The 144,179-nt window shown below is 43.9% G+C and overlaps 1 protein-coding gene across 1 annotated transcript; it reads right to left on the reverse strand.

Moving 5' to 3' along the window:
• Positions 1-3,391: 3,391 nt before the first annotated feature.
• Positions 3,392-117,836, reverse strand: LOC117366702. Its single transcript, XM_033958432.1, has 7 exons — positions 117,750-117,836; positions 98,456-98,696; positions 89,546-89,838; positions 58,847-64,272; positions 24,218-24,431; positions 16,613-16,815; positions 3,392-3,699 (listed from the first exon to the last, which is right to left on the reverse strand). Exons 1-6 carry the CDS (start codon positions 117,834-117,836, stop codon positions 16,654-16,656), a joined length of 6,423 nt encoding a protein of 2,140 aa, XP_033814323.1. The 3' UTR covers positions 3,392-3,699; positions 16,613-16,653.
• Between the last annotated feature and the right edge of the window lie 26,343 nt (positions 117,837-144,179).

Here is a 144,179-nt window from a genome sequence, read left to right on the forward strand (position 1 = left end):
CGCTAAGCTAACTGATTTCACCACATTCTCTGGCAACTGAATCATTGTAGAGCTTGGAATTGAACTACTAGTTATCATTTCTATAGCTCTATCAGACACACATTATATTGTAAGCTCTTTCAAGATGAGATGTGTAACCTGGACGACTACCTTGTGTATGCTGGAAACTACAGAAATTTTAACTCATCTTTTCTCACAGTCTAAAACAGCCTTTCTTACAAGCTAATCAGATGGAACAGCCTGTACTCTGCTATCTGTGAACATATGTATCCTTTAAAATGCTAACCCAGCTGACCTCTGCTACAAAGTTTTTGTCTCCATTCCCTGCTGGGAGGATACTTCTCTAAGGCTCTGCTGAGCTGTTATCAGTGCTGTATGACTTCACAGATGCAAGGCACCCTGGAAAGCCATAAACCATTTATAATGAGCAACATCCTCTGCAGTAGACGTAGGTGACTGATACCAAGACAGAACTTTTAAAAGAACATGCTGGACATTTGCCTATGGGAACCAGGTGCAGCTGGGCTGCTGGAAGGTCACCCTTGCATCTTTGTTTCTACTTTCAGCATCCTGAACCACAAATCAGCCTCAGCAAGATAAGGAAGAAGTTCATGAAGTGCCCTCTGTTTCTGGACTGCCTGGCCCCTCTCGTGGGAGGGAGTGAGAGAGGCGTGGACTGAGAGGAGGAGTTAGGTATACATTATTTTATGTACCAATAGGGGATTACATAACCAGAATTCGGGGATGGACTTTTTGGAACAAAGGAAGAATTGCTCTGTATAAAAAACACGTGCATTTTAGGTAAAGCCAGAGAGATTCACTTACTTATGCTACGGGGATCTGCTAGCCCCCTGCTAAGCATATGGGTGCAAGTTCTTCTCTCCATTGCATATTCTGAACTGACAATACATTTTTCTGATATGTCTCTGCTGCTGTAATACTGTAAGTTTTTATACTAACAATAAATGAATATTGTCTGTTTTGGAAGATACAATGCCGTCTTGTAGTTATTCCAATGAGGTAAACAAAGTAGTATTTACTTCAGGAAATTATCCAAACCTTTTTTAAACCCCGCTAAGCTAACTGATTTCACCACATTCTCTGGCAACTGAATCATTGTAAAGCTTGGAATTGAACTACTAGTTATCATTTCTATAGCTCTATCAGACACACATTATATTGTAAGCTCTTTCAAGCTGGGATGGTCTCTTGTGTATTTAATTAGGACAAACAAATATAGGAGTCCCAAATTTGCATAAAGAGACGAATAAAGAAACTTTCTTCTAGAGCACGTAGTATGATTCTTCATGAATTACATTGAAGCTTTTGAAACTTTCATTATAGCCCAAGACCTGGTAATCTATGTCACCTTCCTTCCGGGGGGTGGTGGGGGGACAAAAGGGGAGTTGGAAGAGGAAATGGGGTGGGGGGGGGAAATGTGGGATAGGGTAGGTCATATAAAAATTTTTGGAGGAATGATTGTAATAGGTATGGAAACATCTGAATTGTGAAATTACTTGTATTTTATATTTTATGTTATTCTATAATTACTTGATTCCTTCAATAAAATGTTATAACAGAACAAACAAATAAGATAAAGTGACAGTATAATAAATTGTCATAGAATCTATAATAATAAACGCTAAGCGCACATGTGCACTCTCACCGCGTGTTCCCTGAGATCTGATCTGTTGGGATGTGCTGGCAAGAGTGCGCATGCGCACTTACTACATATCCGAAGGTGCGCTAGAGACGCGACAGGTGCGTTCGGCGGCAGGACATTTAGAGGCAGCCACAGAGGGGGAAAATAAAAGTGTACCATAGTCGTTAGAGGGCGCGGGGCAGCGGTCCGGGAGTGACAGAAAAGGAGAAGCGAGAGTTGGTGTCACTCGGAGACGGCTGCCGCAGCCCCTGTCACCGCCTAGGCCTCCCGGCTACTCACATGCACCCTCCGAAGGGCTGGAGCACAAAGAGCGCCTCTTGCCCCCCCGGGACGAACCGAGAAACGGAGGCGGCCCAGCCTCCGCGACAGACCCGAGGAGCCCAGCAACTTTCCACCCAGGCTCTTGCGCTGACCCCGCCGCCCGGGACCCGAGTCCTTTGCCGCCCCCCTTCCCTTCCCACGGTCCCGACTACGAACCTGGCGCTTCCAGCAGCATGTGCAGCAGTCTTCACACGCTGCTTCGGGCCCTTCTACTGCCCTGATTTGCTCTGCCGCGTCTCTGATGATGTCATCAGGGACATGCCAGAGTAAATCAGGGCAATAAAAGGACCCGAAGCAGCGTATGAAGACTGCTGCACACGCTGCTGGAATCGCCAGGTTCGTAGTCGGGACCGCGGGAAGGGAAGGGGGGGCGGTAAGGGACTAAGGGAGCCGGACAGACTGCGGGAAGGGAAAGGGGGGTAGAGGAAACGCTACTGCTGCTGCACAGTGAAGTGGTGTGGGGGGAGGGAAATGGAGGGGGAGGGAATGCTGCTTTGGCTGCTGCACAGGGAAGTGGTGGGAGAGAAATGCTGCTGCATAGGAGGCAGGGAGAGAGACAGATAGATAGAAAGACAGACAGACAGACAGCGGGAGGAAGGGAGACAGAAAGAAAAGAAGAAAGACACAGGGGCAGGGAGATACACAGAAAGACAGACAGACAAAGGGGGCCAGGGACAGAGACAGACAGAAAGAAAGACAGCGGGAGGAAGGGAGACAGAAAGAAAAGAAGAAAGACACAGGGGCAGGGAGATACACAGAAAGACAGACAGACAAAGGGGGCCAGGGACAGAGACAGACAGAAAGAAAGACAGCGGGAGGGAGAGAGACAGAAAGAAAAGAAGAAAGACACAGGGGCAGGGAGATACACAGAAAGACAGACAGACAAAGGGGGCCAGGGACAGAGACAGACAGAAAGAAAGACAGCGGGAGGGAGAGAGAGACAGAAATAAAGACAGACAGACATATATTCTAGCACCCATTAATGTAACAGGCTAAAATACTAGTTAAATACATAAAACCACATGCAAAAATGGCAAAAAAAAACCCTCCAATGAAAAGTGGTAAACTGTAAAATCCACCTTTTGATATTTGTTAAAAGTGACATCTAATGGTTAGATATATTATGATACTTACCCCTTCTTCTAAGAAACCGTGCTAGCGGTTTATAGCACAGAGAGCCGCGCAGAATGGCCCGCGCTGCTCCCGACACTCAAAGGAACTCAATGAGCGTCGGCAGCAGTTTGGGCCGTTCAGCACGGCTCTCTACGCTAAAAAACGCTAGCGCAGTTTCATAGAAGGGGGTTAGTTTCATTTTATTACTCTTTCTAAACCCAATGAGATGTTTGAGAATTGCTCACTTGGTCTTTTATCTTTCTGTACTTCAATTATTTACTTTCCATAGTGTCATTTATTTATTCATACAATATTACATTACATTAGGAAGAGGAGCATTGATGATGCTGAATAATCTCAGAGATGGGTTAGTTTTATTTCTCTTGCATATGCACAGAGGAATATTTCCTAGAAGTCTCCATAATCTCAGGGACTTGTGGTGCCACTTTCTTCAGGTTCCTATCGCTCTCAGTAGAAAGAGTGACCATCGTTCCTCATCCAGGACATTCAGTTCAGGCTCCTCTAATACTAATAATAATCATTCAACCATTGCTCAGATATTCCTGTAGAATCCCAGCACTGTGAGTAGACAAATTCCAGACCTGCAAGAGATAAAGATCAATATAAGCAACACTGTCTTGAGCTGTAGCATGACAATCTGATTTTTTGGGGTGCAGCTCGTGTCTTTCTATTGGAGATACTGTGCTGCCCAAGAGGCCTTACAGTCTAAGAACTAGATGTACTAATTGTGTGCTAAATTGCAATAACATGTTGATAAAAGCACCCCATTATTTTCAGTGCATCATATTTGCATTGAACAATGGATGGAGAAGTGAGTTGCCCAAGATCACAAGACACATTGGTAGCAGAAGCAGGATGTAAGCCCCATTTCCCTGCTCCAACCACTAGACCACTCCTTGGTTTCTCTTCTGTTGCTATTATAGATAATCAACGTCAACCCAAAGAACATCCCTAGAGATACCTTGTCATTGTAAGTTTGTAATGTAGCCAATGTATGTTTTTATGATTTTGTACACCATGTAGAAGTCTGATTAGGCGACATAAGAAATTTTAAATAAACTTGAAGCATGGTGCAGTGCTAGTCATCTTGCCTTTGCTCTACTGCTGCTTTTGATGATAGGGAATTGAGGCCACTGTTGTGTAGTGCTTGGTCTTACAAGCACTTTAGAACTCAATTGAAAACTCATCTTTTTTCAAAATATTTAGTAAACTAATTTAAATCATCCTTAGGTTATACTATTTTTAATCTTTTGTTCACCGCATTGAACTTACGGTTATGTGGTTTATAAGCACAATGTTATGTTATGTTATGAATAATAGTACTGCCTGATTCACCGATTCAAATGTATAAAAAATGTATGTTTTGGCCAATGGGCGCACTACCTTGTTCAAGTCTTGTCAGAACCATCTGTAAGTAAAAGAAGTCTACAGCTGTGAAGAGCCATAACCTAGCTCAATCACCTATCAGAATACTACCAGATCCTGAAGATTATTTGGGTAATACGGTGTTCCAAGTCACCAAGGATGATGACAAACCAACCCTTTCAGTGGAGGATAGAGAGTTCCTGAAAATCATGGACAAGAAATTCTCTAGAGTCCAACAGTTGGGTAGCTCCTCTACTCTTTTGGAACTCAGAACATGAATGCCCAACAACAGGAAGCAAGCTCTATCTCATCTTACTCTACTGCAAAAGACCCTGTGAAAGAACCCAGCAACAAAACAGCACTTTATAACTTTCATGCAGAATAAGCTGGATAATGAGAAAGAGATAATGGTTACTGCGGATGGGCAGGCTAGATGGGCCATTTGGCCTTTATCTGCCATCATGTTTCTATGCAAAACCAGCTCCACCATTGAAAGATGACGAAGAAAGCTGATATTTACCTATTTTTGGCATGTACCATCCACAAAAGCTAGACCAGATCAGAACTGTGTTTGACTCCAGTACTTAATTCCAAGGAGTCTCCCTCAACAATATGCTGCTTTCTGGACCTGACACAATCAACAGATTATTAGGAGTCCCGATTCACTTCAGGAAAGAACCTGTTGCCATAACAGCAGACATCCAGCAAATGTTCTACTGCTTTCTGGTGCATCCAGACTACAGAAACTACATGGGATTCCTGTGGTATCATAACCATGACCTCAATCAGGAGATTGTGGAATTTATAATGAAAGTTCATGTCTTTGGCAATAGTCCATCACCTGCAGTGACATCATATGGGCTTAGAAGGACGGCTCAAGAAGGAGAGAAAGAGTATGGCATAGATGCCAAACACTTCATTGAAAAAGACTTTTATTTAGATGATGGCTTGAAATCCTTGCCTACAGCCAGAAAGGCAATTGATTTGCTAAAAAGAGCACAATGTTGGTACAAAGCAATCTCAGATTTCAGAAAATTGTTTCTAACAATCCAGAAGTAATGGCAGCATTTCCTGCATAAGATCATGCCAAGGACTTAAAAGATGCAGATCTTAGAGTAGACACCCACCACTTCAGGGAAGCCTTGGTCTGCATTGGGACCTAAAGAAAGACATATTCACATTTCAAGTATCTACCCAAGAAAAACCATACACACGCAGAGGTGTCTTATCGACAGTCAATAGTCTGTATGATTCACTGGGTTTTCTGGCTCCAGTAACCATTCAAGGGAGATCCCTACTAAGAAAGTTTTCTCAAAGTACTAGTGAGTGGGATGTTCCATTGCCACAAAAAATGCGACAAGAGTGGGAAAAATGGAAAGACTCTTGAACAACTAAATATTCCATGCATTTATGTTCCTGCAGCATTCAGTACTACCTGTCATAGAGAAATCGGCATCTTCTCAGATGCTTCTGAAAATGCCATAACAGTGACCTACTTAAAAGCTACAGATGCAGATGGAGTAACCGAAGTTGGATTCATCTTTGGTAAAGCCAACTTATCACCTCAACCTAATCATATCATTCCACGCTTGGAACTACGTATGTGAAGCAGTACTTGCTGTAGAAATAGCAGAAATGATACTCAAAGAACTTGGGTGCGGTCATCTTTTACATGGACAGCAGAATTGTCCTATGATATATCTACAACCTAACCAGGAGATTTTATGTGCACCCATCAGTAACAGAGTTGAACATATAAGAAAGTCAACACAACCAGAGCAGTCATTATGTGCCAACTAATCAGAATCTAGCAGAATCTGTGCCAGCATCAGGACCAGAATTTATCTTAAAACCTGGTCATACATTTTCAGTTATGGAAAACTCTTTTGAGCTCATAGCCCCTGACTCTGACACAGAGAACAGTCCAGAGTTGAACAGTCTGTCACCAACATTGTGTCTTCCACTCATCAACTAGCTGATGAAGGCCAAGACACTCATCGTCCAAGTATGGCCAGAGAGGCAGAGCTTCATATCAACAGAAGCAACTTGGCACCACCTGGGAACCTGGACATCAGACTTCCACATAAGTCAATACAGTCCAAGTTATCATTCTACATCATGAAAAAAACACGATGATGAGGATGTCATGGATCGTTGTCCACTTCTGAGACTCTCTCTTCTCTCTCTTTCATGTTGTTATTTTGTCTGTGTTGTCAGTGTCTCTTTTCAGCTCCTGTGAGACTGCCAGAGAGAATTCAACTGTGCATCAGAGTCATCAAGACAAGCTGGAAGGCATCAAGTCTCCAAGTTCCGTCCACTTATGGAATTTGAATGGACTATGTGGTAATAGTAAGTTTAGTAGTAATGGGTATCTACAGATACCAGATAGGGAGTGTACTTACCTCACATTCATGAGAGCAGAGTGCTGAAGATATATAAACAGTGTGCCCTTCTGTGGGTTAAGTAAGCTGGAACTCTCCTGCTCCCAGTGTACATTGCTGCAGCTCAGTGGGCTGAAGCTCCCCTGATCTCAGTATGCATTGCTGCAGCTAAGTGGGATGAAGCTTCTCTTCTCCTGCTTCTTTTTATGTGTGTGTAGAAAAGCAGACTCCATTGTTAGCTAGCATGTAGCTCCATTGTTTGCTAAGCATGTGGCTTAGAAAGCATTGTTGTTCTATCAGGTTTTATCTTTGTTTCTGCTAATCTAATTACAGCTTAGTGGGATAAATTGGAGTACAGTATTACCCAGAACAGAGAGTCTGCGCTAAACACTCTTGGCTTTCCCTATATCTAGGATGTTCCAGTAGAAGTTTGGATTCTGTGAGAGAAGAAATCCTTGAGGTCATCAGAACTGTGAATTTATTTACAGTATTTCTTTGTTTTAAAGTTTTATTAAAGAAAGCTTGTTTAAGGTATCACAGAGTCCAGACTGGTAATATTATAGGCTACAGGTTCAATTAATTTATCTGGCTGAGATCTCCTGGGAAAGGCCTCGGAACACAGGGAAAAATTAATGTCTCACAGCTGAATCCCTCACACCCGTGGGTGACATTTACAGGACAAATGAAAGGATTCAAGGCTTACAGATTTTATTTAAGGATCACGTTTGAGAGATTGTCGAGTGCCATTTTTTTTTTACAATCATGAAAAAAAATCTAAACAGTAGATTACAAACCTGGAGGCGGGAACAAAATGTGAGGTTATTAAATTTGCGGATGACACTAAACTATAAGGCAGGGTCAAAACCATGGAGGACTGCGAAGACCTCCAAAAAGATCTGACAACGCTGGAAGAGTGGGCCAAAAATGGCAAATGAGCTTCAACATAGGGAAATGCAAGGTCATGCATGTTGGGAAAAAGAACCCGATGTTCACTTACAAGATGGGGGGGATCACCGCTAGGGGTGAGCAACCTTGAAAGAGACCTGGGAGTGATGGTGGACACAACATTGAAGGCGTCGGCGCAGTGTGCCACAGCCTCAAGGAAAGCGAACAGAATGTTGGGTATCATTAAGAAAGGTATCATGACCAGGACGAAGGAAGTCATCCTGCCACTGTATCGTGCAATGGTGCGCCCACACCTAGAGTACTGTGTCCAGTACTGGTCGCCGTACCTCAAGAAGGACATGGCGGTACTTGAGAGAGTCCAGAGAAGAGCAACTAAGCTAATAAAGGGTATGGGGGACCTCTCATATACTGACAGACTGAAAAAGCTGGGGCTTTTCTCGCTGGAAAAGCGACAACTTAGAGGAGACATGATAGAAACCTTCAAGATCATGAAGGGCATAGAAAAAGTGGACAGGGACAGATTTTTCAAACTATGGGGAACCACAAGTACAAGGGGGCACTCAGAGAAATTGAGAGGGGAAAGGTTTAGAACAAATGCCAGGAAGTTCTTTTTCACCCAGAGGGTGGTGGATACATGGAACACGCTACCGGAGGATGTGATAAGCAGAAGCACGCTACAGGGCTTCAAAGAAGGTCTGGACAGGTACCTGGAGGACAAAGGGATTGAGGGGTACAGATAAGAGTAGAGGTAAGGTTATAGGGATAGGATTAGAGGTAAATTGTAAAATTAATCAGAGACCACTGTTCAGGCAGTGGGCCTGATGGGCCGCCGCGAGAGCGGACCGCTGGGCGAGATGGACCTCTGGTCTGCCTCAGCGGAGGCAACTTCTTATGTTCTTATGATTAATTCTTAGCTTCAGAATTAGTGCAATCTTCCCAGCTATTCCCATATAGAGCAAAAGCCTATTTGAGCAAGAAGAAGATGTTCTTTTTTTTTTTTCTTTTTTTTTTTAATCTTTATTTTCATTTTATAGTATTGACACAATATTAGTCAAAACAAGAAAATAATACAAGTCAGTTCAAAGATTAAAATGAGACAATAGGTAATAATAAACACTTACAATTGAAATAAAGGAATCAAGGCAAAATTTTTCCCCCTTTCTCATAAGGCATAACATTAAACACAAAATAAATTTTTACTGGTTTGTATCGTTAGACCTCAATCCATGGGGGAGAAAGCTTTAAAAATGCTGAAATCTTAATCTTTAATCAAATAATACAAAGAAAAATAAAAATGGTAGCGGGAGAGAACGTATCCAAAAACCTTATACTTGAGCAGGTTGAGACTGAACTTCTCTCAGGAGTTTTAAGTTTGCTCTTTAGCAGAAATAAATTTTGTCAACTGCTGAGGTTCAAAGAAAATAAATCTGTTCCCTTGATAGGTCATTACACATTTACAGGGGAATCTGAGTTCAAACGTCGCACCTAACTGCAGAACCCTTGGTCTCACAATAAGAAATTGTTTTCTTCTCTTTTGGGTCATTCGTGACACGTCTGGATACATTCTCACTATTTTAGTAATAAATGGAACATCTTTAAACTTGAAAAACAATTTAAGCATCCATTCCCTGTCAGCATCTATAGCAAATTGTACAAATAGCGTAGCAGTTGCCGGTATCTCTTCACCTGACCTCTCCAGGAAATTTGTCAAATCCAAACTATCAGCAGATAAATTCTGCTGGTTTGGTTTTTGAACAGATGCTCTGGTTGGTAAATAATATATTTTAGTGAGAGGCGGATAGGAGGTTTCGGGAACTTTCAAAACTTCTTTCAAGTACTTTTTAAATGTATCCTGCGCTGAAATAAGTGGTAATTTTGGAAAGTTGATAATCCGAAGATTACTTCTTCTAGTCATATTTTCCAACATTTCCACCTTAAAATTAAGGTTTCCACTGTCTTTTACCCAGACCGAAGCCTGGGACTCCACTGTTTTTATTCTAGTTTCATGTCCATCCACTTTATTTTCAACGCTGGATATCCTATTTTTCATTTCCAAATTTTCGGACACAACAGAGGTATAACGTGTGGTAAGTTGCTGCATTTGAGTTCCCAAAGAGATTTGCAAACTAGATATTGCTTCCCAAATTGTCTCCAAATTGAAAACCTTGGGCCTCTGCATTGGTGTCAGTTCAGCCCCCAGAACCTCTGGTAAAAAAGTACCTGGAACGTCAGCAGGCGATGAAGTTAGTGTCAGGAAATCCTGAGGAAGTTTCTGTCCCAGCTCCTCCGAATGCACAGATAGTAGTTTTGGCTTCACTCCTCCTCCTACTGAGCCGACTTCCGAACTCAGCATATCTGGAGAGCAAACACCCTGGTGCATTCCCTCCACCGTCGACTGGCCAAACGCCCCCGAGCAACTCGGAGGACTTGGAGGACTTTGATCTTCCGTCGATCGGACAAACACCCCCGGGCGACTCGGAGGACTCCGCTCTTCCGGGGTCAGAGATGTTGCCTCGAGGGAGAGCTGCAACGCTTCAGCCAGCGTGTCTCTCCCAGCCGAGAAAGCCTCCGGCTGTGTTGGCGTCCCTCGCTGAAGGAAGGCGTCCATCGGGCCCGTTGCTGCTGGTAAGGATTCGTCGGGGAAAATCCGAAGCTTGGATTTTCGTTTCACCATTTCTCCACTTTAGCAAAAAAAAAAAGAGCAGTCAGGTAACATCCGTGGCGTCTAGCTCCAGACTCCCGCGGCCATCTTCCTTAGGCCACTCCCCTACGTGCATGCTGGGAAAGAAGATGTTCAATTCAACCATTCTGGTCTAGTGTGTCAGTACTGTGGAACTGAAAAAATTCCATCTTAGAAATATACTTATTAATGTATCATTGGTATTGAGCTAAGATTCTTCTGGAACTTGTAAGCTCACTATTTATGACCCCTCTGCTAAATGTGAGAGAATCCTACAGGGAAGGAAAAACATTATAAGTCACTTGTATCTTGAGTAGTGTCCAATATATAGCTCTAATAAGTAATGGATAATCCAAGTTTCCAAATAGGAACATATAATAGACAGACTTTAAACTTCATAAAACTGGACGGTAGGGTAAAAGGGAAGAACTACAACTTTTTTAAAGAAAAGAACGAGTAGTGGGAAAAACATTAGGGATGGGGTCGCTGGTAACCAAAGGTTGATTCTTAGTGTTTGTTAACAATGTAATGTTGGAAGATGTATATCTAAGGTTTAAATTCATTTCCAAAGGCGTCATTGAAAAGGAAGTTCATAGAACTCTTAAATTTCTCTAATACTCTTAGATGGTTAGGTACGAGATTCCATTGTTGGGGGGTTGTGTTTCGCTTTGTATTTATGGCCTTCAAAGAGGGGATTGTAAGAAGATGCTGATTAGTGGATCTAAGAGTATGGGGAATAAGAAGACTGTCCAAAAATGCTGGTAAATTTGACTGTTTGATATTAAATGTTTAAAAAGCTAATTTTTAGGATATTCTGTGTTCTATAATCAGATGGTCAAGGGGTAAAGGAGTCTATGTATGAAGTCATTAGTAAACTAACCTATGCTCTTGTAATAATGAATCTATTTTTGTGCATTCTTGTGATCTCTTTGTGCTCAAGATTCCCAATTCCCTATATAAGGAGCTGGCTTCTGACCAGAATTTAGAACAGGGGTGCCCAATACGTCGATCTCGATCGACCGGTAGCTCAGGAAGGCACCGTGAGTCGATCGCGGAGCCCATCCCGAGCTCCGTGATAGGCTCGTGTTGCCGTCCTGATCTACCGGGCCGATCAGCCTTCCTCTCCAGTGTTCTCCCTAGGGCCTTTTAGCTGGGCGGTCCTCCCAGCTGTCATCTGTTGCTGCCACCGCTGCTGAACATTAAAAAAAACCCCAAAAAAAAACCCCAGCTTGGAGATTTCAGCCCGTAGCGAACTTATGCTCCGGGGCTCTAACGTGTGCATGCCAGCTTCCCTTCTCTTCCCTCCGAAACCAGAAGTTATGTCCAGGAGGGGGGGAGGGAGAAGGGAAGCCGGCACGCACATGTTGAGAGCCCTGAAGCAAGCATTCGCTACGGGCTAAGGCGGGAGACAGGTTAGTGAAGCATTTGCTCTTCTTGCTGCTGGGTCCTGCCTACTTTCTGTTTCCGTGAAGGCAGGACCCGGCAGCATTTCCCCCAATAGGTCGATCGCGATCTTGGGCCGGTCAGCCTTCCTCTCCCCGACGGCAGAATTGACGTCGGGGAGAGGAATGCTGGTCGGCCGAAGCAGGGAGAGCTTGGGGTGGCGTCGGCTTTCGGACCTGTTATTGGTGGCGGTTTGGGTCATGGTCCCCAATGGCAGTGGCAGTGGCATGGGGGAGGGCAGGGAGAAAGAAAGAAAAAGGGCAGGCAGGGAGACAGAAGGAAAGAAGAGAAACAGAAAAAAAAGAAAGGGAGGCAGAGAGAAAGAAAGGGCAGTGAGAGAGGAAGGAAAAGTTGGGGGAGAGAATGAGGTCTGGAGGAGAGGAAGCATACAGGCTAAAAGAAGGGAAGAAAGATTGGATGCACAGTCAGAAGAAGAAAGTGCAACCAGAGACTCATGAAATCACCAGACAAGGTAGGAAAAATGATTTTATTTTAAATTTAGTGATCAAAATGTGTCTGAATTTATATCTGCTGTCTATATTTTACACTAAGGTCCCCTTTTACTAAACCGCAATAGAGGTTTTTAGCGCAGGGAGCCTATGGGCGTCAAGAGCAGCGCTGGGCATTCAGCGCAGCTCCCTGCGCTAAAAACTGCTATCGTGGTTTAGTAAAAAGGGAGGGGGGTATATTTGTCTATTTTTGTATGGTTGTTACTGAGGTGATAGTGCATAGAGTCATCTGCTTTGACCTCTTTGAAAAACCCTGGAATAGGAATGATAATTAACGTTTTCTATGCGTACAGTGTGCTTTGTGCTTTTTTAAAATTTTATTGTTGGTAGATCATTTTGACTTGGTCATTTTAAAAGTAGCTCGCAAGCCCAAAAAGTGTGGGCACCCCTGATTTAGAACATATCTTATCAGCATTTAAGACTTGTATGTCCTTATACGTCGATATACAGTACTCCCCCGATATTCGCAGGGGTTCTGTTCCAGGCAGTGGCGTACCTAGGGTATGTGGCACCCGGGGCCCATCATTTTTTGACACCCCCCCATGTAAAAAAATATTTTTTGTAATGACCATGAAACGGAATAAATGGTCAGAATAGAAACAGGCAGTGAAAATTTTCTTATATTCCAAACATAACATAACATAAATTATGTCTGAATTGTCATGACATCAGAAGTACATATGGAGTAGTTGCAGGTGATGCTTGGGACAGTTCTGATTGTGTTAGTTCGGTTTTATGTGTTTTTTGAATAGAAGGGTTTTTATTTCTTTTTGAAGGTTTTGCAGTATGTGGTCGATGTCAATTGGTTGTAGAGTTGGGGGTCGAGTGTTGCAGCTCGAATGGCTAGGAGGTTGTCGAACAGATTTTTTCTTTTGACGTTTTTGGTTGGAGGGTGTGTGAATGGTGCGTGAGTTCTCCTATGTCTGTTTGAAGTGGATTGAATTATTTAGCTGAAGAAATTAGTTACCCCCTCATCCCACACACATTAATTCTCTTCCATTTTTGTTCCCATTATAAAAAACACTGATAAGTTCCCAGAAAAAAAATACATTAAAATAAGAAGTGAAAACAAAGGCCCCTACAGATGAGAACATAACATAAGAATAGCCTAACTGGGTCAGACCAATGGTCCATCATGCCCAGTAGCCCATTCTCATGGTAGCCAATCCAGGACACTAATACCTGGTCAAAACCCAAAGAGTAGCAACATTCCATGCTACCGATCCAGGGCAAGCAGACACTTCCCCCATGTCTTAATAACAGATTATGGACTTTTCCTCCAGGAATTTGTCCAAATCTTTCTTAAAACCAGCTACACTATCTGCTTTTACCATAACTTCTGGCCACTTAATTTTTAAGTTTAGATCTTTCCTTTCAAACAGAGACCTTGCTAGATGTCAAATACAGCACAAGGTAACTTCACATGGTCTTAGCTGTGCAGGAAATGTGAATCTCCACATACACCCACCATATAGTGCAAAAATGTGCAAAGGTCTGTTTTTTTCTTTCGATCACTGCATAGCCTAATGCCACACAAGCAGCCCTGTTACAAACATATTCTGTAGGTCAATGCTAAGGATAACAAAGTTTCCTTCCTTGGACCAGAAGGAGATACTGATAAACCACTGGAAGAGATCCCAACACAACACCCAAAGACCCACTCAGTGTGTGAACCAATTGAGTGGAGTGGACTAACTGGGGGGTGGAAATGGGCCCGGAGTTTGCTCAGCAGAATTTCCCAGACCACCTCTTCCTCTCAACACATTGACACGCTGCCACCACCACCACTAGAAACACCTCACTGGGTAGGCCAGCTATGCTATAAACTTTATAAAACACATTATTATATTTTCTTATAAAGCACATATTTTAACTGAACTCTCTGACATCCTCAGCTTTTCCATTCATAAAAATAGAAGGAAGAAAAGTTCCCATTTCCTGCTGTTTCATGTCCCCGGCCTATACAATATTTTTTTTCTGCAGACCCTTCAAAAGTCTGACCAAATCCTCATTTTACTTGCATTATAAAGTACTAAGGATGCAATCTCTACCCAATCCCAGGTCCTAAAGTCTAAGACAGTAGCACAAACTAATGCTGCCAGATTCAGGAAAAAAAATTTCGATTCGATTCAGCCTATTGAATTGGTTTTTCAATTTGATTTTCCTGCCCAGTTGGGTGATTTTTTTCAAAACTCCTGGTGGGTTTTATAGCTTTTTCACCCCCTTTGGCTTCTCCTAACCACACTGGCGCTGTGGTGTAAATAAAATAAAGAAACAAAAAGGACTTTTCCTCTCTCTGTTAAATCCTAGCTCAAGTTTGCAGTCCAACACCAGCTCTGTCAGGATACACATTTCAAATCTGACATATTATAATCACAAAACAGAAAATAAAATTAATTTTTCTACCTTTTGTTGTCTGGTTATATTTCAAATCTTGTTGGTCCAAGGCTCTGGTTTTCTTCTGATAACTTGCTTGCCAGGGTCTCCTTCTTTCTTCTTTCTGCATGCTAACCATCCATCTGCCAACTCTGTCCTCCCTTTCCATTTCCCTTCCCTCCCCAGGAAGTCTGGTATCTTTCCTTTTTTTCATCTCCCTCCACAGATCCACCTTTTCTTAACTACCCTTTCATCCGGCATCTCTCCCTCCTTCCCCACCACCCCAGAGTCCACCATCTCTCCCTTTCTTTTCCCAATTACCCTCCTATCCAGTATCTCTATCCCTCCTCCACACCATCCCTTGTGTCCAATTTCTCTCCCTTTCAGTTCCTTCCCTCCCTAAATCTCATGGTCCATCATTTCTCTCCCTCTCCTCTATTTTCAGACCCATTATTTCTTCATCCCCCCAAAGTTTGGCATATGCACGTCTCTTTGAATACCCCCTTCCCTCCGTGTACTTCTAAACCAGGGTCCCCCCCAAAGGCCTGTCCCCCCTTAAAGGTCTGACTGTCCCCCTTTGAAGGCCTGCACCCCCCTTGAAGGCCTGTCCCACCCCCTTGTAGGCCTGTCCCCCCCTTGAAGGCCTGTCCCTCCCCCTTGTAGGCCTGTCCCCCCACCTTGAAGACCTGCCTGCCTGTCCCCCCCTTGAAGGCCTGTCCCCCCCTTGAAGGCCTGTCCCCCCCTTGAAGGTCTGCACCCCCCCAAAGGCCTGCACCCCCCTGAAGGCCTGTCCCCCCCTTGAAGGCCTGTCCCACCCCCTTGTAGGCCTGTCCCCCCCCCTTGTAGGCCTGTCCCCCCCTTGAAGGCCTGCCTGCCTGTCCCCCCCCTGAAGTCCTGCACCCCCCCTGAAGTCCTGCACCCCCCCTGAAGGCCTGTCCCACCCCCTTGTAGGCCTGCCCACCCCCTTGTAGACCTGTCCCCCCTTGTAGACCTGTCCCCCCTTGAAGGCCTGCCTGACCCTCCCCCTTGAAGGTCTGCACCCCCCCCCCGAAGGCTTGTCCCCCCCCTTGAAGGACTGCCTGCCTGTCACCCCCCGTCCCCCTTGAATGCCTGCCTGCCTGCCCACCCGCCCCACCCTGAAGGACCGCTCGCCCCCCTGGCCTCCCCGCACCACCTATGAAGCAGCACTACCTATGCTCCCGGCCTTGCCGTTCAGTCCCCACCACCCCCGAAGGACCGCTCGCCCCACTGACCTTCGTGCACCACCTAAGAAGCAGCCACAGCAGGATCGCGACGTCAGCTATCCCTGCGCTGCTTAGGCGCTGCTTCCTGCTCCGCGTTCCCGCCCCTCTTCTGACGTCAGAGGAGGGGCGGGACCGCGGCGCAGGAAGCAGCGCTCAAGCAGCTCAGGGATAGCTGACCTCGCGATCCTGCTGCTTGCTGCTTCACAGGTGGTGCAGGAAGGTCAGTGGGGCGAGCGGTCCTTCGGGGGTGTGGGGGGACTGAACGGCAAGGCCGGGAGCACCCCTTCAGGGCTGGCACCCGGGGTGGACTGCCCCTCCCGCCCCCCCCTTGGTACGCCACTGGTTCCAGGAACCCCCGCGAATGTTGAAAAACCACAAATACGGTTTTTAGCAAGGGAGACAGGAGAGGGCAGCCGGAGCACTGGCAAGTGAAGGAAATCACTTGCGGTATGCTCCGACTGCCTCTTTCTGCACTAAAGTCGGGCCTCACCAATCAGGAGCTGCGTGTCAAAGCCATTAATTATTTCCACAGTATCACTTCCAGATCAGCAGGACTCAGTTTCTCCAGCTATTCATGGATGTTAACTTACAATTAGGCTGGGAAGGTCTGTAGAGCTGGATCTGGGCATCACTAGGGTGGGGACTTAGTCTGTCCTCCTGCAGGCTGGCTCTGACTCGGTTTGGTTGTCAGCGCTGTCCCTTGCATGGTATATTTTCCTGGTGTGCTATAGGCTTCCTCATAATCCATCTGCTTCTTAATAAGGGTCTGGTACTGGGTCGTGTTCTGTGATATCTGTAAAGAGAAGAGAAAAAGCTGACACACGCTCTATAACACCACTGCTCAAATCCAGTCTGTGAAACTCGACCTTCCAGATCAGGTTTTCAGGGTACCAATAAGGAACAGATATACCTGCGTGCTTTAACATAAGACAGAGGAGTCACCATACTGGGCCAGACCAAGGGCCCTTCTAGCTCAGTATCGTGTTTCTAAAAAGTACCTTTTGCCGTCTCAGAAACTACTTAACTTGAGAGATAAGCAATGGGGTTAACATTTACCTTGATTTTTCCTCCAAAACATTTTCAAACCCACTATAATGCTTTTAACTCTTGCTCCAGAGCTTAACTACAAATGACGTGAAGAAATATTTCCACCTGTTTGTTTCAAATGTGCTCCTATGTAAGACTGTCCTCTAGACTAGTGTTCTTCAACCTTTTTACACCTATGGACCGGCAGAAATAAAAGAATTATTCTGTGGACCGGCAGTTGAAGAATACTGGGCTAAGTTGTAGGCCAGACCCCACCCATCTCTACCCAATCTCTACCGCAGACCCCGCCCCCATAATAGTACTAATTGTACTTTGCACGTCCCGTGCCTCATCTGGAAGCCTTCCCTCTGATGTTGCAACATCAGAGAGAAGGCTTCCAGGTTCAGGCGCAGGATGCCCGTAGCTTTGTGCACTGAATCAGTTAGGAAGAGGGAGCTGGCTTGAAGATAACGCTGCATTGATCGCACCATGGACCGGCGGTTGAAGAACATTGTTTTGGGCCTGATGCACGTGCTGGCCCTGTGGACCGGCAGGAAATTTCTGTGGACCGGCACTGGTCCATGGACCGGTGGTTGAAGAACACTGCTCTGGACCAGTGTTCTTCAACCTTTTTACACCTATGGACCGGCAGAAATAAAAGCATTATTTTGTGGACCGGCACCGGTCTGCGGACAGGCGGTTGAAGAACACTGGGCTAAGTCATGGGCCAGATCCCGCCCATATCCGTCCAATCTCCGCCACAGACCCCGCTCCCATAATAGTACTAATTGAAACACTATTTTTTCCATATATATACAAACAAATATAATTGTACTAGCTGATGCCCCGGCGTTGCACGGGTATTTAATTATAGCAATAACACTGTAAATGGATTCAAATAAAGATACTTTATAGTGGTGAATGAAATTATTTTTTTACAGCTTAATAAAAAGTACAATATTCAAATTATAATGTGAAATATTTGACAAAATGAATACAATACAACTAACGCAAAACGTGATTATAAACAACATTTTTAGTTTCGCCTCCTGGAGCAAGAACATATAAATTCTTGGGTGAACCCACCCTTGAGCAAGCAACATAGAGTTGTGGGCTGCGAGACCCCCAGAACATATCACCCCAGGTAGTGAGGGATCTGCATACCAAGTTTCGTTCAAATCGGGCAAGCCGTTTTTGCGTTGGCAGCTCTTTACATTTTTTCCATTGACATGAATGGGTGAAATCTGATTATCTGTTTGTAGCTCCGCCCACGTGTGCAGGTGGGCCGCGAGACCCCCAGAACATATCATCCCGGGTAGTGAGGGATCTGCATACCAAGTTTCGTTCAAATCGGTCAAGCCGTTTTTGCGTGATCGCGGCACATACATACATACATCCGATTTTATATATATAGATAATATCTTTATAGCTACATTGTGATGTATTATATTTTTGAAGTTTGTAGTTTTGTCTTCTCTCTCTTATCATTTCTTGAAAAGTTCTCAGCCTAACATTGGCCTCCAGTGACCACAACATGGTATGGTTCAATATCAGGAAAGGTTTCACTAAATCTACTACACTAACCAAAGTCCTCAAATTCAAGGACACAAATTTCAAAGCCAAGAAGAAACCGATAACGTGGAAGACATGTGGTCGACTTTGAAAGCAACCATACAAGAAGCAACAAACCGCTATGTAAAATCAGTAAGTAAACGGCGAAGGAACAAGAAGCCACAGTGGTTTACTGCGGAGATCTCAGACCTGATCAAGGAGAAGAAAAAAGCATTCATCTCTTACAAACAATCAGGGAAGCAGGACTCTAGAGCAGACTACCTGGCCAAATCAAAAGACGTCAAAACAGCAGTCAGGGAGGCTAAATTCCTCATGGAGGAGTCTCTAGCAAAGAACATCCAGAAGGGAGATAAATCCTTCTTCAGGTATATCAGTGATAGAAGAAAAAACTCAGGCGGGATTGTACGTCTTAGGAAACCAGACGGAGACTATGTGGAAAAGGATTCAGAAAAAGCCCAACTATTAAATGAATACTTCTGCTCAGTCTTCACCCGAGAAGCGCCAGGGCTCGGCCCTCAGCTACAGACAAGGGTTGGCTCAGTTGACCCGTTTAGTAACTTTGAGTTTACGCCCAGCAGTGTCTACGGTGAGCTGTCAAAGCTCAAGGTTAACAAAGCAATGGGGCCGGACAACCTGCACCCCAGGGTGCTTAGGGAGCTGAGTGATGTCTTGGCGGAGCCACTGTCCGCGCTCTTCAACCTCTCCCTTAGTACAGGCAGCGTCCCGTTGGACTGGAGGACGGCTAACGTCATTCCACTCCACAAGAAAGGCTCAAAGATGGAGACAGCAAACTACAGACCAGTGAGTCTAACATCGATAGTGAGCAAACTAATGGAAACTCTAATCAAACACCAATTAGATAAGATCCTGGATGAGGAGAATCTACGGGATCCCCGACAACATGGATTTACTAAGGGGAGATCCTGCCAATCCAACCTGATCAGCTTCTTTGACTGGGTAACGGGGAAGCTGGATATTGGGGAGTCCCTGGACATCGTGTACCTGGACTTTAGCAAAGCATTCGATAGCGTACCACACCGCAGGTTACTGAGCAAGATGAGTTCTATAGGATTAGGTAACACATTGACGAAATGGGTTGGGAGCTGGCTTGGAGGTAGGCTCCAAAGGGTGGTGGTGAACGGCACCCCCTCCGAAATGATGGAGGTGATTAGTGGAGTACCACAGGGCTCAGTCTTGGGCCCAATCCTATTCAACATCTTTATAAGAGACTTGGCAGAAGGGCTTCGAGGTAAAATAACATTATTCGCCGATGACGCCAAACTGAGTAATGTAGTGGGCAAATGCACAACAGACGAAGATTCAGTGCCCGACAACATGATGCACGACCTACTCCTACTGGAGCGATGGTCTAGGACATGGCAACTCAACTTCAATGCCAAAAAATGCAAAGTTATGCACCTGGGCAGCCAGAATCCATGCAAGTCTTATACCCTTAATGGCGAGATCCTAGCAAAAACGGTAGCAGAACGAGACTTGGGGGTAATCGTCAGTGAGGACATGAAGTCTGCCAATCAAGTGGAGCAGGCTTCGTCCAAGGCAAGACAAATCATGGGCTGCATACGAAGGGGTTTCGTCAGTCGTAAGGCGGAAGTCATTATGCCATTGTATAGATCCATGGTGAGGCCCCACCTGGAATACTGTGTGCAATTCTGGAGGCCGCATTATCGCAAGGATGTGCTGAGACTTGAGTCGGTGCAAAGAATGGCCACCCGGATGGTCTCGGGACTCAAGGATCTACCATACGAAAAACGGCTTGACAAATTACAGCTATACTCGCTCGAGGAGCGCAGAGAGAGGGGGGACATGATCGAGACGTTCAAGTATCTTACGGGCCGCATCGAGGCGGAGGAAGATATCTTCTTTTTCAAGGGTCCCACGACAACAAGAGGGCATCCGTTAAAAATCAGGGGCGGGAAACTACGAGGTGACACCAGGAAATTATTTTTCACTGAAAGAGTGGTTGATCGCTGGAATATCTTCCACTACAGGTGATTGAGGCCAGCAGCGTGCCTGATTTTAAGGCCAAATGGGATCGGCACATGGGATCTATTCACAGGGCAAAGGTAGGGGAGGGACATTAAGGTGGGCAGACTAGATGGGCCGTGGGCCCTTATCTGCCGTCTATTTCTATGTTTCTATGTTTCTATGTAACCAAGAGAATGGCGTGCATATTGTTCAACCAATGATCTGAAGCAATGTGAAAACAGAGAATTTGTTTGTACAAATTGGCACTTAACGAAATAAGATAACATTCTTTTCAACTACAGTGGCAAAATAACACTCAGAATTTAGGAAGCCGGTTAATTGGGCTGAGAACTTTCCAGCTCCCCTTTGTACAAAAAAATCAATTTTACACAGCCAAGCCACATGATACCATCACAGTACATTAACCATGGAAGAGACAAACCCTGCTCTCCTAGCGCCCTGCTCTATCTAATATTTCCCACCATCTCCTTCAAAGTAGTCCCCCTGAGAATGTATATAGTGATCCCATGAGTCCATACATCTATGGAAGTCATCTTGGGTGAGTGCCTTGCGGACATCCTGCAATTCTGCCTGGATCTCTTCAATTGTGTTAAAACAGCGCCCTTTCAGTCCTAATTTCATTTTGGGGAATAGGAAAAAATCACAGGGGGAAGGTCAGGCAAATAGGGAGGGTGCGTAATCACTGTAGTGTTTCTAGAAGTCAGAAATTGTCGAACAACGAGTGATGTGTAAGCAGGCGCGTTGTCATGGTGGAGCAGCCAATTTTTATTTTTCCACTTGTCTGAGCGTTTGTGCCAAATGCTGTAGCTCAACCGCTTCAAAACCTCACCGTAAAACTGACCATTGACGGTTTGACCTGGAGATAAGAATTCCTTATGAACAAGTCCATGAATGTAAAAAAAAAAAAAAAGATCAACATCGACTTGACATGGCTGCGCACTTGACATGCCTTTTTTGGCCGCAGAGATTGTGGCGACTTCCACTGTGATGACTGCTGCTTAGTCTCTGGATCATAACCGTAAACTCATGATTCATCATAAGTTATGATACGGGAGATAAAGTTGGGGTTGTCTCTGACTTGTTGTTCGAGTTCAGAAACAGACAGATACACAATGGGCTTTCTGTTCACTGGTTAGCAGTTTTGGCACAAATTTTGCAGAAATGCGTCTCATGTTCAATTCGTCCTACAAAATTCATTGAACTGTCCCATATGACTGTCCTACTATCTCACAAAACATCGTGGATCTTCAAGGATAGTTTCACAAACTTTTGCTAAGGTTTCCGATGTTGTGACTGTTGACAGTTGTCCGGAACGGTCATCGTCCGTCCTTGAAGCGTTTGTACCAAAGAAAGGTTTTGCTTTGGTACATGGCATTATCTCTAAAGGTTTCTTGGAGCATACGATGGGTTTCTGCAGCAGTTTTTTTAAAGTTTGAAACAAAATTTGATGCAGATTCTTTGCTCAGTAAAATCCGTCCTATCGAAATCTGTCACTAAAACACAACCTTACAAAATCGCACAGAACAAAACAACGCAACCACTCAGCTGCATGCCCATTGGCACACTGATTCATAAAGCATAATGCAAGACACCTCTATTAGTGGGGCATACTATATCCAGTTCACATGCACTGTTCACATTCCCCGAACCTATGGTAATTCTTATAAATTTGCATCCCAGCACTTTTATTGAGGGTCGTGGTCATGATATATTGCCTTTCCATGGGTACAATCAAAGCAGTTTATTAATAATAAAAATAATTTTATTTTTCTATACCGCCATAGTCAAAGTGACTTCTAGACGGTCCACATAGAAAGAAGAACATAAGAACATAAGCAATGCCTCTGCTGGGTCAGACCTGAGGTCCATCGTGCCAAGCAGTCCGCTCACGTGGCGGCCCAACAGGTCCAGGACCTGTGCAGTAATCCTCTATCTATACCCCTCTATCCCCTTTTCCAGCAGGAAATTGTCCAATCCTTTCTTGAACCCCAGTACCGTACTCTGCCCTATTACGCTCTTTGGAAGTGAATTCCAGGAGTCCACCACACGTTGGGTAAAGAAGAACTTCCTATCATTCGTTTTGAATATTGCATATAATGGACCTGACAGGCATGCAAATCTGATCCATGCATATTCATTAGGGCTAGCCTGAAAACCCGATTGGCCTGGTGATCATCCAGGACAGGATTGGGAACCACTGGTCTACAGCACCTTGTAAAGTGCTGTGAACAGTAAGAATTGGAAGGTTGGGTCAATATCGGAGGACTGCTGTTTGGACCAGGTACTCCCTTGGATGCCCCAGAACCAGCTGACATCAGAAGGAGGTCTAGGCTTTCTCCTTCATCTGAGCATCAGTCCCATACTATGCGCCCACAGGGGCATGACCAAAGGGGAACATACCTTTGGAGCCCCTTTGGAGTACGGTATTCTGCTCCGCTCAACCAATGGGGCTTCTTCTTTCTTGTTGCGCAGACAGCTAAGATGCTCAGCTATCCTCAGCTTAATAACCCAATGAGTTTGCCCAATATACATTAGACAACACAGGCATATGAGAGCATACACCACTTGCATAGACGTACAGTCGGTATAATCATAGAGCTCATATACAGATATAAAAAATGTTTATTATTTGCCTCGTGCGGTTACAAAGGTTTCCCCGAAGAAGAGATTGATAATCTAAACTCTCCAGACAGTCTAAACTTGACAATCTGTCATATGCATTGAAGTATCTGACATTGCGTGTACAACAAATTTTTTATAAACTTGAAACAAAATTCTTAGCAAGTTCTTAAGAGTCTATTCAGAAAAGATCAACTTTGTTAGTGAGAAAAAAAATGTTGATTATGAGAACTTTTTTCAAAATAAAGAGTTTACTCTTTTAAGTCAAACTTTTTGAGTTTGGAAACGGAACATCAATAAATGTTGTAAGGCCTTCCTCCTGCTGAAGCCTAGGATCTTAGCAGAGGTGGGCCCATTGTAAATGCTTGGTGACATGGGACGCAGGTTCTTATGGTTTTTAGACCTGAGGTATTTACGCTCCCTTTCTTGCAAGCTGCGCTAGAGGTTTTTGGTGTGGGCCAATAATGAAGTGCTCCGACCCTCATAGGAATTGTATGAGCATTGGAGCATGTACTGCCTCAGCCCACACTAATAACCTCACACGCAGCCATTAAAATCTAATCTTGCAAATAAAGAAGTGACCCCTAGAATGCATAGTTGTCTTTTGAATAGGTAGCACGGTTCCAGGCACTCCTCTCTTGTTGGTTCTGTACTTTGGGTGGGAGCTTCTGGGGATGATGCTGTTATATTTTGAGCAGGCCTTTCAGGTATTTTTGACTTACCTTGTACATTTGTTAGATGTTGTAACTCTATTGATGCTTAGTAGGAACAGGGTTAGATAGAAAATTTGCCAGCTCTGTTCTGAAATATATGTTGTTTTTCTTTATTTTAAATATATGAACCTCCTACGTTCTCCTAGAAGTGGGCTTGGGATGTTAAACTCCTTTTTTTATAAGATGTATTCCTTTTGCTTTTTTCTGGTGTTTGTAACTTTTTTTAAATTCTAAAAATAAGAATTGGAAGCATGTTACCTCTTGATAAACTTTGCTTTTCAGCTCGTTCGCCTGTCTCTGTATGTCTGCCTCCGACGTGGCCCCTCTAGCCACTGCCAGTGCGCTGTAGATGGTGGCTGAATTCTTCATGGGGACCAGAGTCCCATCCGGCTTTACCAGACTGAAGTTACCACGGTAGGGAGTTTCCTCTCCTTTGATATGGGCTTGGACTTTTTCGATGAGAGACTTCTGTCTGAAAGATATAATCGGAAGGTTTCAAAAGTAGCTACAGTAGCGTACTCAAATCCCAATATCCAGTGTCAACACTAAAGATCGCATAACAGGAAACTCCTACTGCTGGGGGACCAGGTTATAACACTGAAAGGAAACAAAAGGGTTAGAAGGGAGATTTTCAACTAACATCCTGCTGACTCCACTGCTTTGTAAACAAAAAGATAATACTGAAAAAGATTTATGCGTTTAACTTAGGAGTATAGCAGAATTGAGGATTTGTGCCTTCACGAATGCTAAGTACTTCTGTTGTAAACCACCAATCGAATGACCTTTCTGATGTGACCTCGCCTGTAGGCCAGTGCAAACTCTGACTCTCACCAGATAAGGCTGGAAGTTTCTAGAAACTGGTAGAACAAAAGGAGGGTCCAGTATACTCAGTGGGAGTTTCTGGTGACAGCAGAGTCCTCTTCTAACTACGAAACAGGGTCACATAATAATAATAACAACAACAGTTTATTTATATACGCAAAGCCGTGAAGTTCTATGCGGTTTACACAATTTAAAATACATTTGAAATACAATAAAAACAAAAGAAAATTAAAGAGTAAAAACCTGTAGCGAAAACCCCATAAATCTAATAATTACATAGTATAAAATTTTTACAAATTAACTACCTAAGTGCTTTGAGAATAAATGTGTTTTTAGATGTTTTCTAAATTCCCCATAAATTTCAGTAAAAATGAGCAATTGATCTAGATCTTTGCCCCATGCTGCTGCTTGATATGAAAGAAGATGCTGATGATATTTTTTAAGTTTGCATCCTTTAACAGGAGGAAAAGCAAAAATCAAATGTGAGCTTCTTTTATGTCTATTAGTTGTAAAAGAAAAAAGTTCATTTATATATTCGGGAGTCAGACCAAATAGAACCTAAAAACAAAAGCAACTGAATTTAAATTTTACGCTTGCCTCCTTTGGCAACCAATGCAGCACCCGATAAAAGGGTGTCACATGGTCATATTTCTTTAACCCAAAGATCAACCTGACTGCTGTATTTTGCACCATCCGTAATCGGTACATATGTTTCTGAGAAATTGCTGAATAAGCAATGTTGCAGTAGTCAAGTTGACTCAGCATAAGAGATTGCACCAAAACTCTAAATGATGAAACATCAAAATATGCCTTAATGGTTCGGAGCTTCCAAAGAGTAAAGAAACCTTTTTTAACCAAAGGATCCACTTGATCCTTCATTGTTAATCCCTGGTCCAATATTACATCCAAAATTTTAACGGTAGATTGAACAAGATAATTAAATTTATTAATACACAATGATATTTTAGTGTCAAACGGATGAATTAAGCTTTAACCTAAATTCAGTCATCCATTGCTCCATCAAATCCAATACTTCTGTTGCCTTAGGAATAATTTCAAAAACAGAGGTAGCAAATGGGATAATAATCGTGAAATCATCTGCATAAGTAGGAGTAACATTAGATGGCCACCTGTCCCTGTCCACCCACATATCTCAAGTAGTCTCGACCTCCTTCTACTACCTCTGCCAACTGAGAAGGATCAAACCCTACCTAGCCCAACTCCTCTATGCCTATGTCCTCTCAAGGATGGATTACTGAAACTCCCTATTTAATGGAGTAGCCATAAAAAGATCTCAAGCGCCTCCAGTGGGTACAGAATGCAGCAATCCGCCTCCTACACAACCTCAACTACCACAATCCCATCTCCCCAGCCCTCCACGCAGAGCACTGGCTCCCAATGAACCAACGCTGCTCATTCAAGGCCCCGGTAATAGCACATAAAAGAATTTACACCACCATGCCTGCCTACATAGAATCCAAGCTAACCCTGTACACCCCCCACCCACCCCCTCCACTCGGAAATAGAGAAACACCTATGCATCCCTCCAGGAAGGTCCCTCCTGTCAGAAACCACCCGCAAACGCTCCTACAGCCACTTCATCCCCCAACTCTGAAACCAACTCCTCCCCACAAATCAGATTACAGAACTCATTGATGACCTTCCGGAAAGCAGTAAAGACCCTCCTCTTCAACTAAAATTCAACCGCAGTCTACGCCTCACCCCCTTAAACCCACCCTCCTCTCTACCCTCTCTTCTCCATTCTAAACCTCTACTTAAATTGCTGTGTAGTCTTTGTATTGTCCAAATGTACTCCACTGTGAATGTTTGCTTGTAGGCCGTTCTGAGCTACTGGGAGGATGGGATAGAAATCTAAATAAATAAATAAATAACTTTATCCCCAACTGGGATAATTGCGCACCTAGAGATGACATCTAAACATTGAAAAGCAGTGGAGATAACGGTGAGCCCTGCGGAACACCGGATGGATTACTCCAAATGCCAGAATAGTCAAAATTAAAATGAACCTGATAGGTGCGTGACATAAGGAAGCCCCGACACCAATCTGAAACTGCTCCTCTAATGCCAATAGCATCTAAACATTATAACAGTTTTTCATGTTCCACTAAATCAAATGCAGAACTCATATCAAATTGCATGATCAAGGCATTGAGGCTCTTACTGAACAAATTGTCCAAAATAGCCGCAATTACTGTTTCTGTACTAAACAAAGGTCTGAAACCTGACTAAGATTCATGCAAAAGAGAGAATTGATTGAGATATTCCATTAATTGAGAGTGGACCAATCCCTCCATTATTTTACAGAAAAATGGAATAGATGCTACTGGTCTGTAGTTAGTTATTAATTCTAAAGATTTTTTGGAATTGGAGTTATTATAATATGACCATTATTAGTAAAAAAAAAAAAAAAAAAAATTCCATTCTTTAAGTTATCAGTTAAATAATTCAACAAATTTAGTTTAAAATCTATGGAGCTGCCTTCATAACTTCTGGTGGACAAGAATTCAAAACACAGTAAGAATTCAAAACACATACTTGTTACATAGTTTGGTTTAATTATTCCAATCTAAATCATGAAAGGAGCTCCAAATCATGTCCTTGCATATTAGGGGCTTGATGTTCATAAATATCTTTTGTTGAGCAAGCATTTCTTAAATTTTTAATTTTTGAATCAAAATACAGAGCTAACTCGTTTGCTGAAGGTATTTTAATGTTTTATACAGGATGAGTGTGGCGTGTGGTATGAAATAAATTTGTAACCAAATTATACAGTTCTTTTGTGTTAGTACCCTTTGAGCCTGTATTTAATGAATCAATTTTGGATGAATACAATGCTTTACCTTTTTCTTTTATCAATTGTTTATAAGCTTTTATATTCAATCTCCAATTATTCCGATCTGATAGCTTTCCTGTTTTTTGCCAAATTCTTTCCAATCGTCTTACTAATTGTTTCATTTTTAAAAGTTCATTATCAAACCATTTATTATATTTATTTGAGCAACTTTTACTATTTCATATAGGGGACAATGTTATCCCAAATAAGTGTGCTTGTTTTTGTCCAGTGATCCCAAAAATCAATCCCTTCATCTACCTCTGTTAACAATTCATACTGTGACCAATATTCCTCTAGCATAATGTGACCTCTTGGAAGATGATCTTTTTTTATCCTTGGTTTATTTGTGAAATTTAAGGGCTCCTTTTACTGTTGGAAGACTTCAATATGCCTGACGTAGATTGGAACAAACTTTCCCCTTCAACCAGCAGCAGCAGAAGGCTATTAACATAGAAACATAGAAACATAGAAAAAGACGGCAGAAAAGGGCTATAGCCCACCAAGTCTGCCCACTCCAAATACCCGCCCTCTGATTTCACTCCCCCAGGAATCCCCTGTGAATATCCCACCTTCTCTTAAAGTCCGACACGCTGTTGGCCTCAATCACCTGCAGTGGGAGTTTGTTCCAATGATCCACCACTCTTTCAGTGAAGAAGTATTTTCTGGAGTCGCTATGGAACTTCCCTCCCCTGATTTTTAGCGGATGCCCCCTGGTGGTCGAGGGTCCCATGAGGTAGAAGATATCTTCTTCCAACTCGATACGGCCCGTGATGTACTTAAACGTTTCAATCATATCACCCCTCTCTCTTCGTTCCTCAAGTGAGTACAGCCTCAGTTTATTCAGTCTTTCTTCATACGTGAGATCCTTGAGCCCCCAGACCATCTTTGTGGCCATTCGCTGAACCGACTCGATTCTCTGAACATCCTTCCGGTAGTGAGGTCTCCAGAATTGAACGCAGTACTCCAAGTGAGGCCTCACCATGGTCCTGTACAGCGGCATCATAACTTCAGGTCTCCTGCTGACAAAACCTCTACGAATACAACCCATCATTTGCCTTGCCTTGGAGGTAGCTTTCTCCACTTGATTTGCAACCTTCATGTTATCACTAATGATCACCCCTAGATCTCGTTCCGTCGTGGTCCTGGCCAAGGTCTCACCATTTAGTATGTAAGTTCTGTGCGGGTTTTTCTTTCCCAGGTGCATTACCTTACACTTTTTAGCATTGAAGCCTAGCTGCCATGTTGCTGACCACCGTTCCAGCAGCAGTAGATCCTGTGTCATATTATCAGGCATGGTGTTTTTACCTACTATGTTGCAAAGTTTGGCGTCGTCGGCGAACAGTGATACCCTTCCTCTAAGTCCTTGGGTCATATCTCTTATGAATAAGTTGAATAGAATCGGGCCCAAGACCGACCCCTGCGGCACTCCACTGATCACGCCTGACGTTTTGGATGGGGTACCGTTTACCACCACCCTCTGAAGTCTACCACTCAGCCAATCCTCAACCCATGTAGTTAGAGTGTCCCCTAATCCTATCGACTTCAGCTTGTTCAATAACCTTCTGTGTGGGACGCTATCAAAAGCTTTACTGAAGTCTAGATACACCACATCCAATGACTCTCCGGCATCCAATTGTCTAGTAACCCAGTCGAAAAAGCTGATTAGGTTAGATTGGCAGGATCTGCCCTGGGTGAATCCGTGCTGGTGGGGATCACGTAGGTTTTCCTCGTCTAGGATTGTATCAATATTTTGTTTGATCAGTGTTTCCATGAGCTTGCACACTATAGATGTGAGACTCACCGGTCTGTAGTTTGCCGTCTCTGTTCTGCAGCCCTTTTTGTGGAGTGGGATAACGTTGGCGGTTTTCCAGTCCAAGGGGACTCTTCCTGTGCGTAGGGAAAGATTGAAAAGAACAGATAGTGGTTCTGCCAGGACTTCTCTCAATTCCCTGAGCACTCTGGGATGTAGGTTGTCCGGTCCCATGGCTTTGTTCACCTTGAGTCTTGATAGTTCGTAGTAGACGCTACTGGGCGTAAACTCAAAGTCCAGAAACGGGTCATTCTGGCTGTCTCCCATCTGAAGCTGTGGACCAGCTCCCGGTGCTTCACAGGTGAAGACTGAGCAGAAGTATTCGTTTAGTAATTCTGCCTTGGCAGAATCTGATTCTACAAGGTTACCGTCCGATTTCTTCAGGCGTTCTATCCCATCTTTGTTTCTTTTCCTGTGACTAATATAGCTGAAGAAGGATTTATCCCCTTTCTTAATGTTCCGTGCTAGATCTTCTTCCATTTTGAGTTTGGCCTCCCTGACTGCTATTTTGACAGCTTTTGACCTGTCCAGATAGTCTTTTTCCGCCTCTTGTTTTCCTAAATGTTTGTAGGTGATAAATGCTTCTTTTTTCTTTTTAACGAGGTCCGAAATTTCTGCGCTGAACCATTGGGGTCTTTTGTTCCTCCTGCGCTTACTTACTGTTCTTATGTAGCGGTTTGTTGCTTCGTGTAGGGTGGACTTCAGAGTCAACCACATATCCTCTACATTGTTAGGTTGTGCTTGTTTTTGCAACTCCTGATCGACAAAATTTCCCATGCGGTCGAAGTCTGTGCCTCTAAAGTTGAGAACCCTCGTTGCTGTGTTTGACCTTGAGAAACCTTTCTTAAGGTTAAGCCATACCATATTATGGTCGCTGGAGGCCAGTGTGTCTCCAACTGAGACATCCGAGACGCTATCTCCGTTGGTGAGTACCAGGTCCAGTATCGTTTGGTCCCTGGTGGGCTCCAACACCATTTGCTTGAGTCGTGCACCCTTTATGGAGTTCAGAATTCTTTTACTGCTACACGTAGTCGCGGAGAGTGTGTTCCAATCTGCATCGGGCATGTTGAAGTCCCCTAACAACACTGTGTCTCCCTGTAGAGTGATGTTCTCTATGTCCTCTATCAGTTCTAAGTCTTTGTCTTCTTGTTGTTTCGGAGGTCTGTATATCACACCAAGGTATAGGCATTTTTCATTTCCTCTGGCCAGATTCACCCAGAGGGATTCCCCAGTGTATCTAATATCCGTAATTCTGGTAGTTTTGATGTTATCCTTAGTGTATAGTGCTACCCCTCCCCCTAACTTGCCCTCTCTGTCGCGACGTATTAGGTTGTAGCCTGGTATAACCATATCCCACCCATGTGAGTCCGTGAACCAGGTTTCTGATATTGCTACCATGTCTAGGTCAGCGTTTATTATCTCAGTCTCTAATTCTAGAATTTTATTGCCCAAGCTGTGTGCATTGACGTACATAGCCCTCCATATCTGTGAAGAGATTCCCTTTTGGGTTAGAGTGACTCCTAAATTTTTATTGATAATTCCCTTTAAATTATCGTGGATAGCATGGGTACTTACCTTAGACTTAGAAGTGTGGGTGTGACTCTCCTCCTCAGGGTGGTTTCTTACTGCTCTGGGATATAAATAAGTGCCCTCCCCCAACTTACCTAGTTTAAAGCCCTGCGGAGTAGGCGGGCCAGGCGATGTCCGAATACGTTCTTACCTCTCCTGGTTAGGTGTAGTCCGTCGGGTCCCTGCAGTCCCTGGAGTGTTTCACCGTGGTCTAGGAATCCAAAGTTCATCTCTGTGCACCACATGCGGACCCATTCGTTAGTCCGTTGGATATGCTCTTCTCTAGCTCTGCCTTTGTTTCTTACTGGGAGGATCGATGAGAAAACCACCTGCGCTCCTATCTGCTTCAGCTTCTTTCCCAGGGCTCCAAAGTCGTCGGGAATAGGTGCACAACTCAGGCACATTGTATTGGAGCCCACTAGGGATCGGGCGATACTGGACCTGGTACTCACCAATGGAGATAGTGTCACAGAGGTATCGGTAGGCGATACGTTGGCCTCCAGCGACCACAACATGGTATGGTTTACCTCAAGAAAGGTTTCACTAGATCAAACACATCCACAAAGGTACTCAACTTTAAGGGCACTAACTTCGAAAACATGAGAGATTTTGTCTATGAGGCACTGCAAAACCAGGCCGCAACAGATAACATAGAGGTAATGTGGTCAGCTCTAAAATCTACCCTTCTTGAAGCAACCAACCTCTATATAAAAACAGTAAGTAAATGGCGGAGGAACAATAAACCTCAGAGATCTGCGGAGATCTCGGACCTCGTAAAAAAGAAGAAAAGAGCATTTATCTCCTACAAACAATCAAAAAAACTAGAAGCTAAAGAAGACTATCTGGCCAAGTCTAGAACTGTCAAAACAGCAGTCAGAGAGGCCAAACTTGAAGAGAATCTATCAAGGAACATTAAAAAGGGGGATAAATCCGTCTTCAGGTATATTAGTGACAGAAAAAGAAACACAGATGGGATAGTGCGCCTTAAGAAACCAGACAGAAACTATGTAGAATCGGACTCCGATAAAGCCGAACTACTAAATGAATACTTCTGCTCAGTCTTTACCTGCGAGGCGCCGGGATCCGGTCCTCAGTTGCAGACAACGGAAAGCTCGGAAGACCCATTTCAAAATTTTGAGTTTACGTCCAGCAGCATCTATTATGAACTATCAAGGCTCAAAGTAAACAAAGCCATGGGACCAGACAAACTACATCCCAGAGTGCTTAGGGAGTTGAGAGATGGCCTGGCGGAACCGTTATCCATGCTCTTCAATCTTTCCCTAAGTAAAGGAAGAGTACCTTTGGACTGGAAAACAGCTAACGTCATTCCACTCCACAAAAAGGGTTGCAGGACGGAGGCTGCAAACTACAGACCAGTAAGTCTCACATCGATAGTGAGTAAACTTATGGAAACACTAATCAAACACAAATTAGATACAATCCTGAAAGATGAGAATCTACGAGATCCCCATCAACATGGATTCACAAAGGGAAGGTCCTGCCAATCCAATCTAATCAGTTTCTTTGACTGGGTAACAAAAAAGCTGGATATGGGGGAGTCCCTGGACGTCGTGTACTTGGACTTCAGTAAGGCTTTTGATAATGTCCCACACTGCAGGTTATTGAGCAAAATGAGTTCTATGGGATTAGGAGAAACATTAAATGCATGGGTTAAAGATTGGCTCAGAGGTAGACTTCAGAGGGTGGTGGTAAATGGTACTCTCTCCGAAACGTCGGAAGTGATCAGTGGAGTGCCGCACAGCTCGGTCTTGGGTCCCATCCTATTTAATATCTTCGTAAAGGACCTGGCTCAGGGGCTTCGAGGTAAAATTACACTATTCGCCGATGACCCTAAACTATGCAACATAGTAGGCAAAAGCACAGTGCCCGACAGTATGGCGCAGGACCTACTCTTACTGGAACATTGGTCCACAACTTGACAACTAAGTTTTAATGCCAAAAAGTGTAAGGTCATGCACCTTGGCAGCAGAAATCCATGCAGAACTTACACCCTAAATGGTGAGGCCTTAGAAAGAACTACAACAGAACGGGACTTAGGAGTGATCATTAGTGAAGATATGAAGACTGCCAATCAAGTGGAGAAAGCTTCATCCAAGGCTAGACAAATGATGGGTTGTATCCGAAGAAGTTTCGTCAGCCGGAAGCCGGAAGTTATAATGCCGTTGTACAAATCCATGGAATATTGTGTATAATTTTGGAGGCCGCATTATCAAAAAGATGTGCTGAGAGTTGAGTCAGTTCAGCGAATGGCCACCAGGATGGTCTCAGGAGGACTCAAGGATCTCCCGTATGAGGAACGGCTAGGTGAGTTACAGCTATACTCACTCAAGGAACGCAGAGAGAGGGGAGACATGATTGAGACGTTCAAATATGTCACGGGCTGTATTGAGATAGAAGAAGATATATTTTTCCTTACAGGACCTACGGCAACAAGAGGGCACCCGTTAAAAGTCAGGGGTGGGAGATTTCATAGCGACACCAGGAAGTATTTTTTCACAGAAAGGGTGGTTGATCATTGGAATGATCTTCCACTGCAGGTAATTGAGGCTAGCAGCATGCTAGATTTTAAGAAAAAATGGGATAAGCATGTGGGATTACTTCCAGGAAGAAGTTAGGAGGGAGGGTCATTAGAGTGGGCAGACTTGATGGGCCGTGGCCCTTTTCTGTCGTCATATTCTATGTTTCTATGTTTCTATAGCACGCGCTAGCTGGAAATCTACCGCCTGCTCAAAAGGAGGCGGTAGCGGCTAGCGCGTGCAGCAATTTAGCACACGCTAATCCGCGCGTTAAGACCCTAGCGTGGCTTTGTAAAAGGAGCCCTAAATGATTCCAAATTAAACTTAAATAGTAAGTAAAGTGATGGGAGCAGATATCATGACACTAGTCACCATCACATAAAGAAATAGAAGGATCTAGAATCACATAGCTACCACATCTAAGTGATGACCTTTTTCATGTGTTTGTGTAGATCTAATCTAATCTAATCTAAACCTTAAGTTTATATACCGCATCATCTCCATGAGAATGGAGCTCGACACGGTTTACAAGAACTTAAAATAGTGGGTAGAGAAGAAGAAAAAGGATGACATGAACTTATGTGTAGAAGGGGGGAAGGATAGAGCTACAATTTGCTGAAAAGCCAGGTTTTCAGTTATTTGCGGAATAACTGAAGGGAGCTCAGGTTCCGCAACGGGGAGGTGAGGTCGTTCCAAAGACCTGTGATTTTGAAGAGAAGGGATTTTCCCAGTTTGCCTGAATAGTGGATGCCGCGTGGAGAGGGGAAGGCTAGTTTAAGCCTTTGGGCAGTTCTGGAGGAGTTGAAAGACAGTGGGATAAGAGGAGGCAGGATTCCGTGAATGATCTTGAAAGCCAGGCAGGAACATTTGAAATGGATTCTGGAGATTATTGGGAGCCAATGAAGTTTGGGGGAGACTTTAGTTAAGTAGTGATAAAAAAAATTTAAATCCATACCATCTGCATTATTCTCTTCATCTAAATGTAAGTTTATATCTCCTATAATAATATTATAAGAATAGGTGATTGAGTTATGTAAAACAAATTCACAAAACTCCTCTCTAGCTTTTGGCCAACTTTATGGCGGAACATAGAACAATTTATCAATAAACCTTCTTATTCCCTATAGTTCTTCTAAGACTCTAAGATCTTCTTCTAAAAATCTGTTATCTGTTCCATCTCTGAAGTTTATCAACACAATGAAGTCTACCATTTTTTCTGTCAGCGCTCCATGTCTTTGGAATAATATTCCGGTCCACTTATGGGAAGAATCAAATCTTCACCATTTTAAAACAAAATTAAAAACATTTCTTTTTCTTGATGCTTTCGAGACCTAAATGTCTTTTTAGGGCTACATAGTTTTAATCTACTTTTTGACACCCTCCCTTTTGTCCTTTCCCTATATGTTCTCTTTCTTATTTGATAAATTGTAGTTCTATCATTCTTCCCTTTTTTGTTCCTTTGTTTTGGTATTGTTTTCAAATGTTTTGAATTATGATTATTGTTTTAAAGGATGTATAGTTACCCCTTATATGTTTTTAACATAATGTTCACTGCCTAGAAGGCCGATTGGGCGGTTTATAAAATTTTTGAATAAACTTGAAACTTGAATATACAGGAAAGAGGATCTTCTAATTCCTTATTGCTAATTTTACAAGTTAAAATTTCCAAGTGACTAGTCATTTTAGACTCCAACAATTCAAATTCAAATCCTTCCTTAAGAATAACTGCCAAACCTCCCCCTTCTTTTGCCATCTTGATTTAACGTTAGAATTTTTAATTCAGCTGGAAGAAGATCATTTAAAATTGGGTCTTCATCAAACAGCAGCCAAGTTTCAGTTAGGAAAAGACAGACTATTTGCTTGCTGATGATCCAATCCTTAATTAAAAATGCTTTATTTCTAATGGATATGCACAAGAGACAGAAGTAGATGTGTTAGACCTAATATATGTAATGGGTTTGATAGGTTTCACTTCCCTGACCCTTTTTTTAAAGGTACGTTGATGTCTACCATTACCTGTAATAACATTAATCTTACTTGTTCTAACCTCCTGTTGATTAACTATAAGCCTAGTGGATACATCAGAACTATAAACCTTATGTATCTTTTGACTAAGGAACATAAGAACATAAGCAATGCCTCTGCTGGGTCAGACCAGAGGTCCATCATGCCCAGCAGTCTGCTCACGCGGCGGCCCATCAGGTCCAAGTCCTGTATAGCAGTGGTTCCCAACCCTGTCCTGGAGGACCACCAGGCCAATCGGGTTTTCAGGCTAGCCCTAATGAATATGCATGAAGCAGATTTGCATGCCTGTCACTTCCATTATATGCAAATCTCTCTCATGCATATTCATTAGGGCTAGCCTGAAAACCCGATTGGCCTGGTGGTCCTCCAGGACAGGGTTGGGAACCATTGCTGTATAGTATTCCTCTATCTATACCCTTCTATCCCCTTTTCCTTCAGAAAATCATCCAATCCCTTCTTGAATCCCAATACCGTACTCTGTCCTATCACACCCTCTGGAAGTGCGTTCCAGGTGTCCACCACCCTTTGGTGAAGAAGAACTTCCTAGAATTGGTTCTGAATCTGTCCCCTCTTAAATTTTTCCGAATGCCCTCTCATTCTTGTAGTTTTCGAAAGTTTGAAGAATCTTTTCCTCTCCACTTTCTCTATGCTCTTCATGATCTTGTAAGTCTCTATCATGTCCCCTCTAAGCCTCCATTTCTCCAGGGAGAAGAGCCCCAGTCTCTCTAATCTTTCAGCATATGAAAGGTTTTCCATATCCTTTATAAGTCGTGTCACTCTCCTCTGCACCCTCTCGAGTATCGCCATATCCTTCTTTAGGTATGGCGACCAGTATTGAACGCAATACTCCAGATGCGGGCGCACCATTGCCCAATACAACGGCAGGATAACATCCTTCGTTCTGGTTGTTATACCTTTCTTGATAATACCTAGCATTCTGTTTGCCTTCTTTGAGGCCACTGCGCACTGTGCCGACGGCTTCATTGTTTTATCTACCACTACACCTAAGTCCTTCTCTAGGGAACTTTCACCCATTACCAGCCCTCCCATTGTATAGCTGTACATCGGGTTTCTGTTTCCTACATGCAAGACTTTACATTTCTCTATATTAAAATTCATCTGCCATTTTTTTGCCCACTCTCCCAGTTTGTTCAGGTCCCTTTGTAGATCTTCACAGTCTTTTGTAGTCCTAACCCCAGTAGCGTACCAAGGGGGGGGCGGGAGGGGCGGTCCGCCCCGGGTGCCAGCCCTGAAGGGGTGCTCCCGGCCTTGCCGTTCAGTCCCCCCACACCCCCGAAGGACCGCTCGCCCCACTGACCTTCCTGCACCACCTGTGAAGCAGCAAGCAGCAGGATCGCGAGGTCAGCTATCCCTGAGCTGCTTGGGCGCTGCTTCCTGCGCCTCGGTCCCGCCCCTCCTCTGACGTCAGAGGAGGGGCGGGAACGCGGTGCAGGAAGCAGTGCCTAAGCAGCGCAGGGATAGCTGACGTCGCGATACTGCTGCGGCTGCTTCATAGGTGGTGCAGGAAGGTCAGTGGGGCGAGCGGTCCTTCGGGGGTGGTGGGGACTGAACGGCAAGGCCGGGAGCATAGGTAGTGCTGCTTCATAGGTGGTGCGGGAGGCCAGGGGGGCGAGCGGTCCTTCAGGGTGGGGCGGGTGGGCAGGCAGGCAGGCATTCAAGGGGGAGGGGGTGACAGGCAGGCAGGCCTTCAAGGGGGGGGACAGGCCTTCGGGGGGGTGTGCAGACCTTCAAGGGGAAGGGACAGGCCTTTAAGGGGGGGCAGGCAGGCCTTCAAGGGGGGACAGGTCTACAAGGGGGGACAGGTCTACAAGGGGGTGGGCAGGCCTACAAGGGGGTGGGACAGGCCTTCAGGGGGGGTGCAGGCCTTCAGGGGGGGTGCTGGACTTCAGGGGGGGTGCAGGCCTTCAAGGGGGGACAGGCCTTCAAGGGGGGGACAGGCAGGCAGGCCTACAAGGGGGGGGGGACAGGCCTACAAGGGGGTGGGACAGGCCTTCAAGGGGGGGACAGGCCTTCAGGGGGGTGCAGGCCTTTGGGGGGGTGCAGACCTTCAAGGGGGGGACAGGCCTTCAAGGGGGGGACAGGCAGGCAGGTCTTCAAGGTGGGGGGACAGGCCTACAAGGGGGAGGGACAGGCCTTCAAGGGGGGGACAGGCCTACAAGGGGGTGGGACAGGCCTTCAAGGGGGGTGCAGGCCTTCAAGGGTGGACAGGCAGACCTTTAAGGGGGGACAGGCCTTTGGGGGGGACCCTGGTTTAGAAGTACACGGAGGGAAAGGGGTGTTCAAAGAGACGTGCATATGCCAAACTTTGGGGGGGGGATGAAGAAATAATGGGTCTGAAAATAGAGGAGAGGGAGAGAAATGATGGACCATGAGATTTAGGGAGGGAAGGAACTGAAAGAGAGAGAAATTGGACACAAGGGATGGTGTGGAGGAGGGATAGAGATACTGGATAGGAGGGTAATTGGGAAAAGAAAGGAAGAGATGGTGGACTCTGGGGTGGTGGGGAAGGAGGGAGAGATGCCGGATGAAAGGGTAGTTAAGAAAAGGTGGATCTGTGGAGGGAGATGAAAAAAAGGAAAGATACCAGACTTCCTGGGGAGGGAAGGGAAATGGAAAGGGAGGACAGAGTTGGCAGATGGATGGTTAGCACGCAGAAAGAAGAAAGAACATAAGAACATAAGAACATAAGAAGCGCCATCTCCGGATCAGACCTTCGGTCCATCAAGTCCGGCGATCCGCACACGCGGAGGCCCTGCTAGGTATTCACCTGGCTTATTTTATAGCCAAAAATATCCAAAAAATCAAGAAAAGGATGCCCAAAATAAATCACAAAAAATTGCACCCTCCAAAATACAGGACAAAAAAGTCACCTTTCTTTACAAAAAGGGAGAAAAGACCTCAGTGTCTAATAGGGGCTCTTTAAGCTTCCCATATAGACAGGCTAGTTTTAAACAGAATTTAATCCTAGCAGACACATCCTTGGTCAGAAAAACTCCCAATTAGTAAGTGAACCTCTATTCTAATTTTCTAATAGTTTTATATATTTTCTTATAGTTTTATATATTTTTTTTTATATATATATTTATATATATATAAAGTTTATATATATATTTATATATATATAAAGTTTATATATATTTTATAGCCAACCATATCTTTATATGCCTCTCTCAAGGAGATATGCATCTAGTTTGCTTTTGAAGCCTAGGACTGTCGATTCCGCAATAATCTCCCCTGGGAGAGTATTCCAGATGTCAACCACTCTCTGTGTGAAGCAGAACTTCCTGACATTAGTCCTGAACTTGCCCCCCCTTAGCTTCATTTCATGTCCTCTTGTCCGTGTCAAATTGGACATTGTAAATAATCTTCTCTGCTCTATTTTGTCAATTCCTTTCAGTATTTTGAAGGTCTCGATCATATCCCCACGCATTCTCCTTTTCTCAAGGGAGAACAATCCCAGTGTTTTAAGTCGATCCTCATATTCCAGTTTCTCCATACCCTTCACTAGTTTAGTTGCTCGTCTCTGCACCCTCTCCAGCAGTTTTATATCCTTCTTTAGGTAGGGAGACCAATGTTGGACGCAGTATTCCAAGTGGGGTCTGACCATTGCCCTATAAAGCGGCATTATAACTTTCTCCGATCTACTCGAGATTCCTTTCTTTATCATGCCCAACATTCTATTTGCCTTATTTGCCGCTGCCGCGCATTGTGCCGACGGCTTCAGGGTCCTATCTATCAGTACACCCAGATCTCTTTCTTGTTCACTTTTCCCCAGAGTTGCACCTGACATTCTGTACTCGTATTCCTTATTTTTACTGCCTAAATGCATTACCTTGCATTTCTCCACGTTGAACTTCATCTGCCATTTCTCCGCCCATTTTTCTAACCGACACAAATCGCTCTGGAGTTCCTCACTGTCCTCCTGCGATCTGATTGCCTGGCAGAGTTTTGTGTCGTCTGCAAACTTGATGATCTCACTGGATGTTCCGTTTTCCAGGTCATTGATATAAATATTAAAAAGGATCGGCCCAAGTACCGAGCCCTGGGGTACACCACTAGTCACTTTCTCCCAGTCGGAGAACTTCCCATTTATGCCCACTCTCTGCTTCCTATTTTCCAGCCATTTGCCTATCCATCTTTGTATATCTCCCTCTATGCCATGGCTTTGTAGTTTCCTGAGAAGTCTTTCGTGTGGAACTTTGTCAAATGCTTTCTGGAAGTCCAAGTATATTATGTCCACCGGCTTTCCACTATCAATTTGCTTGTTCACGGTCTCAAAGAATTGGAGTAAATTCGTCAAACACGATTTCCCTTTCCTGAATCCATGTTGACTGGGTTTCATCAAGTCATGTGTGTCCAAGTGCTGAACTATGCTATCCTTGATCAGTGATTCAATCATCTTGCCGGGGACAGACGTAAGACTCACAGGTCTATAGTTGCCCGGTTCTCCTCTCGATCCTTTTTTGAAAATTGGCGTGACATTCGCTTTCCTCCAGTCGTCTGGTATCTGACCAGTTCTGATTGACAGGTTTGCAAGTTTTTGCAATAACTCTCCAATTTCAATCTTCAATTCCTTCAAGACTCTCGGGTGAATTTCATCCGGTCCAGGGGATTTGTCACTTTTAAGTTTGTCGATCTGGTAGTATATCTGATCTAAGTTCACTTCGACTGTGGTGAGGCTGTCCTCTATTTCTCCTGTAAACAGTTTCTCCGCTTCAGGTATTGTTGAGGTGTCCTCCTTCGTAAAGACGGACGCAAAGAAGGAATTTAGTTTGTCTGCGATTTGTTTATCTTCCTTGATGTACCCTTTTCTTCCCTTGTCGTCCAGGGGTCCCACTGCCTCTTTTGCAGGTTTTTTCCCTTTCACGTATCTAAAGAAGGGCTTGAAGTTTTTGGCCTCCCGGGCTATTTTTTCCTCATAGTCCTGTTTTGCTTCCCTCACCGCCTTGTGACATTTCTTCTGTTCATCTTTATGTTTGTTCCAGGCTTCGGTTGTCTTCGTGCATTTCCATTTTTTGAAAGAGTCCTTCTTTACCTTTATGGCTTCCTTCACCTGTATGGTAAGCCATGCCGGTTCTCCTTTGCCTTTAGTTCTCCGATCTTTGGAAATCCTCGGAATGTAGAGATCTTGTGCTTCTGCAATAGTATTTTTCAATAGGCACCATGCCTGATCTACTGTTTCAAGTTTGTCCACCATCTTCTCGAGTCGTTTTGTTACCATGGCTCTCATGCAATCGTATTTACCCTTTTTAAAGTTTAAGGTGGTGGTTAAGGTTTTGACATGTTTCCCTTTCCCGATGTCAAGTTTAAAGTTGATTACATTGTGATCACTCGTTCCCAGTGGAACCATGACTTCTACTTCTGTTATCGGTCCAGTGAGACCATTTAGGACCAAGTCCAAGGTGGCGTCGCCTCTTGTCGGCTCTTTTACCATTTGCTCCAGGAAGCAATCCCCTAGCACCTCCAGGAACTTGGCCTCCTTGCCGCAGTTGGAGGCTCCTAGTTTCCAGTCTATTCCTGGGAAATTGAAGTCTCCCAATATAACTACATTGCCTGTCTTGCATACTTGTTTGATTTCCTCCATCATTTCTGAGTCAGTGACTTCCGCCTGTCCTGGGGGACGATAGTAAAGGCCAATTTTTATATCTGCGCCATTGCGACCAGGAATTTTGATCCAGAGGGACTCCAGCTTCTCTTTCCTGTCTGTTGTAATCATTCCAACAGAATCTATTCCTTCCTTAACATATAGGGCAATACCTCCACCTTTCTGCCCTTCTCGATCTCTTCTATATAGTTTGTATCCCTGTAGTACTGTGTCCCATTTGTTTTCTTCATTCCACCATGTTTCTGTTATGCCAATGATATCCATGTTCTCATGTCTTGCTATCGTCTCTAGTTCTCCCATTTTGTTTCCTAGACTTCTAGCATTTGTATACATACATCTAAGTTCCCTTCGTGTTACCTTTTTGGACCTTCTACTCTTGGCTGTCCTTACAGTTTCATTTACGGTATCCTTTACTGCTCCTGTGTTATCTCCCATGTTTGCTGTGTGGTCATCCCCTCCTGTGTCTGAGTTGTCCCTTCCTGCTTGTTCTCCTTTGTTGGCTGTGAGGTCGACCTCTCTTGTGTATGAGTAGTAGTCCTTTGTTCCTACGTCGGGGCATCCTGTTGTCCGTGCCATCGACCGGTTGTCGACTGTCGGCTTTCCCCTGTCCTTCAGTTTAAAGCCTTCTCTATTGCTTTCTTCATGTTGCCTGCCAAAACTCTTGCTCCTTCCTTGTTGAGGTGTAGTCCATCCCTTCTGTAGTACTTGCTTTTTCCCCAGAACGCCGTCCAGTTGCGCACGAAGTCGAAGCCTTCGTCTTCGCACCATCGTCTCATCCAGGCGTTGATCACTTGCAATTCCCCTTGTCTCTTTCCATCTGCTCTTGGTACAGGGAGGATTTCAGAGAAGGCCACCTTCACCTCCCTGATCTTCAAAGAAGGAGACCCTGGCAAGCAAGTTATCAGAAGAAAACCAGAGCCTTGGACCAACAAGATTTGAAATATAACCAGACAACAAAAGGTAGAAAAATTAATTTTATTTTCTGTTTTGTGATTATAATATGTCAGATTTGAAATGTGTATCCTGACAGAGCTGGTGTTGGACTGCAAACGTGAGCTAGGATTTAACAGAGAGAGGAAAAGTCCTTTTTGTTTCTTTATTTTATTTACACCACAGCGCCAGTGTGGTTAGGAGAAGCCAAAGGGGGTGAAAAAGCTATAAAACCCACCAGGAGTTTTGAAAAAAATCACCCAACTGGGCAGGAAAATCGAATTGAAAAACCAATTCAATAGGCCAGGGGTGTCCAATGTCGGTCCTCGAGGGCCGCAATCCAGTCGGGTTTTCAGGATTTCCCCAATGAATATGCATGAGATCTGTGTGCATGCACTGCTTTCAATGCATATTCATTGGGGAAATCCTGAAAACCCGACTGGATTGCGGCCTACGAGGACCGACATTGGACACCCCTGCAATAGACTGAATCGAATCAAAAATTTTTTTCCTGAATCTGGCAGCATTAGTTTGCGCTACTGTCTTAGACTTTAGGACCTGGGATTGGGGAGAGATGGCATCCTCAGTACTTTATAATGCAAGTGAAACGAGGATTTGGTCAGACTTTTGAAGGGTCTGCAGAAAAAAAATATTGTATAGGCCGGGGACATGAAACAGCAGGAAATGGGAACTTTTCTTCCTTCTATTTTTGTGAATGGAAAGGCTGAGGATGTCAGAGAGTTCAGTTAAAATATGTGCTTTATAAGAAAATGTAATAATGTGTTTTATAAAGTTTATAGCATAGCTGGCCTACCCAGTGAGGTGTTTCTAGTGGTGGTGGTGGCAGCGTGTCAATGTGTTGAGAGGAAGAGGTGGTCTGGGAAATTCTGCTGAGCAAACTCCGGGCCCATTTCCACCCCCCAGTTAGTCCACTCCACTCAATTGGTTCACACACTGAGTGGGTCTTTGGGTGTTGTGTTGGGATCTCTTCCAGTGGTTTATCAGTATCTCCTTCTGGTCCAAGGAAGGAAACTTTGTTATCCTTAGCATTGACCTACAGAATATGTTTGTAACAGCGCTGCTTGTGTGGCATTAGGCTATGTAGTGATCGAAAGAAAAAAACAGACCTTTGCACATTTTTGCACTATATGGTGGGTGTATGAGGAGATTCACATTTCCTGCACAGCTAAGTCCATGTGAAGTTACCTTGTGCTGTATTTGACATCTAGCAAGGTCTCTGTTTGAAAGGAAAGATCTAAACTTAAAAATGAAGTGGCCAGAAGTTATAGTAAAAGCAGATAGTGTAGCTGGTTTTAAGAAAGATTTGGACAAATTCCTGGAGGAAAAGTCCATAATCTGTTATTAAGACATGGGGGAAGTATCTGCTTGCACTGGATCGGTAGCATGGAATGTTGCTACTCTTTGGGTTTTGACCAGGTATTAGTGTCCTGGATTGGCTACCATGAGAATGGGCTACTGGGCATGATGGACCATTGGTCTGACCCAGTTAGGCTATTCTTATGTTATGTTCTCATCTGTAGGGGCCTTTGTTTTCACTTCTTATTTTAATGTATTTTTTTTCTGGGAACTTATCAGTGTTTTTTATAATGGGAACAAAAATGGAAGAGAATTAATGTGTGTGGGATGAGGGGGTAACTAATTTCTTCAGCTAAATAATTCAATCCACTTCAAACAGACATAGGAGAACTCACGCACCATTCACACACCCTCCAACCAAAAACGTCAAAAGAAAAAATCTGTTCGACAACCTCCTAGCCATTCGAGCTGCAACACTCGACCCCCAACTCTACAACCAATTGACATCGACCAAAGACTGCAAAACCTTCAAAAAGAAATAAAAACCCTTCTATTCAAAAAACACATAAAACCGAACTAACACAATCAGAACTGTCCCAAGCATCACCTGCAACTACTCCATATGTACTTCTGATGTCATGACAATTCAGACATAATTTATGTTATGTTATGTTTGGAATATAAGAAAATTTTCACTGCCTGTTTCTATTCTGACCATTTATTCCGTTTCATGGTCATTACAAAAAATATTTTTTTACATGGGGGGGGTGTCAAAAAATGATGGGCCCCGGGTGCCACATACCCTAGGTACGCCACTGCCTAACCCCACTAAAAAGTTTTATGTCATCTGCGAATTTTATAACCTCGCACTTCGTCCCTGTTTCTAGGTCATTGATAAATATATTGAACAACAGCGGTCCGAGTACCGACCCCTGCGGTACACCACTCGTGACTCTTCTCCAGTACGAGTAGTGTCCCTTCACTCCTACCCTTTGCTTCCTACCCACCAACCAATTTTTGATCCATCTATGTACATCTCCTTCCACCCCATGGTTCTTCAGTTTCCGTAGTAGGCGTTGATGGGGTAGATTGAATGTAGCTGAGGCTAAAGAGAACTAACATCCTTAATGCTACCACTCATTCGCTAAAACAGTAGAATCATTAAAAAAAATCATTTTTACAAATGATTATGTCCCTTCTTAACACATTAAACATAGTAGGTTCTTGTATCACATCCAATTTCTAAATTATTTCAGAACACTATTCAGCAAAACTGTACTTATCTGACTTGAATTAAAAGTTTACGCTATTCATAAAGATTCCAGCAAAGATGACACTCAGAGGGTCGTTCGGCATTGTTGTTTGAATTCTAGCAGCGTCTGATGTGTACAGGAAGGGGAGCAGGGTCGATCCCACGCCTGATGTTACCATCAGAGTTGGAGAGCAGCTCAGCTCCCGCTCTTGATTTTAAAGTCCAGCAGCGTCTGATGTGTGCATGAAGGGGGCGGTGCCAATCCCACGCCCGATGTTACCGGCAGAGTTTTTGGGACCCTGTGTTAGTTAATGTCCATAAGCTCTGCCTGGCTCTCTGAGATAAGGCCAGCTTCATGAACTTCCATTCCCTCAAGTACCTCTGAAAACTGGAAGTTAGAAGTAGGGAGACTTTCTTCCACTTCCTGCATTGGCCAATCTGGAACCTTAGATTCTGCTCTCTCTTTACAAGGCTCCTGCCCTGGTCTGTACTGCTGGAGAGTCTGAGCCTCATGACTCTCTCCTCCATACATAGTGTTACCAGATTTTCCTTCAGGAAGATCCAGACCCATAGCCATGCCCCAAGGACTGCACAGTGCCGCCTCTGTCATGCTCTGTTATGCCCCCGAAAGCTATCTGGACCCCCGGACCTCAAAAGGAGGGCATGTTCGAGGAAATCCAGACATCTGGTAACCCTACACAATGTCTTGGATTTTACATCTCCAGGCCTCTGACAATCAATCAGCTAGGGAGTTCCTTCGAGCCAAGATTTTTCGATAGAGATCCCAGAGGTGGATGAAGACTGGTTCTCTTTCACCCAGACCAGTATGCTATTGGGCATAAAGACGTTATAGGTTCTGGTCCCACCATCTTCGATGACAGTTTCTGACCTCTGCTAGATGCCTGAGGTTGGAGGCCTCTCTGCAGCAATTCTGATCACACCGAGGGGAAAGGGAAGCTGGGCCGTTGTACAGGGCCATGGTGAGACCTCATCTGGAGTACTGTGTGCAATTCTGGAGGCCACATTACAGTAAAGATGTGCGCAGAATTGAATCGGTTCAGCGGACGGCCACTAGGATGATCTCGGGGCTCAAGGGTCTCTCGTACGAAGAGAGACTGAACAAATTGCAGCTCTACACTCTCGAGGAACGTAGGGAGAGGGGAGACATGATCAAAACATTTAAGTACCTCACGGGACGTGTCGAAGTGGAAGATGATATTTTCTTTCTCAAGGGACCCTCGGCCACAAGAGGGCACCCGCTCAAACTCAGGGGCGGAAAATTTCATGGCGACACCAGAAAGTATTTCTTCACAGAGAGAGTGGTTGATCATTGGAACAAGCTTCCAGTGCAGGTGATCGAGGCAGACAGCGTGCCAGACTTTAAGAATAAATGGGATACCCATGTGGATCAAGATAAGGAAATTGGGTCATTAGGGCATAGACAGGGGGTGGGTAAGCAGAGTGGACAGACTTGATGGGCTGTAGCCCTTTTCTGCCGTCATCTTCTATGTTTCTATGTTTCTATGTACCCTGACCACATACCCCTGAGATTCAGGAAGATCATAAGGCGGAAGGGTAACAATGTCTACCATCTTGAAGAGGGTCCTAATTAGAAACGTAACAGCACAGCTCAGACTCCCTGGGCTCAAAGTTGTTTTACTGTGAAGAACTAATTTACCCATCTTAAAAATAGCACACATTGATGGATTCCCCCCTTAATGTGCATTTAACAAACATTTCTGACCTTATGGTCAATGCACATTGAGAGCACCCAACCTTGGAAGCACACAAAGTATCTGAAAAATGATAAAACTATGTAACATGACTTTTGTTCTGGGTAATTTCCTAAAAAATATAGAAAATGTCGGTTATTTCCATAAAACTTTGCTTTTGTGATCGGGATAGTCAGATTTTGCAATTTACCAATTTAGAAACATGAAAACACTGAATTTTCATGCTTATAAAGTCATAAAAAGCAACATACAAATCACAATTAACATGTATTTATATTGACATTATACAAAGATGACCACAGAAGATTTAGAAGTGAGTAGTTTTTTGAGAGTTGCAATTTTTTAAAACTTTTTTTTTATTAAATATCACATTATTCACAAGCAAAAACAACTTGTTTAAGAAATACAGAATCATTATCCACCAAGTAAAAGAAGAAAAAGAAAAGAAATTTAGTAATTAATCATAGTGGAGCTAATTCGTCCTCAGACCAACATTTAGGAAAGGAAGCGATCAAAATTACAGAGAAATATTATATAGAAATTGTGAAAACTTAAGAAAAGGCTTCAAACATCCAATACTATCCCCAAATTCAATTATTAGAGCTTGGATCTCCATCTCTTATTAACCCCTTAAGGCCCAAAAAGGGTCTTAGATGATCGGGCGCATAAAAAACATACTTTAAGCCCAGGTATTTAATTATACGACTGCAGGGAAAGGCCCCCAACTTCTTCACCCCTTCTCTCATCACCAGAAATAATTTACATCTTACTTGTGTTGATTTTGTAACGTCGTGGAATAACCATATATGTTGTCCACAGAAAAGTAGGAAACTGCAAGGTCATGGAATAGAAAGAGATATACTAAGATGGATAGACAAATGGCTGGAAAACAGAAGGCAGAGAGTGGGCATAAATGGGAAGTTCTCAGACTGGGAGAAGGTGACTAGCAGTGTACCCCAGGGCTCGGTACATGGGCCCATCTTATTTAATTCTTCATCAATGACCTAGAGGATGAAACATCCAGTGAGATCATCAAGTTTGCAGATGACATACATAGTAACATAGTAACATAGTAGATGATGGCAGATAAAGACCCGAAAAGTCTGCCCAACCTCATTCAATTTAAATTTTTAAATTTTTTTCTTCTTAGTTATTTCTGGGCAAGAATCCAAAGCTCTACCCGGTACTGTGCTTGGGTTCCTACTGCCGAAATCTCTGTTAAAACCTACTCCAGCCCATCTACATCCTCCCGGCCATTGAAGCCCTCCTCAGCCCATCCTCCACCAAATGGCCATATAAAAACAGACCCTGCAAGTCTGCCCAGTACTGGCCTTAGTTCAATTTTTAATATTATTTTCTGATTATAAATCCTCTGTGTTCATCCTATGCTTCTTTGAACTCAGTCACAGTTTTATTCTTCACCACCTCTCCCAGGAGCGCATTCCAGGCATCCACCACTTTCTCCGTAAAGTAGAATTTCCTAACATTGCCTTTGAATCTACTACCCCTCAACCTCAAATTATGTCCTCTGGTTTTACCATTTTTCTTTCTCTGGAAAATATTTTGTCCTACGTTAATACCCTTCAAGTATTTGAATGTCTGAATCATATCTCCCCTGTCTCTCCTTTCCTCTAGGGTATACATATTCAGGGCTTCCAGTCTCTCCTCATACGTCTTCTGGCGCAAGCCTCCTATTATTTTCGTCGCCCTCCTCTGGACTGCTTCAAGTCTTCTTACGTCCTTCGCCAGATACGGTCTCCAAAACTGAACATAATACTCCAAGTGGAGCCTTACCAATGACCTGTACAAGGGCATCAACACCTTCTTCCTTCTACTGGCTACGCCAGCATCCTTCTGGCAGCAGTCACCGCCTTATCACACTGTTTTTCACCTTTAGATCTTCAGACACTATCACCTCAAATTCCCTCTCTCCGTCCGTGCATATCAGCTTCTCTCCTCCCAACATATATGGTTCCTTCCTATTATTAATCCCCAAATGCATTACTCTGCATTTCTTTGCATTGAATTTTAGTTGCCAGGCATTAGACCATTCCTCTAACTTTTGCAGATCCTTTTTCATATTTTCCACTCCCTCTACTCTGTTACAAATCTTGGTATCATCTGCAAAAAGGCACACTTTTCCTTCTATCCCTTCAGCAATGTCACTCACAAACACATAGCTATGCCAGACAATCAAATCACAGAAGGACAGTGAGGAACTCCAGAGCGACTTGAGTCGATTGGAGAAATGGGCAGATAAATGGCAGATGAAGTTTAATGTGGAAAAATGCAAAGTGATGCACTTAGGCAGAAAGAATAAGGAGCACAGTGAACGAGAGCGGAGATATGGTATGAGAGAAGGTGAAAGATAAGCAGAAGCAGATGGCTTTAGCCCATATTGAACCAATGTATGGAGCTTCAACTGAATGTAGATGGTAAACATGATTTCCTTAGACTACTTACATTTGTATTTCAAAAGTTTCTCAACTTGATCTGTTTAAAACAGTTGCACATAGATTTCAATTCTAACGGGCTTTTCAACTCTGTTACCTGGTTTGTGCTGTTGCGTGAGAGTGTTTACATATTTCCAACTGTAGTTTTACATCCAAAAATTTTGCATTGTAAAAGGTAAGTAACTTAACTGTATTTTCTGCACAGTCACTTAGATTGCTTTCCAGACGACCTTGGTGACTTAGGCGAAGAGAAAGGTGAAAGATTTCACCAAGACATAAAAACAATGGATGCCAGATACCAAGGAAGATGGGATGCACACACGATGGCAGATCCCACTCTCAGAAGTCTTACAAAAGGAGCTTCTTGGGTGTCAAATGACTGGAAAGGTTGTATCATAAACTTGTGCACCACCTCTTCCGGGAGACTTTTACGGAAAGGGTGGTAGATGCGTGGAACAAACTATTTCCTAAGATTACTCCGGAGCCTATCACCTCTTAATTTCATCTTATGCCCTCTCATTGCAGAGTTTCCTTTCAAATGAAAGAAACTCGACTCATGCACATTTATATCACGTAGGCATTTAAGCATTTCTATCATATCTCCCGCCTTTCCTCCAAAGTATACAGATTGAGATCTTTAAGTCTGTCCTCATACGCCTTATCACAAAGATCACACACCATTGTAGTGGCCTTCCTCTGGACCGACTCCATCCTTTTTATATATAGCCTCCAGAATTGTACACAATATTCTAAATGAGGTCTCACCAAAGTCTTAATCAGGGGCATCAATACCTCCTTTTTCCTACTAGCCATACCTCTCCCTATGCATCCTTCAGGCTTTTTCTGTCACCTTTTCAACCTGTTTGGCCACCTTAAGATCATCACATACAATCACTCCCAAGTCCCGTTCTTCTGCTGTGCACATAAGCTCTTCGCTCCCTAATCTGTACCATTACCTCGGGGTTTGCAGCCCAAATGCATGACCTTGCATTTCTTGGCATTAAATTTTAGCTGCCAAATTTCAGACCATTCTTCAAGCTTCGCCAGGTCTTTCTTCATGTTATTCACACCATCCGATGTGTCTACTCTATTGCAGATTTTCATATCATTCACAAAGAGGAAAATCTTACCCGACAACCCTTCAGCAATATCATTTATAAAAAAGCCCTGGCCTACGCCCAAGCTCGAGTATGAACTTTGAGTTTATGAGAGACTATAATCAGTTGTGTGTGTCATCATCTTTTCTTTTTCTGTGAGGCATGAGAGCATGCAGACGACCCCCTGACCTGAAGAACTGGCCAGAGCCCCTTGCTGTGTAGTGTTGCGGGGAGACCAGGGGGACACTAATAATCAGGTACAAGAAAGAGAGAAACAAATGTTTTTCATAGGAAAGAAAGGTCTAGAACACAAGGGTAGAGCCAGTGGCGTACCTAGGGTATGTGGCACCCAGGACCCATCATTTTTTGACACCCCCCCCCCCCCAATTGTAAAAAAATATTTTTTGTAATAACCATGAAAAATAAATGGTCATAATAGAAACAGGCACTGAAAATTTTCTTTTATTGAACCTCATATATGTAACCATTATTCCAAACATAACATAACACAACTGATCAGCTCCCCTCAAAGAAGCGCAGAGTGGTAGTCATTGGGGACTCTCTGCTGAGGGGCACCGAGGGACCAATCTGCAGACTGGATATGCAGTTGAGAGAGGTTTGCTGCCTGCCAGGGGCCAAGATCTGAGATGTAACCGCCTACCTGGATCGACTCATCAAGCACGAGGACTACTTCCCCATGCTCCTTATTCACGTTGGAACGAACGACACTGCCAGGAACACCCCAGAGAATATACCTAAGGACTTTGGAGCCCTGGGTGAGAAGCTGAGGCAGATGGGAGCGCAGGTGGTCTTCTCCTCGATCCTCCCTGTAAGAGACAAGGGAAGAGCCAGGGAGGAGCGTATCCAGAGGATGAACGAGTGGCTACATGAATGGTGCAGGGAGATGAACTTCGGCTTCCTGGACCATGGAGAGGTACCAGAGGGACTGCAGGGACCAGACGGACTCCACCTGACCAGAAGAGGCAAGAACGTCTTCGGACGTCGACTAGCCCACCTACTTCGAAGGGCTTTAAACTAGGTAAGTTGGGGGAGGGTACCCACATATGCTCAAGCGCAGTAAGTAATTTTCCAGGAGAGGTGAGTCGACACTCCATCTCTGAGACCGAGGTAAGTACCAGCGCAGTAAGCAATTTTCCAGGAGAGGTGAATCGACACTCCATTTCTGAAACTGAGGTAAGTACACACAGTAAAAACAATTCTATAAGAGCCACTCAAACTCAGGCGGGAAATTCTACACAAGGTCTTAGCAAACATAAAGTATGGAGGGCTATGTATGTTAATGCACACAGCTTAGGCAATAAAATTCTAGAATTAGAGACAGAGATAACGAACGCCGACCTTGATGTAATAGCGATATCTGAGACTTGGTTCACAGACTCACATGAGTGGGACATGGCTATACAAGGTTACAACTTACTTCGTCGGGACAGAGAGGGCAGAATAGGGGGTGGGATAGCACTATACACTAGAGATAATATCAAAGTCACCAGAATCACAGATGTCAACTATACCGGAGAATCACTCTGGGTGAACCTGGCCAGAGGAAACAAAAAATGTCTGTATCTTGGTGTGGTATACAGGCCCCTTAAACAATAGGAAGACAGGGATATGGAACTAATCAAAGACATTGAGAACATCACTTTACGAGGGGATACGGTACTGCTAGGGGACTTCAATATGCCCGATGCTGATTGGAAGACACTTTCCGCTACTACCAGCGGCAGCAGAAGGCTTTTAACCTCCATAAAAGGGGCGCGACTCAAACAAATGGTACTGGAGCCCACTAAAGATCAGGCGACACTGGACCTGATACTTACCAACGGAGAAAGTGTTTCAGAAGTTTTGGTAGGCGATACGCTAGCCTCCAGCGACCACAACATGGTATGGTTCAACATCAAGAAGGCTTCACTAGATCAAACACAGCAACAAAGGTCCTCAACTTTCGGGGCACTGACTTTAAACGCATGGGAGACTTCGTCCATTGGGCGCTACAAAACCAAGCTGAAACCAATAATGTGGAGGCTATGTGGTCAATCCTGAAATGCACCTTGCATGAGGCAACAAACCGCTATACAAAAACAGTAAGCAAATGACAAAGGAAGAACAAGCCCCAGTGGTTCTCTGCAGAGATCTCGGATCTTGTTAAGGAAAAGAAAAAAGCTTTTATTTCCTACAAGCAAACAGGAAACAGAGTGGCAAAAGAGGACTATCTGACCAGGTCTAAAGCAGTCAAAGCGGCAGTCAGAGAGGCCAAGATTCAAACAGAAGAACATCTAGCGAAAAACATTAAAAAAGGAGATAAATCCTTCTTCAGATACATTAGCGACAGGAAACGAAACACAGATGGGATAGTACGCCTCAGGAAAACAGACGGGAATTATACAGAAACAGATTCTGATAAAGCCAAACTACTAAATGAATACTTTTGCTCAGTCTTTACCTGCAAGGCGCCGGGGACCGGTCCAAACTGCAGGCAAGGCAAACCTCAGAAGACCCGTTCCAAAATTTCAAGTTTACACCCAGCAGCGTCCACGGCGAACTATCAAAACTCAAGGTGAACAAAGCTATGGGACCGGACAATCTACACCCCAGGATTATTAGGGAGTTGTGTGATGTCCTGTCGGAACTGCTATCCGTGCTGTTCAGTCTTTCCCTGAGTACCGGAAAAGTCCCCATGGACTGGAAAACGGCTAACGTCATTCCACTGCACAAAAAAAGGTTGCAGGACGGAGGCTGCGAATTAAAGACCGGTGAGTCTCACCTCAATAGTGAGTAAACTCATGGAAAGACTTATTAAACACAAATTAGATACGATCCTGACCGAGGAGAATATACAAGATCCCCACCAGCATGGATTCACAAAGGGAAGGTATTGCCAATCCAATCTAATCAGTTTCTTTGACTGGGTTACAAGGAAACTGGATATGGGGAAGTCTCTGGACGTCGTGTACTTGGACTTCAGCAAAGCTTTTGATAGCGTCCCGCGCCGCAGATTGTTGAGCAAGATGACATCGATGGGATTGGGAGCAACATTGACGACATGGCTCAATGACTGGTTGAGGGGTAGACTCCAGAGGGTAGTGGTTAACAGTACCCCCTCCAATACATCGGAGGTGACCAGTGGAGTGCCACAGGGCTCGGTCTTGGGACCGACCCTTTTCAACATATACATAAGAGACCTGACTCAAGGGCTTCAAGGTAAAATAACATTATTCGCCGATGACGCCAAACTATGCAACACAGTAGATAACACCGCTTTGCCCGACAGTATGGAGCAGGACCTGCTCTTATTGGAACATTGGTCCTCGACTTGGCAGCTAGGTTTCAATGCTAAAAAATGTAAGGTCATGCACCTTGGCAGCAGAAACCCGTGCAGAACTTACACTCTAAATGGTGAGACCTTAGCTAGCACTAGGGCAGAACGTGATTTGGGAGTGATCATTAGTGAAGACATGAAAACTGCCAATCAAGTGGAGAAAGCTGCATCCAAGACTAGACAAATGGTGGGATGTATCCGTAGAGGTTTCGTCAGCCGGAGGCCCGAAGTCATAATGCCCCTGTACAGATCCATGGTAAGACCTCATCTTGAATATTGTGTTCAATTCTGGAGACCACATTATCAAAAAGATGTGCAGAGAATTGAGTCGGTTCAACGAATGACCACCAGGATGGTCTCGGGACTCAAGAACCTCCCATATGAGGAAAGACTGAATAAACTGCAGCTATACTCGCTCGAGGAACGTAGAGAGAGGGGGGGCATGATTGAGACGTTTAAATATATCACAGGCCGCATCGAGGTGGAAGACGATATCTTCTTTCTTAAAGGACCTTCAACCACAAGAGGTCATCCGCTGAAAATCAAAGGCGGGCAATTTCATGGCGACGCCAGGAAGTATTTCTTCACCGAAAGGGTGGGAATCATTGGAATGAACTTCCACTGCAGGTGATTAACGCCAGCAGCGTGCTCGATTTTAAAAAGAAATGGGATATGCATGTGGGATCTCTAGCGGGGTGAAGTCTGGGGGTGGGTCATTAGCATGGGCAGACTTGATGGGCTATAGCCCTTTTCTGCCGTCATACTCTATGTTTCTATCAGAAGTACAAATGGAGTAGTTGCAGGTGATGCTTGGAACAGTTCTAATTGTGTTAGTTCGGTTTTATGTGTTTTTTGAATAGAAGGGTTTTTATTTCTTTTTGAAGGTTTTGTAGTCTGTGGTCGAGGTCAATAGGTTGTAGAGTTGGGGGTCGAGTGTTAGGAGGTTGTTGAACAGTTTTTTTTCTTTTGACAATTTTGGATGGAGGGTGTGTGAATGGTGCGTGAGTTCTCCTATGTCTGGTTGAGGTGGATTTAATTATTTAGCTGGAGAAATTAGTAATCCCCCATTCCACACACATTAATTCTCTTCCATTTTTGTTCCCATTCTAAAAAACACTGATAAGTTCCAAGAAAAAAAAATACATTAAAATAAGAAGTGAAAACAAAGGCCCCTACAGATGAGAACATAACATAAGAATAGCCTAACTGGGTCAGACCAATGGTCCATCATGCCCAGTAGCCCATTCTCATGGTAGCCAATCCAGGACACTAATACCTGGTCAAAACCCAAAGAGTAGCAACATTCCATGCTACCAATCCAGGGCAAGCAGACACTTCCCCCATGTCTTAATAACAGACTATGGACTTTTCCTCCAGGAATTTGTCCAAACCTTTCTTAAAATCAGCAACGCTATCTGCTTTTACCATAACTTCTGGCCACTTCATTTTTAAGCTTAGATCTTTCCTTCCAAACAGAGACCTTGCTAGATGTCAAATACAGAAAGAACAAGGTAACTTCACAAGGACTTAGCTGTGCAGGAAATGTGAATCTCCTCATACACCCACCATATAGTGCAAAAATGTGCAAAGGTCTGTTTTTTTCTTTCGATCACTACATAGCCTAATGCCACACAAGCAGCGCTGTTACAAACATATTCTGTAGGTCAATGCTAAGGATAACAAAGTTTCCTTCCTTGGACCAGAAGGAGATACTGATAAACCACTGGAAGAGATCCCAACACAACACCCAAAGACCCACTCGGTGTGTGATCCAGTTGAGTGGAGTGGACTAACTGGGGGGTGGAAATGGGCCCGGAGTTTGCTCAGCAGAATTTCCCAGACCACCTCTTCCTCTCAACACATTGACACGCTGCCACCACCACCACCATTAGGAACACCTCACCGGGTAGGCCAGCAATGCTTATAAACTTTATAAAACACATTATTATATTTTCTTATAAAGCACATATTTTAACTGAACTCTCTGACATCCTCAGCCTTGCCATTCACAAAAATAGAAGGAAGAAAAGTTCCCATTTCCTGCTGTCTCATGTCCCCGGCCTATACAATATTTTTCTTCTGCAGACCCTTCAAAAGTCTGACCAAATCCTCGTTTCACTTGCATTATAAAGTACTGAGGATGCCACCTCTCCCCAATCCCAGGTCCTAAAGTCTAAGACAGTAGCGCAAACTAGTGCTGCCTGATTAAAGAACGAAAAAAAAATTTCGATTCGATTCAGCCTATTGAATTGGTTTTTCGATTCAACTTTCCTACCCAATTGAATGTTTGTTTGTTTTTTTTTTTTTCAAACATCCTGGTGGGTTTATTTTATAGCTTTTTCACCTCCCTTTGGCTTCTCCTAACCACACTGGCGCTGTGGTGTAAGTAAAATAAAGAAACAAAAAGGACTTTTCCTCTCTCTGTTAAATCCTAGCTCATGTTTGCGGTCTAACACCAGCTCTGGCAGGGTACACATTTCAAATCTGACATATTGTAATCACAAAACAGAAAATAAAATTAGTTTTTCTACCTTTTGTTGTCTGGTTATTTTTCAAATCTTGTTGGTCCAAGGCTCTGCTTGTCTTCTGATAACTTGCTTGCCAAGGTCTCCTTCTTCCTTCTTTCTGCATGCTAACCATCCATCTGCCATCTCTGTCCTCCCCGTTTCCCTTCCCTCCCCAGGAGGTCTGGCATCTTTCCTTTTTTCGTCTCCCTCCACAGATCCATCTTTTCTTAACTACCCTTTCATCCAGCATCTCTCCCTCCTTCCCCACCACCCCAGGGTCCACCATCTCTCCCTTTCTTTTCCCAACTACCCTCCTATCCAGTATCTCCATCCCCCCTTCCACACCATCCCTTGTGTTCAACTTCTCTCCCTTTCTGTTCCTTCCCTTTCTAAAAACCATGGTCCATCATCTCTCTCCCTCTTCTCTATTTTCAGACCCATTATTTCTTCCCACCCAAAGTCCGGCATATGTGCATCTCTTTGAACCCCCCATTCCCTCCGTGTATTTCTACACCAGGGCCCCCCTCCCTGAAGGCCTGTCCCTCCCTTAAAGGTCTGCATCCCACCCCTGAAGGCCTGTACCCCACCGAAGGCCCGCACCCCCCCGAAGGCCTGCTCCCCCCTTGAAGGCCTGCCCCCCTTGAAGGCCTGCCTGCCTGATCCCCTTAATGGCCTATCCCCTCCCTTGAAGGCCTGCCCCCCTCCTTGAAGGCCTGCACCCCCCAAAGGCCTGTCCCCCCTTTGAAGGCCTGCCTGTCCCTCCCTTGAAAGCCTGCCTGCCTGTCCTCCCCCCCTTTTAAGGCCTGTCCCTCCCTTGAAAGCCAGCATGCCTATCCCCCCCTTGAAGGCCTGTCCCCCCTTTGAAGGCCTGCCTGCTTGTCCCCCCTTTGAAGGCATGTCCCCCCCTTTAAGGCCTGCCTGTTCCCCCCCTTGAAGGCCTGCCTGCCTGTCATCCCCCCTCCCCCTTGAAGGCCTGATGCCCCGACCCACCCGAAGGACTGCTTGCCCACCTGGCCTCCCCGCACCATCTACAAAGCAGCCCGCAGCGAGATCGTGATGCCAGCGATCCCTGCGCTGCTTCGGTGCTGCTTCCTCTGCCACGGTCCCGCCCCTCCTCTAACGCTGCTTCGTAGGTGGTGCGGGGAGGCCAGGGGGGCGAGCGGTCCTTCGAGGGGGGGGGACTGAACGCCAAGGCCGGAAGCACCCCCTCAGGGCTTGCACCCGGGGCTGATCGCCCCCCCCCCCCCCCCCGCACCCCTCCCTTGGTCCACTACTGAGTAGAGCATCCCAAAATATTTCTTACAAAAAGGATGAATACATGGATACATGGAGCAGCCTTATAGAGACAAAAGAGTGTGATGTTCTCATTAAAGCTCTCTTCTGAGACTATTTTCCTCTTATTAGCTATAGTGTGATATTCACTGCTGAGCTGTCTCTTAGTCTCTCCTTTCTCTCCCCTCTCTCTCTCTGGTGAGCTGTGTTGTGATGGTCTGTTGAGCTGTCTCTTGGTCTTGCTTAGCTGCAATGTGACGTTCACTGCTGAGCTGTCTCTTGATCTTACCTTCTTCTATGTGCTTTCTGCCTCTCTCTTTGGTTATCTGGAGTATGCTGAATGTCTCTTAGCCTTTCCTTACCATCTTTTCTCTCTCTCTCTCTCTCTCTCTCTCTGGTGAGCTGTAGTGTGATGGTTCGTGCTGAGCTATCTCTTAGTCTTACCTTCCTATTTGATCTTTCTGCCTGTCTCTTTATCTGGAGTATGCTGAGCTGTCTCTTAGCCTTTCCTTACCATCTTCTCTCTTTCTGTCTCTGTCTTGGGTGAGCTGTAGCGTGATGGTTCGTGCTGCACTGTCTCTTGGTTTTACCTTTCAGATTGATCTTTCTCTTTGCTTAGCTGCAATGTGACGTTCACTGCTGAGCTGTCTCTTGATCTTACCTTCCTATATGCACTTTCTGCCTCTCTCTATTGTTATCTGGAGAATGCTGAACTGTCTCATAGCCTTTCCTTACCATCTTCTCGCTCTCTGTCTCTGTCTCGGGTGAGCTGTGGTGTGATGGTCTGTTGAGCTGTCTCTTGGTCTTACCTTTCTGATTGATCTCTCTCTTTGTTTAGCTGCAATGTGAAGTTCACTGCTGCTGTCTCTTGATCTTACCTTCTTCTATGTGCTTTCTGCCTCTCTCTTTGGTTATCTGGAGTATGCTGAACTGTCTCTTAGCCTTTCCTTATCATCTTCTCTCTCTCTCTCTGTCTCGGGTGAGCTGTAGTGTGATGGTTCATTCTGTGCTGTCTCTTGGTCTTACCTTTCTAATTGATCTCTCTCTTTGTTTAGCTGCAATGTGACGTTCACTGCTGCTGTCTCTAGATCTTGCCTTCCTGTATGCGCTTTCTGCCTCTCTCTTTGGTTATCTGGAGTATGCTGAACTGTCTCTTAGCCTTTCCTTACCATCTTTTCTCTCTCTCTCTCTGGTGAGCTGTAGTGTGATGTTTCGCGCTGAGCTGTCTCTTAGTGTTACCTTTCTATTTGCTCTTTCTGCCTGTCTCTTTGTTTATCTGGAGTATGCTGAGCTGTCTCTTAGCCTTTCCTTACCATCCTCTCTCTCTCTCTGTCTCGGGTGAGCTGTAGGGTGATGGTCTATTGAGCTGTCTCTTGGTCTTACCTTTCTAATTGATCTCTCTCTTTGCTTAGCTGCAATGTGACATTCACTGCTGAGCTGTCTCTTGAACTTACCTTCCTGTATGTGTTTTCAGCCTCTCTCTTTGGTTATCTGGAGTATGCTGAACTGTCTCTTAGCCTTTCTTTACCATCTTTTCTCTCTCGCTCTCTCTCTCTCTGGTGGGCTGTAGTGTGATGGTTCGCGCTGAGCTGTCTCTTAGTGTTACCTTTCTATTTGCTCTTTCTGCCTGTCTCTTTGTTTATCTGGAGTATGCTGAGCTGTCTCTTAGCCTTTCCTTACCATCCTCTCTCTCTCTGTCTCTGTCTCAGATGTGATGGTTCGTGCTGCGCTGTCTCTTGGTCTTACCTTCCTGGTTGCTCTTTCTCTTTGGTGAGCTGCAGTGTGATGGTCCCTGCTGAGCTGTCTTTTCCAGGATATGTCTCAGTGGTGAGTCTTTTCCCCTTTTCATCCACCATGATGACCCGGATTCCCTTCCCCTGTAGGTGGTCGCTCTTGGTGAGAATATTCAGATCCATTTCTGTGGCCGGACGCTTCTCATCCTGCAGCTTCTTCACGTATTCATCAAATTTCTTCTGCTGAGGTTCTGTTAATGGCCGATTAACTCCCCCTAGCTGTATCTTTTTCATTTCTTGTCCATGGCTTTGATCAGCAAAGAATTGTGCTGTTTTTTTGCTTCCCACAATATTTCCCACAGTGTTGGTGACATGTTCTCCAAATTGTTTTTTTATAAATTTACTCATAATTCTTGTTATACGGCTTGATAAGAGTTCTATGAATTTCTCAGATAATTCCTCACATGCCGTGTCCAACAACTCATCTCGTACTGCTTGCACATCAGGAATGTCACACCGGGCATCTTCCTTAAACTCAGCTGCAGATGGGCTTGAATCAATTTGACTAACTATGTATGGGACCACTCTCCCATCAATGATGGTTTTGGTAGGAATGGCGTTCACCATCTTGAGAACGTCAGCTGAATATTTTCCAATTTCGGCAACTATCTTAACACCTTTTAGGACAGATGCTTTCACCTTGGCTTCCTTCATCACGGTCAGTGCTACCGATTTTACGGTTTGCAGTTCGGACATCACAGTATTGAATGTGTCATAATCATTCGTGACATCATAAACTGCTGATCTGCAAACACTCTGTACCATAAATGTCAGGTTTCTTTTCTGAGAAGATATAATTGTAAATTTACACCCAGTCTTTAGGACACTCTCAGGTACTGAATTAATAACAATAAACTTTGTTAGATATTTCTTCACGGTGGTATTCTCTCTCAGTGCTGAACTTATCGTCTGCTTCAAGCTGCTCTCAATCATGGTCTGAAAGGTGGCTTGCAGGGCCTCCTCTACCCCAGCCTCTAAGGCCGTCATCACTCCTTCTTTGACAATTTCCTGCCCAGCATACTTTGCAGCCTGTATGAAGTTGTTCCTTACAGTCGAGCTTGTTGCGAGAGACTTTATTGACTGTTGCAGGGACTGTTTGCTGACAGAAGAAACTGCTGACGTTACCGTGCTTTTGACGGAAGTGAATATGGCTTTTCCTGATTTAATGATATCATCTGCCACAGATGCAAAGCTTTTTGCTCCTGTCACCAAACTTTTTGTCACTTTGTACACAGTTGTTACTGCTTTCTTAATTACACTGAAGCCGGCAGACAGTAAGGACAAGCAAATGCTTATGCCTTTGGAGAAGGCCCATTCAGCCCAACAAAAGGATCCTGTTATCATACCAACTATCCCAGATATCATGTCAGAAACACCCTCAGAAATCAGTCCCATTCCAAACTGGGTGGCTGTTCCAAAGGAGAGAGCACATACCAGGATCCCAGCCAGAATCTGCAGAGCTCCAAGGATAGTACAGATAAGAGCGTCAATGCAGAACTTCGGCTTCTGCTCTACCTCAAAGACAAAAGACAGGCCCATGTCATACAGTGAGTTCAGCTCCGTTGTGGTTATACAGTCTTGACCATCAGTCAGTGTGAAAACGGCTACATCTTTAGTGATTGCATCTTCCTTTTTCTTCTGAAGTTCTGATAACTTTGCTGTGGATTTGTCAATATAATCAAGCCAGGACTTGAACAAGCTCATTCGACATTGCATTTGCTTTGTGAAGTTTGGTTCTGCCTTATAGTGAGGCTCAAACTGTGCAATACAGGACAACTGGCCAGCAACTGTCGTGTTTGCCTGCTCAGATATATAGATATCAATTGCTTTTTTTGTTGCATTCAATAAATCAATTGCTTTCTGTATGTAGCCCTCTCTTCCCAGGTTAACTGTAATATATGCACGATTGTACTTGGCCATGGCACTAAACACTTGATCGGCACTCTCAGCTTTCTTCCAGTACTCTAATGCTCCATAATCATTGCCTTTATCTTCAGTGTGTAAGTACATACGATCCAGGGCTAACTTTGTGAAGTCATAGAGGTTTTTGGAGCTTCCTTCCAAGACTTCATTCATCTTCTTTTTTATTACTTGGCTGAGGTCATTCATTAGTTGGTCTATATCTCCATGGTCACAAATGTCTTTCTCATGGATTGTGAGCCATAGAGCCCAAGCCTCTTTTAATGCATTCAAAGCTGGCTTGAAATCCATTTTGTTCTTGAAACACCCAAAGACAGTGCGTAGAAGAGCCTTGTCAGAACAGGTGAACATATCCAGCTTTTCAAGATTTGAGTAGTTTCCATCAAACTTGTTAAGAAGACTGCAGAAAAAGGTGAACAATTTCTCTCGCATATTGACTTCCAGCAACTCATCATCCTCTAAATTGGCTATGCGTCTCTTCTCATAATCTGTCCTTAGCTGTCTCATGATCTCTACCGGTTGGTCTTGATAGGATGGGGCCAGGTTTTCATAATTTAATACCATCCGTACCATACCTGGATTTCCTTTCCTAGATGTGCGTCCAAATATTTGTTTCTCAACTCTCATGTTTTTAGGAAAGTGGGTAAGAATCACAAATAGACCACCACTTTCATTAACATCTTTGTTAATTTTAAAGTCTGTGCCTCTTCCACCAAGGTTAGTTGCAATAATTACATCTCCAGGTTTAAATGTTTTCCCTTCCACATTGTGTTTATCACTTCTTGTGTACATTGTTATTTTATCTGAACTGGGGACAGCCTGATATTCTAATAATTTCTTCTGAAGTTCATCAGCTGTTCTGACATCCTCACAGACCACTAACACAGCTTGGCCTTTAAGCCAGTCCTTTTCACTTGTTCTGTCCCTAACTTGTTTGCAAATTTCTTTTATCCAGGAATCCTTTCCTTCTTCCACCTGAAGAACTGGCAACTCAACTCTCTTTGTGTGGCGGTGTGTTGGGATTGGAAAACAAGATGTTTTGAAATGTTTTCTAAGAAAATCAGTTTCCGCTTCATCACCTAAGGTCCCAGACATCCCAAATATGGAAGTGTATCCCTTGAAGAAACAGTAATTAGACATAAAATTAGTTACATTCGTTAAAGGAGATATTGCTAACTGATGCTTCATCTCCAGAAACTGTTGGAGGCCACCTCCCCAGCGTTTGTTCTTCTCAAGTATACCTGTAGCTGTGAAGTCAACTGGAATGATTGCATCATACTCTTGACTCTCTGAAACTGTTTTGTCTTTTCCTGGATCTATAGCAGACTCTATCATGTACTCTCGGTACTTCACCATTTCAATGGCTTTCAAAGAATTTCCTGTAAAGACTTTTAATTCTTTATTTATATATTCCTTCAGATGTCCTGGCACTATAAGGAAGTTCTCATCAGTTTTTTCATTTGTATTTGGAGGTGTATAGACATCAGTGAATCTAAGCCTGGACTCTATTTCATTAACAGTTGCTGTTATTAAATCTTCTTCACTTACCATTGTACAAGCTAAGCCATGTTCTAGAAGAAGCATCTGTATCTTGTTATCATGTGCCACTGTAGAGTTTGCATCACAGATGACAGCTTTACCGTCCTGTACCTTATAGCATTCAAACCATATATTATCTTCAAAAACCTTTTGGAACAGAGTTAAAAGATCTCGCTGTTGAGAGGGTTCAAGCTTATTCATGATTTCCTTAATTACAGAATCATCAGCTCTTGATTGTTCATCTGTTGATTTATTTACTTTAGAAGCAAGCTTTTGGATATCCTCTTCAGTAAAGAACCCCAGAGGTAGCCCAGGCATCAGAATGTCTTGTGGGTTGAAATGTTCAGAAGTTTCAGATCCCATCACAGCTGTTGCTGCAGCTTTATAAAAATATTGGGCCCCTGTTGTCCAGAAATGTTTCCCAGTCTGAGCATCTTCAATCTTCTGGCATGTGCAGACTTTGGCCCAAATAGCAGCTAGCACTGGTTCTAAATGTCTCATCCCAGTGGCTGCATGTGAGAGGTATGTAACTTGCACACCACTGTCTAAAGTCATGTAGTCAACCTCATCTACAATGGTCATATCAAAAGGTCGGTCTCCTCGTGTTGTCTTCTTCTCAAAATTCTGCCGAAGGATGTCAGCAGCGATGTTACTGACTGTCGAATACAGAATATCAGCTTTATATGCCTCTTTGATAGCCTTTTCTCTTTGTTGTGAATCAGTCATTTCTTCTAGTCCTGTTGGAGGTATTACATTACAAGACACACCAAACATCCGAAACAGTTTCTCCCAGTCTTCTTTGTCACGACGAGCAAGTACTGGGTTACTTGTTATGACATCAACTTTCTTTCCACGGATAGCATGAATAAGGGCCAGCATAGCCACAATACTAGACTTTCCTTCACCAGTTGCAATCTCCAGAAGGCAGCCGCTGTTTTCTGACGTCTTGGAAAGAAGAAGAACCACGAGAGAAGCCAGCTGAGACAGTCTGGGGAAATAGCCTTCTATTTTCTCACCAGTATCTTTTACAATGGTGGTAGCATCCTGAACAGCAATTGATAAGCCATGAAGAACTTGAATCAATATTTCGTGATCTGGATTTGTGAAATCCAAGGATCTTGTTAAAGCTATGCCTTCCCTTTTCAGATCATCAGAAAGCTCCATCTGTTTAATATTAGACCAGTATTGAGGAATCTTCATTTCCATCCTCTGAAGGACAGAGCCCAGAACAGCCAGTATTTTTTCTGGATATTTATTTGCTCTCATCTCATCCAGAATTGTCTGTGAATTTTTGTCAGTTTCCTTATTCACACAAATTTGAAGATAATTCAAGGGATCTTTTTCTGTAAGAGCAGTAATGCTAGAGTTGGCATCTATCTGATAAGTCTGAGCCTTCTGGAGAATTCTCTCTACTTTTCCTGGTGACTCGATGACTTGAGAAGCCTGAAGACTAAAGGCGACTGCCTGTGTGGGGGTCCATATTCCATTAAATAATATTTGGCCAAGGTATTCCTGGCTTATGCTGGAGAGTTCAGAGAATATAGTTCTTGAGAGTTTCCATGCTAAGGTCTTGTTTGTTTTGTACAGAATATGTATGATATGAATGATGCAGCTGGATTTATCATCAATTTCTGTACCTGATGGCAATGATTGAATGATATCCAACTCTTCACGTCCCAAGTGGTTGACTGCTTGGAGGAGACTGAAGGCTTCTCTCAGGGACAGATTCAGGTTAGCCAAAGTTCTATTCAGACTGCTAAAACTCCAAAAGAACAAATTCTTCTCTGTAAAATACTGTAGGATACGTTGATATTGAAGAGCTTCTATGCGTTCTCTGATATTACACAATGTCATACTTGAATCTTCCTGGATATGATTCTCATTTAGAAGAACTCTAAATTTCTCTTCAACTTCTTTAGCCTTAAATAGAAAAAAAACAAGCAAAAGAAAGATAACATTTTATTTATTTATTTAATAAAATTCTGTAAACCTTAATTAAGATAGTATACTTCACTAAAACAACAATAGTACAAGAATCCAGCAAAAAATTAGAAACAGCATCTTTCAATCAGTTGGAAAAAGAACACTTCAAGCCTTTCCAACAACTGAAGTAAAGTTTCTGCTCCTTCAAGATCTACCAGTACCTTATTCCAGAGTTCAGCTGCAGCCACCCTGGATGCTTTTTTGCAGCAAATGATTAATCGGATGTCTTTAACAGTGGGAACTAGGAACAAGGTGACCTGAGTGGATCACAGCAATCTGACAGGCACATTCATTTGCAAGCATAAGAACATAAAAATAGCCTTACTTGGTCAGACCAATAGTTCTCACGGTGATCAGTCCAGGTCACTAGGTGTAGCAATATTCCATGCTACCAATGCAGGGCAAGCAGTGGCTTTTCCCCATATCTTTCTCAATAACAGACTATGGACTTTTCCTCCAGGAACTTGTCCAAACCTTTCTTAAAACCAGCTACGCTATCCGCTCATACCACATCCTCTGGCAACGCATTCCAGTGGTGATTAATTGTATTCCTCTTCCTGAAAACGTCCAGCTATCGTTTTGATGTATTAGGCCCAACGTCTTTAATTGTATTCCTCTTCTTGGAAATGTCCAGTTATCTTTTTGATGTAATCCGCTTAGAACTGCAAGGTACAGGCGGAATAGAAGTCATTAATGTAATGTAATGTAATGATCCATGTGGGGATGAACAACGTGAGCAACAGGAACTACAACAGAGAAGTACTGAAGGACCAGTTCCAGGCGCTAGAAAGGAAGATGAAGACCAGAATGCAGAGGATAGCATTCTTGGAGGTCCTGCCGGTACCCAGGGCAGATGAGAAGAGACAGATGGAGCTGCAAGCAGTCAACGCGTGGATGCGGCGCTGATGTAAGGAAGAAGGATTCCACTTTGTGCGCAACTGGACGACATTCTGGGGGAAGAGCAAGCTATACAGGAAGGCGGATTCCAACTCAGCAGAGGCTACTTGCAAGCAATATCAAGAGAAAAGTTGAGAAGCTTTTAAACTATGAAGAAGGGGACAGCCGACAGTCGACCGAGAGAGAGAGAGAGTTGATGATTCGGAAACCGGTATATCTGGAGGATACCGTGCAGGAAGAAGGAGGGGAAGACTCGCCAGATCACAGACAAGACAGACCGAAAGGGACACAAGAGGGAAGGACACGCAAGAAGGGAAAAGGCTGCAAACTCAAGTGTATGTATATGAATGCAAGGAGCCTTAGAAATAAGATGGGAGAATTAGAAGCTGTGGCACAAAAGGATAACGTTGACATCATCGGCATCACGGAAACATGGTGGACTGATGAAAATGTCTGGGGCACGGTGCTACCAGGATACAAACTATACCGCAGAGACAGTGACTCAAAAAGGAGGAGGCATTGCCATATACGTCAAAGAAGGAATTGAATCTACTGGAGAGAACATGCCACAAGAGACGGATAAGTTAAAGTCTCTATGGGTCAAAATTCCAGGAACAAATGGACCGGAAATGAGGATAAGCATCTACTACTGACCCCCAGGGCAGTCGGAAGAAATTGATGAAGAAATGATGGATGAGATTAAACGCAACTGCAAAGGAGGCAACGCAGTTATCATAGGCGACTTCAACTATCCAGGGATAAAATGGAACCTCAGTACCTCCGGCTGTGCTAGAGAGACCAAGTTCCTGGAAACTGTAGGCGATTGCTTCCTAGAACAACTTGTCAAGGAAAACACGAGAGGAAACGTAATTCTGGACTTAATTCTAAATGGGCTGCGAGTACCGGCACAGGATGGAGAAGTAGAAGGGACACTGGGAAACAGCAAACACTATATTATCCACTTCAACCTGGAAACAGGGACAAAACATCGGTCCAGAACGACGGTCATGTCGCTAAACTTCCGAAAAGGGAATTATGAAGGGATGAGATGCATGGTGGGGAAGAAGATAACCACTGTAAAGACGCTAGAGCAAGCTTGGTCTCTTTTTAAGGATACGGTCACCGAGGCACAAAATCTATATATACCGCGTATCAACAAGGGATCAAAGAGGAAAAAGAATAAAGAATCAGCGTGGCTCACTGTAGAGGTTAAGAAAGCGATCAGAGACAAAATAAAACCTCGTTTAAGGAATGGAAAAGATCAAAAACGGATGAAAACTGGAATAAGCACACACAACATCAACGCAAGTGCCATAAAGCAGTGAAAGGAGCCAAAAGAAACTACAGAGAAAAAATAGCCAAGGAGTCAAAAAACTTCAAGCCGTTTTTTCGATAAAGGGAAACAACCCGCGAAGGAAGCGGTGAGACCTTGGACAAGGCATTCGCCGACAGATTGAACATGTTTTTTTTGTCTGTATTTAACAAAGAGGATATACGCAGCATACCGGAACCCATCAGGCTATATGCTGGAAGTGAAAATGGGAAACTGATAGGGTTGACGGTCAGTTTAGAAGAGGTATGCAGGCAGAGGGTCATCAAGGAACTGAAAGGGACCATAGCTGAACTGCTTCAACTAATAGTCAATCTGTTGATCAAAACCGGAAAGATTCCGGAGGACTGGAAGGTGGAAAATGTTACACCGATCTTCAAAAAAGGTTCGAGGGGAGACCCGGGAAACTACAGACCGGTGAGTCTGATCTCGGTACCAGGAAAGATGGGAGAGGCACTGATAAAGGATTTCATCATTGATCACCTTGAGTGAGCTGATGAGTACCAGCCAGCATGGTTTCAGCAAAGGAAGATCTTGTTTGACAAACTTGCTGCACTTCTTCGAGGGAGTGAACAGGCAGATAGACAAAGGCGACCTGGTTGACATTGTATATCTGGACTTTCAGAAGGCATTCGACAAGGTTCTGCATGAACGACTACTTCAGAAAATTGCGAGCCATGGAATTGAAATACACTCATGTGAATTAAAAACTGGCTGGAGCATAGGAAACAGAGAGTAGGGGTAAATGGACTATACTTGGACTGGAAAAGCATCACCAGTGGGGTGCTACAGGGCTCAGTGCTTGGACCCGTGCTCTTCAACATCTTTATAAATGATCTGGACATAGGTACGATGAGCAAGGTGATTAAATTTGCAGACGATACGAAGTTATTCAGAGTAGTGAAGACTCAGGGGGATTGTGAAGATCTGCAACGTGACATAATCAGGCTCGAGGAATGGGCATTGAAATGGCAGATGAGGTTCAATGTGGACAAGTGATACATGTCGGTAGCAAAAATCTCATGCATGAATACAGGATGTCCGGGGCGGTACTTGGAGAGACCTCCCAGGAAAGGGGCTTAGGAGTTCTGATCGACAAGTCGATGAAGCCGTCCACGCAATGTGTGGTGGCGGCGAAAAGGGCGAACAGAATGCTAGGAATGATAAAGAAGGGGATCACGAACAGATTTGAGAAGGTTATCATGCCGCTGTACCGGGCCATGGTACACCCTCACCTGGAGTACTGCGTACAGCACTGGTCGCCGTACATGAAGAAGGACACAGTTCTACTCAAAAGGGTCCAGAGAGGAGCGACTAAAATGGTTAAGGGGTTGGAGGAGCTGCCGTACAGCGAAAGATTAGAGAAAATGGGCCTCTTCTCCCTCAAACAGGAGATTGAGAGGGGACATGATCAAAACATTCAAGGTACTGAAGGGGATAGACTTAGTAGATAAAGACAGGTTGTTCACCCTCTCCAAGGTGGGGAGAATGAGAGGGCACTCTCTAAAGTTGAAAGGGGATAGATTCCGTACAAATGTAAGAAAGTTCTTCTTCACCCAGAGAGTGGTAGAAAACTGGAACGCTCTTCTGGAGTCTGTCATAGGGGGGAAACACCCTCCAGGGATTCAAGACAAAGTTAGACAAGTTCCTGCTGAACAAGGATGTACGCTGATAGGGATAGTTCCAGTCAGGGCACTGGTCTTTGACCAGAGGGCTGCCGCGTGAGCAGACTGCTGGGCATGATGGACCTTTGGTCTGACTCAGCAGCGGCATTTCTTATGTTCTTAACTATTCTCTGGTGTAATTGCAATGGCTTTTGATTTTGCGATACCTTAAAAGTTAACACCAGCACGTGGGATTTATCAGATGGGCAGACTAGATGGGCCATTTGGCCTTTATCTGCCATCATATTTCTATGTTTCTATTTTATAAATTTTCCTTTCTTTAACAGGTTATCAGTGGAGGTCCCTTAATAAAGGCCTAGCATGATCCTTCCTCATCACCATTCCTAGAATCTAATGGGTTACAGGATCCAAGGCAACATGGCTTTACTAAAGGTAAATCGTGCTAAATGAACTTGATTACATTTTTTGATTGGGTGACCAGAGAGCTGGATCGAGGACATATGCTAGATGTAATTTACTTAGATTTCAGCAAAGCCTTTGACACGGTTCCTCATAAGAGGCTCTTGAACAAACTTGAAGAGCTGAAGTTAGGACCCAAAGTGGAGAACTGGATTAGAAACTGGTTGACAGACAGATGTCAGAAGGTGGTGGTTAATGGAAGTTGCTTTGAAGAAGGAAAGGTGAGCAGTGGAGTCCCTCAGGGTTCGGTGCTGGGGCTGATCCTGTTCAATATGTTTGTGACATTGCTGAAGGGTTAGAAGGAAAAGTTTACCTTTTTGCGGATGATACCAAGATTTGTAACAGAGTAGATACCGAAGAGGGTGAGGAAAAAGAATCTACCAAAGTTAGAGGCATGGTCTAAAATCTGGCAACTAAAATTTATTGCAAAGAAATGCAGAATAATGCATTTGGGGATGAATAATCGGAAGGAGCCTTATATGCTGGGAGGGAAGAGGCTGATATGCACGAATGGGGAGAAGGACCTTGGGGTGATAGTGTCCAAAGATCTAAAGGTGAAAAAACAGTGTTGTATAAAGAGAGGCGTAACCAGTAGAACAGGGGTAGGGAACTCCGGTCCTCAAGAGCTGTATTCCAGTCGGGTTTTCAGGATTTCACCAATGAATATGCATGAGATCTATTTGCATGCACTGCTTTCAATGCATATTCATTGGGGAAATCCTAAAAACCCGATTGGAATACGGCTCTCGAGGACCGGAGTTCCCTACCCCTGCAGTAGAAGAATGAAGGTGTTGATGCCCCTGTGCAGGTCGTTGGTGAGGCCCCATTTGGAGTATTGTGTTCAGTTTTGGAGACCGTATCTGATGAAGGACACAAAAAAGCTTGAAGCAGTCCAGAGGAGGGCAACGAAAATTATAGGAGGTTTGCGCCAAAAGACGTATGAGGAGAGACTGGAAGCCCTGAATATGTATACCTTAGAGCAGTGGTTCCCAACCCTGTCCTGGAGGAACACCAGGCCAATTGGGTTTTCAGGCTAGCCCTAATGAATATGCATGAAGCAAATTTGCATGCCTATCACTTCCATCATATGCAAATCTCTCTCATGCATATTCATTAGGGCTAGCCTGAAAACCCGATTGGCCTGGTGTTCCTCCAGGACAGGGTTGGGAATCACTGCCTTAGAGGAAAGGAGGGACAGGGGAGATATGATTCAGACGTTCAAATACTTGAAAGGTATTAACGTAAAACAAAATCTTTTCCAGAGAAAGGAAAATGGTAAAACCAGAGGACATAATTTGAGGTTGAGGGGTGGGAGACTCAAGAGCAATGTAAGGAAATTCTTCTTTTCGAAGAGGGTGGTGGATGCTTGGAATGCGCTCCCGAGAGAGGTAGTGGAGAGAAAAACGGTGACTGAGTTCAAAAAAACATGGGATGAAAACAGAAGATCTGGAATCAGAAAATAGTAATAAATATTGAAGAACTAAGGCCAGTACTGGGAAGACTTGCATGGTCTGTGTCTGTATATGGCCGTTTGGGGGAGGATGGGCTGGGGAGGGCTTCAATGGCTGGGAGGGTGTAGATGGACTGGAGTAAGTGGAACCTAAGAACAGTACTGGGCAGAGCTTTAGATTCTTGCTCAGAAATAGGAGAAGAAAAAAACCGAAAACCCAACAAACTTTTAGATTGAATCAGATTGGGCAGTCTAGATGGACCATTCGGGTCTTTATCTTCTGTCATCTACTATGTTACCATGTTATTATGTTACTACATTTTGAATCAACTGTAGTTTCTACAACATTTTATTGGTGAGACCCACATATAAAGTGTAAAAATAATGTGATGAACACAAAAACCAAACATTGCATTTCAGTTTTGAAAGCAGCATTACTCATTTGGTTATATACATGTGAACATTATCTAATTCTGAAATACTTAGGGGTCTGTGAGGAAGTCTATAGGTGCTTCCACTTCCCCTTAAGAACACTCCGTCACATTGTCAGGCCATCTTAAAAACCCGAAAGGGTAGTGACATTGAAGGTGGAGCCAGTAGGGAAAATCCAGGAATTATAAAAGACCGGGCCACAGCTAGGTTAAGAAGGCCTAGGGGGAGCGTCCTCTATACATGCCTTATCCTGAAACCACCACTACATTTAGGTAAGCCAAGTTCAACTTTGAACCTTTAAGAGTTTACTGTATATTTTGATCTGTCCAGCTGCTGGCCAGTGATATGTACCTGCTAGAGACTGTGCTGGTAATTCTGGATCCAGAGACCAGTAAGAGTTGCTGCTGACCTGCAAGAGACCCTTTGGAAGAAGGTACCAGGAACGCTGAGGGGCTTGCAATTCCCTCTTTCCTGTCTGTCTCTCCAGTGTTCAGAAGTTTGCTCCTGATGCAGCCCATCTAGGCAAAACATGGCCACTTCAGGCACATTTTTATGTTTCTGGGAGGACTTCTAATAAAGACTATGGATTTGGATTCTGTTTGATCTGCTTCTTTTTTTCTTCTATGGTGGATCTAGTGAACCAGCTGTCTTCTTGTTTTCTCAGAACAGCTGTAAAGGTCACTATTTAGCTTCAAAGGGTCTGTTTGTTGCAGTTCCTTAAGAAGAGAGAGGAAAAGTCCCCTAAGAATCAAGCTTATATAGAGGGGAAATATTCCAGGTAACCTTTTCTCTGAGAGCAGAGGAGGGATTTCTCTGAGTAAGGGAACATTATTTTGCTCTGTGCTTGGATAATTTGGGGTTAAAAAATAAATTGTAGGTTTCTTTATAAAGGCTGCTTAAATTTTAAAAGAGCAGACTTTACTTTTTATCTAGTTTCCATAGTGTAATAGCTTTCGCCCCATAGTTTGAAACTTGAACTTTCTGCTACAGATAGAAACTCAACTCTTCCAGGCTACAGCATTAAGAGATAGCCTAGAGCAGGGCCAAGCTGACTCTTCTTTTCTATCCCTCCAACTTCTGCCCACCTCTAGCACATTTCTTCACTTATAGTCTTAATTTATAGTCAATTATTCTAATTAGGATTATAATCCCGGAGGAATGGGACATGACCTGGAAGCATACTACCACACTTGGCTTGGCCATGGTGATGGTGGAAAATGGGTAGAGAGCATTGTTACGCTGGTACTACACCCCTATTATGTTAGCAAAGCTCTCTGGCGGGGGAGCGGGCTCCCGGGTACTTATTTGCATATGTGGTGGGATTGTGGAATGGCTCGTGGGCTCTGGATCTCAGTATTCCAAGCCCTGTCATCTATTTTGCAGAGGGCTCTAGAGCCTTCAACTGAGGCAGAGGAAAGCTGCCAAGCTCTGGGACACATAGGTTGTCAGCAAGAGTCAGTCTTGCCACCGTTCACAGAACCAGCAGATAGGGATAGTCCTGGAACTGGGGTTTATTTGCCCTTAAAGAGGCACACCGAAAAGCAGCTAGCAGAAGCAGGTTTTATACTCACTTGTAAAGTCACTACCTGCAGAGGGGGTGGGGTAAACCTCAGAGAAGCTAATCAGGCAATGAGACAGCCTGTTAGCTTGGTGGGTTTTCACAGTTAGGGAGGTGTGAGCAGAAGCATCAGAGGATTCAGAGGCATCAAGGATCGTTCACCCTCTCCAAGGTGAAGAGAACAAGGGGGTACTCGCTAAAGTTAAAAGGGGATCGATTCTGTACAAACGTAAGGAAGTTCTTCTTCACCCAGAGAGTGGTAGAAATCTGGAACGCTCTTCCAGAGGCTGTTATAGAGGAAATCACCCTTCAGGGATTCAAGAAAAGGTTAGATAAGTTCCTACTGGAACAGAACGTATGCAGGTAAAGCTAGACTCAAATAGGGCACTGGTCTTTGACCTAAGGGTCGCCGCGTGAGTGGACTGCTGGGCACGATGGACCACTGGTCTGACCCAGCAGCAGAAAATCCTATGCTCTTATGACAAGGAGCAGGACAAGCAGTAGAAGCTGAGGCACACGAAGGACGGCACAGGAAGGCAAGCCAACTACCTCACTCTGGAAGGGACTGCAGCACCTCACAGCAGGCAAGGTGCCAATCTGTAAACATACAGCTCAGGAAGAATGCAGAAGGGCTCAGCTAGATAAACCTTATCAGGTTTCAGATAGAGCTGATAGCAGCTGGGCAAGTTTGTGCCATCACCGGATCAGACCTTCGGTCCATCGAGTCCGGCGATCCACACATGCGGAGGCCCAGCCAGGTGTACACATGGCGTAAATTAAGTCACCCATATCCCTCTATGCCTCTCGTAAGGAGATGTGCGTCTAGTTTGCTTTTATATGGATATGGAGAGTTTTCAAGTTTCAAGTTTATTAAAAGATTTTTTAGACCGTCTATTCAAATTTCTAAGCGGTTTACAATATAAAATTACATAAAAACACGTAAAATGGGGGATACTAAATAACAACCAAACATAACAAATAGTTTTAATCTGAACATGGTAACTTAGACAGGATAAAAAAGATAAAACATAAAAGGGTAAAACAAGAGATTAGAATTAAAACAGCAGTTTAAATTTTAAGATTTAGATTAGCCCTTAGAAGGCGTCTTGAAACAAAAATGTCTTTAGTTTAGCTTTAAATTGTTTCATATCGGATTCATAGTGCAGGTAATTAGGCAACGAGTTCCATAGAGTGGGGGCAGTAATGGCAAAGTTGAGGGTACAATTAAGAGATTCTTAGAAGTTGAACGAAGAGTTTTTGATGTGTTGTACGGAATTAGGAGTCTGTTGATAAAATCTGGTTGAGAGCAGTTTAGACAAGATAGAAATGTCCCTGAGCGTGAGAGTAATAATGAGATGTTTGATGAAGATATGCTCAGGGAGCAGAGTGAATTCAACCAACAGTAACTATCTTTGTGGATGTACAGAAGGATTGAAGCAGTGCTGGAGAGAAGGGGGAAGGGAAACAGCCTTATCTTATTATGCCTCATGCTGGTAGCAGTGCCTGCTAAAAGCTTCAAAAGGAAGGTGGAACTTTATATTATGGAACATTGGGCTAGATTCACAACCCGATTTTACTCCGGCCTGATTCACTTACTTCTGCTGATCCGATTCCAATCCGCGCATGCAAATGAGGGGAACGGCATGCAAAGTAGGCAGGGACGCAATTCACAAAACAAATTTTGCGAACCGACCGGGCTGGCCGATCAACTCAAGAAGCGACTGCTGGGGACCAGTAGAAAACGTCCTTCCTGACTCTCCAGCTCCATTGCCGCCCTGCTCTCTGCATGCCCTGCTCTCACTGCCTTTACTCTGCAGAAACCCGGGGGGGGGGAGGGGAGGAGAGCAGTGGCTGTTGGGCGCATTGTTTAGCTCCTCGCACCGCCTTGCTCTCTGCCCTTCTCCTGCCTTTCAGCCCTGACTTTGCTGCTCCAAACTCCCCCTTCTCTCTGTCGCCCAGACTGATCTCTGCTGCCCCGACTCTCCTGCTCTCTGCCACCTTTAAACCTGTGGGCTTGCACTGCAAGGAAGACGGCAGAGAGCAGGAGAGTCAGGGCCAGTAAGTTTTTAGCCTTTTAAGACTGCTGCTGCCGGGGATCGCCTTCAAGAAAACTGATGGTAGGTAGCAGGAGAGTTGGGCCCCGCCCCCTCCCAAAAACCAAACAAAAAAACCGCAACAAAAGCGAACACAGACGAATGTGCAGGGGTCTCCAAAGTCCCTCCTTGAGGGCCAAATCCAGTCGGGTTTTCAGGATTTCCCCAATGTATATGCATTGAAAGCAATGCATGCACATAGGTGTGGTATACAGACCCCCAAGACAACTGGAAGACATGGACGCAGAATTAATTGAAGACATAGAGAATATCACTCTACGAGGAGAAGCTGTACTGCTAGGGGACTTCAATATGCCTGATGCAGGCTGGAACTCATTTTCAGTGGCAACCAGCGGTAGCAGGAGGCTATTAACCTCCATAAAGGGAGCACGTCTCAAACAAATGGTAACGGAGCCCACTAGGGCCCAGGCGATCCTCGACCTGGTACTCACTAACGGGGAAAGCGTCTCAGAGGTCTCAGTAGGAGATACGCTAGCCTCCAGCGACCACAACATAGTACGGTTCAACCTTAGGAAAGGCTTCCCTAGATCAAACACGAAAACAAAGGTACTCAATTTCCGGGGCACAGACTTTGCACGCATGGGAGATTTCGTCCATCAGACGCTGCAGGACCAAGCGGAGACCGATGATGTAGAAGCTAAGTGGTTAACACTGAAATCAACCATACATGAAGCAACTAGCCGCTTCATAAAATCAGTAAACGACAAAGAAACAATAAACCCCAATGGTTCACCGCGGAGATCTCGCACCTCATTAAGGAGAAGAAAAAAGTGTTTCTCTCCTACAAGCGCACGGAGAAAAGAGAGGCAAAAGTAGAATATAGGACCAGGTCTACAGCGGTCAAAATGGCAGTTAGGGAGGCAAAACTTTGAGTGGAAGAAATTCTGGCAAAAAACATTAAAAAGGGGGACAAATCCTTCTTCAGGTATATTAGTGACAGAAAAAGAAACACAGGCGGGATAGTACGCCTTAGAAGACTGGACGGAAGTTACGTGGAAGCAGATTCCGATAAAGCCGAACTACTGAATGAATACTTCTGCTCAGTCTTCACCTGTGAGGCACCGGGACACGGTCCGCAGTTGAAGGCAACACAAAGCACAGAAGACCCGTTTCAGAATTTTGAGTTCACACCAGGTGACGTTTACAGTGAACTGGCAAGACTCAAGGTGAACAAAGCCATGGGAACAGACAATTTGCACCCAAGAGTGCTCAGAGAATTGAGCGATGTCCTGGTGAAACCGTTGGCTGAGCTATTCAATCTCTCCCTAAGTAAGGGGAAAGTTCCCCTGGACTGGAAATTAGCTAATGTCGTTCCTCTGCATAAAAAGGGTTGCAGGGCAGAGGCTGCGAATTATAGACCGGTGAGTCTCACATCAATAGTGTGCAAACTCATGGAAACACTAATTAAAAGCAAATTGGACACGATCTTGAATGAAGGGAATCTTCGGGATCCCAGTCAGCATGGATTCACCAAGGGTAGGTCCTGCCAATCCAGTCTCATCAGCTTCTTTGACTGGGTAACAAGAAAGTTGGACTTGGGAGAGTCTTTGGACGTCGTGTACATGGACTTCAGTAAAGCTTTTGACAGTGTCCCACACCGCAGGCTGCTAAGCAAGATGGAATCGATGGGGTTAGGAGAGACACTAACTGCATGGGTCAATGATTTATTTATTTATTTATTTATTTTATTTATTTATTGGCTGAGTGGCAGACTTCAGAGGGTGGTAGTTAATGGTACCTTCTCTAAAACATCGGAGGTGACCAGTGGAGTGCCGCAGGGCTCGGCCCTGGGTCCACTCCTTTTCAACATATTCATAGGGGATCTGACTCAAGAGCTTCAAGGTAAAATAACACTATTCGCCGATGACGCCAAACTATGTAATATAGTAAGTGAATGCAGTTTACAGAATTATATGGTGCAGGACCTGCTTACATTGGAAAGTTGGTCCTCAACCTGGCAGCTAGGCTTCAATGCTAAGAAATGTAAGGTCATGCACCTCGGAAGCGGAAATCCATGCATCCATCTTCTTGAACGGAGAAACTTTAACTAGGACTTCAGCAGAACGAGATTTAGGAGTAATCATCAGTGCAGACATGAAAACTGCCAATCAAGTGGAGAAGGCTTCATCTAAGGCAAGGCAGATATTAGGTTGTATCAATAGAAGTTTCGTCAGCCGAAAGCCTGAAGTCATAATGCTGTTGTATAGGGCCATGGTGAGACCTCATCTGGAGTACTGTGTGCAATTCTGGAGGCCACATTACAGTAAAGATGTGCGCAGAATTGAATCGGTTCAGCGGACGGCCACCAGGATGATCTCGGGGCTCAAGGGTCTCTCATATGAAGAGAGACTGAACAAATTGCAGCTCTACACTCTCGAAGAACGTAGGGAGAGGGGAGACATGATCGAAACATTTAAGTACCTATGTTACTATGTTTTTAAGATGACCACGGCGGAACGCGATCTAGGGGTGATCTTTAGTGAGGACATGAAAGCTGCCAATCAAGTGGAGAAGGCTTCCTCCAGGGCAAGACAAATGATGGGGTGTATCCGCAGAGGTTTTGTCAGCAGGAGACCTGAAGTCATGATGCCGTTGTACAGATCCATGGTGCGGCCTCACTTGGAGTACTGTGTTCAATTTTGGAGACCACACTACCGAAAGGACATGCTGAGGATCGAGTCGGTTCAGCGAACGGCCACCAGGATGGTCTTGGGGCTCAAGGATCTCACTTACGAAGAAAGACTAAAAAAATTGCGACTATACTCACTTGAGGAAAGAAGAGAACGGGGAGACATGATTGAAACGTATAAGTACATCATGGGACGTATAGAGTCGGAGGATGATATCTTCTGGCTCATGGGACCCTCAACCACCAGAGGGCATCCATTGAAAATCAGGGGAGGAAAGTTTCATGGCGACTCCAGGAAGTACTTCTTCACAGAAAGAGTGGTGGATCATTGGAACAGACTCTCACTGCAGGTGATTGAGGCCAGTAGCGTGGCGGATTTTATGAGAAAATGGGATACTCATGTGGGATCTTTAAGGGAGTGAATTCAGGGGGGGATACTTGGAATGGGCAGACTTGGTGGGCTACAGCCCTTTTCTGCCGCTTTTTTCTATGTTTCTATGATATTTTCTTTCTCAAGGGACCCTCGGCCACAAGAGGGCACCCGCTCAAACTCAGGGGTGGAAAATTTCATGGCGACACCAGAAAGTATTTCTTCACAGAGAGAGTGGTTGATCATTGGAACAAGCTTCCAGTGCAGGTGATCGAGGCAGACAGCGTGCCAGACTTTAAGAATAAATGGGATACCCATGTGGGATCCCTACGAGGGTCAAGATAAGAAAATTGGGTCATTAGGGCATAGACAGGGGGTGGGTAAGCAGAGTGGGCAGACTTGATGGGCTGTAGCCCTTTTCTGCCGTCATCTTCTATGTTTCTATGTTTCTATAGATCTCATGCATATTCATTGAGGCAAGCCGACTGGATTCGGCCCTCAAGGAGGGACTTTGGAGACCCCTGATCTACAGGGAAAGCAGATGGTCTGTGTATGCGTCTGGATTGCACACTAGCAATCCATGTCGGCACATGGGGGCGTTCCTCCGATCGCCCCCATTAGACTATTATTGCTTGAAGAATCCATCGGACCTGCCCTGATTGGTCATGATTGGGCAGGTTTTAAGAAGCGACCCAAGCCCTAATGTTTTATCCCTTTCCCCTTTCTCTTCTTTTTTTTTTTCTCTTCAACAATGTAACTTTACCCCCTCCTTTCTTCTTCAACCCCCACTTTCATGTTTGTAATTGTAAAACGTATCCAATGTTCACTTTTCCCCCTTTTATAAGTACTATTTTAATTTTTTATTTTATCATAGCATTGTAAACCGGCTAGATATTTGTTGATGGCCGGTATATTAAAAATAATAAAACTTGAAATTTGAAATTTGAATCTAGCCCATTGGGCTGCTCTGCCAACTGACAGTAGAAGTGCTCCTTTGCGTTACAGCACATGGAAGCACAGCTGGACAAGCCTGCAAGGGTGAAGATGAACACCTTCATGAACTTATGTTTCTTTTTGAATGCTGATCCCAGTAGGGACAATAAAGAAAACTTTGATTTTGAATGAATGTTTGGACTCCTTCAGTATCCACTCAGCTGGGCTATGTTGAAGGCATGGGTCAGTTCTGGCTGACCCTGCACCTTTATGATAACGTTTGGGGGGAGGGGGAAGTCTGCTTCACTAATGGCGGCTTGCCTGGCGCTGGCAGCCAGTTGGAAACAGTTTGTTACTCCAGATATGCAATTAGTGCGGCCCACACAGGACGACTGGTGCTCTCTGTTTAGGCTGGAGGCCTTGAAGTATCACAGGATGGGGAGCTTTATTAGCAAACGGCAATGCTATGAAGAATGGAAAAGAACTCTACATTGAAGGTGATAGTTGATGTATTTGGGATCTTTCCTTTTTTGGAGGGGGGGGAGGAAGAATTCATGTTGCTGGTTGATGTCTGTACAATAATGGCTGTTTTGGATATAATGTCATTCAGTTCTGTTGGTTTTGGGTTTATTGAGTGTATGGATGCTTTGCATTGTAAAATATGCCTTGGCGAAAAATAAAAGCTACAAGTTTAAAAAAAAATAAATTCTAATTAGGATGAATGTTTATTACAGACTCACATGTCAGTTAGGATTTTAGATAGTGCTGGGGAGGAGACAGATGTCCTGGTACATATAGGTACCAAAGACATAGAAAAATGTGGGAGGGAGGTTCTGGAAGTCAAATTTAGACTCTTAGGTAGAAAGCTGAAATCCAGATCCTCCAGGCTTGCATTTTCAGAAATGCTCCCAGTTCCACGCACAGGACGCAAGAGTCAGGTAGAGTTCCGAAGTCTCAATGCATGTTTGAGACGATGGTGCAGGGAGGAGGGGTTTAGATTTGTTAGGAACTGGGCAACCTTCTGGGAAAGGGGGAGCTTGTTCCGAAAGGACAGACTCCACCTTAACCGGGATGGAACCAGGCTGCTGGAACTACAAAATGGGGGGGGGGCACTGCTGGGAGACAGCGGACTTGAGAGAGATTTGAGAGAGACTTGGGTGTGCTAGTGGATGCATCAATGAAGCCATCCGCACAGTGCGCAGCAGCGTCGAAAAAAGCCAACAGGATGTCTAATTTGACACGGACAAGAGGACATAAATTGAAGCTAAGGGGGAGCAAGTTCAGGACTAATATCAGGAAGTTCTGCTTCACACAGAGAGTGGTTGACATCTGGAATACTCTCCCAGGGGAGATTATTGCAGAATCGACAGTCCTAGGCTTCAAGGGCAAACTAGATGCATATCTCCTTGAGAGAGGCATATAGAGATATGGTTGGCTATAGGGTAAGCCAGGTGTATACCTGGCAAGGCCTCCACGTGTGCGGATCACCGGACTTGATGGACTGAAGGTCTGATCCGGAAATGGCGCTTCTTATGTTCTTATGTTCTTATCATAAAAAAGGGTATCTCAACCAGGACGCGGGAAGTCATCATGCCACTATATCGGGCGATGGTGCGACCGCATCTGGAATACTGCATTCAGTATTGGTCGCCGCACCTCAAGAAGGACATGGCGGTACTTGAGAGAGTCCAAAGGAGAGCAACGAAGCTGGTAAGAGGGCTGGAAAACTGCCCATACGCCGAGAGGCTGGATAAGCTGGGTCTCTTCTCTCTGTAAAAGAGGAGGCTCAGGGGAGATATGATAGAGACCTTCAAAATCCTGAGAGGCATAGAGAGGGTGGATAGGGACAGGTTCTTCAGACTGAGAGGGACAACAGGTACGAGGGGGCACTCGGAGAAACTGAAGGGGAATAGGTTCAAGACAAATGCAAGGAAGTTTTTCTTCACCCAAAGGGTCGTGGACACATGGAATGCGCTCCCGGAGGAAGTGATCAGGCAGAATACAGTACAGGGATTCAAACAGGGATTGGACGGATTCCTGAGGGACAAAGGGATCGTAGGGTACTGAAAGGGGTGCGGGGACAAAGGGTCAGGGATTTGATGGGAAGATAGGACTTCGATGAGAAACCAAGGGGTGATTCAGACAGGTCATGACCTGTTGGGCCGCCGCGGGAGCGGACTGCTGGGCGGGATGGACCTGTGGTCTGACCCAGCGGAGGCACTGCTTATGTTCTTATGTTCTTATGTTTAAAAAGGAGATAGAGCAGCTTTTAATCTGAAATGTGAGGGAAAGCCGACAGTCACCTGGGAGCAGATGGTTCGGTGTGAGGTAACCTTGGAGGATACTATTGAAACAAGATAGTACGGTTCAACCTTAGGAAAGGCTTCCCTAGATCAAACACGAAAACAAAGGGGAGAAAGAAGGAAGACAGCTAGAGAGAAACGAGCAGGCAGGAGGGGAGAAAAGAAGCCTGAGAGGAGGCTAAGAGGAGCGGGAAGCCAGGGGCAGCGGCGAGAGTAAGCTCCGCCCACCCCCACCGCATCATCACCTGAACTCACCCTTAAAAGAGGTGGAGCCAACGGCGCACGGCGAAGGCAAGCGGCAAAGGTGCTCGCTTAGCGAGAGCGCCTTTATGAAGGGCCTTAAGAAGGGCCGAGTCAGTACACCAGGAAAGGACAACAACAAATAACAGCTAAATAACCAAACTAGCATTATAAAAAAAAAAAAAAAAGCAAAGCAAAAACACAGTACACGCAGAGGGAGCACATATACATACGAAACAACAACAGGAATAGGGAAGTAGCAAGCAGAGAAGAGAACACACACACATACGAAACAACAACAGGAATAGGGAAGTAGCAAGCAGAGAAGAGAACACACACACACAAGCAAAAAGGTACCAGCACTATAATAAAGAGTACTCCAAAAAGGCAGACAGCAATGGAAGCAGAGAGAATCCAGAAGAGGAGCTTTCCAGTGTACTGCACAGACTGCTATATGTACGATTACCTCCCCTCAGGGAGGAAGTCGTATGTATGCGTTCGGTGTCAGTAACTGAAAAGCTTGAAGACGGAAGTTAGTCGACTGAAGTACAGGATTCAGGAACTTGAGGGACTTTACATCACAGAAGATCCAATCAGGACAGCTGAAGACCCTATGAGAGAGAGGCACATCGAGGAACAAGTCAGGGAGCTCGAGAAGTTCATTGAGGAGGCCTACAGGAGGGTGGAAGAAAACGAACAGCATAGGGAAGATGAAGATACATCCACATGGAATGGAGAACAGAAGCAATCTGACTCCAAGGAAGAAGACACCCATAGAGTTATCCCGCAGGAAGAGGAGGCAAGGTCTTGTCGATGCCTAGAAGAGGAAGCAGCGAAGCACACTGAGGACACAGACCTACGACCGGAGCGAAAACTGAAAAAAGAAAAGTCTGCGATCCTAGTGGAAGACTCAATCCTGAGACAAGTAGATAGCCACATAGCAGGAGGGAGAGAGGATCGACTAGTGACCTGCCTCCCAGGAGAAAGAACAAAAGACATCGTCAGCATAGCTATTGCTAGCAATAAGCATTTTTGGTTGCCCTAACCAATGTCAGCAAAGGCCTATGGGAAATTATATCAATCTGACTCTGGGATGTTGATGCAGATAGACCACATACAGTAAGCATCCAGGCAGACTATTTCAAATAACCCTAATTCAATCAGTGCTTAGAGGACCTGGCAGTAAAAAGGTGCTCTAAGAGGTGTTAAGAAGATGTGTTAATGTCTGATGCTTAGGATGAACAGCTTAGGATACACAATGGATCCAAGTGCACAGTCATTGTCAGAGGAATACTGGAAATTACATTTAACGTCAGTCTATTCTTCTCCTGTCTAGCACAGTTTTCTAAGGATAGGGATGCTTAACTTCTATTGAAGTTCAATAGATTCTATATTTAGAATAAGTTTCCAAGCTATAAAAGGCTCCTCTTGCATCGCCCCCCCTCCCCCCTCTCTTGCCTATTGCTGGAACCCGAAGCTTAGACCATCACTCCCATCCTCCTTTCTCTCTCTCTCTCTCTGCCTCTCCCTGGAACTTCACGCTTCTCTCTGGACTCTAAGGCAGGGAAACTGCTTTGCTCTCTCCTTAATTATAATGCTTATGAATATTACTTTTCTGTAAGCCTATTTCTATAATATATTCTTTATGCCATCACTTCTGGCTGTGCTTCTTATTTGAGTCTGCTTCCTGGTGAATCTTCTGTGAAGGTATTGAACTCGGAACCTGGCCATTTGTAAGGGTGCCTCACATAACCCTTACAACCTAATATTGTGGGGGTGCTACCAACCTTACAGTTGACAGAATTGAAAGGATCCTAGAAGGAACAGAGACAGAAGAGACTGCAGTGATGATCCACATCAGGACAAAGGATGTAAGCAGGAGAGACTACAGTAGAAATGCACTGATCAAACAGTTCAAGATTCTGGGAAGGAAGTTGAAGATGAGGACTCAGAAGATAGCGTTATCAGAGATCCTACCAGTACCGAGAGCAGATGTGAAGAGGCAGACGGAACTACAGTCAATAAATGCATGGATGAGGAGATGGTATGAAGAAGAGGAGTTCCACTTCGTGAGGAACTGGACAACGTTTTGGGGCAAAAACAAGCTGTTCAGGAGAGATGGACTACACCTGAATGCGGCGGGAACAAGACTTCTAGCAAACAACGTTAGGAGAGGAATAGAGCAGGCTTTAAACTAAGAAGAAGGGGAAAGCTGACAGTCGACTAAGTGTTGATGATTCGGAAAAAGGTATCCCTAGAAGATACTGAGAGGGAAAAATGCTGGGAAGAAACAACGGGCAAAAAACAAGACTTGACAGGTCAAGAGGATGGTAAGAAGAACGTAGCACAGGGGGAAGACAGAATGGGCAAAAAACAACAGCTGACAGTTTGAGATGAGGATGATAAGAAGAATGTAGCACAGGAAATGAAAACGAAGATTAAAAAACACCAGGATTTAAACTGCATGTATACTAATGCAAGGAGCCTAAGGAACAAAATGGGAGAATTAGAAGTCATGGCCAAAAATGAGAACCTAGACATCATTGGGGTCTCTGAAACATTGTGGAATAAAGAAATCAAATGGGACATAGTACTGCCAGGGTACAAACTCTATTTCGAAGACAGGTCAGGTCAGAAAGCAGGAGGAATAGCCCTATGCATAAAGGATAACATACACTCGATCAGAGTGGACACAGTGGCGACGACCGACAAATTGGAATCACTAAGGGTTAAAATACCATGAAGAAATGGGCCTGAGATAAAGATGGGAAGTAGTGGGACCGTTAGGAAACAGCAATCACAACATGATCAAGTTCAAAGTTGAAGTAGGAATATCGAAGGGGAAGAGAACTGCAACGACAACTTTTAACTTCAAGAAAGGAAAATACAAAGCGATGAGAGTAATGGTAAAGAAATTTAGGAACAACTCAAAGAAATCTCAGACTGTATAGCAAGCCTGGTCATTATTTAAGGACACAGTGTGCGAAGGACAAAATCTGTACATCACCAGATTTAGAAAAGGATGCAAAAAGAACCGAATTAGAGACCCGGCGTGGATAATCAAAGAAGTGAAGAAAGCGATAGGAGATAAGAAACATTCATTCTGGAAATGGAAAAAGGACAAAACCGGGGAGAACTGGAAAGAGCACAGAAAGCATCAAAAAGAATGTCACCACGTGGTTAGAAGAGCAAAAAGAGGATATGAAGAGAGGCTAGCCAGGGAAGCAAGAAATTTCAAACCACTCTTCAGATATGTTATAGGGAAGCAGCCGGCTAGGGAGGAGGTGGGACCACTGCATGACAGAGATAGAAAAGGAGTGGTGAAGGAGGAAAAAGAGGTGGCGGATAGACTAAAAATGTTCTTTTCGTCAGTATTTACAAAGGAGGACACATCCAACGTGCCGGAACCGAAAAAAATCTTCACAGGAGATCAAGCAGAAAAATTAACATTAATGGAGGTAAGCCTTGAAGACGTACATAGACAGATAGATAGATTAAAAAGTGACAAATCTCAAGGCATGGACAGAATCCACCCTAGGGTTTTGAAGGAACTAAAGGAGGAAATAGCGGAACTACTACAGCAGGTTTTTAACCTATCCCTGAATCCTGTGATCCTGTAGGATTGGAAGATAGCTAATGTTACGCCCATCTTTAAAAAAGGATCAAGAAGTGACCCGGGGAACTACAGACCGGTAAGTCTGACTTCAGTTCCGAGGAAGATGGTGGAAGTGCTGATAAAAGAAAGCATCGACGAGCATCTAGAAAGAAATAAACTGATGAAAACAAGCCAGCATGGCTTCTGCAAAGGAAGATCATGCCTAACAAACTTATTGCACTTCTTCGAAGAAATTAACAAACAAATGGACAAAGGGGACCCCATAGACATCGTATACTTAGATTTCCCAAAAAGCCTTTGACAAGGTACCCCATGAATGCCTACTATGGAAACTGAAGAACCATGGGGTGGAAGGAGATGTACATAGATGGATCAAAAATTGGTTGGCGGGTGGAAAGCAAAGGGTAGGAGTGAAGGGCCACTACTCTGACTGGAGAAGGGGTCACGAGTGGTGTTCTGCAGGGATCGGTGCTCGGACCGCTGCTGTTCAATGTATTTATAAATGATATAGAAACAGGGACAAAGTGCGAAGTAATAAAATTCGCAGACGACACCAAACTATTTAATGGAGTTGGGATAAAAGAGGACTGTGAAGATTTACAAAGGGACCTGAACAAACTAGAAGAGTGGACGACGAGAGGGCAGATGAAGTTTAATGTAGAGAAATGTAAAGTCTTGCATGTGGGAAACAGAAACCCGAAGTACAGCTACACGATGGGAGGGCTGGTAATGGGTGAAAGTACCCTAGAGACTTGGGTGTAATAGTGGACAAGACAATGAAGCCGTCGGCACAGTGCGCAGCGGCCTCAAAGAAGGTGAATAGAATGCTAGATATTATCAAGAAAGGTATTACAGCCAGAACGAAAGACGTTATCCTGCCGTTGTATCAGGCGATGGTGCGCCCGCAGCTGGAGTATTGCATCCAATATTGGTCGCCGTATCTTAAGAAGGATATGGCGTTACTCGAGAGGGTTCAGAAAAGAGCGACGTGATTGATAAACGGTATGGAAAACCTTTCATATGCTGAAAGATTAGAGAAACTGGGGCTCTTTTCCCTAGAAAAGCGGAGACTTAGAGGGGACATGATAGAGACTTACAAGATCATGAAGGGAATAGAGAAAGTGAAGAGGGACAGATTCTTCAAATTTTCGAAAACTACAAGAACGAGAGGGCATTCAGAAAAATTAAAAGGGGACAGATTCAGAACCAATGCTAGGAAGTTCTTCTTCACCCAAAGGATGGTGGACACCTGGAATGTGCTTCCAGAGGGTGTGATAGGACAGAGCACGATATTGGGTTCAAGAAGGGATTAGATAATTTCCTGAAGGAAAAAGGGATAGAAGGGTATAGATAGAAGAATACTACACAGGTCCTGGACCTGATGGGCCGCCGCGTGAGTAGAATGCTGGGCATGATGGACCCTGGTCTGACCCAGCAGAGGCAATGCTTATGTTCTTAATAATTTTCAACATCCTGTTTGTTTTTTGGCCACCGCCACACATTGGGTATTATCTACAATGATATCCAGATCCTTTTCTTGGGCGCTAGCCATCAAGGTGTACCCTAGCATCTGGTAACTATGATTCAGGTTATTCTTCCCAATATGCATCACTTTGCATTTGTCCACATTAAATTTCATCTGCCATTTGGACGCCCAGTCTTCCAATTTTCTAAGGTCCACCTGCAATTTTTCACAATCCGCATGCATTTTAACAACTTTGAACAGATTAGTGTCATCTGTAAATTTAATCATCTCACTTGTCATTCAAATTTCCAGATCATTTATAAATAAGTTAAATAGTGACACTCTACTGTTTACTCTCCGCCATTGAGAAAAATGACCATTTAACCCTACCCTCTGTTTTCTATCCGATAACCAATTCCTAATCCACAACTGAACTTTGCCACTTTAATTTTCTCAGGAGCCTCTCGTGAGGAACTTTATCAAAAGCTTTCTGAAAATCTAGATATACTATATCAACCAGCTCCCCTTTATCCACATGTTTATTCATACCTTCAAAGAAGTCAAACAAATTTGTGAGGCAAGATCTCCCTCGGCTGAACCCATGCTGACTCTGTCTCATTAAATCATGTTTGTCTACGTGTTCCACAATTTTATTTTTTATAATTGTTTCTACCATTTTGCCTGGCACTGAAGTGAGGCTTACCAGTCTGTAATTTCCCGGATCTCCCCTGGAGCCCTTTTTAAAAATCGGTGTAACATTGGCCACCCTCCAATCTTCAGGTACTACAGATGATTTTAGTGACAGGTTACAGATTACTATTTCCAATAATGGAGAACAAACTGCTATCAAGTATATTTAATTACCAAACCTCAAACACCCAAGGTACTACTTTTGTATTTTTTCATACCCTTGCTGGGGTGATGTGTTCATCATCGGTATTGGTAATTTGCCAAATGCACAAATTTTTATTTATAATTTACTCTTTAATTTTAGGCTCTTTAGACTATAAATATATTTATGTACATCCTGCTTCCGGTGTGCTTTTCCTCTCAATTACATTCTCTGGTTCTAGTTCCACCTCAATTCTTTTTTCTTGACCATTCAAATGCTCTAATGAAGGTAATTGTGATGGCAAACTTTTCTATGTCACATGTTATAGTCTACCTGAGCCTACTGTGACTCATTTGTTCCTGAGTTGTTTTATTCTTTGAGGCTGTGGTAGTAAATTGGTATGATTCTGTGGAGTGATGCATTAATTGCATCCAATTCCTTCTTAAGTTTACAGAGCTCTTCTTTAATACTAATAAGCTGACAACAGATGGGGCAAGCCTTAAGCTTCCAAATGGTGTGCCTTGGAACTAAGATACCACAATGATTGCTTTGAATAAAAGTCATCCTTATGGGTTGGAGAGGGGGTAGACTAAGTATGTTTAATTAGTTGTCTATATATGATTAGCAAACTCTGGAGTGGGTGGGGATGAGGGGTGGGTGCATGGGACTATAAATCTTTTCTTTTTCCTATGAGAAGGATAAACTTTCTTTCTACAATGCAGAAAAATAAGATTTCCAAACTTAAAGCATTCCTTGTCCCAGAGCACAATACACAGTTATTGCTAATTCTCAAAATTATAAGTGTTTGCATTTGAAGCAGAACAAATAAAGTGAAAAACCTTAAAGGAGTGTTCAAAAAACAAAATCCTCAGATTGACATCAACAATGTAAAATGCACAATTTTGTTGAAACAGAGGAAAAAGATCTCAATACACCCCTAGGATCCAATCAATAGAAGGACTCATTTTGGGGTTAGGGTCTCATCATTGATCAAAACCTCTGTCAAGTTTAATAATTTAATCTATAAATTTAATCCAGGGATCGGTGCTGGGGCCGTTACTCTTCAACATATTTATCAATGACCTGGAAAAGAAGGCAAAGTGCGAGGTTATAAAATTTGCAGACGATACCAAACTGTGCGGTAGAGTTAGGTCCAGGGAGGAGTGTGAGGACCTGCAAAGGGACCTGGACAAGCTGGAAGACTGGGCAAACAAATGGCAAATGCGCTTTAACGTGGAAAAATGCAAGGTCATGCATATAGGGAAAAAGAACCCGTTGTTCAACTACAAATTGGGGGGGGCATTGTTGGGAGACAGCAGACTTGAGAGAGACTTGGGTGTGCTGGTGGATGCATCACTGAAGCCATCTGCACAGTGCGCAGCAGCCTCAAAAAAAGCCAACAGGATGCTGGGCATCATAAAGAGGGGCATAACAACCAGGACGCGGGAAGTCATCATGCCATTGTATCGAGCGATGGTGCGTCCACATCTGGAATACTGCGTTCAATATTGGTCGCCGTACCTCAAGAAGGACATAGCGGTACTTGAGAGAGTCCAAAGGAGAGACAGATTTTTCAAATTAAGGGAAACCACAAGTACAAGGGGGCACTTGGAGAAATTGAAAGGGGACAGGTTTAGAACAAACGCTAGGAAGTTCTTTTTCACCCAGAGGGTGGTGGATACATGGAATGTGCTTCCAGAGGCTGTGGTAGACAGGAGCACATTACAGTGCTTCAAAGAAGGTTTGGATAGGTTCCTAGAGGACAAAGGGATTGAGGGGTATAGATAGGTGTAGAGGTAGGTTACAGGGATAGGAGTAGAGGTAAGTTATAGGAATAGGAGTAGAGATAGGTTATAGAGCTAGTCAGGGACCACTGCTCAGGCAATGGGCCTGATGGGCCGCTGCGGGAGCGGACCGCTGGGCGAGATGAACCTCTGGTCTACCTCAGCGGAGGCAACTTCTTATGTTCTTATGTTCTTAAGATCATTCAGGTCTTATCTGCTGTCATTTACTATGTTATTGTGTTAGAGTATTGTGTTCAATTCTGGTCACCGTATTTAAAAAAAGATATAGTAGAATTAGAAAAGGTTCAAAGAAGAGCGACCAAGATGGTAAAGGGGATGGAACTCCTCTCGTATGAGGAAAGACTAAAAAGATTGGGGTCTTCAGCTTGGAAAAGAAAAGGCTGACGGGAGATATGATTGAAGTCTACAAAATCCTGAGTGGAGTAGAACGGGTACAAGTGGATCGATTTTTCACTCCATCAAAAATTACAAAGACTAGGGGACACTCGATGAAGTTACAGGGAAATACTTTTAAAACCAATAGGAGGAGATTTTTTTTTTTTTTATTGAAAGAATAGTTAAGCTCTTGTTGCTGGAGGATGTGGTAACAGCGGTTAACGTAGATGGTTTGGAGAAGCTCCTTGAGTAAAATTCCATAGTCTGCTATTGAGACAGAAATAGGGGAAGCAAATATGTGCCCTGTGATCAGAAGCATGGAATGTTGCTAGTTGGGGTTTTTGTGACCTGAACTAACCACTGTGTAAACAGGATACTGGGCTAGATGGTCCATTGGTCTGACCAGTAAGGCTATTGTTTTGTTCTTATCCAACATAGTACCACTCCAATCAATGTATCTACAACAACAACCATACAGCAACTTACAACACACAGCAAAACATGCTGTTCTCATCTGCTGGAATTCCCAGAAACAACAGGGCTCAAGGTGAATTGAAAGTAAGGCTAGGGAGACTAAGAAAGATTGTCATGAGACTCCTTTCTCACCTCCAAATAGAAAAAGAAAGAAAGAAAGAGTCTGAGGTGGCCTCATCTGATGACGTTTACATGGAAACCCAATACATGCACAGTTGATCATGCTTGTTACTCATTTTCACTGCACTAGGCTCCATCAAATGTCATTATCCATCACTAAGGACTTCATTTAAAATACAGTACCTCATTTGCCACTATGTCAGCAGCAGCAGTATCCTCTGGAGGATACAGAAGCATTTCCTCTTCTCCGCTCTGCCGGTGCTTCATCTGCTCTGAGAGTTTGGAAAGATTTTGCTCCAGAGCTTTATTCTCTCTTTCCATGTTTTCCCGAATCTTTAATTCTTTCTCTAGCTGCTCTTGCATTCGCTTAGCTTCTTCCTGCTGTCTCCTTTCTTCTTCCTGCTGTCTTCTTGCTTCTTCTGCCTCTCGTTGTCTCTGTTCCTCTTTTTCTCTTTCCCGCTCTTCATCAAGTTTTCCTTTTAAAAGATAAGATAAAAAGAGAGTGACAAACCATGAACCTTTTGCCCCCCTCTCAAACCAATTACAAGTACATCTTAACAGAAAATCTCTTTCCATATTAAATTAAAAGCCTCAGTGATAATATTCAGCTGGCCAGTTGGTGCTTAAAGATGTGGATGACTTGTCCACTTATCTTTATCCCAGATATTCAGATGTCTTCTCCATCTAGGTAGATGTCAAACATGGTGCTTTAAAGTTAAACAGAAAACCATGGTCCTACTGGACAGTCAGAAAACCTCTGTTAACTAGCTATGTGGAAGCCTCGTCCATGAATGACTCACACTGTTCCCTTTCCAAGAGGGAAATGACATCTTTGGAATGACATCTTTATTTATTTATTTATTTAAGTCATTATATAACAGTTAGAGGTACTCAAGCATTTTCCCTATCTGTCCCGGTGGGATCACACTCTATCCAATGTACCTGGGGCAATGGGGCATTAGGTGACTTGCCCAGGGTAACAAGGAGCAGGGTGGGATTTGAACCTGCAACCTCAGATTCTAGGCAACAATTATCATTTAGGTGGTCCAAATTTGAACCCCCCCCCCCAAACTAGCTATATCATTAACTACAAAGCTAATCACATGAATCCTTTTGCATTGTAAGCCATGGCCTTTTAGGGTCACTGAACCAGAACGTACGCAGGGAGGGCTAGTCTCAGTTAGGGCGCTGGTCTTTCACCAAGAGCCGCCGCATGAGCGGACTGCTGGGCACGATGGACCACTGGTCTGACCCAGCAGTGGCAATTCTTAGGCCATTGCCTAGGGTGCCATCTGGAGCATGAGAGCTGACCGAGTACACAAGATTTTCTTTTAGGGACATGAGTCAGGAATAGAAACATTTCCAGGAGACTTAAAGAGGCTGCTGTAGTTACATACAGTTCACATAGAGCTGGATGCACTAAAAAGAGTCGTTAAGTGGCTGAATCGGTTCTCAAACAGCTTCCCACGCAAATGAGCTTGTTGGATGTCTGGCGTAATCCCACCCACCAATCACTGGAAAACCGGCTCTGTGTCCACTAAAGAGCTGTTTGCGATTCTCCTACCAGTGTCAGATATTGCACATGTGTTACTCACGCACGGTATCTCTACCCATAAAAAAGTTGTGGTGCCACCCCCCCCCCCCCCAAATGACAACCCATACAAGGGACCTTAGGTGCCTGGGCCAATCAGGGCCTTAAGTCCTCTTCCCAGTGTATCCTGGGATGCACTGGGAAGGGAAAGACCCACCAATTTGAAGGCATATTCTTATGGTTTAAGTTTATTTAATATGCAGCCCTTCCTTGGGCAATAGCAGAGCAGGTTTCAAAATAATAACAATTTGATAAAAACAAAAAGTAAACAAGACCACACATCTTTAATGGAGTATCCAAAAAAGAACTCAAGCGCCTCCAGTGAGTCCGAAACGCAGCGATCCGCCTCCTATACCACCTCAACTATCACGACCCCATCTCCCCAGCCCTCCACACAGAACACTGGCTACCAATCAACAAACGCTGAACATTCAAGGCGCATAAAAGATTCCACCCCCCCCCCCCCCAAAGCCTATATAAGTCCCAAGCTACATCTGTACGCCCCTACCCGCCCATCCGCTCTAGAGCAGAGAGACAACTGTGCATCGCCCCAGGAAGGTCTCTCCTGATGGAAACTGCCCGCAAACGCTCCTACAGCCACTTCATCCCACAGTTCTGGAACCAACTCCCCCAACAAATCAGATCATAGAACTCATTAATGATCTTCTGAAGAGCTGTGAAGAACTTTCTCTTCAACTAAAGGTCCAGCCACAGACAATCCCCTCAACTCTCTCCCACCAACAACCACTATTTACTGTATTACCTCCCCAGGAATTTCCTATGAATGTCCCCACCCCAAGCTGTCCTTAAGCTACTGGACTGTCCAGCCGTCATTATGCTACTGTATTGTATGGTATTGCCAAACTGTGAAATTAGCTTGTAACCCGTTCTGAGCTCCCGGGAGGACGGGATAGAAATCGAATTAAAGAAATAAGAAATAAGACAAAGAAAAAGAACACCAGCAATAACAGTAAAGTAAATAAAAGAAAGAGCACATGCAACAGACAAGGACCAACAGATGTTAATTGTTAGTAAATCCTCACAGCATCCGACCGATCTAGCTCTAGGGAGAAGGCTTGACCTAAAACACAGGTCGTCCAAGTGCCGATAATCAAAACAGACTTTTTAGGCCTCTGAATCCCACTGTGCGCCCAGAGCTCAAAGGGGCGTTTTCGGAGGAGTGATGAGGGCGAGATTTGGGTGGGACGTGGGTCGACCTAGACTTAGTCATCCTGCAGGGATAATCAAAAGTTTGACGAGACTGCCTAGACGGAACCTCACGAACGGCTACTTAAAAAACTGTGGAACCACGGGGTGCAAGGGGATATCTACCGATGGATCAAACACTGCCTAGCGGGCAGGAAACAGAGGGTTGGAGTCAAGGGCCAATACTCAGATTGGCAATGGGTCACGAGCGGAGTTCCGCAGGGGTCGGTGCTGGGACCTCTACTATTCAATATATTTATTAACGATCTGGAGACGGGGACAAAATGTGAGGTTATCAAATTTGCTGATGACACCAAACTCTGCAGCAGGGTTAGAAACACGGAAGACTGCGAAGACCTACAAAGGGACCTAACGAGACTGGAAGACTGGGCAAAAAAGTGGCAAAAGAGTTTTAACGTAGAGAAATGCAAGGTCATGCATGTAGGAAAAAAGAACCCGATGTTCAACTACAAAATGTGGGGAACACTGCTAGGGGTGAGTAACCTGGAAAGGGACCTGGGGGTGATGGTCGACTCATCACTGAAACCATCGGTGCAATGTGCGACAGCCTCAAAGAAAGCAAACAGAATGCTGGGCATCATCAAAAAGGGTATCACAACCCGGACGAAGGAAGTCATCATGCCGCTGTATCGCGCAATGGTGTGCCCGCACCTGGAGTACTGTGTTCAATACTGGTCGCCGTACCTCAAGAAGGACATGGCGGTACTCGAGGGAGTGCAGAGGAGGGCAACTAAGCTGATAAAAGGTATGGAAAATTTTCCATACGCTGACAGGTTAAAAATGCTGGGGCTGTTCTCCCTGGAGAAGAGGAGACTTAGAGGGGACATGATAGAAACCTTCAAAATCCTTAAGGGCATAGAGAGAGTAAATAAGGACAGATTCTTCAAACTGAGGGGAGCCACAAGCACTAGGGGTCACTCAGAGAAATTGAAAGGGGACAGGTTTAGAACAAATGCTAGAAAGTTCTTTTTTACGCAGAGGGTGGTGGACACATGGAACAAGCTTCCGGAGGATGTGATAGGCCAGAACTCTGTACAGGGATTCAAGAAGGGTTTGGATAGGTTCCTGGAGGATAAAGGGATAGAGGGGTACAGATAGAACTTGAGGTAGGTTATAGAAGTGGTCAGAAACCACTTCATAGGTCGCAGACCTGATGGGCCGCCGCGGGAGCGGACCGCTGGGCGAGATGGACCTCGGTCTGACCCAGTGGAGGCAACTTCTTATGTTCTTATGTTCTTATGTGACTTAGGTGATCTAAGAACACAAGACTAGCCTTACTGGCTCAGACCAATGGTCCATCAAGCCCAGTAGCCCGTTCTCACGGTGGCCAATCCAGGTACCTAGTACCTGGCCAAAACCCAAGGAGTAGCAATATTCCATGCTACTGATCCAGGGCAAGCAGTGGTTTCCCCATATCTTTCTCAATAACAGACTAGGGACTTTTCCTCCAGAAACTTGTCCAAACCTTTCTTAAAACCAGCCATGCTATTCCCTCTTACCACAACCTCTGGCAATGCGTTCCAGAGCTTAACTATTCTCTGAGTGAAAAAAAATTTCCTCCTATTGGTTTTCAAAGTATTTCCCTGTAACTTCATTGAGTGTCTCCTAGTCTTTGTAATTTTTGACGGAGTGAAAAATCGATCCACTTGTACCCGTTCTATTCTTTACGGATTTTGTAGACTTTAGTCTCATACCTCCCCTCAGCCATTTATTTTCCAAGCTGAAGAGCCCTAACCTTTTCTAATGCTGCTATATCTTTCTTGAGATAAGGAGACCAGAATTGAACGCAATACTCCAGGTGAGTCTTGTTAACCATCCCTTTTTTAATAATTCCTAACATCTTGTTTGCTTGTTTGACCAACGCCGCACATTGTGCGGAAGGTTTCATCTTATTTTCTACAATGACACCCAGATCACTTTCTTGGGCACTAACTAAGACAGACTTTTAAAACCAATAGGAGGAAATATTTTTTCACTCAGAGAATAACTAAGTTCTGGAATGCATTGCCAGAGGTTATGGTAAAAGCAGATAGTGAAGCTGATTTTAAGAAAGGTTTAGACAAATTCCTGGAGAAAAAGTCCATAGTCTGTTATTAAGATATGGGAGAAGCCTCTGCTTGCTCTTGATTGGTAACATGGAATATTGCTACTCTTTGGGTTTTGGCCAGGCACTAGTGACCTGGATTGGCCACTGTGAGAACGGGCTACTGGACTTGATGGACCATTGGGCTGACCAGTAAGGCAATTCTTATGAGGGAATGATGAACATATTTACATTGTTGTAATATACAGGCCTCCTTCACAGGCAGAAGAAGTGGACAGAGATTTAATAATAGACATAAGAACATAAGAACTGCCATCTCCGGATCAGACCCATGGTCCATCAAGTCCGGCGATCCGCACACGCGGAGGCCCAGTCAGGTATACACCTGATGTAGTTTTAGTCACCCATATCCCTCTATGCCTCTCATAAGGAGATGTGCATCTAATTTGCCTTTGAATCCCAGTGGATTCCTTGATAACCTCCTTTGGGAGAGCATTCCAGGCGTCTACCACTCGCTGCGTAAAACAGAACTTCCTGACATTTTTCCTGGACTTGTCCCCCCTTAGCTTCAAACCATGTCCTCTTGTCCGTGTCGTGTTGGACAATGTAAATAATTTATTTTCCTGCTCTATTTTATCGATGCCTTTCAGCATTTTGAACGTCTCGATCATGTCCCCTCGCAGCCTTCTCTTCTCAAGGGAGAACAGTCCTAGTTTCTTGAGTCGTTCCTCATATTCCAAGTTCTCCATACCTCTTATTAACTTCGTTGCTCGTCTCTGCACCCTCTCTAGCAGTTTTATATCCTTCTTTAGGTTGGGAGACCAATGTTGGACACAGTATTCCAAGTGTGGTCTGACCATTGCTCTATAAAGCGGTATTATGACTTTCTCCGATCTACTCGTGATTCCTTTCTTTATCATGCCTAACATTCTGTTTGCTTTCTTTGCCGCTGCCGCGCATTGTGCCGACGGCTTCAGGGTCCTATCTATCAGTACACCCAGGTCCTTTTCTTGTTCGCTCTTACCCAGAGTTGCGCCTGACATTCTATACTCGTATTCCTTATTCTTACTACCTAAATGCATTACTTTGCATTTCTCCACGTTGAACTTCATCTGCCATTGATCTGCCCATTTCTCTAACTGATACAAGTCGCTCTGGAGTTCCTCGCTATCCTCCTGCGATCTGATTGCCCGGCATAGCTTTGTGTCGTCTGCAAACTTAATGATCTCACTGGATATTCCGTCTTCCAGGTCATTGATATAAATATTAAATAGGATCGGCCCAAGCACGGAGCCCTGGGGGACACCACTAGTCACTTTCTCCCAGTCTGAGAACTTTCCATTTATGCCTACTCTCTGCTTTCTGTTTTCCAACCATTTGCCTATCCACCTTTGTATATCTCCCTCTATTCCATGGCTTTGTAGTTTCCTGAGAAGCCTTTCATGTGGAACTTTGTCGAATGCTTTCTGGAAGTCCAAATATATTATGTCCATTCAGAATATCTCTAAAAAAAGAGGAAGGCTTACTAATAGGTGATTTTAACATGCTGGATGTTGATTGAGGTATCCCTATTGCGGGATCTTCTAGACGTAAGGAGATCTGGATTATCTACAAGGAGAACTGTTCCAGGAGTTGTAATAGAATCCACACAGGAAGGAGCCATACTGGACTTAATGCTTACCAACGAGGAAAGTGTTTCTGATGTTATAGTGAGTGGTCATCTAGCATCCAGTGATCACTGCATGGTATAGAGATGGCTCATTCAAAAGCAAAGGTTCTAGATTTTTTTTAAATAAACTCTTTGTTCGGATGTGGGTTTACGTCAAGAAATTATTGCCCTGTATCGGTAGCATGTAATATTGCTACTTCTTGGGTTTTGGCCAGGTATTAGTGACCTGGATTTGCCACCATGAAAACGGGCTACTGGGCTTGATGGACCATTGGTCTGGCCTAGTAAGGCTATTCTTATGTTCTTATCTGGAATGAATGGAAATGCAGTGGACAAAACTGAAAGGAGTAATTGTAAGAGCTTTTTGTGAGGCAAGTAAGTAAAAGTGAGAGGAAAAGAAGACCACTTTGGTTCTCAAAAGTAGTAGCTGAGAAGGTAAGGAATAAGAGATTAGCTTTCATAAACTACAAAAGATTGCAGAAAGAGGAAGGCAGGCAAAAATATCTGGAAAAGTTGAGAGAGGCTGGTTGTGTAGTCAGGAAAGCAAAAATGCAAATGGAAGAAAAAAATAGCTGACACGGTAAAATGGGGAGACAAGACATTTTGTAGATATATTAGTGATAGGAAGAAGTGCAAAAGTGACATTGTGAGACTCAAAGGTGAAGGGGAGGAATATGTAGAAGCTGCTAAAGAAAAGATCAAATTGCTTTTCAAATATTTCTGTTCTGTATTCATGGCTGAAGTGTCGTGATCTGGACCGCAGAAGACAAACGGGAATAGGGATGGAGGAGTAATAGACTCTGTTCGATTTTCAGAAGTTTGTGTTTGTGAAGAGCTAGCTAAAATAAAGGTAGACTAAGCGATGGGGCCAGATGGTGTACATCCAAGGGTGCTGAAGGAACTTAGGGAAGTTCTGGTGGCTCCCCTTATTGACCTTTTCAATGAGTCTCTAGAGTTGGGAGTGGTACCGGAGGACTGGAGAAGGGCGGATGTTGTCCCTCTCCACAAAAGTGGAAGTAAGAAAGAAGTAGGGAATTGAAGGCCGGTAAGTCTGACTTCTGTGGTAAGCAAATTAATGGAAGCACTTTTAAAACAGAGAATCTGAAATCCTGTAGATTAGAGGACAGGAGGCAACATGGATTCACTAGAGGTAGGTCTTGTCAGACAAATCTGATCAATTTCTTTGACTGGGTGACCAGAGAATTGGATAAAGGGAGTGCCCTAGATGTGGTGCATTTAGATTTTAACAAAGCATTTGACAGTGTTCCACACAGACGTCTAATAAATAAACTTAGTGCTCTCAGGATGGGTCCCAAAGTGACCGGTTGGGTCAGGAACTGGTTGAGTGGAAGGTGATAGAGGGTAGTGATCAATGGAGATTGCTCGGAGGAAAGGGATGTTATCAGTAGTGTGCCTCAAAGTTCTGTTATTGGGCCTGTTCTTTTAAACATTTTTATAAACAATATTGCTGAAAGGCTGTAGGGTAAGATTTGCCTCTTAGCGGATGATACCAAAATGTATAATAGAGTAGACACCCTGGATGGTGTGAATAACATGAAGAAAGACCTGGCGAAGTTTGAAGAATGGTCTGAAATTTGGCAGTTAAAATTTAATGCTAAGAAATGCAAGGTCATGTATTTGGGCTGCAAAAACCCAAGAGAACAGTACAGTTTTTGGGGGGTGAAGAACTTATGTGCATGACGGAAGAGCGGGACTTGGGTGTGATTGTATGTGATGATCTTAAGGTGGCCAAACAAGTTGAAAAGGTGATGATGAAGGCTAGAAGGATGCTAGGGTGCATAGGTATGACCAGTAGGAAAAAGGAGGTATTGATTTCTCTGTATAAGACTTTGGTGAGACCTCATTTAGAATGTTGTGTACAATTCTGGAAGCCGCACCTTCAAAAAGATATAAAAAGGATAAAGTGGTCCAGAGGAAGGCTACTAAAATGGTGCATGGTCCTTGCCATCAGGTGTGTGGGGACAGACTTAAAGATCTCAATCTTTATGTTTTGGAGGAAAGGTGGGAGAGGGGACATATGATAGAGACATTTAGATACCTATGTGATGAGTCAAGTCTCTTTCATTTGAAAGGAAGCTCTGGATTGAGAGGGTATAGGATGAAGTTAAGAGGTGATAGGCTCAGGAATAATCTAAGGAAATACTTTTTTACAGAAAGACTGGTAGATGCGTGGAACAGTATTCCAGAAAAGATTGTGGAGAACAGAGACTGTGTCTGAATTCAAGAGGGCCTGGGATAGGTACGTGGGATCTCTTAGAGAGAGGGAAGAGATAATGGTTACTGTGGATGGGCAGACTTGATGGGTCATTTGGCTTTTATATGCCATCATGTTTCTATGTTTTTATGTTTCTTTGTACACTTTGTAAACTCTCTAGGGTACAAAAATACCAATTGTACCTGATTTGTCAAGGCAATTAATTAAAAATTCAAAAAATCAAAAGTCCAAACCCTAACAATTATGAGAAGGCTTAGTATCAGTTAAAGATGGAAACATGCAGATATACTCTTTCTATTAAGAAGAATCATAAAAGTACAGCTTACCATAGTTGGGGCAGGTTTTGAACTCGCCTCCCCTGTCTGATCCCAATTGCAGGCGGGATCTATCTGCTCCAATCACACGAATGAAAAAGGTTGGTTTGTTTATCCCATTGTACCACTCATTCATATCAGATTTATAACGGCAGTCTGTGTAATTATGCCGTCCATACTTCACATATACTGTAGTCGGAAGAGCTTCTTGAGGATTCTCTATCGTCCTTCCTGGTCCAAGTACACCACCACCCTACAAGAGAAACAATTGAATACACCTTAAAGGAAAAAGTCCATATATCCATAAAAAAATGATGCTGTACACGACTTTTAAAGGACACAGAGACCCCATCCTCAGATGACTTTCACTATCTAGGAGTTTCAATGCCACTAACTTTGATTAGTTGAAGACACTATCTTGTTGGTCTATATGACACTAAGCCCCCTCTGTTTCTCTGTCATCCTAATGTTCCAGTAAGCAGCAACTATCACCATTCAAAGGAGCTACTGTCCCAAAGGAACAATTAAGATGAGAAGTAGTATTGTTGATTGGGACTTTGAGACTAGAGAATGACATGGAGACAAAATTTTTCCCGTCCACATAGAAACATAGAAACATGGAAAATAGACGGCAGATAAGGGCCAGGGCCCATCCAGTCTGCCCACCCTAATGTCCCTCCCCTACCTTTGCCCTGTGAATAGATCCCATGTGTCTATCCCATTTGACCTTAAAATCAGGCACGCTGCTGGCCTCAATCACCTGTAGTGGAAGACTATTCCAATGATCAACCACCCTTTCAGTGAAAAAGAATTTCCTGGTGTCACCTCGTAGTTTCCCACCCCTAATTTTCCATGGATGCCCTCTTGTTGTCGTGGGGCCCCTGAAAAAGAAGATATCTTCCTCCGTCTCGATGCGGCCCGTAAGATACTTGAACGTCTCGATCATGTCCCCCCTCTCTCTGCGCTCCTCGAGCGAGTATAGCTGTAATTTGTCAAGCCGTTTTTCGTATGGTAGATCCTTGAGTCCCGAGACCATCCGGGTGGCCATTCTTTGCACCGACTCCAGTCTCAGCACATCCTTGTGATAATGCGGCCTCCAGAATTGCACACAGTATTCCAGGTGGGGCCTCACCATGGATCTATACAATGGCATAATGACTTCCGCCTTACGACTGACGAAACCCCTTCGTATGCAGCCCATGATTTGTCTTGCCTTGGACGAAGCCTGCTCCACTTGATTGGCAGACTTCATGTCCTCACTGACGATTACCCCCAAGTCTCGTTCTGCTACCGTTTTTGCTAGGATCTCGCCATTAAGGGTATAGGACTTGCATGGATTTTGGCTGCCCAGGTCCATAACTTTGCATTTTTGGGCATTGAAGTTGAGTTGCCAGGTCCTAGACCAGCGCTCCAGTAGGAATAGGTCGTGCATCATGTTGTCGGGCATTGAATCTTCGTCCGTTGTGCATTTGCCCACTACATTACTTAGTTTGGCGTCATCGGCGAATAATGTTATCTTACCTCGAAGCCCTTCTGCCAGGTCCCTTATAAAGATGTTGAATAGGATCGGGCCCAAGACTGAGAACTTATTTCCCCGTGCCATCCCCGCAAGTTCTTTTCCTGTCCCTGCCCCATTCCTACAAGCTCCGTCCTCATCTGCACAAGCCTCAAACACTTTAAAATCATAAGTGTTTGAGTCTTGTGTGGTTAAGGCAGAGCTTACAGGAATGGGGCAGGGATAGGGACAAAACTCAAGGGGACGGAACGGAGAAATTGAGTTGCTGTAGGGATGGGGAAAAATTATCCCTGTGTCATTCTCTATTTGAGACATCATGTGGAGTTTTTAAGATAGTCCTGGGGAAAGCCTCTGCTTATCTCTGGGATTGGTAGCATGGGAGGATCCTATCAGGTACTTGTGGCTTGCCTTGGCCACTGCTGGAAACAGGATACTGGGCTTGATGGATCTTGGTTTGACCCTGTATGGCAACTCATTTGTTCTATGCTAGGAATAATCTAATATAATAAAGCCCTAAGTGCACATGCGCACTCCCACCTGCGTGCTCCCGTTTTCCGTGTGCTGTAGGGCACCGCAGGTAGGAGTGCGCATTCATGAGAATCCCCGAGATGGATGTCGGCCGTGGCAGAAGATGGCTGAAGCCTATCATTCAATTCTTGGCAATTATAAAGGAACGGGGCAAAGAAACGTTTGGAAATGAAGGAGATAGACACAGAAAAGGAGAATTGACAAAGGGTTAGCAGAAGCAGAAAGGTTCCAGCAGAGTTGAGATAAATGATTTGTTTCTCATTGGGAAGGGAGAAAGATGGAGAGAAGGTCAAGGAGACAGTTCTATGGTAAGAATAATAATACACATTGCTGATTGGCATAAGATAGCACACAGTAAATAAGCTTAAAACCCTAAATTCAGGCAGGACTGCCACTGTCAAGGCTTCAGCCTCTGGTTTTGTCCCTGTCTTATCCAGCTAACAGATATAGAAGATTAGGAACACCTCAGCAAGAGGACGTAGAATAATAGATGGTAAGAGATAGTTGGGGAGAAAGACTGTGAAGAAGCAGGGAGATGCGGAGTATTAATTGGAAAATTGGGAAGGGGGAAGCAATGGTAAAGGATAGCTGGAGACGGAGGAGGCAGGTAATAGGATAGACAACTATTGAGGAGGAAAAAAAAAAAGGAAGTGGGGAGGGAAATACCGCTGCTGCTGCTGCACAGGGAAGTGGAGGGGGAGGGAATGCTGCTGCTGCACAGGGAAGTGGGGGGGAGGCAAATGCTGCTGCTGCACAGGGAGCAGGGAGAGAGACAGAAAGACAGACAGCGGGAGGGAGAGAGAAAGAAAGATAAACAGCGGGAGGGAGACAGACAGAAAGAAAGGAAGAAAGACACAGGGGCATGAAGAGAGACAGAAAGACGGACAGACAAAGAGGGACAGGGAGAGAGACAGACAGAAAGAAAGACAGACAGACAGCAAGGAAGAAAGAGACAGGGGTAGGGAGATAGACAGAAAGAAAGGCAGACAGACATATATTCTAGCATCCGTTAATGTAACGGCCTTAAAGACTAGTAATAATAATAATCATCATAATAACAATTTATATACCGCAGGACCGTGAAGTTCTATGCGGTTTACAATGATTAGAGATGTTACAAATTGAGTGGCATAAACAAAGTAGAATAAACAAAGTACAGACTTAGTGATTAACAGTTCTAGAGATCGTTTGTTGAGGACTAAGATTGCATAGGTTGGTTTCCTAAGTATTTCAGGAACAGATGTGTTTTTAGGCGTTTCCTGAATTCCCTATAAGTAGTAGGCACCAGTAATTGTTCTAGATCTTTACCCCATAGTGCTGCTTGATGTGAGAGAAGATGTGGGTGATGATTTTTAAATTTACAACCTCTAATCCGTGGAGAAACAAAGTTCGGGTGTGAGCTTCGCCTATGTCTGTTGGTTGTGAAAGAGAAAAGGTCTGTTATATATTTAGGGGCTAAGCCCATAAAGTACCTTGAAGCAAAAATAACCAAACTTGAATTTCACATGGGCCTCCATTGGCAGCCAGTGCAGAAGTCGATAGGAAGATGTTACGTGATCAAACTTCTTCAGTCCACAAAGTAGTCTAACCGCTGCATTTTGTACCAGTTGCAATCGTCGCATATTCTTTGAGGGAGTGCCAAGTAGGCGATGTTACAATAATCGAGTTGACTCAGTATAAGGGATTGTACCAGAATTCAAATGAGGCATCGTAGTAAGCTCTGATGGACTGAAGCTTCCAGAGGGTGAGAAAGATTTTTCCAATCAAGGAGTCTACCTGGTCTTTCATGGTCAGGGTCTGGTCCAGTGTTACTCCCAATATCTTCATAGTTGTTGAATGGGATAACTAAGGTTATTGATGCACATTGAAGCGTTAGTGTCAAGTGGATGTGGCGAAGCTATGAAAAATTTTGTTTTCTCTGAGTTTAGTTTTAATCTGAATTCCGTCATCCATTGCTCCATCTGATTTAGTACTTCTGTTGCTTTGGGGGTGACTTCTGAGACAGAGTTAGTGAATGGGATAATTATTGTGAAGTCGTCAGCGTAGCTAAATAGTTTTATCCCCAGCTGGGACAATTGCGCACCCAATGAGGACATGTAAACATTGAAGAGCAAAGGGGATAGTGGTGATCCTTGTTGCACGCTAGATGGATTGCTCCATGTGTCAGAGAGATCATGATTAAAACGGACTTGGTAGATGCGTGATATAAGGAAACCTCGAAACCAGTTCAGTACCTCTCCTCTGATTCCAATTGTGTCTAGGCATTGTAGCAGTTTTCTATGGTCCACTAAGTCAAAGGCAGAGCTCATGTCAAATTGCATGATTAGGGCATTGAGGCCCTTACTGAATAGGTGACGCAAATTGTCCAGGATAGCCGCAATTACTGTCTCAGTGTTAAACAGAGGCCTAAAACCAAATTGAGTTTCGTGCAGAAGAGAGAACTGGTCGAGGAAATAGGGTGGCAAAAGAAGACTATCTGACCAGGTCTAAAGCAGTCAAAGCGGCAGTCAGAGAGGCCAAGATTCAAACAGAAGAACATCTAGCGAAAAACATTAAAAAAGGGGATAAATCCTTCTTCAGATACATTAGCGACAGGAAACGAAACACAGATGGGATAGTACGCCTCAGGAAAACAGATGGGAATTATGCAGAAACGGATTCTGATAAAGCCAAACTACTAAATGAATACTTTTACTCAGTCTTTACCTGTGAGGCGCCGGGGACCGGTCCACAACTGCAGGCAAGGCAAACCTCGGAAGACCCGTTTCAAAATTTCAAGTTTACACCCAGCAGCGTCCATGGCGAACTATCAAAACTCAAGGTGAACAAAGACATGGGACCGGACAATCTACACCCCAGGATTCTTAGGGAGTTGTGTGATGTCCTGGCGGAACTGCTATTCGTGCTGTTCAGTCTTTCCCTGAGTACCGGAAAAGTCCCCATAGACTGGAAAACAGCTAACGTCATTCCATTGCACAAAAAAGGTTGCAGAACGGAGGCTGCGAATTACAGACCGGTGAGTCTCATCTCAATAGTGAGCAAACTCATGGAAAGACTTATTAAACACGAATTAGATACGATCCTGATCGAGGAGAATCTACAGGATCCCCACCAGCATGGATTCACAAAGGGAAGGTCCTGTCAATCCAATCTGATCAGCTTCTTTGACTGGGTTACAAGGAAACTGGATATGGGGAAGTCTCTGGACGTCGTGTACTTGGACTTCAGCAAAGGTTTTGATAGCGTCCCGCACCGCAGATTGTTGAGCAAGATGACTTCGATGGGATTGGGAGCGACATTGACGACATGGGTCAATGACTGGTTAAGCGGTAGACTCCAGAGAGTAGTGGTTAACGGTACCCCCTCCAATACATCGGAGGTGACCAGTGGAGTGCCACAGGGCTCGGTCTTGGGACCGATCCTTTTCAACATATACATAAAAGACCTGACTCAAGGGCTTCAAGGTAAAATAACACTATTCGCCGACGCCGCCAAACTATGCAACATAGTAGATAACAGCACCTTGCCCGACAATATGGAACAGGACCTGCTCTTATTGGAACATTGGTCTTCGACTTGGCAGCTAGGCTTCAATGCTAAAAAATGTAAGATCATGCACCTTGGCAGCAGAAACCCGTGCAGAACTTACACTCTAAATGGTGAGACCTTAGCTAGGACTAGGGCAGAATGTGATTTGGGAGTAATCATTAGTGAAGACATGAAAACTGCCAAGCAGGTGGAGAAAGCTGCATCCAAAGCTAGACAAATGGTGGGATGCATCCGTAGAGGTTTCGTCAGCCGGAGGCCCGAAGTCATAATGCCCCTGTACAGATCCATGGTGAGACCTCATCTTGAATATTGTGTTCAATTCTGGAGACCACATTATCAAAAAGATGTGCGGAGAATCGAGTCGGTTCAGCGAATGACCACCAGGATGGTCTCGGGACTCAAGAACCTCCCATATGAGGAAAGACTGAATAAACTGCAGCTATACTCGCTCAAGGAACGTAGAGAGAGGGGGGACATGATTGAGACTTTTAAATATATCACGGGCCGCATCGAGGTGGAAGACGATATCTTCTTTCTTAACGGACCTTCAACCACAAGAGGTCATCCGCTGAAAATCAAAGGCGGGCAATTTCATGGTGACGCCAGGAAGTATTTCTTCACCGAAAGGGTGGTTGATCATTGGAATGAACTTCCATTGCAGGTGATTAACGCCAGCAGCGTGCTCAATTTTAAAAAGAAATGGGATATGTATGTGGGATCTCTAGCGGGGTGAAGTCTGGGGGTGGGTCATTAGCGTGGGCAGACTTGATGGGCTACAGCCCTTTTCTGCCGTCATATTCTATGTTTCTATGTTTCTAAGAGATATTCCATTAATTGGGTGTGTACCAATCCTTCCATGATTTTTACCATAAATGGAATAGATGCTACTGGTCTATAGTTGGTTACTGATGTTGATGATTCTTTACAATTTTTTGGGATTGGGGTTATTATAATATGACCATTATTAGTGGGGATTAAAGTCTAGTGGAGTTGCTCTCATGATTTCTGGGGAACATGAGTCCAGGAGACAGTATGATTTAGAGTATTTGTTATATAATTTGATGTAGTTATTCCATTCTAAACTATGGAATGTACTCCAGATTATGTCCACTGGTATTTAATTTCTTTGTATATCGATTGATTGATGTTCGTATGCGACAATTGTCGAGTAGTTATTTCTTAGGTTTTTGATTTTTGAATCGAAATGTTGTGCTAGATCATTTACTGAGGGTAGCTTGGTATTATGCATGGGTTGAGTGTAGCGTGTGGTGTCAAATAAATTTGAAACTATGTTGAACAGTTCTTTTGTATTGGCTCCTTTTGAGCTAGTGTTAGATGCGTTAATTTTGGATGAGTAAAAAGTTTTACGTTTTTTTTAAATCTGTTGTTTGTAGAGTTTTATGTTGGATCTCCAGTTGTTTCGGTCTGACAGTTTTCCCATTTTTTTTCCAGATTCTTTCTAATCGTCTTACTGATTGTTTCATTGTTAGAAGTTTGATGTCAAACCATTTGTTGTATTTGTTTGAGCAGTTTTTGCTATTTCATTTAGGGGCAATTTTATCTAAAATGGATGTGCTAGTTTTCATCCAGTGATCATAGAAATCAACGCCTTCTTCTATCTTCACTTGTAGCTCATATTGTGACCAATATTCCTCTGGGTTGATATGGTCCCTTGTGAGATGTTCTCTTTTTGTCCGTGGGTGTGTCTTAGATTTTAGCTGAGTCCAGATTAGATTGAAATAATAAGTGAAATGTGGTTGTCAAGTTAGTCTGCATCTAAGGAAGGAAGAACGTATGCACTGGAGCCAGTAAAGCACCAGGAAGTGGGAAAACTCCTTAGGTCTCTGTTGCTCCATAGTCTGTTATTGAGACAGACATGGGGGAAGCTACTGCTTGCCCTGGATCGGTAGCATAGAATGTTGCTACTATTTGGAGTTCTAGAATCTTGATACTCTTTGGGGTTCCGGAATCTTGCTATTTTTTAGGATTCTGAATGGAATATTGCTACTCTTTGGGTTTTGGCCAGGTACTAGGGACCTGGATTGGCCACCGTGAGAACAGGCTACTGGGCTTGATGGACCATTGGTCTGACCCAGTGGGGCTATTCTTATGGATAACTGATCAGATTGCCACAATTTCACCTGCCAGTGGCGAAGATGTTGCTGTTCTATATCTGCTTTTCACACAGAGCAAGGGAACAAGCTCTTAGGCCGTAGAAAAACATTTAAAAGCACAGGAACTGGTTCCAAATATCTGGATGGGAAATCCAGAGTGGAAGTGTCCAATGTTATCCTCTTTGGAATTGAAATAAAGAAAGGATGCCAGTGAGTTCTTCTTAATAGATGTCATCATGAACTCTTAACGGATTTGTTCTGTCTTCAGTCCTACTTATCCTAGGGTTATCTTATGGCTCCAGAAAAAGGAGGATGGATTGAGATATCCAGGTTCTCTTTCCATTACTTCCACTATCAGACATTGCATGCTATACCACAACTAGCATGTATTGTCTGCCGTACCATATACTGTCATGCTCTGTTATGTATTGCCTTACCCCGCTTCGTACGGTCAAGCTCTATTAGGTACCGCAATGTCATCACAATTATCAATAATTGCAGATCTCCCTTTTGACCTCTAAATCACATCAGATACATTAATCAAAGCGTTGGTTAAACTTTCCAAGTATATCTCCTAGTGAACCTTGGATCCTCAGACTGCCACATGAGTAGTCCAACTCAGCAAGGCTACAATCCTCATCCATCCTGGTGATGATTTAATATACGTTTTATAAATGTGTTTCTATCAATGACTTGTAAAAGCAGTGCCGCTACACTACCAGTCATGTATCTTCCCCGACCCTGAAGAAGAAAAATGAAACGTGTCGGTGAGGGGAGATTCGCTCACTCCATTATAAGCTAAGTCATTAACAGTGAAGTAGTGATGGGGGCTGGACCACTCTGGGTCCTGTCTTGGTAGGGATACCGGCATCTCTTTCCCACACCTCCTCTGCTGTATGCGCATGCCTTCCTCCCCCCCCCTCCCCTCCTGTATCTCCAACTCTTCACCTGCGCGAGCAGCAGATCCAACCTGCTGCTCACACCAGCCTTGGCTCTCCCTCTGACATCACTTCCTGGTTATGGGACCTTGGAGGGAGAGCCGAGACTAGTGCAGGCAGCAAGTTGGAGATACTGCTCGCACCAGGGAAGTTAAAGAGGTACGGGAGAAGTGACAGGGAGAAGAAGAGGGCAAGGAGTGCCAGCAGCCCGGGCACCTCCCACCCACTGGGCTTTAAGCTGTCGTCTTCTTTTAAACGACTCATTTTTCCATTTTCTGTGTTAAAGATGAAGTCTGTGGTGATGACGTGCAGTTAAACCGTTCAGTAAGATTTAACTTTTCACTTGCAGTTCCCTTAAAATCCAGATGTCCGGGTTTTGAAAAACAAATCGCGTCGGGAGGGGCATACGTATATGCACAGATGCAACGCAGTGACATCATACGCACCACATCTGTGCATGCGCGGATGCCTCCCAACCGAGACGAGCAGGCTGAGAGGGCGGGGCTAGCAGGAACAGTTCAAACCAGCATCTTTTAAAACCCAGCAGTTATTTGTCTGGCTCTCAGTTCAAATCGAGATCATTCTATCCCAGGACGAGAAAGAGAAAATTCACTTCCATTACAGCAGGAAAAACCTGTTTCTTCTATAAAACTATCTATTTCTCCTACAAAACCAGCGAGCACATGTCTGGTTCTACGAATGTTCCGTTTCACTTGATGCTTCTTCTGGAGCCTGGATTCGCCAGCTGTAAAAAGCTCTTTCACTTTCTACGATGTGGTTTCCTTTCTGCGCTCATTTGTCTGCCAGAGCTTTTTGAACTGCACCATAGCAACAGAGCACAGCCCTATAATCACCCAAGGAAGGATTTTCTGATCAGTGACTCTGTGCTGGATGGCGTGGAGGTTGAACTGATAACTCGTGCCAAAGCATTACTGAGATCTATTCCTTCCTTTAAAACATTCCTCTGTAAACACGTGAGTGCTATATACTTACTATTGGTAGGGTTATCTAAATTTTTTTTTATGACCAATATAGACAGTATATCAAGAAACTGATAAACTTGAAACCTGAAATAGTGAAATTCTAGCATAGTTTCCAAAACTAGGCCAATTAGAGAGGTTACCAAAAGTACAAATTCCTAGACAACAGGTATTTTCGAAATGGAAAAGTCTTCTCATCTGTTTGTTCTCACATTCTGCTTGAAGATGGCAAAGTGGCCGAGTGGCCTTTGATGCTGGGAAACTGGGCTTGATTCCCACCACAACTCCTTGTGAATCTGGGAGAGTTACTCAGGTACAAAATAAAAACCTGTATATAATATATAAACTGCTTTGATTGTAATTATAGAAAGGCAGCATATCAAATTCCATCCCTATAAGTAAAGAATTTTATGCATAACCACAGTAGTGTAATTCTATCATCCGTACGGGCAGAGTAAATCAATCCAATAGCTGTATTTTGGACCATGGTAGAACTCGGGGCAAGTCACTTAATCCTCTATCACCTCAGGTAAAAATAAATACCCGGATATATGTAAACTGCTTTGAATGTGGAACCACAATAATGCGGTATGCATGCCTTCGCCTTTTCTAATGTATTCCTTATCATCCGAGGGTGCTAAAGGAACATAGGGAAGTTCTGGTGGCTCCACTGACTGAACTTTTCAATGCTTTTCTAGAGTTGGGAGTGGTACCGGAGGACTGAAGAAGGGCAGATGTCGTCCATCTCCACAAAAGTGGAAGTAAGGAAAATGGCGATTTTGAGCCAATCAGGGCCTTAGGCCCCTCCCACTGCATCCCAAGATGCATTGGGAGGGGGGAGACCCGTCATTCACAGCACATGGCTCTGTAGGCAGGAGGAAATGGGCTTCCCTCCTACTGATATTGCAGTGCACGGTAAGGGGGTATCTGGTGATGTGGGGGGCGCTGTTGCCTGAAGTCGGGTAGTATCCAGTGATGTGGGGGGGGGGGGGTATTGTTTGAATTCGGGTGGTGTCCGGTGATGTGGAGGGGTGTTGCCTGAAGTCAGGGGTGTCCGTTGATGGGAGGTGGGACTGGAATGTTGAGGGATATGGGAGTGATGTTAGGGGGGGGTGTAGGGCTCCAGCTGATCCTGGCAGGGGAAATCCCCTTCAGCTGAGCCAGCAGGAATCCCCACAACCCGCTCAGTTGATGGGGATTTCTCTGTCACAATCACGATCACGATAGCAAGCCCTCAATCTCTGGATGGTGGGAGGGGATCATGAGTAAGGAGTTGGGTCATGACTTAAACCCTCCAGTGTTCAAAACTAGGATGAATTTCTTTAGTATATAAGATCTTTACTTAGAGATTCTCACAATAATGTCAGCAACTTTCGTTCTCCAAGTTTATACAGACTTATACCAGCATTACTATAATATCTTCAGAGCCTCAGCAGCAACACTCCACCTCTCAATAAACTTTAATCATGGCGATCTATACGTGCCAAATCGTCACTGGCTTAACTTTGCTTCTTGATGGACTTCATTAATAAATATTTTGTTCTCTCAATTAGATAAATTTAGTATATACTCAAAATACTTTTTAAAAAAAAAAATATATATAAATATTCTATCATTTCTTAAACATTAAGGTAAAGAACTTATTTCAAATATTTCTCCTTCATTTAGCTCAATGCAGGAGGGCTAAATGAGGGAGAAATATTGAGAGTACAGTATATATTATATTTATCTAATTGAGAGAACAAAACATTTATTAATGAAGTCCATCAAGAAGCAAAGTTAAGCCAGTGACGATTTGGCACGTATAGATCACCATGATTAAAGTTTATTGAGCAGTGGAGTGTTGGTGCTGAAGCTCTGAAGGTATTATAGTAATGCTGGTATAAGTTTGTATAAACTTGGAGAGAGAAAGTTGCTGACATTAAACCCTCCAGTGGTCATCTTGTCAGTTTGTTCACTTTTGGGGCACTTAGACTTGTTTTACTTTGGTCTAAGTCCCAGCATGTAAGTTCCGCTTAGGATGTCATAAAAACATGACAGCAGATAAAGGCCAAATGGCCCATCCAGTCTGCCCATCCGCAGCATCCGCTATCTCCTCCTCTCCCTATTGGCTAAGGCTCTTAACAATTGCTTCTCCTCTTCCTATTGGCTAAGGCTCTTTCCACTTGCATTGTGAGGTCATAGAGCTTTATGGTTATAGAAACCTGATGGCAGATAAAGACCAAATAGCCCATCCGCAGCATCCACTACCTCCTCCTCTCCCTATTGGCTAAGGCTCTTAACATTTGCATCTCCTCTTCCTATAGGCTAAGGCTCTTTACACCTCCATTGTGAGGTCATAGAAACATGATGGCAGATAAAGGCCAAATGGCCCATCCGCAGCATCCACTATCTCCTCCTCTCCCTATTGGCTAAGGCTCTTAACATTTGCATCTCCTCTTCCTATAGGCTAAGGCTCTTTACACCTCCATTGTGAGGTCATAGAGCTTTATGGTTATAGAAACCTGATGGCAGATAAAGGCCAAATGGCCCATCCGCAGCATCCACTATCTCCTCCTCTCCCTATTGGCTAAGGCTCTTAACATTTGCATCTCCTCTTCCTATAGGCTAAGGCTCTTTACACCTCCATTGTGAGGTCATAGAGCTTTATGGTTATAGAAACCTGATGGCAGATAAAGGCCAAATGGCCCATCCGCAGCATCCACTATCTCCTCCTCTCCCTATTGGCTAAGGCTCTTAACATTTGCATCTCCTCTTCCTATAGGCTAAGGCTCTTTACACCTCCATTGTGAGGTCATAGAAACATGATGGCAGATAAAGGCCAAATGGCCCATCCGCAGCATCCACTATCTCCTCCTCTCCCTATTGGCTAAGGCTCTTAACATTTGCATCTCCTCTTCCTATAGGCTAAGGCTCTTTACACCTGCATTGTGAGGTCATAGAGCTGCCCATCCGCAGTAACCATTATCTCTTTCTCTCTCCGAGAGATCCCATGTGCCTATCCCAGGCTTTCTTGAATTCAGACACAGTCTCTGTTTCCACCACCTGTTCCACACATCAACCACCCTTTCCATAAAAAAAAGTATTCCCTCAGATTACTCCGGAGCCTATCACCTCTTAACTTCATCCTATGTCCTCTCATTACAGAGTTTCCTTTCAAATGAAAGAGACTCGTCTCATGTGTATTAGATTATTTCTTCAGGACATCTAGGTGGAAGCCCACCCATGACACACATCCCAACACGCTCCTTACAGCAGCTTAGAAGTGCTGCTGAACATCCAGAAAGTTGGTTTTGATTATCGGCACTTGGACGTCCCTGCTATTGGGGCACCCAAGTGCCGACTTAGGCTGGTTTTCGGATGTTTTAAAGTTTTGATTATGCCCCCCCTAAGTGACTTGCCCAAGATCACAAGGATCAGAAATAGGAACTGAACCCAGTTCCCCAGGATTTCCATCCACTGCATGAACCATTACGGCTTCTCCCCCACTCCAAATTATATTGCAGTGATAGGGTGGATCAAATTGGTGGAGGCATCGCATTATACGTTGAACCAAATAGACTAAAAATTCTACACCATACAAAATATACCTAGGAACCCCTATGGATGGAAATTCCATGTGAAAAGGATAGTGATAGGAGTGTACTACTGTCCGCCTGACCAGGACGAACGGATATATGCTGAAATGTTATCAGAAATTAGGGAGGCTAACAAAGTGGATAACAGTAATAATGGGTGATTTCAACTACCCCGATATTGACTGGGCAAATGTAACATCAAGGCATGCTAATCTTATCAGCTTCTTTGACTGGGTAACAAGAAAGCTGGATTTGGGAAAGTCCCTGGACGTTGTGTACTTGGACTTCAGTAAAGTTTTTGATAGCGTCCCACACCGCAGGTTATTGAGCAAGATGAAATCGATGGGATTAGGAGAAACACTAACTTCATGGGTCGGTGACTGGCTAAGTGGTAGACTTCAGAGGGTGGTGGTTAACGGTACACTCTCTAAAATGTTGGAGGTGACCAGTGGAGTACCGCAGGGCTCGGTCTTGGGCCCGATCCTTTTCAACATATTCGTAGGTGACCTGACTCAAGGGCTTCAAGGGAAAATAACATTATTCACCAATGATGCTAAACTATGTAACATAGTAAGTGACAGTAATTTGTCCAACTGTATGACGCAGGACCTGCTTTTGTTAGAGCATTGGTCCTCGACCTGGCAACTGGGATTCAACACTAAAAAATGTAAGGTCATGCACCTTGGCAACAAAAATCCGTGCAGAACTTACACCTTGAATGGAGAGACCTTGGCTAGGACTACAGCAGAATGGGATTTAGGAGTGATCATCAGTGAAGACATGAAAACTGCCAATCAAGTGGAGAAGGCTTCATCCAAGGCTAGACAAATGCTGTGTTGTATCCGTAGAAGTTTCGTTAGTTGGAAGCCCGAGGTCATTATGCCTTTGTACAGAACCATGGTGAGACCTCATCTGGAATATTGTGTACAATTCTGGAGGCCTCATTACCGTAAAAATGTGCTGAGAGTTGAGTCGGTTCAGCGAATGGCCACCAGGATGGTCTCGGGACTCAAGGCTATACTCCCTAGAAGAACGTAGGGAGAGGGGAGACATGATTGAGACATTTAAATATATCACAGGTCGTATCCAGGTGGAAGATGACTTTTTCTTTCTTAAAGAACCCTCAGCCACAAGAGGACATCCACTGAAAATCAGGGGCGGGAAATTTCACGGCGACACCAGAAAATATTTCTTCACCGAAAGAGTGGTTGATCATTGGAATGAGCTTCCAGTACAGGTGGTCGAGGCCAGCAGCGTACCAGATTTTAAGAATAAATGGGATGCACTTGTTGGATCTCTAGGAGAGTAGAGTTAAGGGAAGGGGTCATCAGAGTGGGATCTCCAAGAAGACAGTAGGGGGAGGGTCAATTGAGTGGGCAGACTTGATGGGCTGTGGCCCTTTTTTGCCGCCATTTTCTATGTTTCTATGTTTCTATGCTAGGGCGATAAGATTCCTTGATGAAATCAAGGACTGCTTTATGGAGCAGCTGGGTCAGAACAGACAAGAGGTGAAGCAATTCTAGATCTAGTTCTTAGTGGAGCAAATGAATTGGTGAGAGAGATTATAGCTCTGGGGCCACTTGATAACAGTGATTATAGCGTGGCAGATGAAGTTTAATGTGGACAAATGCAAAGTGATACACATTGGGAAGAATAACCCAAATCCTAGTTACTAGGTCTACCTTGGGGGTTAGCGCCCATGAAAAAGATCTGGGTGTCATTGTAGACAATATGCTAAAACCTTCCACCCAATGTGTGGTGGCGGCCAAGAAAGCAAACAAGATGCTAGGAATTATTTAAAAAGGAATGGTTAACAAGACTAAGAATGTTATAATGCCATTGTATCGCTCCATGATACAACCTCAAATTGAGTATTGCATTCAATTCTGGTCTCCTTATCTCAAAAAAGGGGATGGAACTCCTCTTCTATGAAGAAAGGCTAAAGGGGTTAGGGCTCTTCAGCTTGGAAAAGAGACAACTGAGGGGAGATATGATTGAAGTCTACAAAAATCCTGAGTGGTATAGAATGGGTACAAGTGGACCGATTTTTTTTATTTTTTTTTACTGCATCAAGATTTTAAAAAATTAGGGGACACTCAATGAAGTTACAGAGTAATACTTTTAAAACCAATAAGAGGAAATATTTTTTCACTCAGAGAATAGTTAAGCTCTGGAACATGTTGCCAGAGGATGTGGTAAGAGTGGTTAAAAGGTTTGGACAGTTTCCTGGAGAAAAAGTCTATAGTCTGCTATTGAGACAGACAAGGGGTGAACCACTCTTTGCTCTGGATTGGTAATATGGAATAGTGTTACTATTTAGGTTTTTGCCTGAATTGGCCACCGTGAAGACGAGCTACTGGGCTAGAAGGACCACTGGTCTGACTCAGTAAGACTATTCTTATGTTCTTATGTGAAAATGGTGGAAAAGGAACCAAGCTCACAGAGAAGAGGAGACTAAGAACATAAGAACATAAGAATTGCCACTGCTGGATCAGACCAGTGGTCCATCATGCCCAGCAATCCGCTCACGCGGCAGCCCTCTGGTCAAAGACCAGCACCCTAATCGAGACTAGCCCTACCAGCGCACATTCTTGTTCAGCAGGAACTTGTCTAACTTTGTCTTGAATCCCTGGAGGGTGTTTCCCCCTATAACAGCCTCCAGAAGAGATGGGGGGCTTTAGAGCCTCAAAACCCTTAAAAAGAACTCCTGAACAGGATGTCTGGGGTGGTACTTGGAGAGACCCACCAGGAAAGAGACTTGGGAGTACTGGTCGACAAATCGATGAAGCTGTCCGCTCTTCCAGAGGCTGTTATAGGGGAAAACACCCTCCAGGGATTTAATACAAAGTTAGACAAGTTCCTGCTGAACCAGAATGTATGCAGGTAGGGCTGGTCTCAGGGCACTGGTCTTTGACCTGGGGCCACCATGGGAGCAGACTGCTGGGCACGATGGACCACTGGTCTGACCCAGCAGCGGTAACTTCTTATGTTCTTATGAATGGGAGGTGAAGGAAGAATCCACAATCCTGTGTTTTGGGAAGAATGAATGGCCTGTGGTGCTCACTACAAAGAAGTCATGAGAAGGAATGGTGGCCAGGAAGATCTAAAGATGGACAGAGAAGGGAACTGTGAAAGTTCATAAATTGCTGTTGAGACAGACATGGGAGAAGCCACTGCTTGCCAAGGATTGCTGGCGTGGAATGCTGCTAGTATTTGGGTTTTTGCCAGGTACTTGTGACTTGGATTGGCCTCCGTGAAGCCAGGATACTGGGCTAGATGGACCTTTGGTCTGATCAGTAAGGCTATTCTTATGTTCTTATGATATAACTTCTAGAAAAACTTACATACAGTACGTTATCATTTAACTTTCAAAAAGAAGACGCTGATAACATGAGGAGCCTTCCAAAACTCCCCCCAAAACTTACTAGACCCACATGTCTACCGGTGGCATCTATATGGCAGTAGAGTAGGGTTTGGGTGGGCTCTCACTTTCCACCATAAATGTAGTGGTTAGAGTGGCTTATGGGCCCGGGTTCTCCTCCCTATGGTTCACTAGCCCATCCACTTAAGAAACCTGTGTGATGCTCTATTAGGCTCTCTCGCACCAACTGTTGCTGATGTCACGATGGGTGATCATCTGGCATCCAGTGATCACCACATGGTGTAGTTTAATATTAAGACAGACAGGTGTAGACATGGCTCATTCAAAAATAAACGTTCTAGACTTCATAAAAACTAACTTTGTTTAGATGGGGGATTAAGTCAATGAATTTTTGTCTGGAAGAAGTAGGAAAGATGCTATTGTAGGGCAATTAGGATGTCCAAGTGCCAAGTTAGGGTTTTTTTTGGGACATGTTAGTTTTTATGATTATGAGCTGCACAATTGTTCAAAATTGTAAAATTGCAAGAGGACCTTGGGAGACGGGGCTTCAAATAGCAGATCTGAGCAAGTACAAAGTGATGCATGTGGGAAACAGGAACCTAAACTATAGTTACTCAATGCAGAGTTCCTTGTTAGGAGTCACCACCCAGGAAAAGGATCTAGGTGTCATCGTTAAGGCTACGTTGAAACCCTCAGCTCAATGTGTGGCGGCTGCTAAGAAAGCAAATAGAATGTTAGGAATTATCAGGAAAGGAACGGAAAACAAAGAGGAAAATGTTCTAATGCCCTTGTCTCGCTCGCTCTATGATATGGCTGCACCTTGAATACTGAGTGCAATATTGATCACTGACTGCATCTCTAAAAAGATATAGTGGAATTAGAAAAGGTATAGAGAAGGGTGATAAAGATGATGGAACATTTTCCCTTTGAGGAAAGGCTAAAGCAGATAGGGCTTTTCAGCCTGAAGGAAAAGGCTGAGGTCCAAAAACTATAATACCTAAGGAATGTGCTTCTGTCATTAATTGATTTGGAGACCTTAGGGAAAGTATACATATATATTTTTGCCTATAGTATTTGAGGGGAGATAAAACAGAGGTCTATAAAATACAGAATGGAGTGGAACAGGTTGACGTGAATTGCATGTTTATTCTTTGCAAAAATACACAATGAATCTATTAAGTAGTAAATTTAAAACAAACTGGAGAAAATGTTTCTTCACTCAATGTGTAATTAAACTCTGGAATTTGTTGCCAGAGAATGTAAAAGCAGTTAGTTTAGCAGGGTTTAAAAAAGGTTTGGATCATTTCCTAAAAGTCCATAAGCCATTATTAAGATGGACATGGGAAAATCTACTGCTTATTTCTAGGACAAGCAGTATAAAATCTTTTTTGCTAGGTACTTGTGACCTGAACTGGCCATTGTTGAAAACAGGATACCGGGCTTAATGTACCTTCAGTCTTTCCCAGTATGGCAACACTTATGTTGTTTTTATATCTCTAGTGAGATATGGCTTCCAAAACTGAAAACAAGATTGAAAATGGGGCCTCACCAATTACTTCTGATGGTTCTAGCTTTTTTAAAATCTCCTTTCTCTTTCTCCCTCTCTCCCTCCTCTGAGTCTGTCTTTCACCTCTCTTTTTGACACTCTCATTAACCTTTCTCAGTCTCTAACTCACACTTATTGATATCTTTCACTCTCTCTGTTCCCAATCAACCACTCTCAATTTCTATTGCCTCTAAATCTCATATTAACCCCTGTCATTCCTGTCCTTCACTCTTTCACGCATCTAAGTTTTCCATTAGGTCTCTCGACTCCATCACACTTTCTTCTGAGTGTCTCATTCTTTCCCTCTTACTCTCTCCCCCTCCCTAAGTCTCTTATTTATTTCAATATTTCTTTTTACCTTTGTCTTCTCTAATGCTCCCATTAACCTCTTTCAGTTTCTCTCTCTTCTTAATCCCCTGTTAATCTCTCTCTCTCACACTTTCTTTCCTCTAATCCCCCATTAACCCTTCTGACTCCATCTCTCTCTTATCTTTGAAATTTCCACTAACCTACTCACTCACTCACTCTCTCTCCCTCCAATCAGTGTCTCGTTATCTCATTTTTTGGGGTTTACCTTATATTTTCTTTCTCTCCCATCAGTTCTTTCATAGCCTTTCTCCTCTAAATCTCCATTAATTTCTCAGATTCTCCTATTAACATCCCCCCTTTCTCCCTATACATCTTCCTCCTTCTCATTTTACCTTGGCTGAGGTGGGCAGAAGGAAGAGGAACATGCAATTTCAGTGACTTATAATAGTGAGTGACTTTTCTTTCTGGTAAATCTTATCAGTAGATTGAAGAAAGCTTCTCTGTAGATAGATGATGCTCACTCGGAGAATCTGCAGAACTGCTTCCTATAAATTCAGTCTCCCCCTCCCCAAACTAAAGACTAAAGAGGAGTATACATATAAAATATTCACAGCATTATATTACATTATCTGATATTTCTATTCTGCAACATATCGAACAATTTGAAATTTCTAATGTGTTGGAGATTGCACATCATTAAAAAAAACAGCTATTCCCAGGGCTATTCGCCAGCACTCGGACCAGTTTATCACATTATAATACAGTAAAACACTGCTGCGTCTTTGCTGCCAGACTGGAAGGTGCCTGGTGACTCCAGTGGTACTGGATATGACCTTAAGACCCTTCCTCGTTTCTGAAGTCCTCACCTGGATGGTGTTTGGAGCTACGTGGTAGCAATAAGTGTAGGTGAAGGTATAGGGGGTCTCATTTCTTATTCTCATATAGTTGCCCATCGTTGGGAGAGAATTTCACAAGGATCTTAGAGTAACCTAGAAGAGAAAAGAGAGAACAAATGTCAGATAGTGCACAGTGAGGGCACCTGATGAAGTTTCCCACGACTGGGAATCCCACAAATGGGTACAGAGGACACAATCAGAGACACCTGTGGAGGATTTTCTACGGCTGGGATCCTTTTGGAGATACTGGAGAGGGAGGAAGAATGAGAGGAGGTGAAGAAAGACCCAGTGTGAGGATTTGCTTAAATGGGATCCTTTCAGAAATACCTGGAGGAGGAGCCTCAGTGTGCAGAGAGCAGAGGGATGCCTGGGCTGCAGACTGTAACTCTCCTGCACTAATTCAGCTCTTTTATTACACTGTAAGATAATGAGATACACAGTCTTTTCCTCCTGATTGGCACATCAGTAATGCTAATCTGTGAAAATGAGGCAGTCATATGTCCACGTCAGCATCCTGTCCCAGCTCCCTCTCTCCTCCATCCCCGAGTGTCAGATGAGATCTGCTCTTAGAGCAGATCAGATTATGGAGGTGATGGAGAGTAAAACAAGTGTGGGACAATCACATGGGTCTCCAAGGCAGAAGAAGGCTTAGCAGAGATTAGTAGTTGCTATGGGTGGGCAGCCTGGTCCTTCTGGTCATTTTCTCTTTCTATCTATGATTGCTCCTGGGACCCTCAACCAGAGGAACCCTGGTCAGGACAGAGTCAAATTATGCAGAGTGAGGTGAAACAGACAAAACAGAGATTGACTTGTGGGAGACATGACAGAGATGCAGACAATCAGAGACATCTCATAAATTCTGAATATTGCTCCCAAACACTCTTTCATTGTGAAATGAGAAAACTCAGTGGAGAGGTGCAGAGTTATGCAAAATTATGAAAAGTGTGAAGAAAGTAATAAGACAGGTGAAAGGAAGACTTGAAATGCTTGGATTTCTTTTACTAAGGGTACTTAAAGTTTAATTTCTGATTACAATCCATGTTGAGACGTACAGTTTATGTTTGTTCTTTGTAACACTTATTGTGTATTCTTTGAAATATTAAAATATTAAAAAAGTGTGACGAGAGGTTAGAGAATTCTTATTAACTGCGTGTTGTCCTGGAGGAAGCAGAGACGTCTGGTGTTATGATCAGATGTCACTTCTAATGCAAAGCACGGAAGGGGTTAAACAAATCATGGATCAGTCACAAGCTCTGGGAGGTAGCCAAAGATCTCACCATGAGGGATTTGCATGTAGCTCATGCCTTTTGTCACTAGTTTGTTAGTTATAGTCCCTGGGGATTTACAATCTATCGAAGGCAAGGGGGGGGGGGGATCAAGTGACTTGCTGGAAATCACAAGGGGCTGCAGTGGGATCGGAGTCTGGCCTCCCTGGTACTCATCTTCCTGCTCCTCTAGGCTCCTCCTCCTTCAGATGACAGAAGAGGATATAAACAAAATTCTAGAAATGGAGGGGGCAGGGGGAGAGAGAAGTATTGCCCTTTCCCATTTTCCTCTTTTTATTTTTATCTCGATGTATTTATTAATCTCTCCTTCCCAACCTCTCCTAATGTATAATGTACATCTATGCGTAAATGTTGCCCATTTCCTTAGTTTAGATAAGTTTTTATATTTTTAATATTTTTTTTATATATACATCCCACAAGGCTCCCCACTATCCGCCTCCCTCTTTAACATCTACTTGGCACCCCTAGCACGGACACTAGCCGACTTAAACCTCAAATCATTCATTTATGCCGATGACATCACCATCATCATCTCCCTAACTTCATTCACCCAACAGACGGAACAACTCACATCCTCCATCCTCACCAAGTTAAATTAAAATTGAACACCGAGAAAACCAAAATCTTCCTGGCAAGCCCTACCCATAAAATAACAAACACCTCCATGAAACTGAACGGCCTAGATTATCCTATCAACCCCTCCATAAAAATACTCGGAGTCATCCTAGATAGATGCTTAACCTTCGAAGACCATACCAGTGCCCAGGTCAAAAAATGCTTCTGCACCCTCTGGAAACTTCGCACCATCAAACACTTCTTCGACCACCTCTCCTTCCGTTTACTAGTCCAATTATTAATCTTAAGCATACTGGACTACTGTAATATCATATACCTAGGAGCCTATAAAAACACCATCAAACGCCTAAGAACAGTACAAAATGCCGCCGTCCGCCTCATCTTTGGCCTCAAAAAATACGACCACGTTAACCCATATTACGCCAAACTCCACTGGCTGCCGGTGGAGGCAAGAATCACCTTTAAATTCGCTTGCCTCTGCTTCAAAACCTTAGCAGGCTCTTCACCAATCTACCTATCTGAGCACCTTGAAATTGCTGGCCCCTCTCGTACCTACCTGTTCTCCTACCTGTTCTCCTTTCCCTCCCTGAAGGGCTGCCTCTACAAAAAATTCCTTGACCGATCCCTAGCATTCCAAGCGGGCAAATGGAACAAATGCCTCTCTACTCTCATCTCCAATTCCCCCCACTATCAAACATTCAGGAAATTAACTAAAACCTACCTTTTTGACAAATTCCTCTGATCTAACCTCCCTCCTCCTCCCTTCTCTTCTGACCTCTCCCCCCTAGACCCTACCGCCTCATGTAACATTGCTATTTCTAATGCCGCTGTATTGCACTTATAGCAAACGTAACTACTCTGAACATATAACCTAGCTGCCAAAATAACTTCACCGTATATTTATTGTCTAGAATGTAAAGGTAACTTGATCGAATATGTATCATCTAAAATGTAAATGTAACATTAACGAAATTGTAACTTCGCTGTAAATGTACAGTCTCTTCATCTGTTACATAGAAACATAGAAACATAGAAATAGACGGCAGATAAGGGCCACGGCCCATCAAGTCTGCCCACTCCAATGACCCTCCCTATCTATCTTTGCGGATAGATCCCACATGTTTGTCCCATTTGGCTTTAAAATCTGGCACGCTTCTGGCCTCAATAACCTGAAGTGGAAGACTATTCCAGCGATCAACCACCCTTTCGGTGAAGAAGAACTTCCTAGTGTCACTGTGCAGTTTCCCGCCCCTGATTTTCCACTGATGTCCCCTTGTTGCCGCGGGACCCTTGAAAAAGAAGATATCCTCTTCCACTTCGATGCGACCCGTGAGGTACTTGAATGTCTCGATCATATCTCCCCTCTATCTACGTTCCTCGAGTGAATAGAGCTGCAACTTCCCTAACCGCTCCTCGTAAGGGAGCTCCTTGAGTCCCGAGACCATCCTGGTGGCCATTCTCTGGACCGATTCCAGTCTCAGTACATCCTTGCCTCCAAAATTGCACACAGTATTCCAGGTGCGGTCTCACCATGGATCTATACAGTGGCATAATGACTTCAGGTCTACGGCTGACGAAACTCCTGCGTATGCAACCTATGATTTGCCTTGCTTTGGATGAAGCTTGCTCAACTTGATTTGCAGACTTCATGTCTTCCCTGACAATCACCCCTAAGTCTCTTTCTGCTTCAGTTTTTGTCAAGATCTCGCCATTTAGGGTGTAAAGCTTGCATGGATTTCGGCTTCCCAGGTGCATGACTTTGCATTTTTTGGCATTGAAACTGAGTTGCCAGGACCTAGACCAGTGCTCCAGTAGAAGTAGGTCATGCATCATATCATCTGCCATTGAATTATTGTCTGTTGTGCTCTTGTTCACTACATTGCTTAGCTTGGCATCATCGGCGAATAATGTTATTCTTCCTCGGAGCCCTTCTGTCAAGTCTCTTATGTAGATGTTGAACAAGATCGGGCCCAGGACGGAGCCCTGTGGCACTCCACTTATCACCTCTGACATTTCGGAGGGGGTGCCATTCACCACTACCCTCTGAAGCCTACCTCCAAGCCAGTTCCCAACCCAATTTGTCAATGTGTCGCCCAAACCTAAAGAACTCATCTTGCTTAGCAACCTGCGGTGTGGTACGCTATCAAATGCTTTGCTGAAATCTAGGTAGACAATGTCCAGGGACTCACCAGCATCCAGCTTCCTCGTCACCCAGTCAAAGAAGCTGATCAGGTTGGATTGGCAGGATCTCCCCTTAGTAAAGCCATGTTGGCGGGGATCCCTTAGTTTCTCCTCGTCCATGATTCTATCCAATTGGTGTATGATTAGGGTTTCCATTAGTTTGCTCACTATCGATGTGAGACTCACTGGTCTGTAATTTGCCATCTCCATCTTGGAGCCTTTCTTGTGGAGTGGGATGACGTTAGCTGTCTTCCAGTCCATCGGGACGTTACCTGTACTAAGGGAGAGATTGAAGAGCGCGGATAGCGGTTCCGCTAGGACATCACCCAACTCCCTGAGCACCCTAGGGTGTAGGTTGTCAGGTCCCATTGCCTTGTTGACCTTGATTTTTGACAGCTCGCAATAGACGCTGCTGGGTGTAAACTTGAAATTACTAAACAGGTCAACTGATTTAACCCTTGTCTGTGGCTGAGGGCCGATTCCCGGCGCCTCGCGGGTGAAGACTGAGCAGAAGTATTTATTTAACAGTTGGGCTTTTTCCGAGTCCGTTTCTACATAGTCTCCTTCTGGTTTTCTGAGACGTACTATCCCTCCCGAGTTCTTATTTCTGTCACTGATATACCTGAAGAAAGATTTATCTCCTTTCTGGATGTTCTTTGCTAGAGACTCCTCCATGCGGAATTTGGCCTCCCTAACTGCTGCTTTGACGGCCCTTGACTTGGCCAGATATTTTACTCTAGAGTCCTGTGTCCTTGATTGTTTGTAAGAGATGAATGCTTTTTTCTTCTCTTTGATGATGTCCGAGATCTCCGTAGAGAACCACTGTGGCTTGTTGTTCCTACTCCGTTTGCTTACTGATTTAACATAGCGGGTTGTTGCTTCCTGTATGGTGGCTTTCAGAGTTGACCACATTTCTTCCACGCTGTCGGTGTCTGCTTGGCTTTGTAGCGCCTGGTGAACGAAGTCTCCCATGTCTTGGAAGTTTGTGTCTTTGAATTTGAGAACCTTGGTCATTGAGGTAGATTTCGTGAAACCTTTCCTGAGATTGAACCATATCATATTGTGGTCACTGGAGGCCAAAGTTTCACCCACCGAGACCTCTGTGATACTTTCCCCATTGGTAAGTACTAGGTCCAGTATTGCCTGATCCCTTGTTGGTTCAGATACCAGTTGCCTGAGTCTTGCTCCATTCAAAGAGTTTAATAGCTTCCTGCTGTTGCCGGAAGCAGAGGAAAGTGTGACCCAATCCACATCAGGCATGTTGAAGTCACCTACCAATACTGTGTCACCCCGTAAGGTGATATTCTCTATATCTCCGATTAATTCCTTATCTAGGTCATCTTGATGTCTTGGGGGTCTGTATACTACACCAAGATACAGGCATTTGTCCTTCCCTCTGGCCAAATTTACCCAAAGGGATTCCCCAGTGTACTGTACATCCGTGATTCTGGTGACCTTAATGTCATCTTTAGTATATAATGCTACACCCCCTCCCATTTTACCCTCCCTGTCCCGGCGAAGCAAGTTGTAACCTGGTATAACCATGTCCCACCCGTGGGAGTCTGTGAGCCAGGTCTCAGATATCGCCACTACATCCAGGTCAGCATTCCTCATTTCTGTTTCCAAGTCTAGGATCTTATTTCCCAGACTGTGGGTGTTGACGTACATAGCCCTCCACGTTGTGTGTTTGTTGTATCTCAGTGGGGACAATCCCTCTTTATCAACTAGGACTCCATTAGCATTATTCGCATGTCTCTTACACTCCCTAACATTATTTGCCTGTCTCTTACACTTCATAGACCCAGAGCTAAAGCTTGAACCTGTCTCGGACTCCCCATGACTATAGTGTGCTCCTATCTCAGACTCGGTAATGTGTGTACCCTGTGGGGGTATTCCCGTTTGGGCTACTCGAGCTCCTTTAGTGCAATTTGCAACGTGTGCACTCTCTCTGGTCCCAGAATTATAATGTGTACCCCCTCTAGACCCAGAATTGCTATGTATCCTCCCCCTAGACCCAAAATTGTAATGTGTCCCAGAAATATAGTATTTACTTAGCTCAGTCTCGAAAGAGTATTGGTAGCTTAGCTCATCAGGTGGATTGTTTGTGCCCGTAACCGCATAGAACTTCCATGGTAATGCGGTATACAAGAATAAAGTTATTATTATTATCTCATTTTATTGTAAACCGTTTAGATACCTGTATGATAAACAATATATCAAAAATAAAGAAACTTTAAACTTGATGAAAGCGAGGGATGGGGCCAGATAGAGAGAACTTGATCCAAGGGGAGAAGGTATTGAAAAATTGACAGCTCCTTGGTGGAGAAGATGGATGAGGAATGGAAAGGGCTGTTGAGAGAGAGAATTTGCACTAGCAAAGAACCGTGGAAAGAGAGAGACTGAGAATGGGTCCTCCGGTGTTATCCCCATAGTTGTTTCCAGCATGTCCAGCCATCTGATTGCAGGTCTGATTGCGGCCACAGTGATTTTTAGTGCTTTATGACTTCCAACATAGAGACCGCGTTTAGAGGGTGCGTGTATCTTTATGCTTCATACAATTTTCTTATACACCCGTCGGAGGCTCACATGACTCCTGAGGCAGGCCGGTTAGCCCGAAACATGTGCTTGTCGGGTCATTGAGTCATTGGATGAATTTATGAGACTTTGGATGAATTAAAGCATTTGCATTTATCAGATGGACTGAAGAATTTTCTTTGGTGTTCACCATTCTGATTGGATCAATTCCACTTTGGTTCTGTGCTTTTGAGTTTGTGGTTTTGTTTCCCCTGTTCCATTTTGCGCCTTTGTTGTTTCTGTAGCGTCCAGCTTTTGCATCCATAATTGACCACTGAGAAAATGAATACATGGACAAGTCTGATCTTCATTTGAAGTGTTACCTCCTTACTTTGAATACTTTGTTAAGCCTTCACTGAAGAGTGACCAAGTACGATTCTACTGAGTATTTCATCCCTGCTAGTTGCTTCTTTGTTTACAAAAGAACCCAGGAGATTGAAATCCTTTACAACTTCTATTCTATTGCCTTCAAGCTCAAAATCTCCATCATTTTCCATGTTCATGATCTTCATCTTGTTTATGTTCAGTTCTAATTCCATTTTATGACTTTTGGCTTTTCTCAGTAGATTCAGCATGACTCATTGCAGCTATTCAACCAGACTAGGAACAGTTTGAGTTGCTGCTCATTGCCAACCCACAGCATGAAAACGTCATCGATATAATGCTTCCATGACAAGATTTTATTTGTGCAGAGAATGTTTGATCCATTCAGCTTCAAATCCTGCCATATATAACTTAGCAAATGCTGGGGGCAAAAGTAGCACCTATGGCGACTCCAAACATTTGAAGAAAAATCTCAACTTGAAAGAAAAAATAATTTTCTTTAAAAGTCAACCTTGCCTTGAGTTACTCATTCAACTCACGTTTTAATGTTGGAATTCTCTTGGATATCAATACAATACAATAAATCAATTTCTAGACCACATAACCAAATAGTTCTATGCAGTTCACCAAAGAGTAATAAGGATACAGAAATAATCTGAATGAAGAGATCTAATTGCCTATGAATTTGTTAAAGAAGTGGGTCTTCAATTGCCTTCTAAACTGAAGGTAAGAGTGAGACAAGAAACACAAATGCCTGAAATCACTATTGTGCATGACAGCTTGAAAAGAGAGTTGTCGGCCATCCACAGGCATCTTGTGCGGATACCTATCAGACACTCTCATTGAACTTAATCCAGCCATAAAAATCATCAATAACAACAAATTTCTGCTGTCTATATCCATCCCACCATTCCCCTCTGGGTTTATAATACACCTCCCCACCATCCTCAGCATTTTTACACAGATCAGACACTGTCCTCCATTTTCCCACCCCTGGATCCCCAATATATACATGAACTTTGGTTTTGAAATTTCTGGGCTCCATCAAACCCATCACGTGAATGTAATCACGCAGACCTCTCCCATACCGAATGAACCGGGCAGGGAACTGTTTTGCCACAGCCTTCAGATTACCCCTTTTCTGATACAAGTAACACAGCGGCTGCATCTAAGTCTGAACGCCTACCTCCCTGAAATCACCCTCTTTTGAGCAATACCCCTCAAAAGGTTATCACTGTCGGAACCCCAGACCTTCTCGAAATGGGCTCTAGGTATAAGATTCTTCATTTGATTTAGTCTCCTTTTATTATTTCCACGGCTGATAAAGCCTGGCAGACGTTTAGGGCCTTTATCTCCAACCTCCTTCCCCACTATCACAAATGGACAGTCTGAAAAGTCTTTTCAAATTCTGCTTCAGTGTATTTATTTAATGTAAAAAAAAAAAAACAAACCACCTATGCACCACAGATCGAGGGTGACTCTTTGGTAGCCCTTGAGAAGGCTTCTTTGGTGGTTCAGGATGTTTGGCTTTCTGCTTCTTCTTCAAGGCCATACTCAGGTGCTGGGAAGGACCTGGAGTGCAAGGCATAAACTCCTCAATATCAGACATCTCTTCCTATAAAGACAACAGAATGATAAAAGATCACCACATGAAGTTTCACCTAATGAATACATATACAATATTCAGAAGGCACCTTAGCAGTGTGGGACACTGGGGCTTGCTCCCTAACCCTAACCCTAACCCGTCTTAGAGGTGTGGGACACTGGGGTTTGCTCCCTAATCCTAACCCGCCTTAGGGGTGTTGGATAATGGGGCTTGCTCCCTAACACTAACCTGCCTTAGGGGTGTGGGACAGTGGGGTTCTAATCCTGGCCTCAACCCTAACCCTAACCCAGCTTAGGGGTGTGGGATTCTGGGGTACTAAACTAAACTAAACCTTAAATTTATAAACTGGATCATCTTCAAAAAAATGAAGCTCAACTCTGTTAACAATCATAAGGTGAACCAGTAACAACAAAAAATAGAAGGGAAAAATCAGATAAACCTAAATGTACAAGTAAAATAAAAATTTAAACACAGCGAGTTGCTAAATTTTTATAAAATAAAAAGGTTTTTAGTGCTTTACGAAATAACTGAAGGGAGTTCAGGTCTCTTATCATAGATGGGATTGAATTCCAAACCTCCGTTAATTTGAACATGTAAGAATTCATCCGTTTTCCTTTAGATCTAATTCCCTTAAAAGAAGGGAAAGAAAGTTTTAATCTTTGGTATTTTCACTCCTTTGGTTCTGTTAATCTGGAACACTCAAAGATCTTGTCTCTCGTGAAATACACAAACAAGAGTTTAAAAACGATACAAGCACATTTAAATTGAATCCTGAAACAGACAGGAAGTCAGTGTAGTCTTTCCAACAAAGAGGAGATGTGGTTGAATTTCCGTTTCCCAAAAATCAGCTTGGCCACGGTGTTTTGTATCAATTGCAATCTTTGCAAGTTGCCCTTAGTCAATCCTAGGTAAATAGAATTGCAGTAATCCATCCGCGTTTAGAAGAAGAAGATTCTAACCCTGACCTCAACCCTAACCATAAACCTAAATTGCCTTAGGGGTGTTGGACATTGGGGTTCTAGCTCTAAACCTAACCCGCCTTAGGGGTGCTGGACACTGGGGCTTGCACCCTAACTCTAGCCCTCCTCTGTGGTATGGGACTCTGGTGTTCTAGCAATGATGTCAATCCTAACCCTAACGTCTAGCGATGGCAAATCAATCTATCAGGTGAATGTCTATTAAAAATTCATCATTTAAGCTCCTAATATATGCAAATGATATTCTTGTTTCTACCTCATTAGATTACATTTTAACTTGTATTGGGGAATTTTCAAAATTCTCTGGATATAAGATTAATTGGTATAAGTCAGCACTTCTCCCATTGACTCCTTATATACATAAACATCACATCTCAAAATACCCTTTTAAATGGGAATTAGATAAGATTAAATAAAACACTGACTTTAAATTCCAAATTCATTATTTTGTTAACAACATCCATCTTAGAATTCTGGTCTCCCCTTTTTCTCTCCTGGTGGGGTAGAGTTGAAGCAATTAAAATGGTATTAACACCCAATCTAAATTACATTTTCAGTAGGATTCCTATTCCTTTCCCAGCGTCCTTATATAAGAAGGTGGACAGTCTAATTCAGTGGTCCCCAACTCTGTCCTGGAGGACTACCAGGCCAATCGGGTTTTCAGGATAGCCCTAATGAATATATATGAATGGAGCAGATTTGCATGCCTATCACTTCCATTATATGCAAATCTCTCTCATGCATATTCATTAGGGCTAACCTGAAAACCTGATTGGCCTGGTGGACCACCAGGACAGGGTTGGGGACCACTGGCCTAATTAACAAATTTCTATGGAAATCTAAATCTCCCAGGATAGCACTCTACAAATTAAAATTGCCTAAAGTAAGAGGCAGTTTCACCCAAAGTCTTTGCTGGTTTCAAAACCTGGATGATTGGAATACTCGAGAAATTACTAATTTCTGCTATACCTATCCATTTATTTCCTTTTATGGATAAACATCCTTATTCAACTTCTTTAAGAATCCTTAAATCTTCACCTTCAATCATATTTACATTTTATAAGATCATGAATGATAGCAATATAGATTGGGACCACATTCCTTTATGGTATATCAGCGCCATTGATTCTCATATTATCTCTGGAATTAAGGAGACCTGTATATCAAAAAATAAATGGGCTCTAACTCAAGTACAATCCACAAATCTACTGGAGGGACCTACTGTGACAACTTCGGTCCCAAGAACAAAGGCAAAAGACCAGGCTACCACAAAGAAACAAGAGACGTCCACAAAGCACACTATGTGGAACCTGTTCCTGGACACAGGAGTGTAAAGTTCAAATCTTTATTTCAAATTCCAAACTACATCAACGAACACTGGAGCCTAGACCCAACATGGGCCAATGCCTTCCTCAGGGGTCGGTAGGACTCGCTAGTTAAAAAAGCAGTGCATTGACAATGGAGTAGCTTCTACTCAAGTAACCTTTCAGGGTGAAATTATGTCGTTAAATGACCTGAAATATATCCTGGACCACCTTGATTTGGAATTACAAAATTTGCCTTCCAAATGTCGGCAAGTCCTCTCCTATCAATGGACTGGTGGGCCGCAAGACAGCAAGCGCGTCATGAACCCCTGGTCACACCAAGTACCTCCAGGCACACTTCTTGACGCCTACTGTCAAATTCTGTGACCGTCCTGGTCTTTCTTTCCTTCCCTGGTTGATAGGTAGCATCAGATCCTGGCTGGAATTCACCCCTGTGAGGATTTCAGTCCTAGCCCTCCTGAAGCTGAAGCACCCGGTGTGGAGGATCCATAGCTTGAGGCACATCAGCGGGCACATTGGACTGCTTGGGACATCTGTGAAGCCTGGGCAGAGAAACGCAGTCACAAAACAGCAAAAGCTGCTGGAATGACGTGCACCGGGCTGCCAACACCATCCCGTGACTGGCAGTGGATGGACGGCTCTGCCTCTGCACGTGGTCCCCTGGCCACTCTTCCCAGAAAGGAGCGGCGCCCGGAGACAACAGAGATCACCTTGCTTCAAGCCTCACACCGGAGAGACTGCCGGCACAGCTCTGAGGAGGAGGAGGAAGAGATCTCGAGCTCGGGAAAGGAAGATGATGAGGAGAAGGACTGTGATGCAGATGAAAAGGAGGAAGAAGAACCAGCAGAGGATGGCACCGGAGGCTCCTCCCGGAGAGCAGGGACCAAGGGCAAACTCTCTCACAGAAATCCGCCCGCATTCCAAAAAGAGGCCGACATTTGGAAGGCCAACACAGCCGATGGATGGCTCACCATCCCGGTACAGCTCTTGGTGCAAAAGCTCCATGTCCATGCCAGTATCTGTTCAAGATATCTTTTCACTGCTACAGGATTTCTTACGAGGCAGAAAAGATACTAGTCCCTGAGTTGCCTTTAGAGCCTAACCTGGAGACTTGAATGTATTTTATTTTTTAATTAAATTTTTACATGCATTAAAATTTAGGTTTAGATTTCATTGATGTAAAGATATTGCTTTTTAAATAACCTAGATATACGTTTCAGAATCTAGTTTAATCCTATTGTCATAACTGAAGAAGAGAAGGGTTTTGGATGGCTTTAGGGTATTATATAGAGTTTGGAATGGATCAATTATTTTTATTTAGGTAATTTCATTAATGAGGAGATGGTTATATTAATTAAATGCATTTGTTTATGTAATTTCATTACTTTTATGGATTTCCACATATGTAGAGGAAGTACTTTATTTTGTTACTATATTCCAGTTTTTATTTATTCGTTCTTTTTGAGTTTTTATTTATTCCAATATTTATGAAATATTTTAGTATTTAGGGGTTAATTAATTTTAGTTTCAGGGGAGGTAAAAAAGGGGTTTTTAGAGTATTGAAGTATTCATTTTATGGATTTTAAAAGTTTATTATTTTATAGATTAATTTACTGTGGCACCCTGAGACCTTATATTTATTCCCTGATATATGTTTTTAACATTTCAGATGTCAGGCCTCATTAAAACACTTAGGCTCTGGAACTTGTTGCTGGTGGATGTGGTTACAGTGTTTAGCATATCTGGGTTTAAAAAACATTTGGACAAGTTTCAGGAGGAAAAGTCCATAGTCTGCTGTTGAGACAGACATGGGGGAAGCCCCTGCTTGCCCTGGAAACAGTAACAAGGAATGTTGCTACTCTTGGGGTTTCTGCCAGGTACTTGTGACATGGGTTGGCCACTGTGGAAAACAGAAGGAAAAAGAAGAAATTTGCTCAAAATACAACAATGCAGTCAAACAAAGAGAAATCAACCCAACAGTTACTTTATTAGAGCAAATAATAAAATGCCATAAGTCTATGGTGTAATATCCATTATATTAACAAGGATCTCCCGTACGAAGAACGGCTAGACAAATTACAGCTATACTCGCTCGAGGAGCGCAGAGAGAGGGGGGACATGATCGAAACGTTCAAGTATCTCACGGGCCGCATTGAGGCGGAAGAAGATATCTTCTTTTTCAAGGGTCCCACGGCAACAAGGGGGCATCCGTGGAAAATCAGGGGCGGGAAACTACGAGGTGACACCAGGAAATTCTTTTTCACTGAAAGAGTGGTTGATCGCTGGAATAGTCTTCCACCACAGGTGATTGAGGCCAGCAGCGTGCCTGATTTTAAGGCCAAATGGGATCAGCACATGGGATCTATTCACAGGGCAAAGGTAGGGGAGGGTCATTAGGGTGGGCAGACTGGATGGGCCGTGGCCCTTATCTGCCCTCTATTTCTATGTTTCTATGACTTTCTAGAAAAGTTACAAGTCTATAATCTTTGTGAGAAACAAGATACTGGACTTGATGGACCATTGGTCTGACCCAGTATGTGAGCTGAGTCTAGGACAATTGAGCCATTGTGACATCACTGTTGAGGCATTGGTGGAATGAGGCATTATGACATTACAATATGAGCTCTGGAATGTTGCTACTCTTTGGGGTTCTGTCTAGTACTTGCGACCTGGGTTGGCCACTGTGGAAATAGGAGACTGGGTTTGATGGACCATTGGCCTGACCCAGTATGTCCATTTTCATTATTCCATTCTTTAAAAAAAGGAGGAAGACCACCACCCAATCCGTCACATGCAGGACCCTCCCAGGGCTGGTGACAAGCAAACACCAAGCTGGCTAGAATACAATACTTTTCTTTCTAAAACAGAAAAACAAGAGCAGAAGAATCTAGACTGAGTTTAGAGACATTTTATTCAGATATCGATGAATGCTCTGCGCTCTTAGGCAGTTTTATCGTAGGGAGTGTGTGTTATTCCACCTGACACCTGTTTATTTTATGAATTTACATATTTGTATTAAGAACTTTGAAATTCTGATTTTACCTCTGTTTGTTTTTATACTTTGACTTTGTTAATAAATCCTTTTTTTGTTCCTTGTGGTTCTGAATTCTGGGTCTGTTACTTTTAGACGTGTTTTCTTTCCCTATGTCTACTGCCAATATTTACATGTTTCTCTTCTACACTGACCCCTATGGTCACGCCTGATATAAGATTTTTGACCTTTGCAGCTAAATAAAAAGGCCTTGGAGTACGGCTGAAACTGATTAAGAACATAAGAAAAGCCTTATTGAGTCAGACCAATGGTCCATCAAGCCTAGTAGCCCATTTTCATGGTGGCCAATCCAGGTCACTAGTACCTGGCCAAAACCCAGAGTAACAACCTCTGATTCTAAAATATCAGAGGCAAGGATGACTTTAATTAGTTCTCATCTTCACTGAAGGGTCAGCAGTAATAGTCTGCTATGTGACAGTGCGTAAAAGTGGTGTGATTGAATTTTTGTGAGAGATTCAAAAAAATGTATTTCCATTTGTGAGAGGGTTAGTCATGATTCCCCTCAATTATCTTTTTCTGTTTTTTTAACCTAGCTGTCAAAGAAGAAACTGAGAAAAAAAACTAACCTCCCACATAACTGAAGAGCTGACCACTAGAGAATGACATGGTGGTTGTTACCCGCGGCTAGCCATGAGTAGCCGCGGGTAACCCACCGAAATGGGGAAAGAAAAATAACAGTCGCTGCGGGGACGGGGACAAGGCCATTCACCACCCCATGGAGCAGTGAATGGTCTTGTCTCCGCAGTGAGGCATCAAGGATCGCGTGGTCCCCGCAGCCCCCACCCGCCCGATCGTAGCATTTAGCCAGCTCCCTCCCTCCACCTCACCTTATATTCCGAGTTTGCCGGCTTTCTTTTTCCTGAGGCCCACGCGTTCAAAAAGCCGCTGCGCGAGTTGATCAATCTCCTCTGACGCAACCGGAAACAGGAAGTAGCAGGAGAAGAGAAGATTGATCGACTCGCACAGCCGCGTCTTTTTGAATGCGTGCGGCTCGGGAAAAGAAAGCCGGCAAACTCGGCATATAAGGTGAGGTGGAGGGAGGGAGCTAGCTAAACACTGCGATCGAGCGGGTGGGGGCTGCTGGACCACGCGATTGCGTGTGTTCCCAGCTCAAACTAGGAAGGAGGGAGTGAAAGGAAAAAAAATTCTGGGCCAAGGGGATGAAGAGGGAAAGAAAGAAACCCACAGCAGGAAAGAAAGGGGAAGACAAGCAGATGAGCCAGATGCTGGAAGCAAGGGGGGGGGGGAAGAAAGAGGGAAAGAAGCTAGATGGGGTTGAAAAGAAGAGACACACTGGTATGGAAGAGGAAGATAGGGGAAATGTGGACACATGAAGGTAACAGAAAAAGGGGAAATTATGTGCATGGGGCATAGGGACAGAGACATAAAGGGGACATGCCATGAGGATGACATATAGACAAAGGGGGGGGGGGCAATGCCAGATACATAGGGGAGATATTAGAAATGGGGAAAATAGGAACACAGAAGCGAGATGGTTTGTGGGGATGGGACAGGGACCGAGCTCGCATGCTACAGCAGCTTGCACAAATTACATTGTAACGTGCCACGACAAAATAAGAGGGAGGGAGGTAGGCCATACGAGAGGAGCTGAAGGGTGGTAGAAAGGAACAGATGGTAAAGGAGGGAGGGAAGGGTGTTGGTGGAAAGGAATAGAACAGACATTGAAAGAGGGTAGAGAGGAACAGACCCTGAAGGGAAATGAGGAAGACAGAGTGGGGAGAAGATGCTGGAAGGGAAGAAGACAGATGCCAAACTATGGGGGAGCGGAGGGAAGAAGATGGGTGCTAGACCAATTGGGGGTGTGTGAAGGGAGAGGCACAGTAACAGCAAATGGAAGACGCAGAGAGAAGACCACAGTGGATGGAAAGAATTGAATGAGAAGATGTGGAAAGCAGAAACCAGACAACAAAGGTAGAAAAAAAATTCTATTTATTTATTTATTTTTTGCTTTAGGATAAAGTAGTATATTAGTTGTGTTGATAAAAATTTATAAACAAAGCCCTGACAGCTGAACATCTCTTTCTCTAGTTCAGCAGCAGGAACTTTGATTTATAAACACATAAGCACATAAGCATTACCTCCGCTGGGTCAGACCAGAGGTCCATCATGCCCAGCAGTCCGCACACGCGGAGGCCCATCAGGTCCAGGACCTGTGTAGTAGTCCTCAATCCGTACTCTTCTATCCCCTTTTCTTCAGAAAGTTGCCCAATCCCTTCTTGAACCCCAATACTTTACTAGAAACGCCTTCACCGGATCAGACTTTAAGTCCATCTATTCCGGCGACCCGCACACGCGGGTGTAAGAAAGGAATAAGCTAAATATTACAGTACTAAGGCTTATATGGATGCTGCGGGGATGGTGGCGGGGCGGTGAATGGGATGGCAGTGGCGGTGACGGGGCGGTGAAAGGGATGGCGGTGACAGTGATGGGGCGGTGAAGGGAACGGCGGTGACGGGGTGGTGCAGAGGATGGTGGGCCGGGGACGGGGCGGTGACAGGGACAGATTTTTTCCCCGTGTCATTCTCTACTGACCACTCTCAAGAAGAGACAAGACTATAGAGCCCAACTGAAACCAGGATCTTCGGTTTCTGCCAAAACTGAATCTGCGACCAAAACTGGCGAGGGAGGAGAGAGAGTTTTGGTTTCAGCTGAAAATGCACTGGCATTTTGACTGAAATCTGAACCCAGGTTTTGGGCTTGTTTCAGTGCTGAAACTGAAATTCAGTTGGCCTCTACAGGATGAAGACCTACTATTGACATGGTACCCAATTCAAGAAAGCATCGAGTTAGCGGAAATAAGTACCACCATTTCCATATCGTATGTGCATACAAATTAAATATATCAGTAATAAAATACCAGCTTACCTGGGAGTAGATTCTGGTGAGTGGTTGGAGGATTCCAAATTTAGCTGAAAGAGAGAGATTTAGAAGACATTAACATTCTTAAGAATCACAATTAAACTGAGAGAAATTTTAGTGCATAGTGTGGCCTGAGGGTTAGGCAGTAGGCCAGCATTCCTCCCCTCAAGGGTCACCTGTGGAGTCTAATCTCTTAAGAAAATCCTCAGAGTTTAACTTATTTAAAAACGATCTGGAACTTGGAACGACGAGTGAGGTGATGAAATTTGCAGATGACACTAAACTGTTCAAAGTTGTTAAAACGCTGTGGATTGTGAAAAATTGCAGACGGACCTTAGGAAATTGGAAGACTGGGCGTCCAAGTGGCAGATGAAATTTAATGTGGGCAAATGCAAAGTGATGCACATTGGGAAGAATAACCTGAATCACAGTTACTGGATGTTAGGGTCCACCTTGGGGGTTAAGCGTCCAAGAAAAGGATTTGGGTATTATTGCAGACAATACGATGAAACCTTCTGCCCAATGTGCGGCGGCAGCCAAAAAAGCAAACATGATGCTAGGAATTATTAAAAAAGGGATGTTTAACACGGCTAAGAATGTTATAATGTCCCTGTATCGCTCCATGGTGCGCCCTCATCTGGAATATTAGGTTCAATTCTGGTCTACATATCTCAAGAAAGATATAGTAGCGCTAGAAAAGGTTCAAAGAAGAGCGACCAAGATGGTAAAGGGGATGGAACTCCTATGAGGAAAGACTAAAATGGTTAGGGTTCTTCAGCTTGGAAAAGAGACGGTTGAGGGGAGATAGGATTGAAGTCTACAAAATCTTGAGTGGAGTAGAATGGGAACAAGTGGATCGATTTTTCACTCCGTCAAAAATTACAAAGACTACAGGACACTTGATGAAATTGCAGGGAGTTCTTACCCATTATTTAATAATTGTATGTACTGTATTGTTTGTTTTAGTTTTTTATATTTAATAATTGTTAAATTTAAAGTGTACATCGCTTAGAATATTTGATTAAGCGATTTATCAAGTCAACTAATAAACTTGAAACTTGAAACTTAAAACTAATAGGAGGACATATTTTTTCACTCAGAGAATAGTTAAGCTCTGGAACGCATTTATGTATTTATATACCACTTAAAGCCTGAGTGGTTTACATTCAGGTACTCAAGCATTTTCCCTATCTGTCCTGGTGGGCTTACAATCTATCTAATGTTGCCAGAGGTTGTGGCAAAAGCGGATAGTGTAACTAGTTTTAAGAAAGGTTTAAACAAATTCCTGGAGGAAAAGTCCATAGTCTGTTATTAAGACATGAGGGAAGACTCTGCTTGCCCTGGATCGGTAGCATGGAATGTTGCTACTCTTTGGGTTTTGGCCAGGTACTAGTGACCTGGATTAGCCACCGTGAGATCGGGCTACTGGGCTTGATGGACCATTGGTCTGACCCAGTAAGGCTATTGTTATGGTCTTATAGCATTAAACAAATGAAAGGGAGCCCAAAACAGCTCTGATAACAGGGTGGCCGTACAGGAAGCTTCATCATGCATCCACTAGTGTGATGGAAGAGAGAAGAGAAAAAGCAAGACAAAACAAGTCTTGAATTCAAGTGGAAACAGTACAAAGCTGCAGAAAGGTCAAAGATGATGAGGCTTTACTGTTAGAGGAGGCAGGGACTCATACATTTTCTGTCTTTCCTAACCAATCTGCGATAGACTATTTATTCTTTGGAACAGTCACTGGTAAAGAGGATGGATCAAGTGGCATTTACTATAACTGAAATTAAAGAATAGTTTCCTGGTCATGAGAACACTGGTTCCTTTGGGATCTCAGGTATCCAAAATTCAGAACTGTACATCTTCTTAGTAAAGGGATTTTTCGCTCCGTCAAAAATGACAAAGACTAGGAGACACTGGATGAAATTACCAATAGGAAGAAATATTTTGGCACTCAGAATAGTTAAGCTCTGGAAGGAAGCTCTGGTGGTAAAGAGCGGATAGTGTAGCTGGTTTTAAGAAAGGTTTGGACAATTTCCTGGAGGAAAAGTCCATAGTCTGTTATTGAGAAAGACATGGATCGATAGCATGGAATGTTGCTACTCTTTGGGGGTTCTGGAATCTTTTGTTATTCATTGAGATTCTGGAATGTTGCGAGTCTTTGGATTTTGGCCAGGTACTAGTGACCTGGATTGGCTACCGTGAGAACGGGCTACTGGGCTCGATGGACCATTGGTCTGAACCATTAAGGCTATTCTTATGTTCTTATGGCCTTGGGGTTAGAGCTACAACCTCAGCACCCAGAAGTTGTGGGTTCAAAGTTCATGCTGCTCCTTGTGACCCTGGATAATTCACTTAATCCTCCACTGCCCCAGGTACATTAGACAGATTGTGAGCCTACCATGGAAAATGCTTGAAGTCCCCTTTCAGTGTGGTTGTCTAACTATAAAAAGGTGGTGTACGAGTCCCAATCCCTTTCCCTTAAGAACATAAGAACATAAGCAGTGCCTCCGCCGGGTCAGACCATAGGTCCATCCTGCCCGGCAGTCCGCTCCCGCGGCGGCCCAAACAGGTCACGACCTGTCTGAATCACCAGAAGGGGCTCCCTTGCCACCTTGGTTTCTCATTGAAGTCCTATCTTCCCATCGAAGTCCTAACCCTCCGGTCTTGCACATGCACGACCTGGTTGGGTTTCTATACTTATTACCTGGTTAGCTTTCTATACCTGTGTTACATCCCAGCACCTCTCTCAGTATCCCACGATCCCTTTATCCCTCAGGAATCCGTCCAATCCCTGTTTGAATCCCTGTACCGTACTCTGCCTGATCACTTCCTCCGGTAGCGCATTCCAAGTGTCCACGACCCTTTGGGTGAAAAAAAACTTCCTTGCATTTGTTTTGAACCTATCTCCCTTCAGTTTCTCCGAATGCCCCCTCGTATTTGTTGTCCCCTTCAGTCTGAAGAATCTGTCCCTATCCACCCTCTCTATGCCCCTCATGATCTTGAAGGTCTCTATCATATCTCCCCTGAGCCTCCTTTTTTCCAGAGAGAAGAGCCCCAGCCTATCCAATCTCTCGGCGTATGGGCAGTGTTCCAGCCCCTTTACCAATTTCGTTGCTCTCCTTTGGACTCTCTCAAGTACCGCCATGTCCTTATCTGATATTCAGGCTGTTGAAGGCCATTTGTTGCAGAATTGTTGTAAGAAGGTTGCTGTAATCCAGGTTTTAGGTTTGTGCTATAAAGAAATAAAGTACTATAGACAGTGTATTGATGTTTGAGCTATTTAATTACAAAAAAACTATACCAAGAATTCCACAATGAAAAATTGTGTATAAACTGTTTATTGATTTTATAAAACATTTTACAGAAAGTGCAACAAATTATCCATCAATAACATACTTTAAAAGCACTTATGTAAAATTATGCAAAATTGAAAACAAAAATGGAACTCAGAGCTTTAATAAATAATGTTGTCTCATTACGTATGTCCAAGAACAATCTGTTCTTTGTGGTTTTGACTTATTTGACAATCAACGAGGAGGAGAAAAGACCTCAGACTATTTACTAGTCATTACATGACAGCCAAATGGCTGTTCAACTAGTATAAACAGTGTTGTAATCATTGGTCTTCCAAAACACAATGATTACAACAGCTGAACAGCTGCCACTGGGTCAGACCAGTGGTCCATCGCGTCCAGCAGTCTAAATCAGAGGTCTCAAACTCATGGCACGGGGGCCACATGCGGCCCGTCAGGTACTATTTTGCGGCCCGCGGTCTGTACTAGTGCTGCCCGCTCTTTGCAGCATCCTCCGACTTCCCCTCTGGCCTCCCGCTCTTACCTTCAGATAATTACCGCAGCCTACAGAGAGGATTGCTGGTGCTGTAATGATCCTTGGAGGCTGCTGTCATTCTCAGCAGCACGTTCCCTCTGCCGCGATCCTGCCCCTGAAGTCAGAGGAGGGGTGGGACCATGGCAGAGGGAACGTGCTGCAGAAGCCAATGGCAGCCTGCAAGGAATGCTACAGCATCGGCGATCCTCTCTGCAGGCTGCATTAATTAGCTGAAACTAATACCGGGAGGCCAGGGGGGAAGCTGAAGGATGCTGCAAAGAAGTGTTGGGGGGGGGGGGAATTTTTATAAACTACAAAGAGTTTTACCTCATCAAAATTGTCATTTCTTTAATAAGACATTATCTATTTTTTCTGCGGCCCTCCAAGTACCTACAAATCCAAAATGTGGCCCTGCAAAGGTTTTGAGTTTGAGACCACTGGTCTAGATGGTCCATTACAAAGTCCTTGCCAGTTAAACACATGGAGGAGCATAAAAAGAAAAAATCTGTCCCCTTTTGGCCTAAGGCCTTAAACGTTGAAAGTAGAAGCTGGGAAAATGTCCATAATAAAAAAAAAACGTCCAAAAGGAGGTTTTTTTTAATAATGGCCTGCCTCTACGTTCAGCTGTTTAAACGCCCAGACCACCACATCTACACTAACAACATATAATCAACCTAAAAAAAGCCTAACTCCCAAATGCCCAAAACAAGAGTTTTTAGGCGAAGGAAGAGCCAGTCCTTCACCTAAAAGCTGGCTTCTGTAACTGGTGTCTGTCAAAAACAACACCGGTTACAGAATTCACCCCCCCACACACACAACGATCGGGCCAGGAGAGAGCCCAAGCCCTCCTGGCCCCGCCGATTATGATCGGGGCAAGAGGGAGCCCAAGCCCTCTTGCCCCGGCGAGCCCGACCTTCCCTGACTCAATCGGGGCAAAAGGGAGCCCAAGCCCTCTTGCACCGGTGGCACACTGAACCCCTGACTACGATTGGGGCAAGAGGGAGCCAAAGCCTTCTTGCCCCGCGGCACCCCCTCCCCCCCCCCCCCCCACTGATTACGATTGCGCAGGAGGGAGCCCAAGCCCTCCTATCCAGGCTAACCCCCTACCTCCCACTCCCACTAAGATACGGGCAGGAGGGATCCCAGGCCCTCCTGCCCTCGATGCACCCCTCCCGCTCCCATGCTCTATGTTTTGGATTTTGGTTTTTTTTTTATTATGAGCCCCTTAGGCAGCTAACTGGCAAGGACTTTGTAATAGACCATCTAGATCATTATAGCATTCTTTTTTTTTTAAGTTCAAAAAAGTTTTATTAAGTTTTTTAGAACACAGAATGCTATAATTAAAAGAATGCATTATAGCATTCTTTTAATTATTTGCTTATCTAATTTTATCTAACTCTTTCTTTTAATTGTAATTTAAAAATTTTTTTAAACAGCATAGAACTTTATGGCCCTGCGGTATATAAATTGATTATTATTATTATTATGATGATGAGTTATTGAGGAAGAGTTGATGGTGAGACTGGGGCAACTAGTACGGCCCAGCCTGAAGCCCCTATTCCAGAACATCTCAGTAACATGCGTTATATGAGGGAAAAGATGTTTAAAATTGAGGGGTGAGGTGATTAAATTTGCGGACAATATGAAGTTATTCAGAGTAGTGAAGACACAGGGGAATTGTGAAGATCTGCAACGTGACATAATCAGGCTCGAGGAATGGACATCAACATGGCAGATGAGGTTCAACGTGAATAAGTGTAAAGTGATGCATATCGGTAACAAAAATCTCATGCACGAATACAGGATGTCCGGGGCGGTACTTGGAGAGACCTCCCAGGAAAGAGACTTGGGAGTTCTGATAGACAAGTCAATGAAGCCGTCCGCGCAATGTTCAGCAGTGGCGAAAAGGGCGAACAGAATGCTAGGAATGATAAAGAAGAGGATCATGAACAGATTGGAGAAGGTTATCATGCCACTGTACCGGGCTATGGTGTGCCCTCACCTGGAGTACTGCATCCAGCACTGGTCGCTGTACATGAAGAAGGACACGGTACTACTCGAAAGGGTCCAGAGAAGAGCGACTAAGAGGGTTAAGGGGCTGGAGGAGTTGCCGTACAGTGAAAGATTAGAGAAACTGGGCCTCTTCTCCCTCAGAGGAGATTGAGAGGCGACATGATCGAAACATTCAGGGTACTTAAGGGAATAGACTTAGTAGATAAGGACAGGTTGTTCACCTTCTTCAAGGTGGAGAGAATGAGAGGGCACTCTCTAAATTTAAAAGGGGGATAGATTCCGTACAAACGTAAGGAAGTTCTTCTTCACCCAGAGGGTAGAAGAAAACTGGAACGCTCTTCCGGAGTCTGTCATAGGGGAAAACACCCTCCAGGGATTCAAGACAAAGTTAGACAAGTTCCTACTAAACTGGAATGTATGCTGGTAGGGCTGGTCTCAGTAGGGCACTGGTCTTTGACCTAGGGGCCACCGCGGGAGCTGACTGCTGGGCACGATGGATATAATAATAACAGTTTATATACCGCAGGACCGTGAAGTTCTATGCGGTTTACAATGATTAGAAAGATGCTACAGATTGAATGGAACTTACATAGTTGGAGATTAATGGCTAACAGTTTAAGGGATCAGTTGTTATGGGAGAGATTGTGCGGATCAGCTACCTACGTACTTCAACAACAGGTATGTTTTTAGGTGTTTCTTAAATTCACCCTAGTTATTTGCCTGCGTAATTAGTTTTTCCAGGTCTTTGCCCCATAATGCTGCTTGATAAGACCCAGCAGCGGCAATTCTTATGTTCTTATGGGTCTTTTTGTCAAGCTGCCCTTATGTGGGGTTTTCTCACACACTAAGCTCATTTTTCTCACAGCTGGAAAATGGCCAGTTTTCTAGTTTTCAATTAATGGCCATTAAAAAAAAATTAGCTGGCACTAGTTAAGTAGGCTGTAAGGACTCACACGCTAATCCAGGGGTGTCCAATGTCGGTCCTCGAGGGCCGCAGTCCAGTCGGGTTTTCAGGATTTCCCCAGTGAATATGCATGAGATCTATTAGCATACAATGAAAGCAGTGCATGCAAATAGACCTCATGTATATTCATTGGGGAAATCCTGAAAACCCGACTGGACTGCGGCCCTCGAGGACCGACATTGGACACCCCTGCGCTAATCCTTCGCTATCAGTAAGTGCATGACTTGTGTAGAACTAGGGATACCAGATTTTCCTTCGGGAAAATCCGGACCCAAGGCCACGCCCCCAGTTCCACCCCCAGCCCCGCCAGATGGCATCCACGCATGCAATGCAATGACATCACTACATTGCGTCCGCGATTTTGTTGGGAAGCTTTTCAAAACCCGGATAAAGTGCTGGGTTTTGAAAAGCCTTCCTGACCCCCGGAGAAATCCGGACGTTTGGTAACTCTATGTGAAATCACACCTCATGGACCAAAGGTCTGGTTTTTCTCCACTCACTTCTTATGATTTGCACGTCTCAGTTTGGTTGAATGAATGGCAGTACATTTAATTAATTTTTTGTTATAGTTCATAACTTTACAGTTATTAAGCATTTTATGTGGAATCAGCCACTCATTCCCTGCCATGCCCCCTCCACAAAAGAAAATGAGCACACACTGCGGTAAACCCTTTAAACTCTAGTGAGTGAACCCTAAAAGACTTATGATATAGGGCAGGGGTAGGCAATTCCGGTCCTCGAGAGCCGGAGCCAGGTCAGGTTTTCAGGTTATCCACAATGAATATGTATGAGATGGATTTGCATGCACTGCCTCCTTGAGATGCAATTCTATCTCATGCATATTTATTGTGGATATCCTGAAAACTTGACCTGGCTCCGGCTCTCGAGGACCGGAATTGCCTACCCCTGATATAGGGCAATGAAAAGTGACAGTATCTGCCTTCCACAATCAAAATTAGCCATTAATACTGATAATGTTTCATCTGAACTGAGCTATACTGAACAAACAAAACAGGTAGAAAAAGTGTATCATTCTGTTTATCTAGAGATTTCCATAGATTGTAAAGCTTATGTGTTGATTTTGCATTAGAAGATCAGGTGGCCAGCATATGAAGGAATTGGCCTGGAAGGGTTTTCTTTTAAGAACCAGGATATCCCCTCGGGAGGTAAGTCTCCGTTTGCATGACATGCCTCATAAAGTGCAACAGAAAAATGCTGAGATTTCATCTTCACTAAAAACGAGACACAGACAGAGACCATAAGGCTCATCTGTTCTCTCTTCTCCCTTCCCTCAGTAATATTGCCAAGAAACCCACAATGCTAATAACCATTTCTGCTTATTCCAGCCTTTAACCCTCACTCCCCCACCACAGCTAAGGACCCTCTGTGTTTATCCCAGATTTACCTCGCTGAGAATATAATAGCATGTATAACGAAACTCCAATCCTGGGCCCTCACTGTACAAATGAAGCTGAATGAGTCCAAAACAAAACTACTTTGGCTTGGCCCAAAATTAGATCAGCTACCCTCGCTCATTTCATTACCTTCTGCCCCCACACAGCAGATTGAATTCTCAAGCAAAGTTTTGGGTGTCATTATAGACTCTATACTTTCATTTAATGACCATCTTAACTCTCTGGTAAAAATAAATGTTTTTTTAGTTGAGAAAAGTGAGATCCTGTTTCCAACAACAATATTTTGCTGTCCTTGTCCAATCAATCGTTCTTTCTAGGCTGGACTATTGTAACTCCATCTATTTAAGTCTAACCAAGAAAAATCATCAAAGACTTCAGCAGATCCAGAATACTGCGGCTAGGTTGATCTTCGCAAAAAGCAAATTTGACCATGTCTCCCCACTTCTGTCAAAACTTCACTGGCTTCCAGTTATTTCTAGGGTTCACTTTAAATGTGCCTGCCTAAAATTCAAGACCTTGCATGGCACAGTCTTGGAATTCTACAAAGACCTGACACTACCAGATCCATCCAAAAACTTAAACCCCTCGTTAAAAGGCGTTATCTATGCTGGAAAATAAGGAAAATCTATTTTCTTCAAAATCACTGAGCTTTGGAATAATCTTACTGCCTGCTGTGGAATTTGGGCTCCTTCCAATTATTCCAAAAACATCTGAAAACTTGGCTATTCTCAAAAATATAAATTTTGCTGCTTTCTTCATATTCACTAATTCTTATTATGTAACCCATGCCAAGCTCTATCTTTATAGAGAGGATGCGGTATATAAGCTTAAGGTTTAGTTTAGTTTAGATTTAACTCCTCAGAAGCTCCAGAGCTAAGGATCCTCTTTGCTTATCTGAGTCTTTACCCCTAAATAAAGTCATAGCTTGACCATTTTTTTGTGCATGTAGGGTTACCATATGGCTCCACAAAAAGGAGGACAGATTGAGACATCTGCGTTTTACTTCCATTGATTTCAATATGCCTCAATCTATCCTCCTTATGTCCATTGCTTTCACTGGAAGTAAATCCCGGATGTCTCAATCTGTCCTCCTTACGTCCATTGCTTTCACTGGAAGTAAATCCCGGATGTCTCAATCTGTCCTCCTTATGTCCGTTGCTTTCACTGGAAGTAAAACCCGGTTGTCTCAATCTGTCCTCCTTACGTCCATTGCTTTCACTGGAAGTAAAACCCGGTTGTCTCAATCTGTCCTCCTTACGTCCATTGCTTTCACTGGAAGTAAAACCCAGATGTCTCAATCTGTCCTCCTTACATCCATTGCTTTCACTGGAAGTAAATCCCGGATGTCTCAATCTGTCCTCCTTACATCTATTGCTTTCACTGGAAGTAAAACCCG

The sequence above is a fragment of the Geotrypetes seraphini genome, chromosome 1, assembly GCF_902459505.1.
Source record: "Geotrypetes seraphini chromosome 1, aGeoSer1.1, whole genome shotgun sequence".
Lineage (NCBI taxonomy): Eukaryota > Metazoa > Chordata > Amphibia > Gymnophiona > Dermophiidae > Geotrypetes > Geotrypetes seraphini.

Coding starts and splice junctions, on each gene's coding strand:
- LOC117366702 (XM_033958432.1), bottom strand. CDS start 117,836: ATGGGCAACTATATGAGAATAAGAAATGAGACCCCCTATACCTTCACC. Junction 89,839..98,455: donor CAAAACCTGCCCCAACTATG/GTAAGCTGTACT, acceptor ATCTTTTAAAAG/GAAAACTTGATGAAGAGCGG. Junction 24,432..58,846: donor GAGAAAGAGCAACCAGGAAG/GTAAGACCAAGA, acceptor TATATCTTTCAG/ACAGAAGTCTCTCATCGAAA.